Source organism: Pyrus communis, chromosome 12 (assembly GCF_963583255.1).
Source record: "Pyrus communis chromosome 12, drPyrComm1.1, whole genome shotgun sequence".
Lineage (NCBI taxonomy): Eukaryota > Viridiplantae > Streptophyta > Magnoliopsida > Rosales > Rosaceae > Pyrus > Pyrus communis.
The window spans coordinates 9,924,793-10,068,971 of NC_084814.1; positions in this window are offsets into that span (position 1 = coordinate 9,924,793).

Here is a 144,179-nt window from a genome sequence, read left to right on the forward strand (position 1 = left end):
TTTTAGTTTAATTTCATCCAAAACCAATCCCCCATTTATTTTAAAGTGTTAGATTAGTTAGAAATACATTTAGTTTGTGTCTATAAGTGTTTTATTTGTGTGCGTATAAATCTCGCATCAGTGACCGTCAAAGGTTTGCGGCTTATCTCCAAAGGCACCTTTTTCCTGGGTCATCCAGCGCTTGGCCAAGTATTGAGGCCTGGAATGCTCTAGCTCCGATGCCTCCCGCTCCGACGCCTTCCGCTCCGATGCCTTCCGCTCCGATGCCTTCCGCTTCTATGCCTTCCGCTTCGACGCCTCGTAGTGGGCCTTCACGTAAACAACCTTTGTGAAGCTCCATCTTTCTCCATGTTTAGTATTTTATTTAATAAATAATTTTTTTTTTTTTTTTTTTTTTTGAACATGCTTTGTGTTATTCAGTGCATTGGGTTGCCTCCCAAGTAGCGCTTTCTTTTACGTCTTGCAGCCGGACGAAGAACCCAATCACTCCAGGATACGTTCACGAATCGGATGAGAACTCCGAGTCATAAACTAGTACCTAAAACAAGAAACAAAATAAGATTAAGAATCTGGAATAAAAAAAAAACAAACGAAAATACAACAATCCAAGGGATTAGCAAATTTTCTAATCCCCGGCAACGGCGCCAAAATTTGATGCGGGAATTATACGCGCACAAATTAAACCCTCTTTTCGTCAAATTGTAGTATATGTATAAGTGGGATCGTTCTGGACCGGGGATTAGGAGGGATTGTTAATCACTTGGATTTGACTCAAAAACGTAAAAACGTAATATAAAACACTAAACTAGACTCAAAGAATGTAAAACTAAACTTTAAAACACTAAAACAAACCAAAAGACTCAAACAGTACCCAAAGCACTCGAAACTGCCTTAAAAACACTTTCTGGGCAGTTTTGAGCACCTTGAGTACTTTGGACGAATTTGGGAAACAAATTGAATCAAAACACTTATAAACACAAACTAAATGTATTTCTAACTAATCTAACACTTTAAAAGCAATGGGGGATTGGTTTTGACAAATTTAAAATTAAAACAGAAACTTGGAATTAAAACAGATTCTAAAAAATAAATTGATGAAATAGAAAGATGAGAAACTAGTTAGAGGGTTCCTTATCCACACATGAACATATGCATATAATTTGATTCCCAGTTATGACTTCAACAAACGATGAATGACAATGCTCCAAATTAATTAGGTCCGCTTAAATTAACCTTCAGATTTCCCTAGATTCATTGGATTGAATGGGATACGCATTACAACCAAATTATTCCTAATCAAAGTCCCTAACCATGGAATACACATGATAGAGACATTCAACAAAGATCATTAAGTTCAACGGAAATCATAAACATCGACTAGGCATTCATAACTATGGAATACGCATGTTAATCCAGCCTAAGGTTTACTAAACACAATCGTGACTAGCGATCTTTACTACTCATGAATATAAGTTCATAACGATTAGGTGAAATTCCCTTATATCCTAGCATCAAGTTTAGGCATGCAAATTAAGTGTCGACCCTCAACCCACATACATAAACAAGTTCTTAATCAAAACAGAAAAGTAAACCACATCTAAAGTTCATGAATGCATAACTGGAGTAAATCAAATCATAACCAACATACGTACATGGCTTCAAATTCGCCTCTAACTAAAAAGAAATTAGTTCCACATGTTTAATAAAATTGAACAACAAGTTAAATTAAACATGAAAACAGAAACAAAAGAAGAAAGAACTCCAAAAGTTAAAGATGAAATTGATGGAATTGAATGGATGGAAAGTTAGCTACGGGGTTCATCTCCACATATGTTATACTTGCATAATAAAACGATTTCCAATTGCATTTCAACAAATAATTAATTCTCAACGCTCCAAGTTAATTAGGTCCGCTTAAATTAACTTTCAAATCTTCCTAACGTTATTGAATTGGATGATTGCATACGACAACCCAAAACATTCCCTACAAGTCCCCTACATGATTGCATAATAGAGATACAAGCAAGAATCATTACGCTCTATGAAGATTATGAGTGTTGACGCGGCATTCGTTACTATGGAATACGCATGAAACTTATGCAAGAATTCGTTTAACGCGATTGTTTATAAACAACCTCCACTACTTGTGAATATAAGTTCGTAACTATTAGGTGAAACTCACTTATATTCTAGCGTCATATTCATGCATGAAAATTAAGCACGCATTCTCAATAAACATACATAAATAAGTTATCAATCAAACGGTTAAACAAATTGAATCGACAACTTATGAAACGCAATTAGAAGTAATCAAATCAAAATGCAAGCATAAACATATATTTCGAATTTCCTCATAACTTTGAAATCAAAGAAACACCTAAACATTCCAACAACTCAAACTTGAATTGTATGAACGTTTAGGCACTCTTCTCTTCCATTCCTCATACGTACAAAACAAAGAGAATTGAATTTAAACATTGAAATCAAAGAAACACCTAAACATTCCAACAACTCAAACTTGAATTGTATGAACGTTTAGGCCCTCTTATCTTTCTCTTCGTTGTAGCACAAGGTCTAAGGATAGTTTGATGGTGTGAATGGTTTGGGGAGTGGTGAAAATGGAAGGATGGTGTTTGGATTGTAAGGGAGGGCACGGCACAAGGGAGTTTTGATGTCTACATTCTGAAATGTGGAAGGATGAATGAGAATGAATGCAATGGATGCTTATTTATAGGTGAAATGAGGGGAACATGACAGCTAGGAGGGAATGTGGCTGCATGTTTGAATGATTAAAGGATGCATGTGGGTTGGAATTGCATGTGCAATGAATATGTGGCTGCATGTGCAAGGGGACAATCTGAAAATGCATGTGAAAGCATGTGTTGGCTGCAATGATGAAATGGATGGGAGTGCATGTGGCTTAATTAATTAAAGGGAGTGCATGTGCAATGTTTTAAAGGATGGAATGCATGTGAATATGATGGAAATCTGATGGGAACTCACGGCAAGGATGATTTCTGGTGGTGAATGGGTGTATGTTTGAATGATTAAAGGGACATGTGGGTTGGAAATGATGAAGGAAATGCATGTGAGTGACAACTAGATATGTTGATGAATGCATGTGGAATGTTTGTGGTGAGTGAATGTGCACGGCAATGAGTGAATGTGGTGGTGAATGTGGCTGATTTGATTTATGGAAGATGCATGTGGATTAAAGGTGAGTGAATGATTATGGAATGCAATCTGAAATGGGAGATGGAATGGAGGTGTTTTGCATGTGAATTAAAGAGTAAATGCATGTGAATTAAAGAGTGAATGCATGTGCAATGACAGCTAGGTTGAATATGCATGTGGAATGGCTGATTTATTTGAAGATGCATGTGCAATGAAGTGGAATGACAGATAGGTGATGCGAGATTTATACGCACACAAATTAAACCCTCTTTTTGTCAATTGTAGTATAAGTATAAGTAGGGATCGTTCTTAACCGGGGATTAGGAGGGATTGCAAATCACTTGGAAACTGACTCAAAAACGTAAAATAAAGTTAAAAACGTTCACAAAGACTCAAAGGACTCAAAACAAGTTCAAAAGACTCAAAACTGCCTAAAAACACTAACTAGGCAGTTTCTGACCTTAAACCCAATGTTGGACGAATTTAAGATTATGGTTTGATTCAAACGTAAAAACACAATATAAAACACTATACTAGACTCAAAGAATGAAAAACTAAACTTTAAAACACTAAAACAAACCAAAAGACTTAAAACGACACAAACACACTCAAATCTGCCTAAAAACCACTTTCTGGGCAGATTTGAGCACAAACACAAATTTGGACGAATTTGTGTAACAAAATGACTCAAAACTCTTATAAACACAAACTAAGACACTTTCTAACTAAATTAGACAATAAAGTAAATGGGGGATTGGTTTTGAAGAATTTAAACTAAAAGAACAGATTGTAAGTAAAAACAGATAGTAAAGATGAATGTGATAGAAAATGAATGGATGAATGCTAGCTAGAAGGTTCTTCTCCACACATGTTACACTTGCATAATAAAATGATTTCCAATTGCATTTCAATAAACCATTAATTCTCAACACCCCAAGTTAACCGTGATGCACTAATTAACCTTCAAATCTTCCTAACGTTATTGAATTGGATGATGCATGTGACAATTCAAAACATTCCCCACAAGTCCTCAACATGAATGCATAGAAGAGGTACAAGCAAGAATCATTACGCTCTATGAAAATTATAAGTGTTGACGAGGCATTCGTTACTATGATTGCATGAAACTTATGCCAAGAATTCGTTTAACGCGATTGTTTATAAGCAACCTCCACTACTTGTGAATATAAGTTCGTAACTATTAGGTGAAACTCACTTATATTCTAGCGTCATATTCATGCATGAAAATTAAGCGTGCACTCTCAATAAATTGAATCACAACTTATGAAACGCAATTAGAAGTAATCAAATCAAAATGTAAGCATAAACATATATTTCGAATTTCCTCATAACTTTGAAATCAAAGAAACACCTAAACATTCCAACAACTCAAACTTGAATTGTATGAACGTTTAGGCACTCTTCTCTTCCATTCCTCATACGTACAAAACAAAGAGTATTGAAATAAAACATTGAAATCAAAGAAACACCTAAACATTCCAACAACTCAAACTTGAATTGTATGAACGTTTAGGCACTCTTCTCTTCCTCTTCGTTGTAGCACAAGGTCTAAGGATAGTTTGATGGTGTGAATGGTTTGGGTAGTGGTGGAGGAATGGAAGGATGGTGTTTGGATTTGTAGGGGAGACTCACGGCACAAAGGGGGTGGTTTGATGGTCTACATTTCTGCAATGGATGAGTTTATGGAAGAGTGTTTGGAATGGGTGAATTTCTGGCACAAAGGCCTTATTTCTGTGGTGAATGGATCCCCCCCCTTGTGGCTGCAATGAAGGGTTATTTATAGGTGAAATGGGGGGAACATGACAGCTAGAAGGGTGGTGGAAATCTGGAATGGTGATGGGAGATGCATGTGGCTGATTTATGCATGTGATTAAAGGGTGGAAATGCATGTGCTTTGAATAAGTGGCTGCATGTGCAAAGGGGACAATCTGGAAATGAGATGGGAGATGCATGTGCTTTGAATAACTGTTTGATTGATAACTTATTTATGTATGTTCATTGAGAGTGCACACTTAATTTTCATGCATGAATATGACGCTAGAATATAAGTGAGTTTCACCTAATCGTTATGAACTTATATTCACAAGTAGTGGAGGTTGCTTATAAACAATCGCGTTAAATGAATTCTTGGCATAAGTTTCATGCAATCCATAGTAACGAATGCCTCGTCAACACTTATAATTTTCATAGAGCGTAATGATTCTTGCTTGTATCTCTATTATGCAATCATGTAGGGGACTTGTGGGGAATGTTTTGAATTGTCGCATGCATCATCCAATTCAATAACGTTAGGAAGATTTGAAGGTTAATTAGTGCATCACGGTTAACTTGGGGTGTTGAGTATCATAGTTTATTAAAATGCAATTGGAAATCATTTTATTATGCAAGTATAACATGTATGGAGATGAACCCCTTAGCCATTCTATCATCCATTCATTCCATTCCATCAAATTCGTTTTACAATCTGTTTAGTTTATTAACTTGTTTTGTTATTTCAATTTTCGTATAAATCTAAATCCCCCTTTACTTTAATGTCCAATTTAGTTAGAAATCAATTTAGTTTGTGCTTTTAAGTGTTTTGATTCATTTTATTTCCCAATTTCGTCCAGATTCACCAAAGTGCTCAAAACTGCCCAGAAAGTGATTTTAAGGCAGTTTTGAGTGTTTTGGGTGATGTTTGAGTCTTTTGGTTTGTTTTAATGTTTTAAGTGTTCAGTTTTACATTCTTTGAGTTAGTTTAGTGTTTTATATTGTGTTTTTACGTTCTTGAGTCAAGTTATTACTTAATTTCGTCCAAATTTGTGTTTGTGCTCAAATCTGCCCAGAAAGTGGTTTTTAGGCAGATTTGAGTGTGTTTGTGTTGTTTTGAGTCTTTTGGTTTGTCTTAGTGTTTTAAAGTTTAGCTTTGCATTCTTTGAGTCTAGTATAGTGTTTCATATTGTTATTTTACGTTTTTGAGTCAAATCCAAGTGGTTAACAATCCCTCCTAATCCCCGGTCTAGAACGATCCCTACTTATACATATACTACAATTTGACGAAAAGAGGGTTTAATTTGTGTGCGTATAATTCACGCACCAAATTTCGGCGCCGTTGCCGGGGATTAGAAAATTTGCTAATCCCTTGGATTGTTTTATTTTTGTTTGTTTTGATTTTTCCAGATTCTTAATTTTGTTTTGTTTCTTGTTTTAGATACTAGTTCATGACTCGGAGTTCTCATCCGATTTGTGAACATATCCTGGAGTGATTGGGTTCTTCGTCCTGCTGCAAGACGTAAAAGAAAGCGCTACTTGGGAGGCAACCCAATGCGCTGAATAAAACAAAGCATGTTCATAAAAAAAAAAAAATAAAAAAAAAAAAATAAAAAAAAAGATACTAAACATGGAGAAAGGTGGAGCTTCACAAAGGTTGTTTACGTGAAGCCCCACTACGAGGCGTCGAAGCGGAAGGCGTCGAAGCGGAAGGCATCGAAGCGGAAGGCATCGAAGCGGAAGGCATCGGAGCGGAAGGCATTGGAGCGGAAGGCATCGAAGCGGGAGGCATCGGAGCTAGAGCATTCCAGGCCTCAATACTTGGCCAAGCGCTGGATGAGCCAGGAAAAAGGTGCCTCTGGAGGAAAGACGAAAACCTTTGACGGTCACTGTGAATCCGACCTTCAGACTCTTGCAGCTCATCAAGCTTCCTCTTCATGCCCGTCGAATAGTTGTTTGCAAGCACATGCAAACTTCTATTCTCGTACTTAAGCTGCTGGATCTCTTGCTTAAGACTTTCCACTTCTGCCATCAATGATTCCACCTGACGGGAGCGGGCAAGCAGGCGTTGGCCCATGTTGGACACAGAACTCGCACACTGAACACTAAGTGCGAAGGACTCTTGAACAGCCAACTCATCGGACCGTCCTGACAGCAGCCTACTATCTTTTGGAGTGAGGAGGTTCCTAGCTACTATTGTAGCTGTTGTGGCGTCCTGCATCACGGAGTCTTCACCTGTAAGAAGACCGTTAGAAGATAAGAAAGAAGGGCGCCATACGTTACCTTGACGCGGCGCGCCCGTATCACTGCTAAGGCTCAATTCCAAGCTAAGGTTCGATGAGTTTGCCATTTTTCAAAAGTGTTCAAAGAGAAGGGATGGAGTTAAATTTCAAAGGGCCGGAGTCGATTTTCAAGAATGGGAAGTTTTCAGAGTGTGTATGTTGGCGGTGATCGATACCTCTATAAGAATCCAAGGCGACGCGTCCTCCGATTCAAAAAGCCGGAATTTCCGGCGAAATTTAGGCGACGCTTTCTCGGCTTTTCAGAAAACGCGTTCAACTTTGTCAAAAGATTTCTGACAAAGCTGAAAACACGTGGAGGCCATCATCGCAACTACACGTCTTTAGCCGACAAGCGCAAAGTTCGGCGACGTTTTCTCTGCTTTTCAGAAAACGCGTGCAGCTTTCTCAAAAGGAGCCGCAGCCGCACTACCACGTGTCGTTCAGAAAGCAAAGGGGCGTTGTTCAGAAATCGAAGGGGCGCCTGCTCAGAAATCGAAGAGGCGTCGTTCTGATATCGAAGAGACATTTGTCGACAAGGTGATGCGAGATTTATACGCACACAAATTAAACCCTCTTTTCGTCAAATTGTAGTATAGGTGCAAGTAGGGATCGTTCTAGACCGGGGATTAGGATGGATTGTTAACCACTTGGATTTGACTCAAAAACGTAAAATAACAATATGAAATACTAACTTAGACTCAAAGAATGCAAAACTAAGCTTTAAAACACTAAGACAAACCAAAAGACTCAAAACAACACAAACACACTCAAATCTGCCTAAAACCCACTTTCTGGGCAGATTTGAGCACAAACACAAATTTGGACGAATTTATGTAATAACTTGACTCTAGAACGTAAAAACACAATATAAAACACTAAACTAACTCAAAGAATGTAAAACTAAACACTTAAAACATTAAAACAAACCAAAAGACTCAAACATCACCCAAAACACTCAAAACTGCCTTAAAATCACTTTCTGGGCAGTTTTGAGCACTTTGGTGAATTTGGACGAAATTGGGAAATAAATTGAATCAAAACACTTAGAAACATAAACTAAGACACTTTCTAACTAAATTGGACTATAAAGTAAAGGGGGATTGAGGTTTATACGAAATTAAATTAAATTGCACAGATTGTAAATTAAAGCAAAATGTAAATGTGAATGTGTGATAGAATTGAATGGAATTGAAATGAATGAATGCTAGCTAAGGGGTTCATCTTCACATATGTTACACTTGCATAATAAAATGATTTCCAATTGCATTTCAATAAACCATGAAACTCAACACCCCGGGTTAACCGTGATGCACTAATTAACCTTCAAATCTTCCTAACGTTATTGAATTGGATGGGTTAGCACATACAACAATTCAAAACATTCCCCACAAGTACTCAACATGAATGCATAGAAGAGGTACAAGCAAGAATCATTACGCTCTATGAAAATTATAAGTGTTGACGAGGCATTCGTTACTATGGAATACGCATGAAACTTATGCCAAGAATTTGTTTAACGCGATTGTTTATAAGCAACCTCCACTACTTGTGAATATAAGTTCGTAACTATTAGGTGAAACTCACTTATATTCTAGCGTCATATTCATGCATGAAAATTAAGTGTGCACTCTCAATGAACATACATAAATAAGTTATCAATCAAACAGTTAAACGAATTGAATCCACAACTTATGAAACGCAATTAGAAGTATTCAAATCAAAATGCAAGCATAAACATATATTTGAATCACCCCCTAACCAAGGGGGGTTTAGTTCCTCATGGTACAAAACAAAGAGAATCAAAGAAACACCTAAACATTCCAACAACTCAAACTTGAATTGTATGAACGTTTAGGCCCTCTTATCATCCATCCCTCATTCGTACAAAACAAAGAGCATTGAAATTAGACATTGAAATCAAAGAAACACCTAAACATTCCAACAACTCAAACTTGAATTGTATGAACGTTTAGGCACTCTTCTCTTCCTCTTCGTTGTGGCACAAGGTCTAAGGTGAGTTTGATGGTGTGAATGGTTTGGGGAGTGGTGTTTGGATTAATAGGGAAGGCACGGCACAAGGGTGGTTTGATGTCTACATTTCTGCAATGGATGAGTTTATGGAAGAGTGTTTGGAATGGATGAATTTCTGGCACAAAGGCCTTATTTCTGTGGTGAATGGATGTGTGTGAATGAGAATGAATGAATGAGTATTTATAGGTGAAATGGGGGGAACATGACAGCTAGGAACTTGGTGGAAATCTGAAATGGTGATGGGAGATGCATGTGGCTGTTTGTGCATGTGATTAAAGGGTGGAAATGCATGTGTTTTGACAGAAATGAAAGGGAATGCACGGTTTTGGTTGATTTCTGGTGGTTGTGAGGTGGAAATCTAGGTGGAAATGCATGTGGATTAAAGCTATGTGAATGATTAAGGTGAATGTGCATGAGTGCATGTGAAATCTGCCAAGATGCATGTGTTATGAAGTGGATTTTCTGCAAATGCAAGGTGAATGTGCATGTGATTAAATTAAAAGATGGAATGCATGTGAATGACAGCTAGATATGTTGATGAATGCATGTGACTTGTTTGTGGTGAGTGAATGCATGTGCAAAGCTTTTTGGGAGAAAGGTGGATGAATGTACATGTGACTTAGGTTGTGAAATCTGATGGAATGATGAAGTGGCTGAAATGATGAAAGAATGAGGGTATGCACGGCACAAGGGAAGTGTTGGGTGATGGATGTATGTGGGTTAATTAATTAAGTGTATGATATGATAAGTGATTGATAAGATAAGTGAATGATATGATAAGTGGTTGATAAGATAAGTGGTGAATGATATGTGATAAGTGATAAGTGGTGAATGATAAGTGATGAATGATAAGTGGTGAATGATATGATAAGTGATAAGTGGTGAATGATAAGTGATGAATGATAAGTGGTGAATGATATGATAAGTGGTGAATGATAAGTGATATGATATGTGATTATGATAAGTAATGGGAGCATGTGAGAGAATGAATAATGAATGCATGTGTATGGTTTTGGGAGAAAGGTGGAGATGCGCGGCTTAAGGGAATTGGAAAGGTTTAAATGTCCTAAAACTACAGGAAACAAAGTTCCAACACTTTGGTCTTCAATTTCGTCCAACATTTTGGCGCCAAGCATAAGCTATCCATCCTTAGCCCAAAAGTGCTCCAAAAGTCTCCAAAATGCATCTTTTTGCTCCTTTAGCCCTTTGGACCTACAAACACACGAAAATAGCTTAAAGGACTAAAATAACTAAAGAAACATAACGTAAATGCACGAGAACAAGCCATTTAAGTCGCATGAATATGCTCCTATCAAATACCCCCACACTTATCTTTTGCTAGTCCTCGAGCAAAACAAAACAACAAAAGAACACGAAACTAGACAAAACGAACAAAACACAACCTACACCTTCCAACAATCGTCTCACGGATTTCCAATGCTCATGACAAGTTAAAAATCATTATTCCCACAGATTTTAGCCATCTTTACACTTAAGTACATTCTTAATCATAGTCACCACATACTAGTTCACATTTAAGCATTTAAAACCATTTCGAATGTAGTAACATGCCTTAGAGAATTTCCTCAATTCCTTAAAAATGCACTCTATTTTCACATAGATTTTCTGACTACACACCCTACACTAGTTATATGTGAGAGATTGATGTAAACATGAAAGACTAGTATCTCACATATGTTATAACAAATAAAGCATTTTCTGGATTTACGATAATGACATGAATATGATCTCATGAATTGAATGCTACTACTTAGAATGAGAACCAGTGATTCCATAAGCTCATATCAATTCCAAACTCCACATATTGAACACATAACGATCAAGATAGAAGCATAAGGGTTGAAACGGGGCTAAAGGTGTTTGGCTAACAAAGAAAGGATAGGGAAAACAAACGTTCTTTAAGCAATAGTGAGCAAAGTATTGAATTAGGTACTTAGAATTCCCTTTAGAACGCAGAAGTCAACTTTGAACACCCAAGGGGAAGTCACACAAAACTTAGGGCCATATTCAAACTTTTTGGGCCCTTTCTTCAACAATCACACTTGTGAGTCCATTCTCACTTATTTTCACTCTTTTTCTTTCTTTTCTTCTTCTTTTTCTCACATTTTTTTTTTCTTTTTCCCGTGCCTCCTTTAAGACTTAGGCACATACATACACACAAAAATCCCTTCCCCCACACTTATTTTCTGCAACATATTAATCAAAAGGAATTCATTTAAGTCATGCTCACTATACTTCAAGAACAAGGGTATAGGAAAGTCCTACTCTAGGCTAGGTAAGGGGTGATGTGGTTAGCAAAGAAAATAGGCTAAACGAGGCTCAACGAGGTTAAAACTAATATATACGAAATATGGGAAGTAAGGCTATTTGGCTATGGTGGCAACAACACAACTTCATCTTGATATATATTATGCAATTCAATGTCATGCTTTGAATGAAACGGATATAAGTTCTAGCATTTAGTTCTATCATGATACAATTGCATTCTAAGTAGCAACCAAGCAAGAAATAATGAGATCATGCAACAACTTTAGAAAACAAAGAATCACAGAAAATAACTCTCCAAAGAAAGTAATGGCTCGAGTCTCACAGGGATGTAGCGTTTGTTTGAGTTCCTTCCTTCAAGCATGTTACAAAAACGAATTTTTCTTTTATGATTGCATGTGAAGTCATACATTATAACCATATCCAAGCATATACCAAGAGTAAATCAAACTTTTCTCTATGTTTATAACTCTTTTTAACCGTCATGCAATTACAAACCAAATCCTTATCATTGTGTTGGAAGGTACCCTAAGACACAAACACACAAAAACGACTCAAAACACTCTTTTTAGGCTTTTTAAAACATGTTTTTCAAATTTTTATGTGATTTTCGGAGTTATAAAAACAAAACATACTAAAACACTCTAAAACAACTTAAAAACACCTTAAAACAGCAAGGAACAACATTTGAAGTTATGGGTGATAAAATCCCACGAATTTGCATTAAATATACTTAGTTACCCCCCCACACTTAAATCAAACATTGTCCTCAATGTTTTAAGCATAAGTAAGCACGCAAAAAGCAATTTAAACATACTAAACATGGCAGAATGTAACTAACAAAGAGAAGAGTTTAGGGACGCAAATCTGGTTATGGAGTGTAAATTCCCTCTTCTCCTTGGTAATTGCATTGAGGCTTTGATCATAGTGACTCCACAGGCTTACTCTTGAACTGGTTTCCGCCCATCGTTGATTTTCCTTTGTGCTACTCTTGAATTGGGCAGTAGGATTCTTTTGGTCTCCTCCACTTGTTGATTTTCCTTTGTGCTACTGGGCTGGAGGATTCTTTTGGTCTTCCCCGAAGGTCTGAGCTTACCCATTTGGTCTGTTTCTTTGTTCAATCTTTCCAATTCGTATTGAAAAGGGTTGGAGGATAACTCAGCCTATGTTTGTCTCCACATGCTTCAATGTATCATTTTCACTTGCCTTACTCGCTCCCCTTTGCAGAAGTGGTCCCTTCTCCGAAAGTGTATCAACCGTTGAAGATGACTACTCGAGAGCAACGCTAGGTAAGCAATCAGGAATAGATTCCAGGCAGTTGGCTCCAGATCGGAAGATTGACTCCAAGTGCCGGCTGATTGCTTCTTTTACTTTGCCATGCGAGTAAGAACAAGGACAAAGAAAAAGACAGGGAAAGAGCATGATATGAGATACTTTTGCTTTTGACCTTTATGATATGAGATACCTTTGCTTTTGAAGAAGCGGTGAATGAATCAGCACATGTATTTGTTGTGCTGTTTCCTCCTGGGTCATATGTACTCCAGGCATCTGGTATCATCTTTGGGGAAGAAGAAAGAATTGAGTCTTTCGAAAGGCTTTGCTGAGAGTGCGCCCTCAGAGGTGAGGGAGAGTTGGGCATTTTTCTTCAGGTTTGCCTTGCCATAAAAGACGAAGGTCGACATATATAGAGATAATATCAAGTGGTGGTATTGTTCTTTTACCCTTGTCGACAAACCTTTTGATCCCGCAAATCCGGCTTTTTGAAATAGTGGCGCCTCTTCGATTTCTGAATGACGCCTCTTCGATTTCTGAGCAGGCGCCCCTTTGCTTTCTGAACGACACGTAGTAGTGCGGATGCGGCTCCTTTTGACAAAGCTGCACGCGTTTTCTGAAAAGCAGCGAAAGTGTCGCCGAACTTTGCGCTTGTCGGCTAAAGATGTGTAGTTGCGGTGATGGCCTCCACGTGTTGTCTGAAAAGAAGAAATCTTTTGACAAAGTTGAACGCGTCTTCTGAAAAGCCGAGAAAGCGTTGCCTAAATTACGCCGGAAATTCCGGCTTTTTGAATCGGTGGACGCGTCGCTTTGGCTTTTTTATTGAGCTATCGATCACCACAACAAACACACTCTGAAGATTTCCCATTCTTGAAAATCGACTCCGGCCCTTTGAAATTTAACTCCATCCCTTCTCTTTGAACACTTTTGAAAAATGGCAAACTCATCGAACCTTAGCTTGGAATTGAGCCTTAGCAGTGATACGGGCGCGCCGCGTCAAGGTAACGTATGGCGCCCTTCCTTTTTATCTTCTAACGGTCTTCTTACAGGTGAAGACTCCGTGATGCAGGACGCTGATAGGAGCATATTCATGCGACTTAAATGGCTTGTTCTCGTGCATTTACGTTATGTTTCTCTAGTTATTTTAGTCCTTTATGCTTCTTTTGTGTGTTTTCAGGTTCTAAGGGCAAGGTATGCAAAAGGATGCCTTTTGGAGCCTTTTGGAGCAAATTAGAGATTGGAATGGATATCATATGCTTGGAGCCAAGAGGATGGACGAAATTAAAGACTTGAAGTAGGAAAGTTAAATCCTAAAAGACCTCATGTTTAAGCATCATTGAAGACTCCTACGCATTTTAGAACACAAAAACAACATTCCTTGCAACCTTAGGACATTGTCGTGTGTTTCCTTGTGTCTCCCTTCCTTGCCATGCAAGGAAGGGCTTTGTTCCCTATTTTAAACACTTAAAGCATTCATTTATTATAAGCATTCACTTATCATATCATTCACTTATCAAACCATTCACTTATCACTTCCATTCACTTATCACTTATCACTTCCATTCACTTATCACTCACCACATATCATTCATTTATCACTTAACATATCATACACTGATAGGAGCATATTTATGCGACTTAAATGGCTTGTTCTCGTACATTTACGTTATGTTTCTTTAGTTATTTTAGTACTTTAAGCTATTTTCGTGTGTTTGTAGGTTCAAAGGGCTAAAGGAGCAAAAAGATGCATTTTGGAGACTTTTGGAGCACTTTTGGGCTAAGGACGGATAGCTTATGCTTGAAGCCAAAGTGTTGGACGAAATTGAAGACCTAATTGGAGCCAAAGTGTTGGAACCTTGTTCTCTTTAGTTTTAGGACATTTAAACCTTTCCTAATCCCAATCATGCCATGCATAACACACATCCATTCTAACACATTGTCATTGCACATGCATTTCCTTCATTAGTTAACCCACATGCACTTATCACTTATCATCACCACATATCATATCACTTAATCACTTATCACTTATCATCACCACTTAACCACTTATCATATCATAACCACATATCATATCACTTATCACTTATCACTTAACATAACATCCACCCACTTCACCTACAACATCCACCTACTTCACCTACAACATCCACTTCACCTACAACATCCACCTACTTCACCTACAACATCCACTTCACCTACAACATCCACCTACTTCACCTACAACATCCACCTACTTCACCTACAAATGACATAGCCATATGTTCCCTCCACTACTCCTATAAATACCCTTGCATTCATTCATTCATGGACATCTCATTTCATACACAACACACCACAAACACATTCTCCCTTCCCTAGCCGTGAGCTTCCCATCTCTCCCCTTATAATCCAAACACCATTTTTCCATTCCCCTTCCACTTCTACACCACTCCTCATCCATTTCCATAATCCCCCAAACCTCACCTTAGACCTTGTGCTACAACGAAGAGGAAGAGAAGAGGGCCTAAACGTTCATACAATTCAAGTTTGAGTTGTTGGAATGTTTAGGTGATTCTTTGATTTCAATGTTTCATTTTAATTCTCTTTGTTTTGTGCGTATGAGGAATGGAAGAGAAGAGTGCCTAAACGTTCATACAATTCAAGTTTGAGTTGTTGGAATGTTTAGGCGTTTCTTTGATTTCAAAGATATGAGGAAATAAAACCCCCTTTAGCTAGGGGGTGATTCGAAATATATGTTTATGCTGCATTTTGATTTGATTAATTCTAATTGCGTTTCATAAGTTGTGGTTCAATTTGTTTAACCGTTTGATTGATAACTTATTTATGAATGTTTATTAAGAATGCGCGCTTAATTTTCATGCATCAATATGACGCTAGAATATAAGTGAGTTTCACCTAATAGTTACGAACTTATATTCACAAGTAGTGGAGGTTGCTTATAAACAATCGCGTTAAATAAATTCTTGGCATAAGTTTCATGCGTAGTCCATAGTAACGAATGCCTCGTCAAGGACTTTATTGTGCTTAATGATCTTTGATTGTATCTTTATTGTGCTTTTCACGTAAAGGACTTTTGGAGAATGTTGTGAATTGCGTTGCGCTAACCCATCCAATTCATTAACTTAAGGAAAACTTGACGGTTAATTTAAGCGGACCTAATTGACCCGGGGCGTTGAGAATTAATGATTTGTTGAAATGCAATTGGAAATCGTTTTATTATGCAAGTATAACATATGTGGAGATGAACCCCGTAGCTAACTTTCCATCCATTTGTTCTTTCTTTTCTTGTTTCTGTTTTCATGTTTAATTTAACTTGTTATTCAATTATGTTAAACATGTGAAACTAATTTCTTTTTAGTTAGAGGCGAATTTGAAGCCATGGACATATGTTGGTTATGATTTGATTTACTCCAGTTATGAATTCATGAACTTTAGATGTGGGTTACTTTTCTGTTTTGATTAAGAACTTGTTTATGTATGTGGGTTGAGGGTCGACACTTAATTTGCATGCCTAAGATTTGATGCTAGGATATAAGGGAATTTCACCTAATCGTTATGAACTTATATTCATGAGTAGTAAAAATCGCTAGTCACGATTGTGTTTAGTAAACCCTAGGCTGGATTAACATGCGTATTCCATAGTTATGAATGCCTAGTCAATGTTTATGATTTCCGTTGAACTTAATGATCTTTGTTGAATGTCTCTATCATGCGTATTCCATGTGAGAGACTTTGATTAGGAATAATTTGGTTGTAATGCGTATCCCATTCAATCCAATGAATCTAGGGAAATCTGAAGGTTAATTTAAGCGGACCTAATTAACTTGGAGCATTGTCATTCATCGTTTGTTGAAGTCATAACTGGGAGTCAAATTATATGCTTATGTTCATGTGTGGATAAGGAACCCTCTAACTAGTTTTTCTTCATTCTATTCCATCAATTTCGTTTGTACAATCTGTTCTGTTTCCAAGTTTCTATTTTAGTTTAATTTCGTCCAAAACCAATCCCCCATTTATTTTAAAGTGTTAGATTAGTTAGAAATACATTTATTTTGTGTTTTTACGTTTTTTTGAGTCAAATCCAAGTGATTAACAATCCCTCCTAATCCCCGGTCCAGAACGATCCCTACTTATACATATACTACAATTTGACGAAAAAAGGGTTTAATTTGTGTGCGTATAAATCACGCATCAAATTTTGGCGCCGTTGCCGGGGATTAGAAAATTTGCTAATCCCTTGGATTATTTGTTTCTGTATTGTCTTTTAGATTTAGTTTTTTTTTATTTGTGTTTGTTTGTTAAGAACAACATGGCACTTGATAACGCTTCTCTTTTGTCACAGCTCATGGAAAGGTCCCAAATGCAAAGAGTTGATATATTTAATCTTCAATCAAGGAATAACGTGTTTTCCAATACTTACAATTCGGATTGGAGTGATCATTCAAACTCTATGTGGTGGGAACCTCAAAATGCTCAACAAGGAGGATATTGGCAGCCACCACAACCTCATATTCAATATGCCCAACCAAATTTAAGTTCGTCAATAGATTATAATCAAAAGCTTAACGAATTAATTTGTTTGGTGCAGGGCTCACAAAATCAAGACAATGAGGCTCGACAAGAAGACAAAAGGTTGGATCACTTGGAAAATCAAATTGGGCAGATAGCGGAGTTCGTAGGACAATTTTGCGACCAAGGCAAACTCCCTAGTTCAACCATTGTAAATCCGAAGGGAGGATTTGAAGCACCTTTGCCGGAAGCACTTATTGCTCCTACGCCATCTAATTCAAGTAAGGTTGTTCCAATTAGTTCTAACCCCATTCCACCTAATATCCCTATTCCTTGCAGGTTCATGAATTCCAAGGAAGAAGAAAGTGAAAAAGACATCTTGGAAGACCTTCCAAAGGTGCAAAGTAGGGAATTTCATGAATTCATCAAAGGGGATATACTTGAGACAACAATACCCAAAGAAGTTGAATTTGATGACATTGGACAAGTCATAACCATCACATGCAATCTGGCCAAGTCCAATATCCCTGAAACTTTCAAAGGAGTGGTGTTTGTCATTGAGTTCTTGTCAGACAAAACAAGTAAGTCATTTTTTTCAAATTCCATTACATTTTATACTAACTTGTTGTTTTTTATGAATCAGGCACCTACACTAGAATTCAAACCATTGCCGGTTCACTTCAAGTATCACCTTCCATTCAAGGACCAATTCCATGCCGTTTGATTTTATTTATGTTAATAAAAAAAAATAAAAAAAATAAAAAAAAAAAAAGAGAAAGAAAGATACTAAACATGGAGAAAGGTGGAGCTTCACAAAGGTTGTTTGCGTGAAGCCCCACTACGAGGCGCAGAAGCGGAAGGCATAGAAGCGGGAGGCATAGAAACGGGAGGCATCGGAGCGGAAGCCATCGGAGCGGGAGGCATCGGAGCTAGAGCATTCCAGGCCTCAATACTTGGCCAAGCGCTGGATGACCCAGGAAAAAGGTGCCTCTGGAGATAAGACGCAAGCCTTTGACGGTCACTGTGAATTCGACCCTCAGATTCTTGCAGCTCATCAAGCTTCCTCTTCATCCCCGACGAATAGTTATTTGCAAGCACATGCAAACTTCTATTCTCGTACTTAAGCTGCTGGATCTCTTGCTTAAGTCTTTCCACCTCTGCCATCAACGATTCCACTTGGCGGGACCGAGCAAGCAGGCGTTGGCCCATGTTGGACACAGAACTCGCACACTGAACACTAAGTGCGAGGGACTCTTGAACGGCCAACTCATCGGACCGTCCTGACAGCAGCCTACTATCTTTTGGAGTGAGGAGGTTTTTAGCTACTATTGTAGCTGTTGTGGCGTCCTGCATCACAGAATCTTCACCTGAAAGAGGACCGTTAGAAGATAAAAAAGAAGGGCGCCATATATTACCTTGACGGGGCGCAACCGGATCGCTACTGAGACTCAAATCTAAGCTAAGGTTCGATGAGTTTGCCATTTTTTTCAAAAGTGTTCAAAGAGAAGGGGTGGATGGAGTTAAAATTTCACAAAGGGCCGGAGTCGAGTTTCAGGAATGGGAAATCTTCAGAGTGTGTGTGTTGGGATGATTGATAGCTCTATAAAAAGCCAAGACGACGCGTCCACCGATTCAAAGAGCCGGATTTTCCGGCGTAATTTAGGCGACACTCCCTCGGCTTTTCAGAAAACGCGTTCAACTTTGTCAAAAGATTTCTGACAAAGCTGAAAACACGTGGAGGCCATCATCGCATCTACACATCTTTAGCCGACAAGCGCAAAGTTCGGCGACGCTTTCTCTGCTTTTCAGAAGACGCGTGCAGCTTTGTCAAAAGGAGCCGCATCTGCACTACCACGTGTCGTTCAGAAAGCGAAGGGGCGTCGTTCAGAAATCGAAGGGGCGCCTGCTCAGAAATCGAAGAGGCGTATTCAAAGATCGAAGAGGCGCCACTATTTCAAAGAACCGGATTTGCGGGATCAAAACGTTTGTCGACAAGGGTAAAAAGTACCACCACTTGATATTATCTCTATATATGTCGACCTTCGTCTTTTATGGCAGGGCAAACCTGAAGAAAATGCCCAACTCTCCCTCACCTCTGAGGGCGCACTCCCAGCAAAGCCTTTCAAAATACTCAATTCTTTCTTCTTCCCCAAAGATGATACCAGATGCCTGGAGTACATATGACCCAGGAGGAAACGGCGGATTGAAGCATGTGCTGATTCATTCACCGCTTCTTCAAAGCAAAGGTATCTCATATCATCAAGGTCAAAAGCAAAAGTATCTCATATCATGCTCTTTCCCTGTCTTTTTCTTTGTCCTTGTTCTTACTTGCATGGCAAAGTAAAAGAAGCAATCAGCCGGCACTTGGAGTCAGTCTTCCGATCTGGAGCCAACTGCCTGGAATCTATTCCTGATTGCTTACCTAGCGTTGCTCTCGAGTAGTCATCTTCAACGGTTGATACACTTCCAGAGAAGGGACCACTCCTGCAAAGATTGAACAAAGAAACAGATAACAGGAGGAAGCTCAGACCTTCGGGGGAAACCAAAAGAACCATCCTGCTGCCCAGTTCAAGAAGTAGCACAAAGGAAAATCAACGATGGGCAGAAACCAGTTCAAGAGTAAGCCTGTGGAATCACAAAGATCAAAGCCTCAATGCAATCACCAAGGAGAAGAGGGAATTTACACTCCATAACCAGATTTGCGTCCCTAAACTCTTCTTTTTGTTAATTACATTATGCCATGTTTAAAATGTTTAGTTGCTTTTTGTGTGTTTACTTATGTTTTGTGTGAATCTATGCTTAAAACATTGAGGACAATGTTTGATTTAAGTGTGGGGGGGTAACTAAAGTGTTTTGATGCAAATTCGTAGGGTTTTATCCACCATAACTTCTAATGTTGTTCCTTGTTGTTTTAAGGTGTTTTTAAGTTGTTTTAGAGTGTTTTAGTGTGTTTTGTTTTATAATTCGAAAATCCCATAAAAATTTGAAAAATTGTTTTGAAAAACCCAAAAAGAGTTGTTTTAAAAGTCGTTTTTGTGTGTTTGTGTCTTAGGGTACCTTCCAACACAATGATAAGGATTTGGTTTATAATTGCATGACGGTTAGAAAGAGTTATAAACATAGAGAAAAGTTTGATTTACTCTTGGTATATGCTTGGTTATGGTTATAATGTATGACTTCACATGCAATCATAAAAGAAAAATTCGTTTTTGTAACATGCTTGAAGGAAGAAACTCAAACAAACGCTACATCCCTGTGAGACTCGAGCCATTACTTTCTTTGGAGAGTTATGATTCTTTATTTTCTAAAGTTGTTGCATGATCTCATTATTCCTTGCTTGGTTGCTACTTAGAATGCAATTGTATCATGATAGAACTAAATGCTAGAACTCATGCCCATTTCATTCAAAGCATGTTATTGATTTGCATAACACATATTCAAGAAGAAGTTGTGTAGTGACCACCACCATAGCCAAATAGCCTTACTTCCCATACTTCGTATATGTTGTAAGTTTTAACCCCGTTGAGCCTTGTTTAGCCTTTATTCTTTGTTTACCCACATTTTCCTCACCTAGCCTAGTTTAGGACAATCCCCACCCTTGTTCTTAAAAGATAGTGAGCATGACTTAATTGAATTCCTTTTGAGTTACATTATGAAAGAAAATAAGTGTGGGGGAGAAAATGTTTAAGTGTTTATGTTTTGAGATTCAAAAGAAAAGAAAAAGAAAAAAAAAAAAAAAAAAAAAAGAAAAAGAAGAAAAGAAAAAAAGAAAAAAAAAAAAAAAAAAAAAAAAAAAAAAGGAATGAAAATAAGTAAGAATGAACTCATGAGCGTTGATGGTTGAAGAAAGGGTCCAAAAAGTTGAATATGGCCCTAAGTTTTGTGTGATTTTCCCTTGGGTGTTCAAAGTTGACTTCTGCGTTCTTAAGGGAATTCTAAGTGCCTAATTCAATACTTTGCTCACTATTGCTTTAAGAATGTTTGTTTATCCTTCACCTTTCATTGTTAGCCAATACCCTAGCCCCGTTACTACCCTTTGACTTCTATATTGAGTGTTATGTATTTCAATTGTGGAGTTTGAACTTGGTATGAGCTTATGGTGTCACTGGTTCTCGCGTCTAAGTAGTAGCATTCCATTCATGAGATCATATCTAAACATGCTTATTAACTCCAGAAAATGCTTTCCTTATTATAACATATGTGAGTGTTCGTCTACATGTTTACATCAATCTTCTCACATATACCTAGTATAGGGTGTGTAGTCAGAAAATCTGTGTGAAAAACGAGAGTATATCTAGTAAGAAATTGAGGGAATTCTCTAAAGGCATGTTACTACATTTGAAATGTGTTTTAATTGCTTAATTGTGAACTAGTATGTGGTGACTATGATTAAGAATGTACTTAAGTGTAAAGATGGCTCAAATCTGTGAGAATAATGATTTTTAACTTGTCATGTGCATTGGAAGTCCCTGATACGATTGTTGGAAGGTGTAGGTTGTGTTTTGTTCTTTTTGTTTTGTTTTTCTGTTTTGCTCGAGGACTAGCAAAAGCTAAGTGTGGGGGTATTTGATAGGAGCATATTTATGCGACTTAAATGGCTTGTTCTCGTACATTTACGTTATGTTTCTTTAGTTATTTTAGTACTTTAAGCTATTTTCGTGTGTTTGTAGGTTCAAAGGGCTAAAGGAGCAAAAAGATGCATTTTGGAGACTTTTGGAGCACTTTTGGGCTAAGGACGGATAGCTTATGCTTGAAGCCAAAGTGTTGGACGAAATTGAAGACCTAATTGGAGCCAAAGTGTTGGAACCTTGTTCTCTTTAGTTTTAGGACATTTAAACCTTTCCTAATCCCAATCATGCCATGCATAACACACATCCATTCTAACACATTGTCATTGCACATGCATTTCCTTCATTAGTTAACCCACATGCACTTATCACTTATCATCACCACATATCATATCACTTAATCACTTATCACTTATCATCACCACTTAACCACTTATCATATCATAACCACATATCATATCACTTATCACTTATCACTTAACATAACATCCACCCACTTCACCTACAACATCCACCTACTTCACCTACAACATCCACTTCACCTACAACATCCACCTACTTCACCTACAACATCCACTTCACCTACAACATCCACCTACTTCACCTACAACATCCACCTACTTCACCTACAAATGACATAGCCATATGTTCCCTCCACTACTCCTATAAATACCCTTGCATTCATTCATTCATGGACATCTCATTTCATACACAACACACCACAAACACATTCTCCCTTCCCTAGCCGTGAGCTTCCCATCTCTCCCCTTATAATCCAAACACCATTTTTCCATTCCCCTTCCACTTCTACACCACTCCTCATCCATTTCCATAATCCCCCAAACCTCACCTTAGACCTTGTGCTACAACGAAGAGGAAGAGAAGAGGGCCTAAACGTTCATACAATTCAAGTTTGAGTTGTTGGAATGTTTAGGTGATTCTTTGATTTCAATGTTTCATTTTAATTCTCTTTGTTTTGTGCGTATGAGGAATGGAAGAGAAGAGTGCCTAAACGTTCATACAATTCAAGTTTGAGTTGTTGGAATGTTTAGGCGTTTCTTTGATTTCAAAGATATGAGGAAATAAAACCCCCTTTAGCTAGGGGGTGATTCGAAATATATGTTTATGCTGCATTTTGATTTGATTAATTCTAATTGCGTTTCATAAGTTGTGGTTCAATTTGTTTAACCGTTTGATTGATAACTTATTTATGAATGTTTATTAAGAATGCGCGCTTAATTTTCATGCATCAATATGACGCTAGAATATAAGTGAGTTTCACCTAATAGTTACGAACTTATATTCACAAGTAGTGGAGGTTGCTTATAAACAATCGCGTTAAATAAATTCTTGGCATAAGTTTCATGCGTAGTCCATAGTAACGAATGCCTCGTCAAGGACTTTATTGTGCTTAATGATCTTTGATTGTATCTTTATTGTGCTTTTCACGTAAAGGACTTTTGGAGAATGTTGTGAATTGCGTTGCGCTAACCCATCCAATTCATTAACTTAAGGAAAACTTGACGGTTAATTTAAGCGGACCTAATTGACCCGGGGCGTTGAGAATTAATGATTTGTTGAAATGCAATTGGAAATCGTTTTATTATGCAAGTATAACATATGTGGAGATGAACCCCGTAGCTAACTTTCCATCCATTTGTTCTTTCTTTTCTTGTTTCTGTTTTCATGTTTAATTTAACTTGTTATTCAATTATGTTAAACATGTGAAACTAATTTCTTTTTAGTTAGAGGCGAATTTGAAGCCATGGACATATGTTGGTTATGATTTGATTTACTCCAGTTATGAATTCATGAACTTTAGATGTGGGTTACTTTTCTGTTTTGATTAAGAACTTGTTTATGTATGTGGGTTGAGGGTCGACACTTAATTTGCATGCCTAAGATTTGATGCTAGGATATAAGGGAATTTCACCTAATCGTTATGAACTTATATTCATGAGTAGTAAAAATCGCTAGTCACGATTGTGTTTAGTAAACCCTAGGCTGGATTAACATGCGTATTCCATAGTTATGAATGCCTAGTCAATGTTTATGATTTCCGTTGAACTTAATGATCTTTGTTGAATGTCTCTATCATGCGTATTCCATGTGAGAGACTTTGATTAGGAATAATTTGGTTGTAATGCGTATCCCATTCAATCCAATGAATCTAGGGAAATCTGAAGGTTAATTTAAGCGGACCTAATTAACTTGGAGCATTGTCATTCATCGTTTGTTGAAGTCATAACTGGGAGTCAAATTATATGCTTATGTTCATGTGTGGATAAGGAACCCTCTAACTAGTTTTTCTTCATTCTATTCCATCAATTTCGTTTGTACAATCTGTTCTGTTTCCAAGTTTCTATTTTAGTTTAATTTCGTCCAAAACCAATCCCCCATTTATTTTAAAGTGTTAGATTAGTTAGAAATACATTTATTTTGTGTTTTTACGTTTTTTTGAGTCAAATCCAAGTGATTAACAATCCCTCCTAATCCCCGGTCCAGAACGATCCCTACTTATACATATACTACAATTTGACGAAAAAAGGGTTTAATTTGTGTGCGTATAAATCACGCATCATACACTTATCATAATCATTCACTTATACACTTATCATAATCATTCACTTATTCTTTCATCATTCAACCACCAATTCAACACATGCATTTCAAACCTTTCAACACCCTTTAATCATCTCCCTTTAAGTTATGATTTTATTTCCTAACCCTACATGCATTATTTATTAGCATCTTCACATGCATTCACACACACTTCACACAAACAAACAACTCAAAACCGTGAGCTCCCATTCCCTTATGCCATTTTCAGATTTCCACCCACTAACCTAGTCATCAACACATGCATTCCCTTCACATTCACCCACATGCACTCCCACTCTTTAATTATATGCACTCCCATCATAATTCCACCACCAATTCAGCCACAAAACATTATCATTGCACCACATTCAACCACTCCACATCCCTCACCAAGAAACCATTCAACACACACATGCATCCTGAAAATTCTTTGCCATGCAATCACATGCATTTCCCTTGACATTTTCAGCCATCACACTTCATCATTACACCACCATTCACTCTTTAACCCACACACACTTCACACAAACAACATTCACATGCATTCACATGCATTTCCAACACAAAACACACTCAAAACCGTGGCCACCTTTGCATTTCAGGATTCCCATTTGCATTTTCAGATTTCCAGCTTTCCCTTTTATTTTCCAGCTTTCATTCTTCATCATTGCAGCCATTCCACATGCAATTCTCCATCATTCCTCCACACAAACACCTTAAACAAATAGCCATATACATCTCCACTCCTCCTATAAATACCCTTGCATTCCCATCATTCAAAACATCTCATTCACAACACAACACACCACAAACACTTCCATTCCTTCTCTTTGCCGTGAGTCCCCTTAGAATCCAAAACCATCTTTCCATTTCCACCACTTCCCAACCCTCCAAACCACTCCTCTACCATTTCCATAATCCCCCAAACCTCACCTTAGACCTTGTGCTACAACAACGAGGAAGATAAGAGGGCCTAAACGTTCTTACAATTCAAGTTTGAGTTGTTGGAATGTTTAGGTGTTTCTTTGATTTCAAAGTTTAAATTCAATTCTCTTTGTTTTGTACGTATGAGGAATGGAAGAGAAGAGTGCCTAAACGTTCATACAATTCAAGTTTGAGTTGTTGGAATGTTTAGGTGTTTCTTTAATTTCAAAGTTATGAGGAAATAAACCCCCCCTTTAGCTAGGGGGTGATTCGAAATAAATGTTTATACTTGCATTTTGATTTGATTACCTTTCGTTGGAATTTCATAAGTTTTGAATTCAATTTGTTTAACCGTTTGATTGATAACTTATTTATGAATGTTTATTAAGAATGCGCGCTTAATTTTCATGCATAAATATGACGCTAGAATATAAGTGAATTTCACCTAATCGTTATGAACTTATATTCACAAGTAGTGGAGGTTGCTTATAAACAATCGCGTTAAACGAATTCTTGGCATAAGTTTCATGCGTATTCCATAGTAACGAATGCCTCGTCAACACTTATAGTTTTCATAATGCTTAATGATCTTTGATTGTATCTTTATTGTGCTTTTCACGTAAAGGACTTTTGGAGAATGTGGTGAATTGCGTTGCGCTAACCCATCCAATTCATTAACTTAAGGAGAACTTGACGGTTAATTTAAGCGGACCTAATTAACCCGGGGCGTTGAGTTTCATAATTTATCGAAAGACCAACTGAGAATCAATCTTGTATGCAAGTGTAACATGTTTGGAGATGAACCCCTTAGCTAGCATTCATCCATAAATTTCATATTTACATTCTGTCTAGTTTATTAACTTGTTTCGTTATTTCAATTTTCGTAAAAACCTCAATCCCCCTTTTGCTTTAATGTTCATTTTAGTTAGAATTCAATTTAGTTTGTGTTTTTAAAGCATTTTGAGTTTTTGGTTTGTCTTAGTGTTTTAAACTTTAATTTTGCATTCTTTGAGTCTAGTTTAGTGTTTTAAACTTTATTTTACGTTTTTGAGTCAGTTTCCAAGAGATTTGCAAGCCCTCCTAATCCCCGGTCTAGAACGATCCCTCACTTATCCATTCTACTACAATTGTCAAACGAGGGTTTAATTTGAGTGTCAAGTAAATCACGCATCAAATTTTGGCGCCGTTGCCGGGGATTAGCAACTTTGCTAATCCCTTGGTTCTTTTCTTTTTTTTGGTTTAGTTGTTTTCGTTTTAGTTTCTAACTTAGTGTTGTTTTCTTTGTTTGTTGTTACTTTTGATTTTTGATTTAGTTCTCTTTCTTTGATTTTAGGTACTAGAGAAGTAAGATATGGATTTTGCTAGCATTCAAGCTCAATTGGCAAATCTTACTTCTAAATTGTCGCCGTATGCCGAAAGGACCACAATGCAGAGTGTCCCTACATTTGGTGCTTCATATAGGCAAGGATTTCAAGCCAATCAATGTCCACAAAGAGATTGGAGGTCAAGCCAATCAATGTCCACAATCAGTGTCCCTACATTTGAGTGTCAAGTAAATCACGCATCAGACGCCACAACAGCTACAATAGTAGCTAAGAACCTCCTCACTCCAAAAGATAGTAGGCTGCTGTCAGGACGGTCCGATGAGTTGGCCGTTCAAGAGTCCCTCGCACTTAGTGTTCAGTGTGCGAGTTCTGTGTCCAACATGGGCCAACGCCTGCTTGCCCGCTCCCGTCAGGTGGAATCATTGATGGCGGAGGTGGAAAGTCTTAAGCAAGAGATCCAGCAGCTTAAGTACGAGAATAGAAGTTTGCATGTGCTTGCAAATAACTATTCGTCGGGCATGAAGAGGAAGCTTGATGAGCTGCAAGAGTCTGAAGGTCGGATTCAAAGTGACCGTCAACGGTTTTCGTCTTTCCTCCAGAGGCACCTTTTCCCTGGCTCATCCAGTGCTTAGCCAAGTATTGAGGCCTGGAATGCTCTAGCTCCGATGCCTCCCGCTCCGATGTCTTCCGCTCCGATGCCTTCCGCTCCGATGCCTTCCGCTTCAAAGCCTTCCGCTTCGACGCCTCGTAGTGGGGCTTCACGTAAACAACCTTTGTGAAGCACCACCTTTCTCCATGTTTAGTATTTTATTTAATATATGAAATATTTTTTTTTTCATTGGGTTGCCTCCCAAGTAGCGCTTTCTTTTACGTCTTGCAGCCGGACGAAGAACCCAATCACTCCAGGATATGTTCACGAATCGGATGAGAACTCCGAGTCATGAACTAGTACCTAAAACAAGAAACAAAACAAAATTAAGAATCTGGAAAAATAAAAACAAATGAAAATAAAACAATCCAAGGGATTAGCAAATTTTCTAATCCCCGGCAACGGCGCCAAAATTTGATGCGAGATTTATACGCACACAAATTAAACCCTCTTTTCGTCAAATTGTAGTATAGGTGCAAGTAGGGATCGTTCTAGACCGGGGATTATGAGGGATTGTTAACCACTTGGATTTGACTCAATAACGTAAAATAACAATATGAAATACTAACTTAGACTCAAAGAATGCAAAACTAAGCTTTAAAACACTAAGACAAACCAAAAGACTCAAAACAACACAAACACACTCAAATCTGCCTAAAAACCACTTTCTGGGCAGATTTGAGCACAAACACAAATTTGGACGAATTTATGTAATAACTTGACTCAAGAACGTAAAAACACAATATAAAACACTAAACTAACTCAAAGAATGTAAAACTAAACACTTAAAACATTAAAACAAACCAAAAGACTCAAACATCACCCAAAACACTCAAAACTGCCTTAAAATCACTTTCTGGGCAGTTTTGAGCACTTTGGTGAATTTGGACGAAATTGGGAAATAAATTGAATCAAAACACTTAGAAACATAAACTAAGACACTTTCTAACTAAATTGGACTATAAAGTAAAGGGGGATTGAGGTTTATACGAAATTAAATTAAATTGCACAGACTGTAAATTAAAGCAAAATGTAAATGTGAATGTGTGATAGAATTGAATGGAATTGAAATGAATGAATGCTAGCTAAGGGGTTCATCTTCACATATGTTACACTTGCATAATAAAATGATTTCCAATTGCATTTCAATAAACCATGAAACTCAACACCCCGGGTTAACCGTGATGCACTAATTAACCTTCAAATCTTCCTAACGTTATTGAATTGGATGGGTTAGCGCATACAACAATTCAAAACATTCCCCACAAGTCCTCAACATGAATGCATAGAAGAGGTACAAGCAAGAATCATTACGCTCTATGAAAATTATAAGTGTTGACGAGGCATTCGTTACTATGGAATACGCATGAAACTTATGCCAAGAATTTGTTTAACGCGATTGTTTATAAGCAACCTCCACTACTTGTGAATATAAGTTCGTAACTATTAGGTGAAACTCACTTATATTCTAGCGTCATATTCATGCATGAAAATTAAGTGTGCACTCTCAATGAACATACATAAATAAGTTATCAATCAAACAGTTAAACGAATTGAATCCACAACTTATGAAACGCAATTAGAAGTATTCAAATCAAAATGCAAGCATAAACATATATTTGAATCACCCCCTAACCAAGGGGGGTTTAGTTCCTCATGGTACAAAACAAAGAGAATCAAAGAAACACCTAAACATTCCAACAACTCAAACTTGAATTGTATGAACGTTTAGGCCCTCTTATCATCCATTCCTCATTCGTACAAAACAAAGAGCATTGAAATTAAACATTGAAATCAAAGAAACACCTAAACATTCCAACAACTCAAACTTGAATTGTATGAACGTTTAGGCACTCTTCTCTTCCTCTTCGTTGTGGCACAAGGTCTAAGGTGAGTTTGATGGTGTGAATGGTTTGGGGAGTGGTGTTTGGATTAATAGGGAAGGCACGGCACAAGGGTGGTTTGATGTCTACATTTCTGCAATGGATGAGTTTATGGAAGAGTGTTTGGAATGGATGAATTTCTGGCACAAAGGCCTTATTTCTGTGGTGAATGGATGTGTGTGAATGAGAATGAATGAATGAGTATTTATAGGTGAAATGGGGGGAACATGACAGCTAGGAACTTGGTGGAAATCTGAAATGGTGATGGGAGATGCATGTGGCTGTTTGTGCATGTGATTAAAGGGTGGAAATGCATGTGTTTTGACAGAAATGAAAGGGAATGCACGGTTTTGGTTGATTTCTGGTGGTTGTGAGGTGGAAATCTAGGTGGAAATGCATGTGGATTAAAGCTATGTGAATGATTAAGGTGAATGTGCATGAGTGCATGTGAAATCTGCCAAGATGCATGTGTTATGAAGTGGATTTTCTGCAAATGCAAGGTGAATGTGCATGTGATTAAATTAAAAGATGGAATGCATGTGAATGACAGCTAGATATGTTGATGAATGCATGTGACTTGTTTGTGGTGAGTGAATGCATGTGCAAAGCTTTTTGGGAGAAAGGTGGATGAATGTACATGTGACTTAGGTTGTGAAATCTGATGGAATGATGAAGTGGCTGAAATGATGAAAGAATGAGGGTATGCACGGCACAAGGGAAGTGTTGGGTGATGGATGTATGTGGGTTAATTAATTAAGTGTATGATATGATAAGTGGTTGATAAGATAAGTGGTGAATGATAAGTGGTGAATGATATGATAAGTGATAAGTGGTGAATGATAAGTGATGAATGATAAGTGGTGAATGATATGATAAGTGGTGAATGATAAGTGATATGATATGTGATTATGATAAGTAATGGGAGCATGTGAGAGAATGAATAATGAATGCATGTGTATGGTTTTGGGAGAAAGGTGGAGATGCACGGCATAAGGGAATTGGAAAGGTTTAAATGTCCTAAAACTACAGGAAACAAAGTTCCAACACTTTGGTCTTCAATTTCGTCCAACATTTTGGCGCCAAGCATAAGCTATCCATCCTTAGCCCAAAAGTGCTCCAAAAGTCTCCAAAATGCATCTTTTTGCTCCTTTAGCCCTTTGGACCTACAAACACACGAAAATAGCTTAAAGGACTAAAATAACTAAAGAAACATAACGTAAATGCACGAGAACAAGCCATTTAAGTCGCATGAATATGCTCCTATCACAAGGGTAAAAGAATAGTACCACCATTTGATATTATCTCTATATATGTCGACCTTCGTCTTTTATGGCAAGGCAAACCTGAAGAACCATGCCCAACTCCCTCTCACCTCTGAGGGCGCACTCCCAGCAAAGCCTTTCGAAATACTCAATTCTTTCTTCTTCCCCAAAGATGATACCAGATGCCTGGAGTACAGATGACCCGGGAGGAAACGGCGGATTGAAGTATGCTAATTCATTCACCGCTTCTTCAAAAGCAAAGGTATCTCATATCATCAAGGTCAAAAGCAAAAGTATCTCATATCATGCTCTTTCCCTGTCTTTTTCTTTGTCCTTGTTCTTACTCGCATGGCAAAGTAAAAGAAGCAATCAGCTGGCACTTGGAGTCAGTCTTCCGATCTGGAGCCAACTGCCTGTAATCTATTCCTGATTGCTTACCTAGTGTTGCTCTCGAGTAGTCATCTTCAACGGTTGATACACTTCCAGAGAAGGGACCACTTCTGCAAAGGGGAGCGAGTAAGGCAAGTGAAAATGATACATTGAAGCATGTGGAGACAAACTTAGGCTGAGTTATCCTCCAACCCTTTTCAATACGAATTGGAAAGATTGAACAAAGAAACAGACCAAAGGGGTAAGCTCAGACCTTCGGGGAAGACCAAAAGAATCCTCCAGCCCAGTAGCACAAAGGAAAAACAACAAGTGGAGGAGACCAAAATAATCCTGCTGCCCAGTTCAACAGTAGCACAAAGGAAAATCAATGATGGGCGGAAACCAGTTCAAGAGTAAGCCTGTGGAGTCACTATGATCAAAGCCTCAATGCAATTACCAAGGAGAAGAGGGAATTTACACTCCATAACCAGATTTGCGTCCCTAAACTCTTCTCTTTGTTAATTACATTCTGCCATGTTTAGTATGTTTAAATGCTTTTTGTGTGTTTACTTATGCTTTGTTTAAATCTATGCTTAAAACATTGAGGACAATGTTTGATTTAAGTGTGGGGGGGGGGGGGGGTAACTAATGTTGTTAATGCAAATTCGTGGGATTTTATCACCCATTACTTCAAATGTTGTTCCTTGCTGTTTTAAGATGTTTTTAAGTTGTTTTAGAGTGTTTTAGTATGTTTTGTTTTTATAACTCCGAAAATACCATAAAAATTTGAAAAAATTGTTTTGAAAAGCCTAAAAAGAGTGTTTTGAGTCGTTTTTGTGTGTTTGTGTCTTAGGGTACCTTCCAACACAATGATAAGGATTTGGTTTGTAATTGCATGACTGTTTAAAAGAGTTATGAACATAGAGAAAAGTTTGATTTACTCTTGGTATATGCTTGGTTATGGTTATAATGTATGACTTCACATGTAATCATAAAAGAAAAATTCGTTTTTGTAACATGCTTGAAGGAAGGAATTCAAACAAACGCTACATCCCTGTGAGACTCGAGCCATTACTTTCTTTGGAGAGCTATTTTTTGTGATTCTTTGTTTTTTTAAAGTTGTTGCATGATCTCATTATTCCTTGCTTGGTTGCTACTTAGAATGCAATTGTATCATGATAGAACTAAATGCTAGAACTTATATCTGTTTCATTCAAAGCATGACATTGAATTGCATAATATATATCAAGATGAAGTTGTTGCCACCATAACCAAATAGCCTTACTTCCCATATTTCGTATATATTAGTTTTAACCCCGTTGAGCCTCGTTTAGCCTATTTTCTTTGCTAACCACATCACCCCTTACCTAACCTAGAGTAGGACTTTCCTATACCCTTGTTCTTGAAGTATAGTGAGCATGACTTAAATGAATTCCTTTTGATTAATATGTTGCAGAAAATAAATGTGGGGGAAGGGATTTTTGTGTGTATGTATGTGCCTAAGTCTTAAAGGAGGCACGGAAAAAAAAAATGTGAGAAAAAGAAGAAGAAAAGAAAGAAAAAGAGTGAAAATAAGTGAGAATGGACTCACAAGTGTGATTGTTGAAGAAAGGGCCCAAAAAGTTTGAATATGGCCCTAAGTTTTGTTTGACTTCCCCTTGGGTGTTCAAAGTTGACTTCTGGGTTCTAAAGGGAATTCTAAGTGCCTAATTCAATACTTTGCTCACTATTGCTTAAAGAACGTTTGTTTTCCCTATCCTTTCATTGTTAGCCAACTCCCCAAGCCCCGTTACAACCTTTGACTTCTATCTTGATCGTTATGTGTTCAATAATGTGGAGTTTGGAATTGATATGAGCTTATGGAATCACTGGTTCTCGTTCTAAGTAGTAGCATTCCATTCATGAGATCATATATATACATGTTAATAATTCCAGAAAATGCTTTCCTTGTTATAACATATGTGAGTGTTCGTCTACATGTTTACATCAATCTTCTCACATATACCTAGTGTAGGGTGTGTAGTCAGAAAATCTGTGTGAAAAACGAGTGCATATCTTGTAAGGATTTGAGCAAATTCTCTAAGGCATGTTACTACATTCAAAACATAGTTTTAAATGCTTAATTGTGAAATAATATGTGGTGACTATGAGTAAGAATGTACTTAAGTGTGAAGATGACAAAAATCTATGGGACTAATGATTTTTAACTTGTCATGTGCATTGGAAATCCGTGAGACGATTGTTGGAAGGTGTAGGTTGTGTTTTGTTCGTTTTGTCTAGTTTCGTGTTCTTTTGTTGTTTTGTTTTGCTCGAGGACTAGCAAAAGATAAGTGTGGGGGTATTTGATAGGAGCATATTCATGCGACTTAAATGGCTTGTTCTCGTGCATTTACGTTATGTTTCTTTAGTTATTTTAGTCCTTTATGCTTCTTTTGTGTGTTTTCAGGTTCTAAGGGCAAAGTATGCAAAAGGATGCCTTTTGGAGCCTTTTGGAGCAAATTAGAGATTGGAATGGATATCATATGCTTGGAGCCAAGAGGATGGACGAAATTGAAGGATTCCTCCTCCATTGCAGCCACATGCACATTCAATCATTCACACCAAAACCTTGCACATGCTTTCCCATTTCATTATTCATTCACCTTGCAGCCACTCCACATGCATTTCTAGCTTTTCCTTTGCATTCCCCCTTTAATCAACACATGCATCCACTCACCAAGAAATCATTCATTCCACATGCACCCAAAACACATCCATGCCGTGAGTTCCCATTGCATTTGCAGCTTTGCACATGCATTCACTCACCACAAACAAGTCACATGCATTCATCAACATATCTAGCTGTCATTCACATGCATTTCATTCATCATTTCCACCCCCACATGTCCCTTTAATCATTCAAACATGCAGCCACACCTTCACCCACATGCACCATTCAAACATACACCCAAACACCACCAGAAATCATCATTGCCGTGGGTACCTATCCCATTTCAGATTGTCATTCCACTTCATTGCACATGCATCTTCATAATTCAACACATGCATTCATTATTTATTTACTTTGCATCCTTTAATTTAATCACATGCACATTCAAACAAACACATTCATTCCAGCCATACCTTGCATTTTCAGATTGTTCCTCCATCATTGCACCACAATGCAGCCACATGCACTTGTTCCTCTAACATTTCAGCCACTTGCACTCCCATTCTCTCCCAAAACCGTGCACATGCCTTCTCCTTGCATTTCCAGCCATTCCACATGCTATTTCAGCCACATGCACTCATAATCATTCAACCAACATGTGCACATGCAACCTAGCTGTCATGTTCCCCCCATTTCACCTATAAATACTCATTCATACACTCTTCCATAAACACTGATCCATTGCAGAAATATAGACCATCAAACTCCCTTGTGCCGTGCTCTCCCTTACAATCCAAACACCATCCTTCCATTTCCACCACTCCTCTTCCATATCTCCACCACTCCCCAAACCATTCACACCATCAAACTCACCTTAGACCTTGTGCCACAACGAAGAGGAAGAGAAGAGTGCCTAAACGTTCATACAATTCAAGTTTGAGTTGTTGGAATGTTTAGGTGTTTCTTTGATTTCAATGTTTAATTTCAATGCTCTTTGTTTTGTACGAATGAGGAATGGATGATAAGAGGGCTTAAACGTTCATACAATTCAAGTTTGAGTTGTTGGAATGTTTAGGTGTTTCTTTGATTCTCTTTGTTTTGTACCATGAGGAACTAAACCCCCCTTGGTTAGGGGGTGATTCGAATATATGTTTATGCTTGCATTTTGATTTCAATACTTCTAATTGCGTTTCATAAGTTGTGGATTCAATTCGTTTAACTGTTTGATTGATAACTTATTTATGTATGTTCATTGAGAGTGCACACTTAATTTTCATGCATGAATATGACGCTAGAATATAAGTGAGTTTCACCTAATCGTTATGAACTTATATTCACAAGTAGTGGAGGTTGCTTATAAACAATCGCGTTAAATGAATTCTTGGCATAAGTTTCAAGCAATCCATAGTAACGAATGCCTCGTCAACACTTATAATTTTCATAGAGCGTAATGATTCTTGCTTGTATCTCTATTATGCAATCATGTAGGGGACTTGTGGGGAATGTTTTGAATTGTCGCATGCATCATCCAATTCAATAACGTTAGGAAGATTTGAAGGTTAATTAGTGCATCACGGTTAACTTGGGGTGTTGAGTATCATAGTTTATTGAAATGCAATTGGAAATCATTTTATTATGCAAGTATAACATGTATGGAGATGAACCCCTTAGCCATTCTATCATCCATTCATTCCATTCCATCAAATTCGTTTTACAATCTGTTTAGTTTATTAACTTGTTTTGTTATTTCAATTTTCGTATAAATCTAAATCCCCCTTTACTTTAATGTCCAATTTAGTTAGAAATCAATTTAGTTTGTGCTTTTAAGTGTTTTGATTCATTTTATTTCCCAATTTCGTCCAGATTCACCAAAGTGCTCAAAACTGCCCAGAAAGTGATTTTAAGGCAGTTTTGAGTGTTTTGGGTGATGTTTGAGTCTTTTGGTTTGTTTTAATGTTTTAAGTGTTTAGTTTTACATTCTTTGAGTTAGTTTAGTGTTTTATATTGTGTTTTTACGTTCTTGAGTCAAGTTATTACTTAATTTCGTCCAAATTTGTGTTTGTGCTCAAATCTGCCCAGAAAGTGGTTTTTAGGCAGATTTGAGTGTGTTTGTATTGTTTTGAGTCTTTTGGTTTGTCTTAGTGTTTTAAAGTTTAGCTTTGCATTCTTTGAGTCTAGTATAGTGTTTCATATTGTTATTTTACGTTTTTGAGTCAAATCCAAGTGGTTAACAATCCCTCCTAATCCCCGGTCTAGAACGATCCCTACTTATACATATACTACAATTTGACGAAAAGAGGGTTTAATTTGTGTGCGTATAATTCACGCACCAGTGAATGATTAGGGTGAATGTGCATGTGAAATCTGCCAAGATGCATGTGTTGAATGATTTCTTGGTGAGGGATGTGGAAGATTGCATGTGGATTAAAGGGGTGTGAATGATTATGGGATGCTGGAAATCTGGAGGAGGAGCCACGGCAATGATGGAGAAATATGAATGCATGTGGCAGATTTAATTGAAGATGCATGTGCAATGAAGTGGATTTTCTGCAAATGCAAGGTGAATGTGCATGGCTGGAATGATTGTGTTTGTTTGAATGTGCATATGATTAAATTAAAGGATGGAATGCATGTGAAATGTCTGCAATGATTAAATGGAATGCTGGAAATGAAGAGAACTCACGGCAATGATGATTTCTGGTGGTGTTTGGGTGTATGTTTGAATGTTGCATGGTTGAATGATTAAAGGGTGTGGAAGATGGCTGGAAAGTGTATGAATGGTGGAGGAAAGGTGGAAGTGCATGTGTGATGCACGGCTTTTGGGCAGATTGTTGGTGAAAATGTGTTGATGGTTTATGGAGATGCATGTGCAATGTATAAAGAAAAGGTTTAAATGTCCTAGAACTAAAGGGAACAAGGTTCCAACATTTTGGTCTTCAATTAGGTCTTCAATTTCGTCCAACACTTTGGCTCCAAGCATAAGCTATCCATCCTTAGCCCAAAAGTGCTCCAAAAGTCTCCAAAATGCATCTTTTTGCTCCTTTAGCCCTTTGGACCTACAAACACACGAAAATAGCTTAAAGTACTAAAATAACTAAAGAAACATAACGTAAATGCACGAGAACAAGCCATTTAAGTCGCATGAATATGCTCCTATCACTAGGTTATGATGATGAATGCATGTGGCTGATTTAATTGAATAGGTGATAGGAGCATATTCATGCGACTTAAATGGCTTGTTCTCGTGCATTTACGTTATGTTTCTGTAGTTATTTTAGTCCTTTATGCTTCTTTTGTGTGTTTTCAGGTTCTAAGGGCAAGGTATGCAAAGGGATGCCTTTTGGAGCCTTTTGGAGCAAATTAGAGATTGGAATGGATATCATATGCTTGGAGCCAAGAGGATGGACGAAATTAAAGACTTGAAGTAGGAAAGTTAAATCCTAAAAGACCTCATGTTTAAGCATCATTGAAGACTCCTACGCATTTTAGAACACAAAAACAACATTCCTTGAAGCCTTAGGACATTGTCGTGTGTTTCCTTGTGTCTCCCTTCCTTGCCATGCAAGGAAGGGCTTTGTTCCCTATTTTAAACACTTAAATCATTCACTTATCATATCATTCACTTATTATAAGCATTCACTTATCATATCATTCACTTATTATAAGCATTCACTTATCATATCATTCACTTATCAAACCATTCACTTATCACTTCCATTCACTTATCACTTATCACTTCCATTCACTTATCACTTATCACTTCCATTCACTTATCACTCACCACATATCATTCATTTATCACTTAACATATCATTCATTTATCACTTAATACATCATTCACTTATCACTTATCATACTCATAATCATCTACACATTTCAACCATTTAAACATATGCATTTCAACTCACATGCATCATCATCATGCAACCAACCTTGCCACATGCTTTCCAAGCTTTCCCCCTTCATCATTAAGCCACATTCACTCCCATTTCTCTCCCCTTAACAGCCCTAAACCGTGCATAATTAAAGGACACCATTCAACACACACATGCACCAAAAGACAACATTGGCATGCATCACATGCATTTCCAACACTTCCCCCTTTGTGCCGTGCCTTCCCTTCCACTTTCCAACCACATTCTTTCAATTCCCACTTCATCATTACACCACCTAAGCCACATGCACTCCCATTCTTTAATTAAAGCCACTTAAACCACAAAACAATCACACAACACACCAACACACATGCATCCTGAAATTCTTTGCCATGCAATCACATGCATTTCCCTTGACATTTTCAGCCATCACACTTCATCATTACACCACCATTCACTCTTTAACCCACACACACTTCACACAAACAACATTCACATGCATTCACATGCATTTCCAACACAAAACACAATCAAAACCGTGGCCACCTTTGCATTTCAGGATTCCCATTTGCATTTTCAGATTTCCAGCTTTCCCTTTTATTTTCCAGCTTTCATTCTTCATCATTGCAGCCATTCCACATGCAATTCTCCATCATTCCTCCACACAAACACCTTAAACAAATAGCCATATACATCTCCACTCCTCCTATAAATACCCTTGCATTCCCATCATTCAAAACATCTCATTCACAACACAACACCCCTCAAACACTCCCATTCTTTCCTTAGCCGTGAGTCCCCCCTCCCTACTAATCCAAACACCAACCATCTTTCCATTTCCATCACTCCTCACTCCATTCCACACTTCCATTCCCCCAAACCAACTATCCTTAGACCTTATTGATAGGAGCATATTCATGCGACTTAAATGGCTTGTTCTCGTGCATTTACGTTATGTTTCTCTCGTTATTTTAGTCCTTTATGCTTCTTTTGTGTGTTTTCAGGTTCTAAGGGCCTAGGGAGCAAGAAAGTGCATTTTGAGGCCATTTGGAGCATTTTTGGGCATGGATTGGATAGCTTATCCATGGAGCCAAGAGGATGGACGAATTTGAAGGCCTTGTATGCACTTGAAGACACAAAACAATGGCTCTAGCTCAATCAAACACATTATGCCATACAAACCAACCTATTTTAGGCCCATTCTATGTACTTAAACCCTAGCCCTTTAAACTAATTCATTTATCACTTATCAAACCATTCACTTATCACTCACTGATGCGTGAATTATACGCACACAAATTAAACCCTCTTTTTATCAATTGTAGTAAGTATGTAAGTAGGGATCGTTCTGGACCGGGGATTAGGAGGGATTGTTAATCACTTGGATTTGACTCAAAAACATAAAAACAAAGTTAAAAACGTTCACAAAGACTCAAAGGACTCAAAACAAGTTCAAAAGACTCAAAACTGCCTAAAAACACTAACTAGGCAGTTTCTGACCTTAAACCCAATGTTGGACGAATTTAAGATTATGGCTTGATTCAAACGTAAAATAACAATATAAAACACTATACTAGACTCAAAGAATGCAAAACTAAACTTTAAAACACTAAAACAAACCAAAAGACTCAAACATCACCCAAAACACTCAAAACAGCCTTAAAATCACTTTCTGGGCAGTTTTGAGCACTTTGGTGAATTTGGACGAATTTTGGGAAATAAATTGAATCAAAACACTTTAAAACATAAACTAAACAAAGTCTAAACACTAAAGAACAAGAAAGTAAAGGGGGGTTTTAAATTGACGAGAATTGAAATAACGAAACAAGTTAATAAACTAGACAGAATGTAAAGATGAATTTGATGGAATTGAATGGATGGGAACCTAGCTAAGGGGTTCATCTCCATACATGTTATACTTGCATAATAAAATGATTTCCAATTGCATTTCAATAAACTATGATACTCAACACCCCAAGTTAACCGTGATGCACTAATTAACCTTCAAATCTTCCTAACGTTATTGAATTGGATGATGCATGCGACAATTCAAAACATTCCCCACAAGTCCTCAACATGAATGCATAGAAGAGGTACAAGCAAGAATCATTACGCTCTATGAAAATTATAAGTGTTGACGAGGCATTCGTTACTATGATTGCATGAAACTTATGCCAAGAATTTGTTTAACGCGATTGTTTATAAGCAACCTCCACTACTTGCGAATATAAGTTCGTAACTATTAGGTGAAACTCACTTATATTCTAGCGTCATATTCATGCATGAAAATTAAGCGCGCATTCTCAATAAACATACATAAATAAGTTATCAATCAAACGGTTAAACAAATTGAATCCACAACTTATGAAACGCAATTAGAAGTAATCAAATCAAAATGCAAGCATAAACATATATTTCGAATTCCCCCCTAGCCAAGGGGGGTTTAGTTGAATTTAAACATTGGAATCAAAGAAACACCTAAACATTCCAACAACTCAAACTTGAATTGTATGAACGTTTAGGCACTCTTCTCTTCCATTCCTCATACGTACAAAACAAAGAGTATTGAAATTAAACATTGAAATCAAAGAAACACCTAAACATTCCAACAACTCAAACTTGAATTGTATGAACGTTTAGGCACTCTTCTCTTCCTCTTCGTTGTAGCACAAGGTCTAAGGATAGTTTGATGGTGTGAATGGTTTGGGGAGTGATTGGAGTGGCTGCAATGGAGGAGAAAAGTGTTTTGGTGGCTGCAATGAGGGTGTGGAGAGGTTTTGACGAATTTCTGGAATATGGAAGAGTGTATGAGTGTGAATGAATGTTGTGTGAAGTGTGTATGGTTTTTATAGGGAGATGAATGGATGGGAGAGGGAACATGACAGCTAGGTTAAGTGAATGCATGTGCAAAACAGCTAGGATGGCTGAAATTGTAAGGGGAATGCATGTGCAATGTTGGAAATCTGATGGGAGAAAGGTGGATGCATGTGTTGGCTGATTTAAAGAATGTGAGGGAATGATGAAAGGGGAAACATGACAGCTAGGATGAATGCATGTGGAGTGCATGTGCAATGTTTTAAAGGATGGAATGCATGTAAATATGCTAGAAATCTGATGGGAATGAATGATTAAATGTGCAATGAAGTGGAATGACAGCTAGGTTATGATGATGAATGCATGTGGCTGATTTAATTGAATAGGAAAACATGTGGATTTAATGGTTTAAAGGGTGAATGCATGTGGATGCATGTGTTGATGAATGGGATTGTGGAGTGGCTGGAATGATGAAAGAATAAAGGGTGCATGTGGGTTAATTAATTAAAGGGAGTGCATGTGCAATGTTGTTGTTGGTGCAATGATGGAGGAACAAGTGCATGTGGCTGAAATGTGGAAGGTGAGTGGCTACTTCAAGTAGGAATCCTTGTGACATCAACTCTTCAATTTCGTCCATTCCTTTTGCTCCAAGTATATGTTATCCCTTCCAAGTCCAATTTTGCTCCAAAATGCTCCAAAATGCATCTTTTTGCTTCCTTAGCCACATGAACCTAAAAACACACGAAAATGGCTTAAACGCCAAAAACAACTATGAATTAACAATATAAATGCACGAAAACAAGCCATTTAAGTCGCATGAATATGCTCCTATCACTCACCACATATCATTCACTTATCACTTAACATATCATTCATTTATTTCACTTCCATACTCCTCTTAATTCCACATGCATTCTCACACATGCACATCATTCACTCACATTTCCACCATTCATTCTTTATTCCTTTCCAAACATCTCACATGCATTTCCACCTTCCTACTTCATCATTTCACCACATTCTCCCTCTTTAACTCACATGCATTCATCATAATTCACAACACAAAACAACTTCATTGCCGTGGGTTCCCATTTCCTTTCCAAACATCTCACATGCATTTCTTCATTATTTCCTAACCCTACATGCATTATTTATTGCATCTTCACATGCATTCACACACACTTTACACATTCAAACCGTGAGCTCCCATTCCTATATGCCATTTTCAGATTTCCACCCACTAACCTAGTCATCAACACATGCACTTCCACCTTTCATCCACAATGATTCATGATTCATTCACTTTGCATCCTTTAAATCACATACTTTTCCATCATTAATTAGCCACTTGCATCTTAAACAAACAACCATATGTTCCCTCCACTACTCCTATAAATACCCTTGCATTCATTCATTCAAGATCATCTCATTCACAACACAACACCCCTCAAACACTTCCATTCTTTCCTTAGCCGTGAGTCCCCCCTCCCTACTAATCCAAACACCAACCATCTTTCCATTTCCATCACTCCTCACTCCATTCCACACTTCCATTCCCCCAAACCAACTATCCTTAGACCTTATGCTACAACAACGAGGAAGAGAAGAGGACCTAAACGTTCATACAATTCAAGTTTGAGTTGTTGGAATGTTTAGGTGATTCTTTGATTTCAATGTTTTGATTCTTTGATTTCAATGTTTCATTTTAATTCTCTTTGTTTTGTACGTATAAGGAATGGAAGAGAAGAGTGCCTAAACGTTCATACAATTCAAGTTTGAGTTGTTGGAATGTTTAGGTGTTTCTTTGATTTCAATGTTATGAAGAACTAATCCCCCTTTAGCTAGGGGGTAATTCGAAATAAATGTTTATGCTTGCATTTTGATTTGATTACTTCTAATTGCGTTTCATAAGTTGTGAATTCAATTTGTTTAACTATTTGATTGATAACCTATTTATGTATGTTTATTGAGAGTGCACGCTTAATTTTCATTCATGAATATGACGCTAGAATATAAGTGAGTTTCACCTAATCGTTATGAACTTATATTCACAAGTAGTGGAGGTTGCTTATAAACAATCGCGTTAAACGAATTCTTGGCATAAGTTTCATGCGTATTCCATAGTAACGAATGCCTCGTCAACACTTATAGTTTTCAAAGAACTTAATGATTCTTGCTTGTATCTCTATTATGCAATTCATGTAGGGAACTTGTGGGGAATGCTTTGGGTTGTCGTATGCAATCATCCAATTCATTAACTTAAGGAAAACTTGACGGTTAATTTAAGCGGACCTAATTAACCCGGGGTGATGAGTTTCATAATTTATTGAAATGCAATTGGAAATCTTTTTATTATGCAAGTGTAACATGTGTGGAGAAGAACCCCTTAGCTAGCCATACCATCCATTCATTTCCGTCAATTTCATATTTACAATTTGTTTTCTTTACAATCTATCCATTTTAGTTTAAATTCGTCCAAAATCAATCCCCCCATATTTCGTTTAAAGTCTTAGTCTTAATCTTTCTTATTTTTAATTTTGAATTCTTCGAGTTTAGTATAGCATTTTAGTTTGTGTTTTTAAAAGCATTTTGAGTCTTTTGATTTGTTTTAGTGTTTTAAAGTTTAGTTTTACATTCTTTGAGTCTAGTTTAGTGTTTTATATTATGTTTTTACGTTTTTAAGTCAAATCCAAGTGATTAACAATCCCTCCTAATCCCCGGTCCAGAACGATCCCTACTTATACTTATACTACAATTGTCAAACGAGGGTTTAATTTGAGTGTCAAGTAATTCTCACATCAATAGGAAAGCATGTGGATTTAATGGTTTAAAGGGTGAATGCATGTGGATGCATGTGTTGATGAATGGGATTGTGGAGATGCACGGTTTTGGGAGAGAATGGTGTGAATGCATGGCATGATTGGGATTAGGAAAGGTTTAAATGTCCTAAAACTAAAGGGAACAAGGTTCCAACACTTTGGTCTTCAATTAGGTCTTCAATTTCGTCCAACACTTTGGCTCCAAGCATAAGCTATCCATCCTTAGCCCAAAAGTGCTCCAAAAGTCTCCAAAATGCATCTTTTTGCTCCTTTAGCCCTTTGGACCTACAAACACACGAAAATAGCTTAAAGTACTAAAATAACTAAAGAAACATAACGTAAATGCACGAGAACAAGCCATTTAAGTCGCATGAATATGCTCCTATCACATTCCAACAACTCAAACTTGAATTGTATGAACGTTTAGGCACTCTTCTCTTCCTCGTTGTTGTATCACAAGGTCTAAGGTGAGTTTTGGGATAGTGTGAAGTGTTTTGGAGGGATGGGGAGTGGTTGGAGTGGTGTTTGGATTAGTAGGGAAACTCACGGCCAAGGATTGGTGTGATGGTTGAATTTCTGAAAATGGATGAGTGAATGAGAATGAATGCAATGGATGCTTATTTATAGGTGAAAAGGGGGGAACATGACAGCTAGGAGGGAATGTGGCTGCATGTTTGAATGATTAAAGGATGCATGTGGGTTGGAATTGCATGTGCAATGAATATATGGCTGCATGTGCAAGGGGACAATCTGAAAATGCATGTGAAAGCATGTGTTGGCTGAATTGGTGGTGCATGTGCTGATTTGTGGTGCATTTGGATGGGAAAGTCACGGCAATGATGGTGTTTTCTGTGAATGATGGCAGATTGTGTTTGCATGTGAATTAGGTTGTGAAATGATGAAGGAAATGCATGTGCAATGAAGTGGATTTTCTGATGGGAACTCACGGCAAGGTTGGAGAATGAATGTGTGATGGTGTGATTGAATGATTAAAGTGCATGTTGGTGGAAATGCATGTGCAATGGCTTATTGTGGTGCAATGATAATGTCTTGTGGCTGAAATGATGAAATGGATGGGAGTGCATGTGGCTTGGGTGCATGTGGAGTGGCTTGTGCATGTGAAGTGATTGCTGAAAATGAATGTGAAATGAAATGATAATGTTTTGCACGGCTAGGTGTTGTGTTTGTTTGAATGTGCATGTGATTAAATTAAAGGATGCAAAGTGAATGAATAATGAATGCATGTGCACGGTTGATAGGAGCATATTCATGCGACTTAAATGGCTTGTTCTCGTGCATTTACGTTATGTTTCTTTAGTTATTTTAGTACTTTAAGCTATTTTCGTGTGTTTATAGGTCCAAAGGGCTAAAGGAGCAAAAAGATGCATTTTGGAGACTTTTGGAGCACTTTTGGGCTAAGGATGGATAGCTTATGCTTGGCGCCAAAGTGTTGGACGAAATTGAAGACCTAATTGAAGACCAAAGTGTTGGAACCTTGTTCTCTTTAGTTTTAGGACATTTAAAACCTTTCCTAATCCCAATCATGCCATGCATAACACACATCCATTCTAACACATTGTCATTGCACATGCATTTCCTTCATTAGTTAATTCACATGCTCCATACTTATCATCACCACTCATTACTTATCACATATCATCACCACTTATCACTTATCATAACCACATATCATTCACCACTTATCATATCATACATTCATTTATCACTTATCATAATCATTCACTTATCACTTAACATATCATACACTTATCACTTATCACTCATAATCATCTACACATTTCAACCATTTAAACACATGTACTTCACCTACAACATCCACCTACTTCACCTACAACATCCACCTACTTCACCTACAACCTCCACTTACTTCACCAACCTCACACACTTACTTCACCTACAAATGACATAGCCATATGTTCCCTCCACTACTCCTATAAATACCCTTGCATTCATTCACTCCCCATTCAATTCACATCTCATTTCATACACAACACATTACAAACACATTCTCCCTTCCCTAGCCGTGAGCTTCCCATCCATTCCCTTATAATCCAAACACCACTCCTCATCCATTTCCATAATCCCCCAAACCTCACCTTAGACCTTGTGCTACAACAACGAGGAAGATAAGAGGGCCTAAACGTTCATACAATTCAAGTTTGAGTTGTTGGAATGTTTAGGTGTTTCTTTGATTTCAATGTTTAAATTCAATTTTCTTTGTTTTGTAATGGAAGAGAAGAGTGCCTAAACGTTCATACAATTCAAGTTTGAGTTGTTGGAATGTTTAGATGTTTCTTTGATTTCAAAGTTATGAGGAACTAAACCCCCCTTTAGCTAGGGGGTGATTCGAAACTATGTTTATATTTGCAATATGAATTGATTAACTTTCGTTGGAATTTCCTAAGTTGTGGATTCAATTTGTTTAACCGTTTGATTGATAACTTATTTATGAATGTTTATTAAGAATGCGCGCTTAATTTTCATGCATAAATATGACGCTAGAATATAAGTGAATTTCACCTAATCGTTATGAACTTATATTCACAAGTAGTGGAGGTTGCTTATAAACAATCGCGTTAAATGAATTCTTGGCACGAGTTTCATGCTCATCATAGTAACGAATGCCTCGTCAACACTTATAGTTTTCATAATGCTTAATGATCTTTGATTGTATCTTTATTGTGCTGTTCACGTAAAGGACTTTTGGAGAATGTGGTGAATTGCGTTGCGCTAACCCATCCAATTCATTAACTTAAGGAAAACTTGACGGTTAATTTAAGCGGACCTAATTAACCCGGGGCGTTGAGTTTCATAATTTATCGAAAGACCAACTGAGAATCAATCTTGTATGCAAGTGTAACATGTGTGGAGAAGAACCCCTTGGCTATTCCATCATCCATATTTTATTCACATTCATATTTACATTCTGTTTTAATTGCAATTTGTTCATTTAGTTTAATTTTGTCAAAACCTAAATCCCCCTTTACTTTAATGTCAAATTAGTTAGAAATCAATTTAGTTTGTGTTTTTAAGAGTTTTGAGTCTTTTGAACTTGTTAGAATCTGTTTAGTTTATGTTTTAAAGTATTTTTGAATTCCTTGAGTCTAGTTTAGTGTTTTATATTGTTTTTACGTTTTTAAGTCAGTTTCCAAGAGATTAACAATCCCTCCTAATCCCCGGTCCAGAACGATCCCTACTTGCACCTATACTACAATTTGACAAAAAGAGGGTTTAATTTGTGTGCGTATAATCTTCGCATCAACGGTTTTTGGGAGAAAGGTGGATGAATGTACATGTGAATTAGGTTGTGAAATCTGATGGAATGATGAAGTGGCTGAAATGATGAAAGAATGAGGGTATGCACGGCAATGATGATTTCTGGTGGTGAATGGGTGTATGTTTGAATGATTAAAGGGTGTGGAAGATGGCTGGAAAGTGTATGAATGGTGGAGGAAAGGTGGAAGTGCATGTGGAATGTGATGGGAATGCAAGAGGGGGGAGCTGGAAATGCATGTGTGGTGCACGGCTTTTGGGCAGATTGTTGGTGAAAATGTGTTGATGGTTTATGGAGATGCATGTGCAATGGATAAAGAAAATGTTTAAATGTCCTAGAACTAAAGAGAACAAGGTTCCAACACTTTGGTCTTCAATTAGGTCTTCAATTTCGTCCAACACTTTGGCTCCAAGCATAAGCTATCCATCCTTAGCCCAAAAGTGCTCCAAAAGTCTCCAAAATGCATCTTTTTGCTCCTTTAGCCCTTTGACCTACAAACACACGAAAATAGCTTAAAGTACTAAAATAACTAAAGAAACATAACGTAAATGCACGAGAACAAGCCATTTAAGTCGCATGAATATGCTCCTATCAGAAGTCAAGTTTGCTCCACCATATTCCGAAATACCATGGGTTGTCCATGGAGGATCCGAACAAGCATCTGAAAGAATTCGAGGTGGTGTGGCCAGATTCAAACTTTTGGACCCTTTCTTCAACAACCAATACTTGTGAGTTCATTCTCACTTATTTTCAACTCTTTCTTTCCTTTCTTTTCACGTTTTTTTTTGTTTTTTTTCAATACAAACCCTTCCCCCACACATGTTTTTCTGCAAGTTGTAGAACAAAAGGAATTCCCTCAAAGTCATGCTTCACTATCCTTTAGGAACAAGGGTATGGGTATTCCTATTCTAGGCTAGGTAAGGATAATGTGGTTAACAAAGAAAATAGGCTAAATAAGGCTCAAAGGGGCTAATCCTACAATACATGTGCAAAGGGATAAGGCTTTTTGGCTCTGGGCTTAAACTAAACAACTTCAACTTGTTATTTGTTATGCTAATCAATTTCATGCTTTGAATGAAATGAGTATGAGTTCTAGTATTTGTGTGAAAATTAACTTGACACACAAATTAAACCCTATTTGTGACAATTGTAGTAAATATGTAAGTAGGGATTGTTCTAGACTGGGGATTAACTAGGGATGCTAATCAACACAATTAAGACTTAAAAACACTAATTTAGACTCTATAGACTCAGAACTAACTTAAGACACTTAAAACTGCAACCAACAATCAAAAAGACTCAATTCTAGACCTAACAAGTTATTTGGACGAAAATAGAACTTAACTTGACTCATATGACTCAAAGAAAACAGATTTTGAATCAAATAACAAGACTAAATGAAAGGGGGATTGTTTTTGACGAATTTAAGACTTTAAACAAAAACTTTGTATAAAACACTTTGTAAAAACGAATTTGTGTGAAATAAATGGGTGAAAGGCTAGTTAGAGGGGCCTTCTCCACACATGACATATGCATATAAACCAATTTCCAGTTATTATTCCTTTAGACTATGAATGACAACTCCCCAAGTTAGTTGCATCGCATAACTAACCATCAGATTTTCCTTATTTCATTGAATTAGATGGAATACGCATCTAAACCAAATTATCTTTCTCAAGTTCTTTATATGAAATGCATAATAAAGATACATATCAAAAGTCATTAAGTTTTATGAAAATCATTAGCATTGACAAGGCATTCATCACTATGAAACGCATGAGACTCATACCAAGGATTTACTTAACACGATTGAAACTAGCAACCTCCACTACTTCTGAATATAAGTGAATAACTATTACGTGAAACTCCCTTATACTCTAGCCTCAAATTCATGCATGGAAATTAAGTCTCGACCCTCAACCAACACACATCGACAAGTTTTAATAACTTAGATAAGCAAATCACATTCATGCCTTAAGAAACAATAACTGGATATAATCAATTTATATAAAACATATAATCATGGCTTCGAATTCACCTCTAACTAAAAAGAAATTAGTTCCACATGTTCATCATAATTGAAAACCAAATTAATATAAACATTGAACTAAAACTAAGGATAGAATACACCTAGAAACACTCCACACTCTAATGGCAGATTTCGAACCCTCCTTGGATGGCATATTGCACAAGTCTTCTTCTCCTTCTTCCTTGCCTGCGGCACTAGGGTGATGTTGTGTGAATTATGGTGTTTGATGGCTGAATGTATGAATGAAAGAATGAGTGAATTGATGGATTGAATGGAGCGGCACATGGTTGTATTTATAGGCTAATTTATGCACACTTTCTGAAGGAAAAGGATTGCACAATCCTAGGGTAAAAGGGTTAAGTCTTTGCAGAAACCAAAAGGGAAAGGGATAGGGAATTTTCGCCAGAAATTAAGGGCTTCTAGAAACTAGGTATTTTGTGGCAGAAATTAGACTTCTAGAAGGGATAAAGGGTGCGTCACCTATTTAGGAGGAGATAGGGTCTTCTAGAACCATATATTTAGGAGTTCTAATGTTAAATTAAGTCCTTTTCGCAACTGGAATTAAGGTAGCAAAAGATTAGGATAGGATAAGATGAGATAAGGTTGGATAGGATAAGTGATGTGAGAAATAATAGCACACAAATTAAACCCTCTTTTTGACAATTGTAGTATAGATATAAGTAGGGATCGTTCTAGGCCGGGGATTAAGAGGGATTGCTAACCTAATGAAAACAGACTCAAAGATAGGAAAATATGCTTAAGAACGCTTAAACAAACTCAAAGACTCCTGACTAAACTTATATGACTCAAAACAATCAAAAGACTCAATTTGAACTCTAGGACATAATTTGGACAAAAATAGAATTAGTTTTGACTCAAAAGACTCAAAAACAGACTTTTGGACAGATTTGAAACAAGTAAGTAAAAGGGATTGGGTTTTGGACGAATTTAAGAGAAAAACAAGTGATTAAAAGACTTAAAAGAGATTTGGACGAATTTGGGAAAACCAATGGATGATTAGATAGCTAGGGAACACTTTTCCACACATGATATATTCAAACACAAATTGATTTCCAGTTGCTTTTCCGATAAACCATGAACCTCAACACCCCAGATTAATCGTGACATCACTAATTAACCCTAAGATTTTCCTTAAGTTATTGGATTGGATGACATCATACGACAACCCAAAGCATTCTTCAAAAGTTCCCTACATGACATCATAATAGAGATACAATCAAAGATCATGACGCTCAATGAAAATCATAAGTACTAACAAAGCACTTGTAACTATGACATCATGATACTCATGCTAGGAATTTACTTAACATGATTGTGAAAACAGCCTTAACTACTTGTGAATATAAGTTTGTGACGATTATGTGAAACTCCCTTATATTCTAGTACCAAATTCAAGCACGCCAATTAAGTAGGCTGATGCGAGATTTATACGCACACAAATTAAACCCTCTTTTTGACAATTGTAGTATAGGTGCAAGTAGGGATCGTTCTGGACCGGGGATTAGGAGGGATTGTTAATCACTTGGATTTGACTCAAAAACGTAAAAACGTAATATAAAACACTAAACTAGACTCAAAGAATGTGAAACTAAACTTTAAAACACTAAGACAAACCAAAAGACTCAAAACAACACAAACACACTCAAATCTGCCTAAAAACCACTTTCTGGGCAGATTTGAGCACAAACACAAATTTGGACGAAATTAAGTAATAACTTGACTCAAGAACGTAAACACACAATATAAAACACTAAACTAACTCAAAGAATGTAAAACTAAACACTTAAAACATTAAAACAAACCAAAAGACTCAAACATCACCCAAAACACTCAAAACTGCCTTAAAATCACTTTCTGGGCAGTTTTGAGCACTTTGGTGAATTTGGACGAAATTGGGAAATAAAATGAATCAAAACACTTTAAAACATAAACTAAACAACTTCTAAACACTAAAGAACAAGTAAGTAAAGGGGGGTTTTAAATTGACGAGAATTGAAATAACAAAACAAATTAATAAACTAAACAGATTGTAAAACGAATTTGATGGAATGGAATGAATGGATGATAGAATGGCTAAGGGGTTCATCTCCATACATGTTATACTTGCATAATAAAATGATTTCCAATTGCATTTCAATAAACCATGAAACTCAACACCCTGGGTTAACCGTGATGCACTAATTAACCGTCAAATCTTCCTAACGTTATTGAATTGGATGGGTTAGCGCATACAACAATTCAAAACATTCCCCACAAGTCCTCAACATGAATGCATAGAAGAGATACAAGCAAGAATCATTACGCTCTATGAAAATTATAAGTGTTGACGAGGCATTCGTTACTATGGATTGCATGAAACTTATGCCAAGAATTTGTTTAACGCGATTGTTTATAAGCAACCTCCACTACTTGTGAATATAAGTTCATAACGATTAGGTGAAACTTACTTATATTCTAGCGTCATATTCATGCATGAAAATTAAGCGCGCATTCTCAATAAACATACATAAATAAGTTATCAATCAAACGGTTAAACAAATTGAATCCACAACTTATGAAACGCAATTAGAAGTATTCAAATCAAAATGCAAGCATAAACATATATTCCAATCACCCCCTAACCAAGGGGGGTTTAGTTCCTCATGGTACAAAACAAAGAGAATCAAAGAAACACCTAAACATTCCAACAACTCAAACTTGAAATGTATGAACGTTTAGGCCCTCTTATCTTCCATTCCTCATTCGTACAAAACAAAGAGCATTGAAATTAAACATTGAAATCAAAGAAACACCTAAACATTCCAACAACTCAAACTTGAATTGTATGAACGTTTAGGCACTCTTCTCTTCCTCTTCGTTGTAGCACAAGGTCTAGGGATAGTTTGATGGTGTGAATGGTTTGGGGAGTGGTGGAGGAATGGAAGAGGAGTGGTGGAGTATGGAAGGATGGTGTTTGGATTTGTAGGGGAAGACTCACGGCACAAAGGTGGTTTATGGTCTACATTTCTGCAATGGATGAAGTGTATGAATGGAATGGATGGACTTTGTGAAGGGCACGGCCCCAAGGGACCAATTTCTGTTGTGAAATGAATTGTCAATGAATGAGAATGAATGAATGAGTATTTATAGGTGAAATGGGGGGAACATGACAGCTAGGTTGCATGTGCTAATGCTTGTGTGTGCATGTGAAATCTGCCAAGATGCATGTGAAAGTGTATGAAATGCAATCTGAAATGGGATAGCATGTGGGTGAATGTGTGGCTGCAATGATGAAGTGAATGCATGTGTTGAATGATTAAAGTGCATGTGCAATGTTTTAAAGGATGGAATGATGGAGGAACAAGTGCATGTGAATGCATGGTGATAGCATGTGCACGGTTTTGGTTGGAATGATGGCAGATTGTGAAAACATGTGAATGCATGTGTTTGATGAATGATAAGTGGTGAATGATATGATAAGTGATAAGTGGTGAATGATAAGTGATGAATGATAAGTGGTGAATGATATGATAAGTGATAAGTGGTGAATGATATGATAAGTGGTGAATGATAAGTGATATGATATGTGATTATGATAAGTAATGGGAGCATGTGAGGGAATGAATAATGAATGCATGTGTATGGTTTTGGGAGAAAGGTGGAAACATGTGTTTGAAAACATGTGAAAACATGTGTATGGTTTTGGAATGAATAATGAAAACATTGTGAAAACATGTGTTTGATGAATGATAAGTGGTGAATGATATGATAAGTGATAAGTGGTGAATGATAAGTGATGAATGATAAGTGGTGAATGATATGATAAGTGATAAGTGGTGAATGATAAGTGATGAATGATAAGTAATGGGAGCATGTGAGGGAATGAATAATGAATGCATGTGTATGGTTTTGGGAGAAAGGTGGAGATGCACGGCATAAGGGAATTGGAAGGTTTAAATGTCCTAAAACTAAAGGGAACAAAGTTCCAACACTTTGGTCTTCAATTTCGTCCAACATTTTGGCGCCAAGCATAAGCTATCCATCCTTAGCCCAAAAGTGCTCCAAAAGTCTCCAAAATGCATCTTTTTGCTCCTTTAGCCCTTTGGACCTACAAACACACGAAAATAGCTTAAAGGACTAAAATAACTAAAGAAACATAACGTAAATGCACGAGAACAAGCCATTTAAGTCGCATGAATATGCTCCTATCACTAGTATCTCACATATGTTATAACAAAGAAAGCATTTTCTGGATTTACGATAATGACATGAATATGATCTCATGAATGGAATGCTACTACTTAGAATGAGAACCAGTGATTCCATAAGCTCATATCAATTCCAAACTCCACATTATTGAACACATAACGATCAAGATAGAAGCATAAGGGTTGAAACGGGGCTAAAGGTGTTTGGCTAACAAAGAAGGGATATGGAAAACAAAGGTTCTTAAAGAAATAGCGAGCAAAGCATTTGAATTAACTTAGAATTCACTTTTGAATGAAAACTCAACTTTTGAACAACAAGGGGGAACAAGCTCTTTTTTTTTTTTCTTTCTTTCTTTTCTTTTCTGTTTTTTTTTTTTTTTTTTTTTCATATGTTTTTCAGAATTTTTTTCTTTTCTTTTGACTCTCAAAACATACATAAACGCTTAAGAACAAAACATTCTCTCCCCCATACTCATTTTCTTTCATAATGTACTCAAAAGGAATTCATTTAAGTCATGCTCACTATCTTTTAAGAACAAGGGTGTGGACTGTCCTAAACTAGGCTAGGTTAGGATAATGTGGTTTAACAATGAATAAAAGCTAAACAAAGCTCAACGGGGTTAAAACTTACAACAAATACGAAAAATGGGAAGTAAGGCTATTTGGCTATGGTGGCAACTACACAACTTCATCTTGACATATGTTATGCAATTCAATGTCATGCTTTGAATGAAACGGATATAAGTTCTAGCATTTAGTTCTATCATGATACAATTGCATTCTAAGTAGCAACCAAGCAAGGAATAATGAGATCATGCAACAACTTTAGAAAACAAAGAATCACAGAAAATAACTCTCCAAAGAAGGTAATGGCTCGAGTCTCACAGGGTTGTAGCGTTTGTTTGAGTTCCTTCCTTCAAGCATGTTACAAAAACGAATTTTTCTTTTATGATTGCATGTGAAGTCATACATTATAACCATAACCAAGCATTTACCAAGAGTAATTCAAACTTTTCTCTATGTTCATAACTCTTTTTAACAGTCATGCAATTACAAACCAAATCCTTATCATTTTGTTGGAAGGTACCCTAAGACACAAACACACAAAAATGACTCAAAACACTCTTTTTAGGCTTTTTAAAACATGTTTTTCAAATTTTTATGTGATTTTCGGAGTTATAAAACAAAACACTCTAAAAACACTCTAAAACAACTTAAAAACACCTTAAAACAGCAAGGAACAACATTTGAAGTAATGGGTGATAAAATCCCACGAATTTGCATTAAATATACTTAGTTACCCCCCCACACTTAAATCAAACATTGTCCTCAATGTTTTAAGCATAGATTCACACAAAACATAAGTAAACACACAAAAAAAAAAAACAATTTAAACATACTAAACATGGCAGAATGTAATTAACAAAGAGAAGAGTTTAGGAACGCAAATCTGGTTATGGAGTGTAAATTCCCTCTTCTCCTTGGTAATTGCATTGAGGCTTTAATCTTGGTGATTCCTCAGGCATACTCTTGAACTTGGCTGCATGATTCTTTTGATCTCCTCCACTTGTTGATTTTCCTTTGTGCTACTGGGCTGGAGGATTCATTTGGTCTTCCCCGAAGGTCTGAGCTTACTCCTTTGGTCTGTTTCTTTGTTCAATCTTTCCAATTCGTATTGAAAAGGGTTGGAGGATAACTCAGCCTAAGTTTGTCTCCACATGCTTCAATGTATCATTTTCACTTGCCTTACTCGCTCCCCTTTGCAGAAGTGGTCCCTTCTCTGGAAGTGTATCAACCGTTGAAGATGACTACTCGAGAGCAACGCTAGGTAAGCAATCAGGAATAGATTCCAGGCAGTTGGCTCCAGATCGGAAGACTGACTCCAAGTGCCGGCTGATTGCTTCTTTTACTTTGCCATGCGAGTAAGAACAAGGACAAAGAAAAAGACAGGGAAAGAGCATGATATGAGATACTTTTGCTTTTGACCTTGATGATATAAGATACCTTTGCTTTTGAAGAAGCGGTGAATGAATCAGCACACTTCAATCTGCCGTTTCCTCCTGGGTCATCTGTACTCCAGGCATCCGGTATCATCTTTGGGGAAGAAGAAAAAATTGAGTATTTCAAAAGGCTTTGCTGAGAGTGCGCCCTCAAAGGTGAGGGAGAGTTGGGCATTTTCTTCAGGTTTGCCTTGCCATAAAAGACGAAGGTCGACATATATAGAGATAATATCAAGTGGTGGTACTGTTCTTTTACCCTTGTCAACAAACGTCTCTTCGATATCAGAACGACGCCTCTTCGATTTCTGAGCAGGCGCCCCTTCGATTTCTGAACGACGCCCCTTTGCTTTCTGAACGACACGTAGTAGTGCGGATGCGGCTCCTTTTGACAAAGCTGCACGCGTTTTCTGAAAAGCAGAGAAAGTGTCGCCGAACTTTGCGCTTGTCGGCTAAAGATGTGTAGTTGCGGTGATGGCCTCCACGTGTTGTCTGAAAAGAAGAAATCTTTTGACAAAGTTGAACGCGTCTTCTGAAAAGCCGAGAAAGCGTTGCCTAAATTACGCCGGAAATTCTGGCTTTTTGAATCGGTGGACGCGTCGCTTTGGCTTTTTTTATTGAGCTATCGATCACCACAACAAACACACTCTGAAGATTTCCCATTCTTGAAAATCGACTCCGGCCCTTTGAAATTTAACTCCATCCCTTCTCTTTGAACACTTTTGAAAAATGGCAAACTCATCGAACCTTAGCTTGGAATTGAGCCTTAGCAGTGATACGGGCGCGCCGCATCAAGGTAACGTATGGCGCCCTTCTTTTTTATCTTCTAACGGTCTTCTTACAGGTGAAGACTCCGTGATGCAGGACGCCATAACAGCTACAATAGTAGCTAAGAACCTCCTCACTCCAAAAGATAGTAGGTTGCTGTCAGGACGGTCCGATGAGTTGGCCGTTCAAGAGTCCCTAGCACTTAGTGTTCAGTGTGCGAGTTCTGTGTCCAACATGGGCCAACGCCTGCTTGCTCGGTCCCGTCAGGTGGAATCATTGATGGCAGAGGTGGAAAGACTTAAGCAAGAGATCCAGCAGCTTAAGTACGAGAATAGAAGTTTGCATGTGCTTGCAAATAACTATTCGTCGGGGATGAAGAGGAAGCTTGATGAGCTGCACGAATCTGAGGGTCGAATCCAAAGTGACCGTCAAAGGCTTGCGGCTTATCTCCAGAGGCATCTTTTTCCTGGGTCATCCAGCGCTTGGCCAAGTATTGAGGCCTGGAATGCTCTAGCTCCGATGCCTCCCGCTCCGATGGCTTCCGCTCCGATGGCTTCCGCTTCTATGCCTCCTGCTTCTATGCCTTCCGCTCCGACGCCTCGTAGTGGGGCTTCACGTAAACAACCTTTGTGAAGCTCCATCTTTCTCCATGTTTAGTATCTTTATTTAATATATAAATTTTTTTTTTTTTTTTTTTACACATGCTTTGTTTATTCAGTGCATTGGGTTGCCTCCCAAGTAGCGCTTTCTTTTACGTCTTGCAGCCGGACGAAGAACCCAATCATTCCAGGATATGTTCATGACTCGGATGCCTAAAAACCACTTTCTGGGCAGATTTGAGCACAAACACAAATTTGGACGAATTTGTGTAACAAAATGACTCAAAATGCTTTAAAAATGAATGGATGAATGCTAGCTAGAAGGTAAATATGAATGCGATGAAAATGAATGGATGAATGCTAGCTAGAAGGTTCTTCTCCACACATGTTACACTTGCATAATAAAATGATTTCCAATTGCATTTCAATAAACCATGAATTCTCAACACCCCAAGTTAACCAAGGTGCACTAATTAACCTTCAAATCTTCCTAACGTTATTGAATTGGATGGGTTAGCACATACAACAATTCAAAACATTCCCCACAAGTCCTCAACATGAATGCATAGAAGAGATACAAGCAACAATCATTACGCTCTATGAAAATTATAAGTGTTGACGAGGCATTCGTTACTATGGATTGCATGAAACTTATGCCAAGAATTTGTTTAACGCGATTGTTTATAAGCAACCTCCACTACTTGTGAATATAAGTTCATAACGATTAGGTGAAACTTACTTATATTCTAGCGTCATATTCATGCATGAAAATTAAGCGCGCATTCTCAATAAACATACATAATTAAGTTATCAATCAAACGGTTAAACAAATTGAATCCACAACTTATGAAACGCAATTAGAAGTATTCAAATCAAAATGCAAGCATAAACATATATTCGAATCACCCCCTAACCAATGGGGGTTTAGTTCCTCATGGTACAAAACAAAGAGAATCAAAGAAACACCTAAACATTCCAACAACTCAAACTTGAATTGTATGAACGTTTAGGCCCTCTTATCTTCCTCTTCGTTGTTGCACAAGGTCTAGGGATAGTTTGATGGTGTGAATGGTTTGGGGAGTGGTGGAGGAATGGAAGAGGAGTGGTGGAGTATGGAAGGATGGTGTTTGGATTTGTAGGGGAAGACTCACGGCACAAAGGTGGTTTATGGTCTACATTTCTGCAATGGATGAAGTGTATGAATGGAATGGATGGACTTTGTGAAGGGCACGGCCCCAAGGGACCAATTTCTGTTGTGAAATGAATTGTCAAGGAATGAGAATGAATGAATGAGTATTTATAGGTGAAATGGGGGGAACATGACAGCTAGGTTGCATGTGCTAATGCTTGTGTGTGCATGTGAAATCTGCCAAGATGCATGTGAAAGTGTATGAAATGCAATCTGAAATGGGATAGCATGTGGGTGAATGTGTGGCTGCAATGATGAAGTGAATGCATGTGTTGAATGATTAAAGTGCATGTGCAATGTTTTAAAGGATGGAATGATGGAGGAACAAGTGCATGTGAATGCATGGTGATAGCATGTGCACGATTTTGGTTGGAATGATGGCAGATTGTGAAAACATGTGAATGCATGTGTTTGATGAATGATAAGTGGTGAATGATATGATAAGTGATAAGTGGTGACTGATAAGTGATGAATGATAAGTGGTGAATGATATGATAAGTGATAAGTGGTGAATGATATGATAAGTGGTGAATGATAAGTGATATGATATGTGATTATGATAAGTAATGGGAGCATGTGAGGGAATGAATAATGAATGCATGTGTATGGTTTTGGGAGAAAGGTGGAGATGCACGGCATAAGGGAATTGGAAAGGTTTAAATGTCCTAAAACTAAAGGGAACAAAGTTCCAACACTTTGGTCTTCAATTTCGTCCAACATTTTGGCGCCAAGCATAAGCTATTCATCCTTAGCCCAAAAGTGCTCCAAAAGTCTCCAAAATGCATCTTTTTGCTCCTTTAGCCCTTTGGACCTACAAACACACGAAAATAGCTTAAAGGACTAAAATAACTAAAGAAACATAACGTAAATGCACGAGAACAAGCCATTTAAGTCGCATGAATATGCTCCTATCATAGGCCTCCCTAATCAACATACAAGAATAAGTTATCCATCAAATGGTTAAGTAAATTGCATTCACAATTTATGAAATCACAACTGGACTTAATCAATTCATATCATAAATATAATCATGGTTTCAAAGCCTCCCCTAGCTAAAACGAGTTTAGCCTCTCATGTTCACAACAAAACAAAGGAAAATTGAATTAAACATTGAAAACAAAAGATAGATTACACCTAAAAACGCTTCAACACTCCAACTTGAATGCACAAACGTCCAAGGCTTCTTCTTCTTCTCTTCTTCCTTGCAACCTGCGGCACAAGAGTCTAGGGATGATTTTGGGATGGATTTCTGGGTTATGAATGGGTTTAGGTTGGTAGGGTGGTGCAGCAAAGGTTGGGGATGGTGCATGGATGTTTGAGTGAAGGTATGGAAGTGTATGAATGGTGAAAGGATGGGTTGAAGGCTGCGGCAAATAGTCTTGTTTCTGTGAATGATGGCAGATTGTGGAAGAGAGTGATTAGGGTTGAATGAAGGGTGCGGCTTTGGTATTTATTTGAGAGAAATAATCCCTAAAGTTTATTACTGATGCGTTACGAATGTGACACACAAATTAAACCCTATTTGTGACAATTGTAGTAATGATGTAAGTAGGGATCGTTCTAACCGGGGATTAACTAGGGGTGCTAAACACTTTAAACTAACTCAAATAAATAAAACTAACCTTTAAAACACTTAACTCACTTAAAAAAAACTCAAAACAAGTTCACAAGACACAAAATAAGTTAAAAACACTCAAAACTGCCTAAAAACACAAACTGGGCAGTTTTGAGCCTAAACACAAACTTGGACGAAAATTGGTTCTAACTTGACTCAAAACTCTTAGGTGACTTACTTAGCTTGTTTTCATGCATTTATGTTATTAATTCATAGTTGTTTTAGTATTTTAAGCCATTTTCGTATGTTTTTAGGTTCTAATGGCAAAGGGAGCAAGAAAGTGCATTTTGAGGCTATTTGGAGCATTTTTGGGCATGGATTGGATAGCTTAACCATGGAGCAAAGAGGATGGACGAAATTGAAGACAAGAAGAGCTAGGAAAGGCTACAAATCTGGTGGAAGAAGTTCTATTCCAATGAAGATAAGGAAGAAGCAAGAAACAAGGAACCTTATCCAACCTTATCTTATCCTATCCTAGAAACCTTATCCTATCCTAACTCTAACATTATCCTATTCTATCCTATCCAAATCAGATTGGGACTTAAACCTAGTTAATTAGGGGGAATCAATTACACATCTAAACACCTATTTCAGTTTCTAGAAGACTTATCCATACCAATGCCGCAAGACACCATTCCTTGTAGGTTTAGGAATCACAATCCTTTTCCTACTCTTATATCACATGTCCTAGCCCTTTAGGATTAGGAATCTGCCTTAAACACAGTTTCTAGAACACCTTATCCTATCCCTGCATGTGTGCCGCACCTAGCCTTCTAGAACTCCCTAATTCCTAGCCGCACTACCTATTCCAAATCCCACTTGATTTCTGCCTTGAGTTAACCCTTTTTCAATGGGATTATGCAATCTTTTTCCTTTACTAAGTGTGCCAAACTAGCCTATATAAACAGCCCTTGCCGCACCATTTAGACCACCACCCCTTCACACAACATTCATACATTCCCAACCCTTTGCCGCAGCCATCCTTCACCATTCTCCATATTTTCCCACCTTGCCGCACTCCCCATCCCTCCTAAACACTACCCTACCATCACACATCCATTCCTCCATACAAATACCACCCAAAACCTGTCCTTAGACCTTGTGCCGCAACAAAGAGGAGGAGAAGAGGGCTTGGACGTTCATGCAATTCAAGTTCGAGTTGCTGGAGTTTTTAGGTGTTTCCTCTCCTTTGATTTCAATGGTTAAATTTACTTTTCGTTGTCTTGTACGTATGAGGAACTAAACCCCCCCTTGGCTAGGGGGGGATTCGAAACCATGATCATGCTTGCTATATGATTTAATTACCTCTAATTGCGTTTCATAAGTTGTGAATTCAATTCACTTATCTATTTGAATTAAACTGATTTGTGTGTGTTGGTTGAGAGTGCACGCTTAATTATCATGCGTAAATCTAATGCTGGGATATAAGGAAGTTTCACCTAATCGTTACAAACTTGTTACAAACTTATATTCACAAGTAGTAAAAGTTGATGATCTCAATTGCGTTAAGTAAATTCTTGGCATAAGTTTTATGCAATTCATAGTAACGAGTGCTTCGTCAATGCTTATGGTTTTCAAAGAACTTAATGATTCTTGCTTGTATCTTTATTATGCAATTAATGTAGGGAACTTGTGGGGAATGCTTTGGGTTGTCGTATGCAATCATCCAATTCAATAATGTTAGGAAAATCTGAGGGTTAATTAGTGCAATTCACGGTTAATCTGGGGCGTTGAGAATTCATGGTTTATTGAAAAGCAATTAGAAATCGTTTTGTGTGCAAGTATGGCATGTGTGGAGATGAACCCCTTAGCTAGTCTTCATTCCATTCATTAAATCCAAATTCGTTTTAAAATCTGTTCGTTTTACAAAGTTTTAAGTTTTGTTTTCAAATTCGTCAAAATCAAAATCCCCCTTTACTTGGAATGTCAAATTAGTTAGAAATCAATTTAGTTTGTGTTTTTAAAGTATCTTGAGTCAAGTTATACTTATTTTCGTCCAAATTCTTCTCTAGTGCTCAAAACTGCTCAGAAAGTAGTTTTAAGGCAGTTTTGAGTGTTTTCTTGCTGTTTTGAGTCTTTTGGTTTGTCTTAGTGTTTTAAACTTTAGTTTTGCATTCGTTGGGTCTAGTTTGGTGTTTTATATTGTGTTTTTACGTTTTTTTTAGTCAAATCCAAGTGATTAACAATCCCTCCTAATCCCCGGTCCAGAACGATCCCTACTTACATTCTTCACTACAATTGATAAAAAGAGGGTTTAATTTGTGTGCGTATAATTCTCACATCAAATTTTGGCGCCGTTGCCGGGGATTAGCAACTTTGCTAATCCCTTGGATTGTTTTATTTTATTCCAGATTCTTAATCTTGTTTTGTTTCTTGTTTTAGGTACTAGTTTATGACTCGGAGTTCTCATCCGATTCGTGAACATATCTTGGACTTTGACGACGATTTCGAGCGAGAGTTGAGACGAAAGAGAAAGAACCCAGAACCTAGCGAATCAAGTGAAAGTTCCGAGTACGTTTCTGAATTTGAAGAAGAGGAACCCACGGCAGAGTGGGTGAAGTTGACATGGCAGCGGACAACCTAACAATCAAGGAGCTTTCCGCTTCGGGATTGGACAATGCCGCACCCCTATGTATTCAATATCCTAGGGCGGCTCCAGATAAGACTGCCGAGTTCGAATTGAAGTCAAGTTTGTTACATCACATTCCGAAGTACCATGGGCTGTCCATGGAGGATCCAAACAAACACTTAAAGGAGTTCGAAGTTGTTTGTTCGAGCATGACCCCGGTGAATGTCGATGGAAGCATCTTAAAGATGAAAGCTTTTCCATTCTCTCTAATGGATAAAGCTAAAGATTGGTTGTATGAATTGGCTCCCGGAACTGTCACATCTTGGGAGAGCATGAAACGGGCTTTCTTGGAGAAGTTTTTCCCAACTTCTCGAGTCATCCTCCTACGAAAAAGGATAAGTGGAATTCAACAAGATGAAGGTGAATCTTTTCCTACTTATTATGAACGTTTTAAATCTCTTGTTGCTTCATGTCCACAGCATCAGATGAAGGAGGAACTTCTCTTACAATACTTCTACGAGGGACTTCTACCAATCGAACGTCAAATGCTAGATGCCTCAGCGGGAGGAGCCTTGGTGGGCAAGACCCCCACGACTGCAAAGACCTTGATTGCTAATCGAGCATTGAACGCTCAACAATACGAAGGCGTTGGACAGAGGAGTACCCCACGGCAACACCAAGTCAATGAGGTAAGTGCCATAACCGAACTTCAAAATCAAATGGCTAACCTCACTACTTTGCTTTCTCAGGTGATGGACGGTCCAAAAGTCCAAACCGTAGCTTCTTGTGGTGTGTGCTCCATGTGATAGGAGCATATTTATGCGACTTAAATGGCTTGTTCTCGTACATTTACGTTATGTTTCTTTAGTTATTTTAGTACTTTAAGCTATTTTCGTGTGTTTGTAGGTCCAAAGGGCTAAAGGAGCAAAAAGATGCATTTTGGAGACTTTTGGAGCACTTTTGGGCTAAGGACGGATAGCTTATGCTTGAAGCCAAAGTGTTGGACGAAATTGAAGACCTAATTGGAGCCAAAGTGTTGGAACCTTGTTCTCTTTAGTTTTAGGACATTTAAACCTTTCCTAATCCCAATCATGCCATGCATAACACACATCCATTCTAACACATTGTCATTGCACATGCATTTCCTTCATTAGTTAACCCACATGCACTTATCACTTATCATCACCACATATCATATCACTTAATCACTTATCACTTATCATCACCACTTAACCACTTATCATATCATAACCACATATCATATCACTTATCACTTAACATATCATCCACCTACTTCACCTACAACATCCACCTACTTCACCTACAACATCCACCTACTTCACCTACAACATCCACCTACTTCACCTACAACCTCCATTCAGAAATCGAAGGGGCGCCTGCTCAGAAATCGAAGAGGCGTATTCAAAGATCGAAGAGGCGCCACTATTTCAAAGAGCCGGATTTGCGGGATCAAAACGTTTGTCGACAAGGGTAAAAAGTACCACCACTTGATATTATCTCTATATATGTCGACCTTCGTCTTTTATGGCAGGGCAAACCTGAAGAAAATGCCCAACTCTCCCTCACCTCTGAGGGCGCACTCCCAGCAAAGCCTTTCAAAATACTCAATTCTTTCTTCTTCCCCAAAGATGGTACCAGATGCCTGGAGTACATATGACCCAGGAGGAAACGGCGGATTGAAGCATGTGCTGATTCATTCACCGCTTCTTCAAAGCAAAGGTATCTCATATCATCAAGGTCAAAAGCAAAAGTATCTCATATCATGCTCTTTCCCTGTCTTTTTCTTTGTCCTTGTTCTTACTTGCATGGCAAAGTAAAAGAAGCAATCAGCCGGCACTTGGAGTCAGTCTTCCGATCTGGAGCCAACTGCTTGGAATCTATTCCTGATTGCTTACCTAGCGTTGCTCTCGAGTAGTCATCTTCAACGGTTGTTACACTTCCAGAGAAGGGACCACTCCTGCAAAGATTGAACAAAGAAACAGATAACAGGAGGAAGCTCAGACCTTCGGGGGAAACCAAAAGAACCATCCTGCTGCCCAATTCAAGAAGTAGCACAAAGGAAAATCAACGATGGGCAGAAACCAGTTCAAGAGTAAGCCTGTGGAATCACAAAGATCAAAGCCTCAATGCAATCACCAAGGAGAAGAGGGAATTTACACTCCATAACCAGATTTGCGTCCCTAAACTCTTCTCTTTGTTAATTACATTCTGCCATGTTTAGTATGTTTAAATGTTTTTTTTGTGTGTTTACTTATGTTTTGTGTGAATCTATGCTTAAAACATTGAGGACAATGTTTGATTTAAGTATGGGGGGGTAACTAAGTATATTTAATGCAAATTCGTGGGATTTTATCACCCATAACTTCTAATGTTGTTCCTTGCTGTTTTAAGGTGTTTTTAAGTTGTTTTAGAGTGTTTTAGTGTGTTTTGTTTTATAATTCGAAAATCCCATAAAAATTTGAAAAATTGTTTTGAAAAACCCAAAAAGAGTTGTTTTAAAAGTCGTTTTTGTGTGTTTGTGTCTTAGGGTACCTTCCAACACAATGATAAGGATTTGGTTTATAATTGCATGACGGTTAGAAAGAGTTATAAACATAGATAAAAGTTTGATTTACTCTTGGTATATGCTTGGTTATGGTTATAATGTATGACTTCACATGCAATCATAAAAGAAAAATTTGTTTTTGTAACATGCTTGAAGGAAGAAACTCAAACAAACGCTACATCCCTGTGAGACTCGAGCCATTACTTTCTTTGGAGAGTTATTTTCTGTGATTCTTTATTTTCTAAAGTTGTTGCATGATCTCATTATTCCTTGCTTGGTTGCTACTTAGAATGCAATTGTATCATGATAGAACTAAATGCTAGAACTCATGCCCATTTCATTCAAAGCATGTTATTGATTTGCATAACACATATTCAAGAAGAAGTTGTGTAGTGACCACCACCATAGCCAAATAGCCTTACTTCCCATACTTCGTATATGTTGTAAGTTTTAACCCCGTTGAGCCTTGTTTAGCCTTTATTCTTTGTTTACCCACATTTTCCTCACCTAGCCTAGTTTAGGACAATCCCCACCCTTGTTCTTAAAAGATAGTGAGCATGACTTAATTGAATTCCTTTTGAGTTACATTATGAAAGAAAATAAGTGTGGGGGAGAGAATGTTTAAGTGTTTATGTTTTGAGATTCAAAAGAAAAGAAAAAGAAAAGAAAAAAAAAAAAAAAAAAGAAAAAAGAAAGAAAGAAAGACAAAAGAGCTTAAAAAAAAAAATGAAAATAAGTGAAAATGAACTCACGAGGGTTGATGGTTGAAGAAAGGGTCCAAAAAAAAAAAAAAAATTGAATATGGCCCTAAGTTCTGTGTAATTCCCCTTGGGTGATCAAAGTTGACTTCTGCATTCTAAAGGAAATTCTAAGTGCCTAATTCAATACTTTGCTCACTATTGCTTGAAGAACGTTTGTTATCCTTACCTTTCATTTTTAGCCAATTACCCCAAGCCCCGTTACAACCCTTGACTTCTATATTGAGTGTTATGTATTTCAATTGTGGAGTTTGAACTTGGTATGAGCTTATGGTGTCACTGGTTCTCGCGTCTAAGTAGTAGCATTCCATTCATGAGATCATATCTAAACATGCTTATTAACTCTAGAAAATGCTTTCCTTATTATAACATATGTGAGTGTTCATCTACATGTTTACATCAATCTTCTCACATATACCTAGTGCAGGGTGTGTAGTCAGAAAATCTGTGTGAAAAACGAGAGTACATCTAGTAAGAAATTGAGGGAATTCTCTAAGGCATGTTACTACATTCAAAACATGGTTTTAAATGCTTAATTGTGAACTAGTATGTGGTGACTATGATTAAGAATGTACTTAAGTGTAAAGATGGCTCAAATCTGTGAGAATAATGATTTTTAACTTGTCATGTGCATTGGAAGTCCCTGATACGATTGTTGGAAGGTGTAGGTTGTGTTTTGTTCTTTTTGTTTTGTTTTTCTGTTTTGCTCGAGGACTAGCAAAAGCTAAGTGTGGGGGTATTTGATAGGAGCATATTTATGCGACTTAAATGGCTTGTTCTCGTACATTTACGTTATGTTTCTTTAGTTATTTTAGTACTTTAAGCTATTTTCGTGTGTTTGTAGGTCCAAAGGGCTAAAGGAGCAAAAAGATGCATTTTGGAGACTTTTGGAGCACTTTTGGGCTAAGGACGGATAGCTTATGCTTGAAGCCAAAGTGTTGGACGAAATTGAAGACCTAATTGGAGCCAAAGTGTTGGAACCTTGTTCTCTTTAGTTTTAGGACATTTAAACCTTTCCTAATCCCAATCATGCCATGCATAACACACATCCATTCTAACACATTGTCATTGCACATGCATTTCTTTCATTAGTTAACCCACATGCACTTATCACTTATCATCACCACATATCATATCACTTAATCACTTATCACTTATCATCACCACTTAACCACTTATCATATCATAACCACATATCATATCACTTATCACTTATCACTTAACATAACATCCACCTACTTCACCTACAACATCCACCTACTTCACCTACAACATCCACTTCACCTACAACATCCACCTACTTCACCTACAACATCCACCTACTTCACCTACAACATCCACTTCACCTACAACATCCACCTACTTCACCTACAACATCCACCTACTTCACCTACAAATGACATAGCCATATGTTCCCTCCACTACTCCTATAAATACCCTTGCATTCATTCATTCATGGACATCTCATTTTCATACACAACACACCACAAACACATCCATTCTTCCCTTGTGCCGTGAGCTCCCATTCCCTTATAATCCAAACACCACTCCTCATCCATTTCCATAATCCCCCAAACCTCACCTTAGACCTTGTGCTACAACAACGAGGAAGATAAGAGGGCCTAAACGTTCATACAATTCAAGTGTGAGTTGTTGGAATGTTTAGGTGTTTCTTTGATTTCAAAGTTATGAGGAACTAATCCCCCTTTAGCTAGGGGGTGATTCGAAACTATGTTTATATTTGCAATATGAATTGATTACTTCTAATTACGTTTCATAAGTTGTGAATTCAATTTGTTTAACTGTTTTATTGATAACCTATTTATGTATGTTTATTGAGAGTGCACACTTAATTTTCATGCATGAATTTGACGCTAGAATATAAGTGAATTTCACCTAATCGTTATGAACTTATATTCACAAGTAGTGGAGGTTGCTTATAAACAATCGCGTTAAACGAATTCTTGGCATAAGTTTCATGCAATCATAGTAACGAATGCCTCGTCAACACTTATAGTTTTCATAATGCTTAATGATCTTTGATTGTATCTTTATTGTGTTGTTCACGTAAAGGACTTTTGGAGAATGTTGTGAATTGCGTTGCGCTAACCCATCCAATTCATTAACTTAAGGAAAACTTGACGGTTAATTTAAGCGGACCTAATTAACCCGGGGTGATGAGTTTAATAATTTATTGAAATGTAATTGGAAATCTTTTTATTATGCAAGTGTAACATATGTGGAGAAGAACCTTCTAGCTAGCATTCATCCATATTTTCATCACATTCATATTTACATTCTGCCTTTAAATTACAATCTGTGTATTTAGTTTAATTTCGTCAAAACCTCAATCCCCCTTTACCTTCGTGTCTAATTTAGTTAGATAGTGTCTTAGTTTGTGTTTATAAGTGCTTTGTATTCTTTGAGTCTTTTGATTTGTTTTAGTGTTTTATTGTTTATTTTTGCATTCTTTGAGTCTAGTTTAGTGTTTTTAACATTTGTTTTACGTTTTTGAGTCAGTTTCCAAGTGATTTAGTAATCCCTCCTAATCCCCGGTCTAGAACGATCCCTACTTGCATCTTTACTACAATTGTCACAAGAGGGTTTAATTTGTGCGCGTATAAATCCCGCTTCAAATTTTGGCGCCGTTGCCGGGGATTAGAAAATTTGCTAATCCCTTGGATTGTTTTATTTTCGTTTGTTTTTATTCCAGATTCTTAATGTTGTTTTGTTTCTTGTTCTAGGTACTAGTTTATGACTCGGAGTTCTCATCTGATTCGTAAAAATATCCTGGAGTGATTGGGTTCTTCGTCCGGCTGCAAGACGTAAAAGAAAGCGCTACTTGGGAGGCAACCCAATGCATTTTGGAAAAAAAAAAAAAAAAAAAAAAAAAATGATAATAATAAAAGTGGCAAGGCTTCACAAAGGTTGTTTACTTAAAGACCCACTACGTGGCAAAACTCTTGAAGTGGAAGGCATCGAGACGGAAGGCATCGGGGCAGAAGACATAGGAGCGGAAGGCATCGGAGCTAGAGGCATCGAAGATAGAGCATTCGAGGCCTCAATACTTGGCCAAACGCTGGATGATCCAGGAAAAAGGTGCCTCTGGAGGAAAGACGAAAACCTTTGACGGTCACTTTGAATCCGACCTTCAGACTCTTGCAGTTCATCAAGCTTCCTCTTCATGCCCGTCGAATAGTTGTTGGCAAGCACGTGCAAACTTCTATTCTCATGCTTAAGCAGTTTGATCTCCTGCTTAAGACTTTCCACCTCTGCCATCAATGATTCCACCTGACGGGAGCGGGCAAGCAGGCGTTGGCCCATGTTGGACACAGAACTCGCACACTGAACACTAAGTGCGAGGGACTCTTGAACGGCCAACTCATCGGACCGTCCTGACAGCAGCCTACTATCTTTTGGAGTGAGGAGGTTTTTAGCTACTATTGTAGCTGTTGTGGTGTCCTGCATCACAGAGTCTTCACCTGAAAGAGGACCGTTAGAAGATAAAAAAGAAGGGCGCCATACATTACCTTGACGGGGCGCAACTGGATCGCTGCTGAGACTCAAATCTAAGCTAAGGTTCGATGAGTTCGCCATTTTTTTTCAACGATGTTCAAAGAGAAGGGGTGGATGGAGTTAAAATTTCACAAAGGGCTGGAGTCGAGTTTCAGGAATGGGAAATCTTCAGAGTGTGTGTGTAGGGGTGATTGATAGCTCTATAAAAAGCCAAGACGACGCGTCCACCGATTCAAAGAGCCGGATTTTCCGGCGTAATTTAGGCGACGCTCCCTCGGCTTTTCAGAAAACGCGTTCAACTTTGTCAAAAGATTTCTGACAAAGCTGAAAACACGTGGAGGCCATCATCGCATCTACACATCTTTAGCCGACAAGCGCAAAGTTCGGCGACGCTTTCTCTGCTTTTCAGAAGACGCGTGCAGCTTTGTCAAAAGGAGCCGCATCTGCACTACCACGTGTCGTTCAGAAAGCGAAGGGGCGTCGTTCAGAAATCGAAGGGGCGTCGTTCAGAAATCGAAGGGGCGCCTGCTCAGAAATCGAAGAGGCGTATTCAAAGATCGAAGAGGCGCCACTATTTCAAAGAGCCGGATTTGCGGGATCAAAACGTTTGTCGACAAGGGTAAAAAGTACCACCACTTGATATTATCTCTATATATGTCGACCTTCGTCTTTTATGGCAGGGCAAACCTGAAGAAAATGCCCAACTCTCCCTCACCTCTGAGGGCGCACTCCCAGCAAAGCCTTTCAAAATACTTAATTCTTTCTGCTTCCCCAAAGATGATACCAGATGCCTGGAGTACATATGACCCAGGAGGAAACGGCGGATTGAAGCATGTGCTGATTCATTCACCGCTTCTTCAAAGCAAAGGTATCTCATATCATCAAGGTCAAAAGCAAAAATATCTCATATCATGCTCTTTCCCTGTCTTTTTCTTTGTCCTTGTTCTTACTTGCATGGCAAAGTAAAAGAAGCAATCACCCGGCACTTGGAGTCAGTCTACCGATCTGGAGCCAACTGCCTGGAATCTATTCCTGATTGCTTACCTAGCGTTGCTCTCGAGTAGTCATCTTCAACGGTTGTTACACTTCCAGAGAAGGGACCACTCCTGCAAAGATTGAACAAAGAAACAGATAACAGGAGGAAGCTCAGACCTTCGGGGGAAACCAAAAGAACCATCCTGCTGCCCAGTTCAAGAAGTAGCACAAAGGAAAATCAACGATGGGCAGAAACCAGTTCAAGAGTAAGCCTGTGGAATCACAAAGATCAAAGCCTCAATGCAATCACCAAGGAGAAGAGGGAATTTACACTCCATAACCAGATTTGCGTCCCTAAACTCTTCTCTTTGTTAATTACATTATGCCATGTTTAGTATGTTTAGTTGCTTTTTGTGTGTTTACTTATGTTTTGTGTGAACCATATGCTTAAAACATTGAGGACAATGTTTGATTTAAGTATGGGGGGGTAACTAAGTATATTTAATGCAAATTCGTGGGATTTTATCACCCATAACTTCTAATGTTGTTCCTTGCTGTTTTAAGGTGTTTTTAAGTTGTTTTAGAGTGTTTTAGTGTGTTTTGTTTTATAATTCGAAAATCCCATAAAAATTTGAAAAATTGTTTTGAAAAACCCAAAAAGAGTTGTTTTAAAAGTCGTTTTTGTGTGTTTGTGTCTTAGGGTACCTTCCAACACAATGATAAGGATTTGGTTTATAATTGCATGACGGTTAGAAAGAGTTATAAACATAGATAAAAGTTTGATTTACTCTTGGTATATGCTTGGTTATGGTTATAATGTATGACTTCACATGCAATCATAAAAGAAAAATTTGTTTTTGTAACATGCTTGAAGGAAGAAACTCAAACAAACGCTACATCCCTGTGAGACTCGAGCCATTACTTTCTTTGGAGAGTTATTTTCTGTGATTCTTTATTTTCTAAAGTTGTTGCATGATCTCATTATTCCTTGCTTGGTTGCTACTTAGAATGCAATTGTATCATGATAGAACTAAATGCTAGAACTCATGCCCATTTCATTCAAAGCATGTTATTGATTTGCATAACACATATTCAAGAAGAAGTTGTGTAGTGACCACCACCATAGCCAAATAGCCTTACTTCCCATACTTCGTATATGTTGTAAGTTTTAACCCCGTTGAGCCTTGTTTAGCCTTTATTCTTTGTTTACCCACATTTTCCTCACCTAGCCTAGTTTAGGACAATCCCCACCCTTGTTCTTAAAAGATAGTGAGCATGACTTAATTGAATTCCTTTTGAGTTACATTATGAAAGAAAATAAGTGTGGGGGAGAGAATGTTTAAGTGTTTATGTTTTGAGATTCAAAAGAAAAGAAAAAGAAAAGAAAAAAAAAAAAAAAAAAGAAAAAAGAAAGAAAGAAAGACAAAAGAGCTTAAAAAAAAAAATGAAAATAAGTGAAAATGAACTCACGAGCGTTGATGGTTGAAGAAAGGGTCCAAAAAAAAAAAAAAAAATGAATATGGCCCTAAGTTCTGTGTAATTCCCCTTGGGTGATCAAAGTTGACTTCTGCATTCTAAAGGAAATTCTAAGTGCCTAATTCAATACTTTGCTCACTATTGCTTGAAGAACGTTTGTTATCCTTACCTTTCATTTTTAGCCAATTACCCCAAGCCCCGTTACAACCCTTGACTTCTATATTGAGTGTTATGTATTTCAATTGTGGAGTTTGAACTTGGTATGAGCTTATGGTGTCACTGGTTCTCGCGTCTAAGTAGTAGCATTCCATTCATGAGATCATATCTAAACATGCTTATTAACTCTAGAAAATGCTTTCCTTATTATAACATATGTGAGTGTTCATCTACATGTTTACATCAATCTTCTCACATATACCTAGTGCAGGGTGTGTAGTCAGAAAATCTGTGTGAAAAACGAGAGTACATCTAGTAAGAAATTGAGGGAATTCTCTAAGGCATGTTACTACATTCAAAACATGGTTTTAAATGCTTAATTGTGAACTAGTATGTGGTGACTATGATTAAGAATGTACTTAAGTGTAAAGATGGCTCAAATCTGTGAGAATAATGATTTTTAACTTGTCATGTGCATTGGAAGTCCCTGATACGATTGTTGGAAGGTGTAGGTTGTGTTTTGTTCTTTTTGTTTTGTTTTTCTGTTTTGCTCGAGGACTAGCAAAAGCTAAGTGTGGGGGTATTTGATAGGAGCATATTTATGCGACTTAAATGGCTTGTTCTCGTACATTTACGTTATGTTTCTTTAGTTATTTTAGTACTTTAAGCTATTTTCGTGTGTTTGTAGGTCCAAAGGGCTAAAGGAGCAAAAAGATGCATTTTGGAGACTTTTGGAGCACTTTTGGGCTAAGGACGGATAGCTTATGCTTGAAGCCAAAGTGTTGGACGAAATTGAAGACCTAATTGGAGCCAAAGTGTTGGAACCTTGTTCTCTTTAGTTTTAGGACATTTAAACCTTTCCTAATCCCAATCATGCCATGCATAACACACATCCATTCTAACACATTGTCATTGCACATGCATTTCTTTCATTAGTTAACCCACATGCACTTATCACTTATCATCACCACATATCATATCACTTAATCACTTATCACTTATCATCACCACTTAACCACTTATCATATCATAACCACATATCATATCACTTATCACTTATCACTTAACATAACATCCACCTACTTCACCTACAACATCCACCTACTTCACCTACAACATCCACCTACTTCACCTACAACATCCACTTCACCTACAACATCCACCTACTTCACCTACAACATCCACCTACTTCACCTACAAATGACATAGCCATATGTTCCCTCCACTACTCCTATAAATACCCTTGCATTCATTCATTCATGGACATCTCATTTTCATACACAACACACCACAAACACATCCATTCTTCCCTTGTGCCGTGAGCTCCCATTCCCTTATAATCCAAACACCACTCCTCATCCATTTCCATAATCCCCCAAACCTCACCTTAGACCTTGTGCTACAACAACGAGGAAGATAAGAGGGCCTAAACGTTCATACAATTCAAGTGTGAGTTGTTGGAATGTTTAGGTGTTTCTTTGATTTCAAAGTTATGAGGAACTAATCCCCCTTTAGCTAGGGGGTGATTCGAAACTATGTTTATATTTGCAATATGAATTGATTACTTCTAATTACGTTTCATAAGTTGTGAATTCAATTTGTTTAACTGTTTTATTGATAACCTATTTATGTATGTTTATTGAGAGTGCACACTTAATTTTCATGCATGAATTTGACGCTAGAATATAAGTGAATTTCACCTAATCGTTATGAACTTATATTCACAAGTAGTGGAGGTTGCTTATAAACAATCGCGTTAAACGAATTCTTGGCATAAGTTTCATGCAATCATAGTAACGAATGCCTCGTCAACACTTATAGTTTTCATAATGCTTAATGATCTTTGATTGTATCTTTATTGTGTTGTTCACGTAAAGGACTTTTGGAGAATGTTGTGAATTGCGTTGCGCTAACCCATCCAATTCATTAACTTAAGGAAAACTTGACGGTTAATTTAAGCGGACCTAATTAACCCGGGGTGATGAGTTTAATAATTTATTGAAATGTAATTGGAAATCTTTTTATTATGCAAGTGTAACATATGTGGAGAAGAACCTTCTAGCTAGCATTCATCCATATTTTCATCACATTCATATTTACATTCTGCCTTTAAATTACAATCTGTGTATTTAGTTTAATTTCGTCAAAACCTCAATCCCCCTTTACCTTCGTGTCTAATTTAGTTAGATAGTGTCTTAGTTTGTGTTTATAAGTGCTTTGTATTCTTTGAGTCTTTTGATTTGTTTTAGTGTTTTATTGTTTATTTTTGCATTCTTTGAGTCTAGTTTAGTGTTTTTAACATTTGTTTTACGTTTTTGAGTCAGTTTCCAAGTGATTTAGTAATCCCTCCTAATCCCCGGTCTAGAACGATCCCTACTTGCATCTTTACTACAATTGTCACAAGAGGGTTTAATTTGTGCGCGTATAAATCCCGCATCAGTGACCACCACCATAGCCAAATAGCCTTACTTTCCATACTTCGTATATGTTGTAAGTTTTAACCCCATTGAGCCTTGTTTAGCCTTTATTCTTTGTTTACCCACATTTTCCTCACCTAGCCTAGTTTAGGACAATCCCCACCCTTGTTCTTAAAAGATAGTGAGCATGACTTAATTGAATTCCTTTTGAGTTACATTATGAAAGAAAATAAGTGTGGGGGAGAGAATGTTTAAGTGTTTATGTTTTGAGATTCAAAAGAAAAGAAAAAGAAAAGAAAAAAAAAAAAGAGAAAAGAAAGAAAGAAAGAAAAAAAGAGCTTAAAAAAAAAAATGAAAATAAGTGAAAATGAACTCACGAGCGTTGATGGTTGAAGAAAGGGTCCAAAAAGATGAATATGGCCCTAAGTTCTGTGTAATTCCCCCTTGAGTGATCAAAGTTGACTTTTGCATTCTAAAGGAAATTCTAAGTGCCTAATTCAATACTTTGCTCACTATTGCTTGAAGAACGTTTGTTATCCTTACCTTTCATTTTTAGCCAATTACCCCAAGCCCCGTTACAACCCTTGACTTCTATATTGAGTGTTATGTATTTCAATTGTGGAGTTTGAACTTGGTATGAGCTTATGGTGTCACTGGTTCTCGCGTCTAAGTAGTAGCATTCCATTCATGAGATCATATCTAAACATGCTTATTAACTCCAGAAAATGCTTTCCTTATTATAACATATGTGAGTGTTCGTCTACATGTTTACATCAATCTTCTCACATATACCTAGTGTAGGGTGTGTAGTCAGAAAATCTGTGTGAAAAACGAGAGTACATCTAGTAAGAAATTGAGGGAATTCTCTAAGGCATGTTACTACATTCAAAACATGGTTTTAAATGCTTAATTGTGAACTAGTATGTGGTGACTATGATTAAGAATGTACTTAAGTGTAAAGATGGCTCAAATCTGTGAGAATAATGATTTTTAACTTGTCATGTGCATTGGAAGTCCCTGATACGATTGTTGGAAGGTGTAGGTTGTGTTTTGTTCTTTTTGTTTTGTTTTTCTGTTTTGCTCGAGGACTAGCAAAAGCTAAGTGTGGGGGTATTTGATAGGAGCATATTTATGCGACTTAAATGGCTTGTTCTCGTACATTTACGTTATGTTTCTTTAGTTATTTTAGTACTTTAAGCTATTTTCGTGTGTTTGTAGGTCCAAAGGGCTAAAGGAGCAAAAAGATGCATTTTGGAGACTTTTGGAGCACTTTTGGGCTAAGGACGGATAGCTTATGCTTGAAGCCAAAGTGTTGGACGAAATTGAAGACCTAATTGGAGCCAAAGTGTTGGAACCTTGTTCTCTTTAGTTTTAGGACATTTAAACCTTTCCTAATCCCAATCATGCCATGCATAACACACATCCATTCTAACACATTGTCATTGCACATGCATTTCCTTCATTAGTTAACCCACATGCACTTATCACTTATCATCACCACATATCATATCACTTAATCACTTATCACTTATCATCACCACTTAACCACTTATCATATCATAACCACATATCATATCACTTATCACTTAACATATCATCCACCTACTTCACCTACAACATCCACCTACTTCACCTACAACATCCACTTCACCTACAACATCCACCTACTTCACCTACAACATCCACCTACTTCACCTACAACCTCCACTTACTTCACCAACCTCACACACTTACTTCACCTACAAATGACATAGCCATATGTTCCCTCCACTACTCCTATAAATACCCTTGCATTCATTCATTCATGAACATCTCATTTCATACACAACTCACCACAAACACATCCCTTTCTCTCTTAGCCGTGAGTCTCCCTTAGAATCCAAAAAACCATCTTTCCATTTCCATCACTCCTCACTCCATTCCACACTTCCATTCCCCCAAACCAACTATCCTTAGACCTTATGCTACAATAAAGAGGAAGAGAAGAGGGCCTAAACGTTCATACAATTCAAGTTTGAGTTGTTGGAATGTTTAGGTGTTTCTTTGATTTCAATGTTTAATTTTAATTATCTTTGTTTTGTATGAGGAACTAAACCCCCCTTAGCTAGGGGGTGATTCGAAATATATGTTTATGCTTGCATTTTGATTTGATTACTTCTAATTGCATTTCATAAGTTGTTGATTCAATTTGTTTAACCGTTTGATTGATAACTTATTTATGTATGTTTATTAAGAATGCGCGCTTAATTTTCATGCATGAATATGACGCTAGAATATAAGTGAATTTCACCTAATCGTTATGAACTTATATTCACAAGTAGTGGAGGTTGCTTATAAACAATCGCGTTAAACGAATTCTTGGCATAAGTTTCATGCGTATTCCATAGTAACGAATGCCTCGTCAACACTTATAGTTTTCATAATGCTTAATGATCTTTGATTGTATCTTTATTGTGTTGTTCACGTAAAGGACTTTTGGAGAATGTTGTGAATTGCGTTGCGCTAACCCATCCAATTCATTAACTTAAGGAAAACTTGACGGTTAATTTAAGCGGACCTAATTAACCCGGGGTGATGAGTTTAATAATTTATTGAAATGTAATTGGAAATCTTTTTATTATGCAAGTGTAACATATGTGGAGAAGAACCTTCTAGCTAGCATTCATCCATATTTTCATCACATTCATATTTACATTCTGCCTTTAAATTACAATCTGTGTATTTAGTTTAATTTCGTCAAAACCTCAATCCCCCTTTACCTTCGTGTCTAATTTAGTTAGATAGTGTCTTAGTTTGTGTTTATAAGTGCTTTGTATTCTTTGAGTCTTTTGATTTGTTTTAGTGTTTTATTGTTTATTTTTGCATTCTTTGAGTCTAGTTTAGTGTTTTTAACATTTGTTTTACGTTTTTGAGTCAGTTTCCAAGTGATTTAGTAATCCCTCCTAATCCCCGGTCTAGAACGATCCCTACTTGCATCTTTACTACAATTGTCACAAGAGGGTTTAATTTGTGCGCGTATAAATCCCGCATCAGTGACCACCACCATAGCCAAATAGCCTTACTTTCCATACTTCGTATATGTTGTAAGTTTTAACCCCATTGAGCCTTGTTTAGCCTTTATTCTTTGTTTACCCACATTTTCCTCACCTAGCCTAGTTTAGGACAATCCCCACCCTTGTTCTTAAAAGATAGTGAGCATGACTTAATTGAATTCCTTTTGAGTTACATTATGAAAGAAAATAAGTGTGGGGGAGAGAATGTTTAAGTGTTTATGTTTTGAGATTCAAAAGAAAAGAAAAAGAAAAGAAAAAAAAAAAAGAGAAAAGAAAGAAAGAAAGAAAAAAAGAGCTTAAAAAAAAATGAAAATAAGTGAAAATGAACTCACGAGCGTTGATGGTTGAAGAAAGGGTCCAAAAAGATGAATATGGCCCTAAGTTCTGTGTAATTCCCCCTTGAGTGATCAAAGTTGACTTTTGCATTCTAAAGGAAATTCTAAGTGCCTAATTCAATACTTTGCTCACTATTGCTTGAAGAACGTTTGTTATCCTTACCTTTCATTTTTAGCCAATTACCCCAAGCCCCGTTACAACCCTTGACTTCTATATTGAGTGTTATGTATTTCAATTGTGGAGTTTGAACTTGGTATGAGCTTATGGTGTCACTGGTTCTCGCGTCTAAGTAGTAGCATTCCATTCATGAGATCATATCTAAACATGCTTATTAACTCCAGAAAATGCTTTCCTTATTATAACATATGTGAGTGTTCGTCTACATGTTTACATCAATCTTCTCACATATACCTAGTGTAGGGTGTGTAGTCAGAAAATCTGTGTGAAAAACGAGAGTACATCTAGTAAGAAATTGAGGGAATTCTCTAAGGCATGTTACTACATTCAAAACATGGTTTTAAATGCTTAATTGTGAACTAGTATGTGGTGACTATGATTAAGAATGTACTTAAGTGTAAAGATGGCTCAAATCTGTGAGAATAATGATTTTTAACTTGTCATGTGCATTGGAAGTCCCTGATACGATTGTTGGAAGGTGTAGGTTGTGTTTTGTTCTTTTTGTTTTGTTTTTCTGTTTTGCTCGAGGACTAGCAAAAGCTAAGTGTGGGGGTATTTGATAGGAGCATATTTATGCGACTTAAATGGCTTGTTCTCGTACATTTACGTTATGTTTCTTTAGTTATTTTAGTACTTTAAGCTATTTTCGTGTGTTTGTAGGTCCAAAGGGCTAAAGGAGCAAAAAGATGCATTTTGGAGACTTTTGGAGCACTTTTGGGCTAAGGACGGATAGCTTATGCTTGAAGCCAAAGTGTTGGACGAAATTGAAGACCTAATTGGAGCCAAAGTGTTGGAACCTTGTTCTCTTTAGTTTTAGGACATTTAAACCTTTCCTAATCCCAATCATGCCATGCATAACACACATCCATTCTAACACATTGTCATTGCACATGCATTTCCTTCATTAGTTAACCCACATGCACTTATCACTTATCATCACCACATATCATATCACTTAATCACTTATCACTTATCATCACCACTTAACCACTTATCATATCATAACCACATATCATATCACTTATCACTTAACATATCATCCACCTACTTCACCTACAACATCCACCTACTTCACCTACAACATCCACTTCACCTACAACATCCACCTACTTCACCTACAACATCCACCTACTTCACCTACAACCTCCACTTACTTCACCAACCTCACACACTTACTTCACCTACAAATGACATAGCCATATGTTCCCTCCACTACTCCTATAAATACCCTTGCATTCATTCATTCATGAACATCTCATTTCATACACAACTCACCACAAACACATCCCTTTCTCTCTTAGCCGTGAGTCTCCCTTAGAATCCAAAAAACCATCTTTCCATTTCCATCACTCCTCACTCCATTCCACACTTCCATTCCCCCAAACCAACTATCCTTAGACCTTATGCTACAATAAAGAGGAAGAGAAGAGGGCCTAAACGTTCATACAATTCAAGTTTGAGTTGTTGGAATGTTTAGGTGTTTCTTTGATTTCAATGTTTAATTTTAATTATCTTTGTTTTGTATGAGGAACTAAACCCCCCTTAGCTAGGGGGTGATTCGAAATATATGTTTATGCTTGCATTTTGATTTGATTACTTCTAATTGCATTTCATAAGTTGTTGATTCAATTTGTTTAACCGTTTGATTGATAACTTATTTATGTATGTTTATTAAGAATGCGCGCTTAATTTTCATGCATGAATATGACGCTAGAATATAAGTGATTTTCACCTAATCGTTATGAACTTATATTCACAAGTAGTGGAGGTTGCTTATAAACAATCGCGTTAAATGAATTCTTGGCACGAGTTTCATGCTCATCATAGTAACGAATGCCTCGTCAACACTTATAGTTTTCATAATGTTTAATGATCTTTGATTGTATCTTTATTGTGCTGTTCACGTAAAGGACTTTTGGAGAATGTTGTGAATTGCGTTGCGCTAACCCATCCAATTCATTAACTTAAGGAAAACTTGACGGTTAATTTAAGCGGACCTAATTAACCCGGGGTGATGAGTTTCATAATTTATCGAAAGATCGACTGGAAATCTTTTTATTATGCAAGTGTAACATATGTGGAGATGACCCCCTTAGCTATTCTATCATCCATTCATTCCATTTCATCAATTTCATATTTACATTCTGTCTAGTTTATTTAACTTGTTTCGTTATTTCAATTTTCGTATAAACTTAAATCCCCCTTTACTTTAATGTCAATTTAGTTAGAAATCATTTTAGTTTGTGTTTTTAAAAGCATTTTGAGTCTTTGGTTTGTCTTAGTGTTTTAAAGTTTAGTTTTACATTCTTTGAGTCTAGTTTAGTGTTTTATATTGTGTTTTTACGTTTTTGAGTCAAATCCAAGTGATTAACAATCCCTCCTAATCCCCGGTCCAGAACGATCCCTACTTATACATATACTACAATTTGACGAAAAGAGGGTTTAATTTGTGTGCGTATAAATTCCCGCATCACCATGCAAGGACATCCCACGGATAGGTGCCCACAATTGATCGAGAATGGAGGGTGGGAGACACTCAATGCCGTGGGATATGGGAATCAATACCAAAATCGTGGTGAACCCTTCTCCACTACCTACAATCCCAGTTGGCGTGATCATCCAAATTTCAAATGGCGGGATCCTCAACAACCCCAACAACAAGGAGGATATAGGCAGCAACCACCGGGCTTTTATACAAAGCCGTTCGTCCCCAATCAAACTCAATCGCAATCTACCCCAACAAGCTCAGGTATGTCTTTGGATAATGATCAAGTTGTTAAGTTACTTACTACTTTGACGCAGGAAGTACAAACTCAAACTAAGGAGAGACAAATCCAAGACAAAAGGGTAGACAATTTGGAGAAGCAATTGGGGCAGATTGCCGAGTTCATGGGACAATTTCGAGAGCAAGGTAGGTTGCCAAGTTCAACCGTGGTCAATCCGAAAGGTGGATTTGAATCTGCAAAAGCTATGAGTTTGCGAAGTGGAAAGCAAGTTGGATCTGATCCTAGACCACCCACATCACATTCCAACGAGGAGGAAGAATTGAGAATTGAAGAGGAGGAACAAAGCTCACTCACGGCCAAGGTGGAAACACCTTTGCCTCAAGCCTCATGTGATCCTAAACCGTCCAATTCACCCAATAAAGGTAAAAACGTGTCAAGTTCAGTTCCTACTAATGCTTTTCCTTTGAATGTTCCTTTTCCTAGTAGGTTTAAGCAAACAAAAAAAAAGGAAGCGGAAAAGGACATTCTCGAGACATTTCGAAAAGTTCAAGTCAATATCCCTCTTTCGGATGCAATCAAGCAAGTCCCGAGGTACGCCAAGTTCTTGAAGGAACTTTGCACTAATAGGAGGAGGATTTCGACAAAGGAGGTTGTAAAAGTGGGTGAAAACGTCTCAGCCATCTTGCAACGCAAACTGCCCCCTAAATGCAAAGATCCGGGTAGTTTCACAATTCCGTGTGTTATTGGTAATTCTAGGTTTGAATCTGCCATGTTAGACTTAGGTGCATCCATAAATGTCATGCCATATTCAATTTATGCATCTATGAACCTAGGAGCGTTGAAAAATGATGGTGTTATTATACAACTGGCCGACAGATCTAATGCCTATCCAAAGGGAGTTTTGGAAGATGTTTTAGTGCAGGTTAATCATTTGATCTTTCTGGCGGATTTCTACGTACTTGAGAGGATGACTCGGACCATGCCCCGTCATTACCCATTCTCCTTGGAAGGCCATTCATGAAAACTGCTCGTACGAAGATTGATGTCTATAATGGCACTTTGACGATGGAATTTGATGGGGAAGTTATTAATTTCAATCTTTCTGATTCTATGAAGTACCCTAGTGAGAATCATTCATGTTTTGCTATTGATATAATTGACTTTTTGGCGCAGAACCATTTGGACAATTTGAAGGACGATGCACTTGAATTGGTCATTGCACAAGGAAGGGACATGCAAAACATGGAAACAACCACCAAGGAACCCCACGGCATGCATGAGGAATCCTTGGCCGTGCCCCCTAATGAGGATATTATTGAGATGGTGGCTGCCCTCGAGTCATTGCCATCAGAATCGGGTAAGTTTTTGGACCCTATTTTAAGTTCAGTTTCGGCTAATAAAATGCTTCCCTCAGTTGTGCAGCCACCTACACTTGAACTTAAGCCGTTGCCTAGTCATTTGAAGTATGTTTTCTTGGGCGAGGATGAGACATTGCCCGTCATTATCTCATCCTCACTCACGGCACAAGAAGAAAACAAATTGGTGCGAGTGCTTAAAGAGTACAAAACGGCAATTGGATGGACATTGGCCTACATAAAGGGAATTAGCCCTACTACGTGGATAGTAGGTGGGTTTCGCCCGTGCAGTGCGTTCCAAAGAAATCCGGAGTAACTGTGGTTGCTGATGCGAGAATTATACGCACACAAATTAAACCCTATTTTTGTCAATTGTAGTATAAGTATAAGTAGGGATCGTTCTGGACCGGGGATTAGGAGGGATTGTTAATCACTTGGATTTGACTCAAAAACGTAAAAACACAATATAAAACACTATACTAGACTCAAAGAATGCAAAACTAAACTTTAAAACACTAAAACAAGCCAAAAGACTCAAACATCACCCAAAACACTCAAAACTGCCTTAAAAACACTTTCTGGGCAGTTTTGAGCACTTTGGTGAATTTGGACGAAATTATGTAATAAATTGAATCAAAACACTTAGAAACATAAACTAAGACACTTTCTAACTAATTTGACATTAAAGTAAAGGGGGATTTAGGTTTATACGAAATTAAATTAAATGAACAAATTGCAATTAAAACAGAATGTAAATATGAAATTGAGGAAATGGAATGAATGGATGATAGAATAGCTAAGGGGTTCATCTCCATACATGTTACACTTGCATAATAAACTGATTTCCAATTGCATTTCAATAAACCATGACTTCTCAACGCTCCAAGTTAATTAGGTCCGCTTAAATTAACTTTCAGATTTCCCTAGATTCATTGGATTGAATGGAATACGCATTACAACCAAATTATTCCTAATCAAAGTCCCTAACTATGGAATACGCATGATAGAGACATTCAACAAAGATCATTAAGTTCAACGGAAATCATAAACATCGACGAGGCATTCGTTACTGTGGAATACGCATGAAACTTATGCCAAGAATTCATTTAACGCGATTGTTTATAAGCAACCTCCACTACTTGTGAATATAACTTCGTAACTATTAGGTGAAACTCACTTATATTCTAGCGTCATATTCATGCATGAAAATTAAGCGTGCACCCTCAATAAACATACATAAATAAGTTATCAATCAAACAGTTAAACAAATTGAATCCACAACTTATGAAACGCAATTAGAAGTAATCAAATCAAAATGCAAGCATAAACATATATTTCGAATCCCCCCTAGCCAAGGGGGGTTTGATGCGAGATTTATACGCGCACAAATTAAACCCTCTTTTCGTCAAATTGTAGTATATGTATAAGTAGGGATCGTTCTGGACCGGGGATTAGGAGGGATTGTTAATCACTTGGATTTGACTCAAAAACGTAAAAACGTAATATAAAACACTAAACTAGACTCAAAGAATGTAAAACTAAACTTTAAAACACTAAAACAAACCAAAGACTCAAAATGCTTTAAAACATAAACTAAATTGATTTCTAACTAATTTGACATTAAAGTAAAGGGGGATTTAAGTTTATACGAAATTAAATTAAATGAACAAATTAAAACAGAATGTAAATATGAAATTGATGAAATGGAATGAATGGATGATAGAATAGCTAAGGGGTTCATCTCCATACATGTTACACTTGCATACAAGATTGATTCTCAGTTGGTCTTTCGATAAATTATGAAACTCAACGCCCCGGGTTAATTAGGTCCGCTTAAATTAACCGTCAAGTTCTCCTTAAGTTAATGAATTGGATGGGTTAGCGCAACGCAATTCACCACATTCTCCAAAAGTCCTTTACGTGAAAAGCACAATAAAGATACAATCAAAGATCATTAAGCATTATGAAAACTATAAGTGTTGACGAGGCATTCGTTACTATGGAATACGCATGAAACTTATGCCAAGAATTCGTTTAACGCGATTGTTTATAAGCAACCTCCACTACTTGTGAATATAAGTTCATAACGATTAGGTGAAATTCACTTATATTCTAGCGTCATATTTATGCATGAAAATTAAGCGCGCATTCTTAATAAACATTCATAAATAAGTTATCAATCAAACGGTTAAACAAATTGAAATCAAAACTTATGAAATTCCAACGAAAGGTAATCAATTCATATGCAAGCATAAACATTTATTTCGAATCACCCCCTAGCTAAAGGGGGTTTAGTTCCTCATAACTTTGAAATCAAAGAAACACCTAAACATTCCAACAACTCAAACTTGAATTGTATGAACGTTTAGGCACTCTTCTCTTCCATTCCTCATACGTACAAAACAAAGAGAATTAAAATGAAACATTGAAATCAAAGAAACACCTAAACATTCCAACAACTCAAACTTGAATTGTATGAACGTTTAGGCACTCTTCTCTTCCTCGTTGTTGTAGTACAAGGTCTAAGGTGAGGTTGTGTTGAATGGATTTGGGGAATTATGGAAATGGATGAGGAGTGGTGTTTGGATTATAAGGGAGAGATGGGAAGCTCACGGCTAGGGAATAATGGAAGTGTTTGAGGGGTGTTGTGTTGTGAAAAATAGATGTCCATGAATGAATGAATGCAAGGGTATTTATAGGAGTAGTGGAGGGAACATATGGCTATGTCATTTGTAGGTGAAGTAGGTGGATGTTGTAGGTGAAGTAGGTGGATGTTGTAGGTGAAGTGGATGGATGTTGTAGGTGAAGTAGGTGGATGTTGTAGGTGAAGTGGATGTTGTAGGTGAAGTAGGTGGATGTTGTAGGTGAAGTAGGTGGATGATATGTTAAGTGATAAGTGATAAGTGATATGATATGTGGTTATGATATGATAAGTGGTTAAGTGGTGATGATAAGTGATAAGTGATTAAGTGATATGATATGTGGTGATGATAAGTGATAAGTGCATGTGGGTTAACTAATGAAGGAAATGCATGTGCAATGACAATGTGTTAGAATGGATGTGTGTTATGCATGGCATGATTGGGATTAGGAAAGGTTTAAATGTCCTAAAACTAAAGAGAACAAGGTTCCAACACTTTGGCTCCAATTAGGTCTTCAATTTCGTCCAACACTTTGGCTTCAAGCATAAGCTATCCGTCCTTAGCCCAAAAGTGCTCCAAAAGTCTCCAAAATGCATCTTTTTGCTCCTTTAGCCCTTTGGACCTACAAACACACGAAAATAGCTTAAAGTACTAAAATAACTAAAGAAACATAACGTAAATGCACGAGAACAAGCCATTTAAGTCGCATGAATATGCTCCTATCAAATACCCCCACACTTATCTTTTGCTAGTCCTCGAGCAAAACAGAAAGAAAAACAAAACAAAACCAAACGAAACAAAACAAGTAAAACACAACCTAAACCTTCCAACAACCGTCTTAGGGATTTCCAAAGCACATGACAAGTTAAAAATCATCATTCCCACAGATTTTTTTGCCATCATTACACTTAAGTACATTCTTAATCATAGTCACCACATACTAGTTCACAATTAAGCATTTAAAACACATTTCGAATGTAGTAACATGCCTTAGAGAAATTGCTCAAATCCTTACAAGATATGCACTCGTTTTTCACACAGATTTTCTGACTACACACCCTACACTAGTTATATGTGAGAAGATTGATGTAAACATGTAGACGAACACTCACATATGTTATAACAAGGAAAGCATTTTCTGGATTTACGATAATGACATGAATATGATCTCATGAATGGAATGCTACTACTTAGAATGAGAACCAGTGATTCCATAAGCTCATATCAATTTCAAACTCCACATTATTGAACACATAACGATCAAGATAGAAGTCAAAGGGGTGTAACGGGGCTAAAGGTATTTGGCTAACAAAGAAGGTATATGGAAAACAAAGGTTCTTAAAGAAATAGCGAGCAAAGCATTTGAATTAACGTAGAATTCACTTTTGAATGAAAACTCAACTTTTGAACAACAAGGGGGAACAAGCTCTTTTTTTTTTTTTTTCTTTCTTTTTTTTCTCTTCTTTTCTGTTTTTCTTTTTCATATGTTTTTCACAATTTTTTTTTTCTTTTCTTTTGACTCTCAAAACATACAAACTTAAGAACAAACTTTTACTCCCCCGCACTCATTTTCTTGCAAAATGTACTCAAAAGGAATTCATTTAAGTCATGCTCACTATCTTTTAAGAACAAGGGTACGGATGGTCCTAATCTAGGCTAGGTAAGGGGTGATATTGTTAGCAAAGAAAATAGGTTAAACGAGGCTCAACGGTGTTAAGACTTACAATATATACGAAATATGGGAAGTAAGGCTATTTGGCTATGGTGGCAACTACACAACTTCATCTTGATATATGTTATGCAACTCAATATCATGCTTTGAATGAAACGGATATAAGTTCTAGCATTTAGTTCTATCATGATACAATTGCATTCTAAGTAGCAACCAAGCAAGGAATAATGAGATCATTCAACAACTTTAGAAAACAAAGAATCACAGAAAATAACTCTCCAAAGAAGGTAATGGCTCGAGTCTCACAGGGTTGTAGCGTTTATTTGAGTTCCTTCCTTCAAGCATGTTACAAAAACGAATTTTTCTTTTATGATTGCATGTGAAGTCATACATTATAACCATAACTAAGCATAAACCAAGAGTAAATCAAACTTTTCTCTATGTTTATAACTCTTTTTAACAGTCATGCAATTACAAACCAAATCCTTATCATTGTGTTGGAAGGTACCCTAAGACACAAACTCACAAAAACGACTCAAAACACTCTTTTTAGGCTTTTCAAAACAATTTTTCAAATTTTTATGTGCTTTTCGGAGTTATAAAAACAAAACATACTAAAACACTCTAAAACAACTTAAAAACACCTTAAAACAGCAAGGAACAACATTTGAAGTTATGGGTGATAAAATCCCACGAATTTGCATTAACAACATTAGTTACCCCCCCACACTTAAATCAAACATTGTCCTCAATGTTTTAAGCATAGATTCACACAAAACATAAGTAAACACACAAACAACAACTAAACATACTAAACATGGCAGAATGTAATTAACAAAGAGAAGAGTTTAGGGACGCAAATCTGGTTATGGAGTGTAAATTCCCTCTTCTCTTTGTTGATTGCATTGAGGCTTGATCTTGATGATTCCACAGGCTTACTCTCGAACTGGTTTCCGCCCATCATTGATTTCCTGTGTGCTACTTCTTGAACTGGGCAGCAGGATGGTTCTTTTGGTCTCCCCCGAAGGTCTGAGCTTACCCTTTTGGTCTGTTTCTTTGTTCAATCTTTCCAATTCGTATTGAAAAGGGTTGGAGGATAACTCAGCCTATGTTTGTCTCCACATGCTTCAATGTATCATTTTCACTTGCCTTACTCGCTCTCCTTTGCAGAAGTGGTCCCTTCTCCGGAAGTGTATCAACCGTTGAAGATGACTACTCGAGAGCAACGCTAGGTAAGCAATCAGGAATAGATTCCAGGCAGTTGGCTCCAGATCGGAAGATTGACTCCAAGTGCCGGCTGATTGCTTCTTTTACTTTGCCATGCGAGTAAGAACAAGGACAAAGAAAAAGACAGGGAAAGAGCATGATATGAGATACTTTTGCTTTTGACCTTGATGATATGAGATACCTTTGCTTTGAAGAAGCGGTGAATGAATCAGCACATGCTTCAATCCGCCGTTTCCTCCTGGGTCATATGTACTCCAGGCATCTGGTATCATCTTTGGGGAAGAAGAAAGAATTGAGTATTTTGAAAGGCTTTGCTGGGAGTGCGCCCTCAGAGGTGAGGGAGAGTTGGGCATTTTCTTCAGGTTTGCCCTGCCATAAAAGACGAAGGTCGACATATATAGAGATAATATCAAGTGGTGGTACTTTTTACCCTTGTCGACAAACGTTTTGATCCCGCAATTCCGGCTTTTTGAAATAGTGGCGCCTCTTCGATCTTTGAATACGCCTCTTCGATTTCTGAGCAGGCGCCCCTTCGATTTCTGAACGACACGTGGTAGTGCAGATGCGGCTCCTTTTGACAAAGCTGCACGCGTTTTCTGAAAAGCAGAGAAAGCGTCGCCGAACTTTGCGCTTGTCGGCTAAAGACGTGTAGTTGCGATGATGGCCTCCACGTGTTTTCAGCTTTGTCAGAAATCTTTTGACAAAGTTGAACGCGTTTTCTGAAAAGCCGAGGGAGCGTCGCCTAACTTACGCCAGAAAATCCGGCTCTTTGAATCGGTGGACGTGTCGCCTTGGCATTTTATAGAGCTATCGATCACCGCCAACATACACACTCTGAAGATTTCCCATTCCTGAAACTCGACTCCGGCCCTTTGTGAATTTTTTAACTCCATCCACCCCTTCTCTTTGAACACTTTTGAAAAAAATGGCAAACTCATCGAACCTTAGCTTAGATTTGAGTCTCAGCAGCGATCCGGTTGCGCCCCGTCAAGGTAATGTACGGCGCCTGATAGGAGCATATTCATGCGACTTAAATGGCTCGTTCTCGTGCATTTACGTTATGTTTCTCTAGTTATTTTAGTCCTTTATGCTTCTTTTGTGTGTTTTCAGGTTCTAAGGGCAAGGTATGCAAAAGGATGCCTTTTGGAGCCTTTTGGAGCAAATTAGAGATTGGAATGGATATCATATGCTTGGAGCCAAGAGGATGGACGAAATTAAAGACTTGAAGTAGGAAAGTTAAATCCTAAAAGACCTCATGTTTAAGCATCATTGAAGACTCCTACGCATTTTAGAACACAAAAACAACATTCCTTGCAACCTTAGGACATTGTCGTGTGTTTCCTTGTGTCTCCCTTCCTTGCCATGCAAGGAAGGGCTTTGTTCCCTATTTTAAACACTTAAAGCATTCATTTATCATATCATTCACTTATTAAAACCATTCACTTATCACTTCCATTCACTTATCACTTATCACTTCCATTCACTTATCACTCACCACATATCATTCATTTATCACTTAACATATCATTCATTTATCACTTAACATATCATACACTTATCATAATCATTAACTTATCACTTATCATAATCATTCACTTATTCTTTCATCATTCAACCACCAATTCAACACATGCATTTCAAACCTTTCAACACCCTTTAATCATCTCCCTTTAAGTTATGATTTTATTTCCTAACCCTACATGCATTATTTATTAGCATCTTCACATGCATTCACACACACTTCACACAAACAAACAACTCAAAACCGTGAGCTCCCATTCCCTTATGCCATTTTCAGATTTCCACCCACTAACCTAGTCATCAACACATGCATTCCCTTCACATTCACCCACATGCACTCCCACTCTTTAATCATATGCACTCCCATCATAATTCCACCACCAATTCAGCCACAAAACATTATCATTGCACCACATTCAACCACTCCACATCCCTCACCAAGAAACCATTCAACACACACATGCATCCTGAAATTCTTTGCCATGCAATCACATGCATTTCCCTTGACATTTTCAGCCATCACACTTCATCATTACACCACCATTCACTCTTTAACCCACACACACTTCACACAAACAACATTCACATGCATTCACATGCATTTCCAACACAAAACACACTCAAAACCGTGGCCACCTTTGCATTTCAGGATTCCCATTTGCATTTTCAGATTTCCAGCTTTCCCTTTTATTTTCCAGCTTTCATTCTTCATCATTGCAGCCATTCCACATGCAATTCTCCATCATTCCTCCACACAAACACCTTAAACAAATAGCCATATACATCTCCACTCCTCCTATAAGTACCCTTGCATTCCCATCATTCAAAAGATCTCATTCACAACACAACACCCCTCAAACACTCCCATTCTTTCCTTAGCCGTGAGTCCCCCCTCCCTACTAATCCAAACACCAACCATCTTTCCATTTCCATCACTCCTCACTCCATTCCACACTTCCATTCCCCCAAACCAACTATCCTTAGACCTTATGCTACAACAACGAGGAAGAGAAGAGGACCTAAACGTTCATACAATTCAAGTTTGAGTTGTTGGAATGTTTAGGTGATTCTTTGATTTCAATGTTTCATTTTAATTCTCTTTGTTTTGTACGTATAAGGAATGGAAGAGAAGAGTGCCTAAACGTTCATACAATTCAAGTTTGAGTTGTTGGAATGTTTAGGTGTTTCTTTGATTTCAATGTTATGAAGAACTAATCCCCCTTTAGCTAGGGGGTAATTCGAAATAAATGTTTATGCTTGCATTTTGATTTGATTACTTCTAATTGCGTTTCATAAGTTGTGAATTCAATTTGTTTAACTATTTGATTGATAACCTATTTATGTATGTTTATTGAGAGTGCACGCTTAATTTTCATTCATGAATATGACGCTAGAATATAAGTGAGTTTCACCTAATCGTTATGAACTTATATTCACAAGTAGTGGAGGTTGCTTATAAACAATCGCGTTAAACGAATTCTTGGCATAAGTTTCATGCGTATTCCATAGTAACGAATGCCTCGTCAACACTTATAGTTTTCAAAGAACTTAATGATTCTTGCTTGTATCTCTATTATGCAATTCATGTAGGGAACTTGTGGGGAATGCTTTGGGTTGTCGTATGCAATCATCCAATTCATTAACTTAAGGAAAACTTGACGGTTAATTTAAGCGGACCTAATTAACCCGGGGTGATGAGTTTCATAATTTATTGAAATGCAATTGGAAATCTTTTTATTATGCAAGTGTAACATGTGTGGAGAAGAACCCCTTAGCTAGCCATACCATCCATTCATTTCCGTCAATTTTATATTTACAATTTGTTTTCTTTACAATCTATCCATTTTAGTTTAAATTCGTCCAAAATCAATCCCCCCATATTTCGTTTAAAGTCTTAGTCTTAATCTTTCTTATTTTTAATTTTGAATTCTTCGAGTTTAGTATAGCATTTTAGTTTGTGTTTTTAAAAGCATTTTGAGTCTTTTGATTTGTTTTAGTGTTTTAAAGTTTAGTTTTACATTCTTTGAGTCTAGTTTAGTGTTTTATATTATGTTTTTACGTTTTTAAGTCAAATCCAAGTGATTAACAATCCCTCCTAATCCCCGGTCCAGAACGATCCCTACTTATACTTATACTACAATTGTCAAAAAGAGGGTTTAATTTGTGTGCGTAAAAATCACGCACCAAATTTTGGCGCCGTTGCCGGGGATTAGAAAATTTGCTAATCCCTTGGATTGTTTGTTTCTGTATTGTCTTTTAGATTTAGTTTTTATTTGTGTTTTGTTTGTTAAGAACAACATGGCACTTGATAACGCTTCTCTTTTGTCACAGCTCATGGAAAGGTCCCAAATGCAAAGAGTTGATATATCTAATCTTCAATCAAGGAATAACGTGTTTTCCAATACTTACAATTCGGATTGGAGTGATCATTCAAACTCTATGTGGTGGGAACCTCAAAATGCTCAACAAGGAGGATATTGGCAGCCACCACAACCTCATATTCAATATGCCCAACCAAATTTAAGTTCGTCAATAGATTATAATCAAAAGCTTAACGAATTAATTTGTTTGGTGCAGGGCTCACAAAATCAAGACAATGAGGCTCGACAAGAAGACAAAAGGTTGGATCACTTGGAAAAGCAAATTGGGCAGATAGCGGAGTTCGTAGGACAATTTTGCGACCAAGGCAAACTCCCTAGTTCAACCATTGTAAATCCGAAGGGAGGATTTGAAGCACCTTTGCCGGAAGCACTTATTGCTCCTACGCCATCTAATTCAAGTAAGGTTGTTCCAATTAGTTCTAACCCCATTCCACCTAATATCCCTATTCCTTGCAGGTTCATGAATTCCAAGGAAGAAGAAAGTGAAAAAGACATCTTGGAAGACCTTCCAAAGGTGCAAAGTAGGGAATTTCATGAATTCATCAAAGGGGATATACTTGAGACAACAATGCCCAAAGAAGTTGAATTTGATGACATTGGACAAGTCATAACCATCACATGCAATCTGGCCAAGTCCAATATCCCTGAAACTTTCAAAGGAGTGGTGTTTGTCATTGAGTTCTTGTCAGACAAAACAAGTAAGTCATTTTTTTCAAATTCCATTACATTTTATACTAACTTGTTGTTTTTTATGAATCAGGCACCTACATTAGAATTCAAACCAATGCCGGTTCACTTCAAGTATCACCTTCCATTCAAGGACCAATTCCATGCCGTTTGATTTTATTTATGTTAAAAAAAAAAAAAAAAAAAAAAAAAAAAAAAAAAAAAAAAAGAAAGATACTAAACATGGAGAAAGGTGGAGCTTCACAAAGGTTGTTTGCGTGAAGCCCCACTACGAGGCGCAGAAGCGGAAGGCATAGAAGCGGGAGGCATAGAAGCGGGAGGCATCGGAGCGGAAGCCATCGGAGCGGGAGGCATCGGAGCTAGAGCATTCCAAGCCTCAATACTTGGCCAAGCGCTGGATGACCCAGGAAAAAGGTGCCTCTGGAGATAAGACGCAAGCCTTTGACGGTCACTGTGAATTCGACCCTCAGATTCTTGCAGCTCATCAAGCTTCCTCTTCATCCCCGACGAATAGTTATTTGCAAGCACATGCAAACTTCTATTCTCGTACTTAAGCTGCTGGATCTCTTGCTTAAGTCTTTCCACCTCTGCCATCAATGATTCCACTTGGCGGGACCGAGCAAGCAGGCGTTGGCCCATGTTGGACACAGAACTCGCACACTGAACACTAAGTGCGAGGGACTCTTGAACGGCCAACTCATCGGACCGTCCTGACAGCAGCCTACTATCTTTTGGAGTGAGGAGGTTTTTAGCTACTATTGTAGCTGTTGTGGAGTCCTGCATCACAGAGTCTTCACCTGAAAGAGGACCGTTAGAAGATAAAAAAGAAGGGCGCCATACATTACCTTGACGGGGCGCAACCGGATCGCTGCTGAGACTCAAATCTAAGCTAAGGTTCGATGAGTTTGCCATTTTTTTTCAAAAGTGTTCAAAGAGAAGGGGTGGATGGAGTTAAAATTTCACAAAGGGCCGGAGTCGAGTTTCAGGAATGGGAAATCTTCAGAGTGTGTGTGTTGGGGTGATTGATAGCTCTATAAAAAGCCAAGACGACGCGTCCACCAATTCGAAAAGCCGGAATTTCCGGCGTAATTTAGGCGACGCGTTCTCTGCTTTTCAGAAGACGCGTTCAACTTTGTCAAAAGATTTCTGACAAAGCTGAAAACACGTGGAGGCCATCATCGCAACTACACATCTTTAGCCGACAAAGCGCAAAGTTCGACGACGCTTTCTCTGCTTTTCAGAAGACGTGTGCAGCTTTGTCAAAAGGAGCCGCATCTGCACTACCACGTGTCGTTCAGAAAGCGAAGGGGCGTCGTTCAGAAATCGAAGGGGCGCCTACTCAGAAATCGAAGAGGCGTATTCAAAGATCGAAGAGGCGCCACTATTTCAAAAAGCCGGATTTGCGGGATCAAAACGTTTGTCGACAAGGGTAAAAGGTACCACCACTTGATATTATCTCTATATATGTCGACCTTCGTCTTTTATGGCAGGGCAAACCTGAAGAAAATGCCCAACTCTCTCTCACCTCTGAGGGCGCGCTCCCAGCAAAGCCTTTCGAAATACTCAATTCTTTCTTCTTCCCCAAAGATGATACCAGATGCCTGGAGTACATATGACCCAGGAGGAAACGGCGGATTGAAGCATGTGCTGATTCATTCACCGCTTCTTCAAAGCAAAGGTATCTCATATCATCAAGGTCAAAAGCAAAAATATCTCATATCATGCTCTTTCCCTGTCTTTTTCTTTGTCCTTGTTCTTACTTGCATGGCAAAGTAAAAGAAGCAATCAGCCGGCACTTGGAGTCAGTCTACCGATCTGGAGCCAACTGCCTGGAATCTATTCCTGATTGCTTACCTAGCGTTGCTCTCGAGTAGTGATCTTCAACGGTTGTTACACTTCCAGAGAAGGGACCACTCCTGCAAAGATTGAACAAAGAAACAGATAACAGGAGGAAGCTCAGACCTTCGGGGGAAACCAAAAGAACCATCCTGCTGCCCAGTTCAAGAAGTAGCACAAAGGAAAATCAACAATGGGCAGAAACCAGTTCAAGAGTAAGCCTGTGGAATCATCAAGATCAAGCCTCAATGCAATCAACAAAGAGAAGAGGGAATTTACACTCCATAACCAGATTTGCGTCCCTAAACTCTTCTCTTTGTTAATTACATTCTGCCATGTTTAGTTTGTTTAGTTGTTGTTTGTGTGATTACTTATGTTTTGTGTGAATCTATGCTTAAAACATTGAGGACAATGTTTGATTTAAATGTGGGGGGGTAACTAATGTTGTTAATGCAAATTCGTGGGATTTTATCACCCATAACTTCAAATGTTGTTCCTTGCTGTTTTAAGGTGTTTTTAAGTTGTTTTAGAGTGTTTTAGTATGTTTTGTTTTTATAACTCCGAAAAGCACATAAAATTTTGAAAAATTGTTTTGAAAAGCCTAAAATGAGTGTTTTGAGTCGTTTTTGTGAGTTTGTGTCTTAGGGTACCTTCCAACACAATGATAAGGATTTGGTTTGTAATTGCATGACTGTTAAAAAGAGTTATAAACATAGAGAAAAGTTTGATTTACTCTTGGTTTATGCTTAGTTATGGTTATAATGTATGACTTCACATGCAATCATAAAAGAAAAATTCGTTTTTGTAACATGCTTGAAGGAAGGAACTCAAACAAACGCTACAACCCTGTGAGACTCGAGCCATTACCTTCTTTGGAGAGTTATTTTCTGTGATTCTTTGTTTTCTAAAGTTGTTGAATGATCTCATTATTCCTTGCTTGGTTGCTACTTAGAATGCAATTGTATCATGATAGAACTAAATGCTAGAACTTATATCCGTTTCATTCAAAGCATGATATTGAGTTGCATAACATATATCAAGATGAAGTTGTGTAGTTGCCACCATAGCCAAATAGCCTTACTTCCCATATTTCGTATATATTGTAAGTCTTAACACCGTTGAGCCTCGTTTAACCTATTTTCTTTGCTAACCATATCACCCCTTACCTAGCCTAGATTAGGACCATCCGTACCCTTGTTCTTAAAAGATAGTGAGCATGACTTAAATGAATTCCTTTTGAGTACATTTTGCAAGAAAATGAGTGTGGGGGAGTAAAAGTTTGTTCTTAAGTTTGTATGTTTTGAGAGTCAAAAGAAAAGAAGAAAAAAAAATTTGTGAAAAGCATATGAAAAAGAAAAACAGAAAAGAAGAGAAAAGAAAGAAAGAAAAAAAAAAAAAAAAAAAAAAAAAAAAAGAGCTTGTTCCCCCTTGTTGTTCAAAAGTTGAGTTTTCATTCAAAAGTGAATTCTACGTTAATTCAAATGCTTTGCTCGCTATTTCTTTAAGAACCTTTGTTTTCCATATACCTTCTTTGTTAGCCAAACACCTTTAGCCCCGTTACACCCCTTTGACTTCTATCTTGATCGTTATGTGTTCAATAATGTGGAGTTTGAAATTGATATGAGCTTATGGAATCACTGGTTCTCATTCTAAGTAGTAGCATTCCATTCATGAGATCATATTCATGTCATTATCGTAAATCCAGAAAATGCTTTCCTTGTTATAACATATGTGAGTGTTCGTCTACATGTTTACATCAATCTTCTCACATATAACTAGTGTAGGGTGTGTAGTCAGAAAATCTGTGTGAAAAACGAGTGCATATCTTGTAAGGATTTGAGCAATTTCTCTAAGGCATGTTACTACATTCAAAACATGGTTTTAAATGCTTAATTGTGAACTAGTATATGGTGACTATGATTAAGAATGTACTTAAGTGTGAAGATGACTAAAATCTGTGGGAATGATGATTTTTAACGTGTCATGTGCATTGGAAATCCCTAAGACGGTTGTTGGAAGGTTTACGTTGTGTTTTACTTGTTTTGTTTCGTTTGGTTTTGTTTTGTTTTTCTTTCTGTTTTGCTCGAGGACTAGCAAAAGATAAGTGTGGGGGTATTTGATAGGAGCATATTCATGCGACTTAAATGGCTCGTTCTCGTGCATTTACGTTATGTTTCTCTAGTTATTTTAGTCCTTTATGCTTCTTTTGTGTGTTTTCAGGTTCTAAGGGCAAGGTATGCAAAAGGATGCCTTTTGGAGCCTTTTGGAGCAAATTAGAGATTGGAATGGATATCATATGCTTGGAGCCAAGAGGATGGACGAAATTAAAGACTTGAAGTAGGAAAGTTAAATCCTAAAAGACCTCATGTTTAAGCATCATTGAAGACTCCTACGCATTTTAGAACACAAAAACAACATTCCTTGCAACCTTAGGACATTGTCGTGTGTTTCCTTGTGTCTCCCTTCCTTGCCATGCAAGGAAGGGCTTTGTTCCCTATTTTAAACACTTAAAGCATTCATTTATCATATCATTCACTTATTAAAACCATTCACTTATCACTTCCATTCACTTATCACTTATCACTTCCATTCACTTATCACTCACCACATATCATTCATTTATCACTTAACATATCATTCATTTATCACTTAACATATCATACACTTATCATAATCATTAACTTATCACTTATCATAATCATTCACTTATTCTTTCATCATTCAACCACCAATTCAACACATGCATTTCAAACCTTTCAACACCCTTTAATCATCTCCCTTTTGAACAACAAGGGGGAACAAGCTCTTTTTTTTTTTTTTTCTTTCTTTTTTTTCTCTTCTTTTCTGTTTTTCTTTTTCATATGTTTTTCACAATTTTTTTTTTCTTTTCTTTTGACTCTCAAAACATACAAACTTAAGAACAAACTTTTACTCCCCCGCACTCATTTTCTTGCAAAATGTACTCAAAAGGAATTCATTTAAGTCATGCTCACTATCTTTTAAGAACAAGGGTACGGATGGTCCTAATCTAGGCTAGGTAAGGGGTGATATTGTTAGCAAAGAAAATAGGTTAAACGAGGCTCAACGGTGTTAAGACTTACAATATATACGAAATATGGGAAGTAAGGCTATTTGGCTATGGTGGCAACTACACAACTTCATCTTGATATATGTTATGCAACTCAATATCATGCTTTGAATGAAACGGATATAAGTTCTAGCATTTAGTTCTATCATGATACAATTGCATTCTAAGTAGCAACCAAGCAAGGAATAATGAGATCATTCAACAACTTTAGAAAACAAAGAATCACAGAAAATAACTCTCCAAAGAAGGTAATGGCTCGAGTCTCACAGGGTTGTAGCGTTTATTTGAGTTCCTTCCTTCAAGCATGTTACAAAAACGAATTTTTCTTTTATGATTGCATGTGAAGTCATACATTATAACCATAACTAAGCATAAACCAAGAGTAAATCAAACTTTTCTCTATGTTTATAACTCTTTTTAACAGTCATGCAATTACAAACCAAATCCTTATCATTGTGTTGGAAGGTACCCTAAGACACAAACTCACAAAAACGACTCAAAACACTCTTTTTAGGCTTTTCAAAACAATTTTTCAAATTTTTATGTGCTTTTCGGAGTTATAAAAACAAAACATACTAAAACACTCTAAAACAACTTAAAAACACCTTAAAACAGCAAGGAACAACATTTGAAGTTATGGGTGATAAAATCCCACGAATTTGCATTAACAACATTAGTTACCCCCCCACACTTAAATCAAACATTGTCCTCAATGTTTTAAGCATAGATTCACACAAAACATAAGTAAACACACAAACAACAACTAAACATACTAAACATGGCAGAATGTAATTAACAAAGAGAAGAGTTTAGGGACGCAAATCTGGTTATGGAGTGTAAATTCCCTCTTCTCTTTGTTGATTGCATTGAGGCTTGATCTTGATGATTCCACAGGCTTACTCTCGAACTGGTTTCCGCCCATCATTGATTTCCTGTGTGCTACTTCTTGAACTGGGCAGCAGGATGGTTCTTTTGGTCTCCCCCGAAGGTCTGAGCTTACCCTTTTGGTCTGTTTCTTTGTTCAATCTTTCCAATTCGTATTGAAAAGGGTTGGAGGATAACTCAGCCTATGTTTGTCTCCACATGCTTCAATGTATCATTTTCACTTGCCTTACTCGCTCTCCTTTGCAGAAGTGGTCCCTTCTCCGGAAGTGTATCAACCGTTGAAGATGACTACTCGAGAGCAACGCTAGGTAAGCAATCAGGAATAGATTCCAGGCAGTTGGCTCCAGATCGGAAGATTGACTCCAAGTGCCGGCTGATTGCTTCTTTTACTTTGCCATGCGAGTAAGAACAAGGACAAAGAAAAAGACAGGGAAAGAGCATGATATGAGATACTTTTGCTTTTGACCTTGATGATATGAGATACCTTTGCTTTGAAGAAGCGGTGAATGAATCAGCACATGCTTCAATCCGCCGTTTCCTCCTGGGTCATATGTACTCCAGGCATCTGGTATCATCTTTGGGGAAGAAGAAAGAATTGAGTATTTTGAAAGGCTTTGCTGGGAGTGCGCCCTCAGAGGTGAGGGAGAGTTGGGCATTTTCTTCAGGTTTGCCCTGCCATAAAAGACGAAGGTCGACATATATAGAGATAATATCAAGTGGTGGTACTTTTTACCCTTGTCGACAAACGTTTTGATCCCGCAATTCTGGCTTTTTGAAATAGTGGCGCCTCTTCGATCTTTGAATACGCCTCTTCGATTTCTGAGCAGGCGCCCCTTCGATTTCTGAACGACACGTGGTAGTGCAGATGCGGCTCCTTTTGACAAAGCTGCACGCGTTTTCTGAAAAGCAGAGAAAGCGTCGCCGAACTTTGCGCTTGTCGGCTAAAGACGTGTAGTTGCGATGATGGCCTCCACGTGTTTTCAGCTTTGTCAGAAATCTTTTGACAAAGTTGAACGCGTTTTCTGAAAAGCCGAGGGAGCGTCGCCTAACTTACGCCAGAAAATCCGGCTCTTTGAATCGGTGGACGTGTCGCCTTGGCATTTTATAGAGCTATCGATCACCGCCAACATACACACTCTGAAGATTTCCCATTCCTGAAACTCGACTCCGGCCCTTTGTGAATTTTTTAACTCCATCCACCCCTTCTCTTTGAACACTTTTGAAAAAAATGGCAAACTCATCGAACCTTAGCTTAGATTTGAGTCTCAGCAGCGATCCGGTTGCGCCCCGTCAAGGTAATGTACGGCGCCCTTCTTTTTTATCTTCTAACGGTCCTCTTTCAGGTGAAGACTCTGTGATGCAGGACGCCACAACAGCTACAATAGTAGCTAAAAACCTCCTCACTCCAAAAGATAGTAGGCTGCTGTCAGGACGGTCCGATGAGTTGGCCGTTCAAGAGTCCCTCGCACTTAGTGTTCAGTGTGCGAGCTCTGTGTCCAACATGGGCCTACGCCTGCTTGCTCGGTCCCGCCAAGTGGAATCGTTGATGGCAGAGGTGGAAAGTCTTAAGCAGGAAATCAAACAGCTTAAGTACGAGAATAGAAGTTTGCATGTGCTTGCAAATAACTATTCGGCGGGCATGAAGAGGAAGCTTGATGAGCTGCAAGAATCTGAGGGTCGAATTCACAGTGACCGTCAAAGGCTTGCGTCTTATCTCCAGAGGCACCTTTTTCCTGGGTCATCCAGCGCTTGGCCAAGTATTGAGGCCTGGAATGCTCTAGCTCCGATGCCTCCCGCTCCGATGCCTTCCGCTTCGATGCCTCCCGCTTCTATGCCTCCCGCTTCTGCGCCTTCCGCTTCTGCGCCTCGTAGTGGGACTTCACGCAAACAACCTTTGTGAAGCTCCACCTTTCTCCATGTTTAGTATCTTTCTTTCTCTTTTTTTTTTTTTTTTTTTTTTTTTTTTTTTTTTTTTTTTTTTTTTTAACATAAATAAAATCAAACGGCATGGAATTGGTCCTTGAATGGAAGGTGATACTTGAAGTGAACCGGCATTGGTTTGAATTCTAGTGTAGGTGCCTGATTAAAAAAAAATAGCAAGTTAGTATAAAATCTAATGGAATTTAGAAAAAAATACTTACTTGTTTTGTCCGACAAGAACTCAATGACAAATACCACTCCTTTGAAAGTTTCAGGGATATTGGACTTGGCCAGATTGCAAGTGATGGTTATTACTTGTCCAATGTCATCAAATTTAACTTTTTTGGATTTTGTGGTTTCAAGAACGTCCTCTTTGATGGATTCATGACATTCCCTACTTGTCACCTTTGGAAAGGCTTCCAAGATGTCTTTTTCACCTTCTTCTTCCTTGGAAGTCATGAATCTGCAAGGAATAGGGTTAAAAATAATGAAATTTGGAACAACCATACCTGTATTAGATGGCATAGGAGCAATAGGAGCCTCCGGTAAAGGTGTTTCCACCCTTTCCGTGGGTTGGGTGTATTCCTCTTCCTTGTGATTTGATTTTGATGGTTGAGGGTCCGTTCCAACCTCCTTGTCACTGCTCAACATGATTTCCTTGGCAGTTTCAAATTCTCCCTTCTGATTTGCAATGGTTGAACTAGGGAGTTCGCCTTGGTCGCAAAATTGTCCTTCGAACTCCGCTATCTGCCCAATTTGCTTTTCCAGAGTAGTAAGTAATTGAAAAATCGTATCATTATCATTTGAATTACCTACATTACTTTGGGCAGGTTGTGGTGGCTGCATAGGCGTTGAATAGAACTCCTCATACGGCTGCCAATATCCTTCTTGTTGAGCCTCATTGTCTTGATTTTGTAAGCCCTGCACCAAACAAATTAATTCATCAAGCTTTTGGTTATAATTTATTGACGAACTTAAATTTGGTTGGGCATATTGAATATGAGGTTGTGGTGGCTGCCAATATCCTTCTTGTTGAGCCTCATTGTCTTGATTTTGTAAGCCCTGCACCAAACAAATTAATTCATCAAGCTTTTGGTTATAATTTATTGACGAACTTAAATTTGGTTGGGCATATTGAATATGAGGTTGTGGTGGCTGCCAATATCCTTCTTGTTGAACATGTTGAGGTTCCCACCACATAGAGTTTGAATGATCACTCCAATCCGAATTGTAAGTATTGGAAAACACGTTATTTCTTGATTGAAGATCAAATATATCAACACTTTGCATTTGAGACCTTTCCATGAGCTGTGACAAAAGAGAAGCATTATCCAGTGCCATGTTGTTCTTCTCTAGTATTTGAATTCAACAAACAAAACACAAATCATAAAAACTAAAACTAAAATACATAACAGAAACAAACAATCCAAGAGATTAGCAAATTTGCTAATCCCCGGCAACGGCGCCAAAATTTGATGCGAGATTTATACGCGCACAAATTAAACCCTCTTTTCGTCAAATTGTAGTATATGTATAAGTAGGGATCGTTCTGGACCGGGGATTAGGAGGGATTGTTAATCACTTGGATTTGACTCAAAAACGAAAAAACGTAATATAAAACACTAAACTAGACTCAAAGAATGTAAAACTAAACTTTAAAACACTAAAACAAACCAAAGACTCAAAATGCTTTAAAACATAAACTAAATTGATTTCTGATAGGAGCCTATTCATGCGACTTAAATAGCTTGTTCTCGTGCATTTACGTTATGTTTCTTTAGTTATTTTAGTACTTTAAGCTATTTTCGTGTGTTTGTAGGTCCAAAGGGCTAAAGGAGCAAAAAGATGCATTTTGGAGACTTTTGGAGCACTTTTGGGCTAAGGACGGATAGCTTATGCTTGAAGCCAAAGTGTTGGACGAAATTGAAGACCTAATTAAAGACCAAAGTGTTGGAACCTTGTTCCCTTTAGTTTTAGGACATTTAAACCTTTCCTTTATCCTTAGCCGTGCATAACATTCCAACATTCCACACTATCACATATCATACATCACATATCACTTATCACATATCATTCACCACTTATCATATCATACACTCAATCACTTATCACATATCACTTATCACACACCACATATCACTTATCACATATCACTTACCACTTATCATTCACCACATATCATTCACCACTTATCATATCATACATTCATTTATCACTTATCATAATCATTCACTTATCACTTAACATATCATAAACTTATCACTTATCACTCATAATCACCTACAACATCCACCTACTTCACCTACAACATCCACTACTTCACCTACAACATCCACCTACTTCACCCACAACATCCACCTACTTCACCTACAACCTCCACTTACTTCACCAACCTCACACACTTACTTCACCTACAAATGACATAGCCATATGTTCCCTCCACTACTCCTATAAATACCCTTGCATTCATTCATTCATGGAGATCTCAATTCATACACATTTCATTCTCATTCACTCATCCATTGCAGAAATGTAGACATCAAACCACCCTTGTGCCGTGCCTTCCCCTACAAATCCAAACACCATTTTTCCATTTCCCTATTAATCCAAACACCACTCCCCAAACCATTCACACCATCAAACTATCCTTAGACCTTGTGCTACAACAACGAGGAAGAGAAGAGTGCCTAAACGTTCATACAATTCAAGTTTGAGTTGTTGGAATGTTTAGGTGTTTCTTTGATTTCAATGTTTAAATTCAATTCTCTTTGTTTGTACGTATGAGGAATGGAAGAGAAGAGTGCCTAAACGTTCATACAATTCAAGTTTGAGTTGTTGGAATGTTTAGGTATTTCTTTGATTTCAAAGTTATAATAAACTAAACCCCATTTAGCTAGGGGGTGATTCGAAATATATGTTTATGCTTGCATTTTGATTTGATTAATTCTAATTGTGTTTCATAAGTTGTGGTTCAATTTGTTTAACCGTTTGATTGATAACTTATTTATGAATGTTTATTAAGAATGTGCGCTTAATTTTCATGCATCAATATGACGCTAGAATATAAGTGAGTTTCACCTAATAGTTACGAACTTATATTCACAAGTAGTGGAGGTTGCTTATAAACAATCGCGTTAAATAAATTCTTGGCATAAGTTTCATGCGTAGTCCATAGTAACGAATGCCTCGTCAACACTTAAAGTTTTCATGATGCTTAATGATCTTTGATTGTATCTTTATTGTGCTTTTCACGTAAAGGACTTTTGGAGAATGTTGTGAATTGCGTTGCGCTAACCCATCCAATTCATTAACTTAAGGAAAACTTGACGGTTAATTTAAGCGGACCTAATTGACCCGGGGCGTTGAGAATTAATGATTTGTTGAAATGCAATTGGAAATCGTTTTATTATGCAAGTATAACATATGTGGAGATGAACCCCGTAGCTAACTTTCCATCCATTTGTTCTTTCTTTTCTTGTTTCTGTTTTCATGTTTAATTTAACTTGTTATTCAATTATGTTAAACATGTGAAACTAATTTCTTTTTAGTTAGAGGCGAATTTGAAGCCATGGACATATGTTGGTTATGATTTGATTTACTCCAGTTATGAATTCATGAACTTTAGATGTGGGTTACTTTTCTGTTTTGATTAAGAACTTTTTTATGTATGTGGGTTGAGGGTCGACACTTAATTTGCATGCCTAAGATTTGATGCTAGGATATAAGGGAATTTCACCTAATCGTTATGAACTTATATTCATGAGTAGTAAAAATCGCTAGTCACGATTGTGTTTAGTAAACCCTAGGCTGGATTAACATGCGTATTCCATAGTTATGAATGCCTAGTCAATGTTTATGATTTCCGTTGAACTTAATGATCTTTGTTGAATGTCTCTATCATGCGTATTCCATGTGAGAGACTTTGATTAGGAATAATTTGGTTGTAATGCGTATCCCATTCAATCCAATGAATCTAGGGAAATCTGAAGGTTAATTTAAGCGGACCTAATTAACTTGGAGCATTGTCATTCATCGTTTGTTGAAGTCATAACTGGGAGTCAAATTATATGCTTATGTTCATGTGTGGATAAGGAACCCTCTAACTAGTTTTTCTTCATTCTATTCCATCAATTTCGTTTGTACAATCTGTTTTGTTTCCAAGTTTCTATTTTAGTTTAATTTCGTCCAAAACCAATCCCCCATTTATTTTAAAGTGTTAGATTAGTTAGAAATACATTTATTTTGTGTTTTTACGTTTTTTTTTTTTAGTCAAATCCAAGTGATTAACAATCCCTCTTAATCCCCGGTCCAGAACGATCCCTACTTATACATATACTACAATTTGACGAAAAGAGGGTTTAATTTGTGTGCGTATAAAATTCGCATCAAATTTTGGCGCCGTTGCCGGGGATTAGAAAATTTGCTAATCCCTTGGAATGTTTTATTTTCGTTTGTTTTTATTTTATTCCAGATTCTTATGTTATTTTGTTTCTTGTTCTAGGTACTAGTTTATGACTCGGAGTTCTCATCCGATTCGTGAACGTATCCTGGAGTGATTGGGTTCTTCGTCCGGCTGCAAGATGTAAAAGAAAGCGCTACTTGGGAGGCAACCCAATGCATAAAAAAAAAAAAAAAAAATAATAATAATAATAATAAAAGTGGCGAGGCTTCACAAAGGTTGTTTACTTAAAGACCCACTACGTGGCAAAACTCTTGAAGCGGAAGGCATCGAGACAGAAGGCATCGGGGCAGAAGACATAGGAGCGGAAGGCATCGGAGCTAGAGGCATCGAAGATAGAGCATTCGAGGCCTCAATACTTGGCCAAACGCTGGATGATCCAGGAAAAAGGTGCCTCTGGAGGAAAGACGAAAACCTTTGACGGTCACTTTGAATCCGACCTTCAGACTCTTGCAGTTCATCAAGCTTCCTCTTCATGCCCGTCGAATAGTTGTTGGCAAGCACGTGCAAACTTCTATTCTCATGCTTAAGCAGTTTGATCTCCTGCTTAAGACTTTCCACCTCTGCCATCAATGATTCCACCTGACGGGAGCGGGCAAGCAGGCGTTGGCCCATGTTGGACACAGAACTCGCACACTGAACACTAAGTGCGAGGGACTCTTGAACGGCCAACTCATCGGACCGTCCTGACAGCAGCCTACTATCTTTTGGAGTGAGGAGGTTCCTAGCTACTATTGTAGCTGTTGTGGCGTCCTGCATCACGGAGTCTTCACCTGTGAGAGGACCGTTAGAAGATAAGAAAGAAGGGCGCCATACGTTACCTTGACGCGGCGCGCCCGTATCACTGCTAAGGCTCAATTCCAAGCTAAGGTTCGATGGGTTTGCCATTTTTCAAAAGTGTTCAAAGAGAGGGGCGGATGGAGTTAATTCTCAAAGGGCCGGAGTCGATTTTCAAGAATGGGAATTCTTCAGAGTGTGTTTGTTGTGGTGATCGATAGCTCTATAAAAGCCAAGGCGACGCGTCCACCGATTCAAGAAGCCGGAATTTCCGGCGTAATTTAGGCGACGCGTTCTCTGCTTTTCAGAAGACGCGTTCAACTTTGTCAAAAGATTTCTGACAAAGCTGAAAACACGTGGAGGCCATCATCGCAACTACACATCTTTAGCCGACAAAGCGCAAAGTTCGGCGACGCTTTCTCTGCTTTTCAGAAGACGTGTGCAGCTTTGTCAAAAGGAGCCGCATCTGCACTACCACGTGTCGTTCAGAAAGCGAAGGGGCGTCGTTCAGAAATCGAAGGGGCGCCTGCTCAGAAATCGAAGAGGCGTATTCAAAGATCGAAGAGGCGCCACTATTTCAAAAAGCCGGATTTGCAGGATCAAAACGTTTGTCGACAAGGGTAAAAGGTACCACCACTTGATATTATCTCTATATATGTCGACCTTCGTCTTTTATGGCAGGGCAAACCTGAAGAAAATGCCCAACTCTCTCTCACCTCTGAGGGCGTGGTGCGAGATTTATACGCACACAAATTAAACCCTCTTTTCGTCAAATTGTAGTATATTTATAAGTAGGGATCGTTCTTAACCGGGGATTAGGAGGGATTGTTAACCACTTGGATTTGACTCAAAAACGTAAAATAACAATATGAAACACTATACTAGACTCAAAGAATGCAAAACTAAACTTTAAAACACTAAGACAAACCAAAAGACTCAAAACAACACAAACACACTCAAATCTGCCTAAAAACCACTTTCTGGGCAGATTTGAGCACAAACACAAATTTGGACGAAATTAAGTAATAACTTGACTCAAGAACGTAAAAACACAATATAAAACACTAAACTAACTCAAAGAATGTAAAACTAATCACTTAAAACATTAAAACAAACCAAAAGACTCAAACATCACCCAAAACACTCAAAACTGCCTTAAAATCACTTTCTGGGCAGTTTTGAGCACTTTGGTGAATTTGGACGAAATTGGGAAATAAAATGAATCAAAACACTCATAAACACAAACTAAAACACTTTCTAACTAAATTGGACATTAAAGTAAAGGGGGATTTAGATTTATACGAAAATTAACTAAAATGCACAGATTCAAATTAAAGCAAAATGTAAATGTGAATGTGTGATAGAATTTGAATGGAATGAAGGCTAGCTAAGGGGTTCATCTCCATACATGTTATACTTGCATAATAAAATGATTTCCAATTGCATTTCAATAAACCATGAAACTCAACACCCCGGGTTAACCGTGATGCACTAATTAACCTTCAAATATTCCTAACGTTATTGAATTGGATGGGTTAGCGCATACAACAATTCAAAACATTCCCCACAAGTCCCCTACATGATTGCATAATAGAGATACAAGCAAGAATCATTACGCTCTATGAAAATTATAAGTGTTGACGAGGCATTCGTTACTATGGATTGCATGAAACTTATGCCAAGAATTCATTTAACGCGATTGTTTATAAGCAACCTCCACTACTTGTGAATATAAGTTCATAACTATTAGGTGAAACTCACTTATATTCTAGCGTCATATTCATGCATGAAAATTAAGCGTGCACTCTCAATAAACATACATAAATAAGTTATCAATCAAACGGTTAAACAAATTGAATCCACAACTTATAAAACGCAATTAGAAGTATTCAAATCAAAATGCAAGCATAAACATATATTTCGAATTTCCTCATAACTTTGAAATCAAAGAAACACCTAAACATTCCAACAACTCAAACTTGAATTGTATGAACGTTTAGGCACTCTTCTCTTCCATTCCTCATACGTACAAAACAAAGAGAATTGAATTTAAACATTGAAATCAAAGAAACACCTAAACATTCCAACAACTCAAACTTGAATTGTATGAACGTTTAGGCACTCTTCTCTTCCTCGTTGTTGTAGCACAAGGTCTAAGGATAGTTTGATGGTGTGAATGGTTTGGGTAGTGGTGGAGGAATGGAAGGATGGTGTTTGGATTGTAAGGGAGAGCATGGCACAAGGGAGTTTGATGGTCTACATTTCTGCAATGGATGAGTGTATGGAAGAGTGTTTGGAATGGGTGAATTTCTGGCACAAAGGCCTTATTTCTGTGGTGAATGGATTGTGTATGAATGAGAATGAATGAATGAGTATTTATAGGTGAAATGGGGGGAACATGACAGCTAGGAACTTGGTGGAAATCTGAAATGGTGATGGGAGATGCATGTGGCTGTTTGTGCATGTGATTAAAGGGTGGAAATGCATGTGTTTTGACAGAAATGAAAGGGAATGCACGTTTTTGGTTGATTTCTGGTGGTTGTGAGGTGGAAATCTAGGTGGAAATGCATGTGGATTAAAGCTATGTGAATGATTAAGGTGAATGTGCATGAGTGCATGTGAAATCTGCCAAGATGCATATGTTATGAAGTGGATTTTCTGCAAAGCAAGGTGAATGTGCATGTGATTAAATTAAAAGATGGAATGCATGTGAATATGATGGAAATCTGATTTCTTTGAAGATGCATGTGCAATGAAGTGGAATGACAGCTAGGTTATGATGATGAATGCATGTGAATATGATGGAAATCTGATTTCTTTGAAGATGCATGTGCAATGAAGTGGAATGACAGCTAGGTTATGATGATGAATGCATGTGGCTGATTTAATTGAATAGGAAAGCATGTGAAATGTTTGTGGTGAGTGAATGTTCATGTGAATTAAAGCTAAAGTGATGATGATAAGTGATAAGTGATAAGTGATATGATATGTGGTTATGATGTGATAAGTGGTTATGATAAGTGATAAGTGATATGATAAAGTGATGATGATAAGTGATAAGTGATAAGTGATATGATATGTGGTTATGATAAGTAATGGGAGCATGTGGGTTAATTAATGAAGGAAATGCATGTGCAATGACAATGTGTTAGAATGGATGTGTGTTATGCATGGCATGATTGGGATTAGGAAAGGTTTAAATGTCCTAAAACTAAAGAGAACAAGGTTCCAACACTTTGGCTCCAATTAGGTCTTCAATTTCGTCCAACACTTTGGCTCCAAGCATAAGCTATCCATCCTTAGCCCAAAAGTGCTCCAAAAATCTCCAAAATGCATCTTTTTGCTCCTTTAGCCCTTTGGACCTACAAACACACGAAAATAGCTTAAAGTACTAAAATAACTAAAGAAACATAACGTAAATGCACGAGAACAAGCCATTTAAGTCGCATGAATATGCTCCTATCAAATACCCCCACACTTATCTTTTGCTAGTCCTCGAGCAAAACAAAACAAAAGAAATAAAAAACAAAACGACACTGAACAAGAAAAACACAACCTAAACCTTCCAACAATCGTCTCAAGGATTTCCAATGCACATGACAAGTTAAAAATCATTAGTCCCATAGATTTTAGTCATCTTCACACTTAAGTACATTCTTAATCATAGTCACCACATATTATTTCACAATTAAGCATTTAAAACCATGTTTTGAATGTAGTAACATGCCTTAGAGAATTTGCTCAAATCCTTACAAGATATGCACTCGTTTTTCACACAGATTTTCTGACTACACTCCCTACACTAAGTTATATGTGAGAAGATTGATGTAAATATGAATTCTAACACTCACATATGTTATATCAAAGAAAGCATTTTCTGGATTTACGACAATGACATGAATATGATCTCATGAATTGAATGCTACTACTTAGAACGAGAACCAGTGATTCCATAAGCTCATATCAATTCCAAACTCCACATTATTGAACACATAACGATCAAGATAGAAGTCAAAGGTTGTAACGGGGCTTGGGGAGTTGGCTAACAATGAAAGGATAGGGAAAACAAACGTTCTTTAAGCAATAGTGAGCAAAGTATTGAATTAGGCACTTAGAATTCCCTTTAGAACGCAGAAGTCAACTTTGAACACCCAAGGGAAAGTCACACAAAACTTAGGGCCATATTCAAACTTTTTGGGCCCTTTCTTCAACAATCACACTTGTGAGTCCATTCTCACTTATTTTCAGTCTTTTTCTTTCTTTTCTTCTTCTTTTTTTTTTTTTTTCACATTTTTTTTTTCTTTTTCCCGTGCCTCCTTTAAGACTTAGGCACATACATACACACAAAAATCCCTTCCCCCACACTTATTTTCTGCAACATATTAATCAAAAGGAATTCATTATCCGTCATGCTTACTATGCTTCAAGAACAAGGGTACGAATGGTCCTAATCTAGGCTAGGTAAGGGGTGATGTGGTTAGCAAAGAAAATAGGCTAAACGAGGCTCAACGAGGTTAAAACTAATATATACGAAATATGGGAAGTAAGGCTATTTGGCTATGGTGGCAACAACACAACTTCATCTTGATATATATTATGCAATTCAATGTCATGCTTTGAATGAAACGGATATAAGTTCTAGCATTTAGTTCTATCATGATACAATTGCATTCTAAGTAGCAACCAAGCAAGGAATAATGAGATCATGCAACAACTTTAGAAAACAAAGAATCACAGAAAATAACTCTCCAAAGAAAGTAATGGCTCGAGTCTCACAGGGATGTAGCGTTTGTTTGAGTTCCTTCCTTCAAGCATGTTACAAAAACGAATTTTTCTTTTATGATTGCATGTGAAGTCATACATTATAACCATATCCAAGCATATACCAAGAGTAAATCAAACTTTTCTCTATGTTTATAACTCTTTTTAACCGTCATGCAATTACAAACCAAATCCTTATCATTGTGTTGGAAGGTACCCTAAGACACAAACACACAAAAACGACTCAAAACACTCTTTTTAGGCTTTTTAAAACATGTTTTTCAAATTTTTATGTGATTTTCGGAGTTATAAAAACAAAACATACTAAAACACTCTAAAACAACTTAAAAACACCTTAAAACAGCAAGGAACAACATTTGAAGTTATGGGTGATAAAATCCCACGAATTTGCATTAAATATACTTAGTTACCCCCCCACACTTAAATCAAACATTGTCCTCAATGTTTTAAGCATAAGTAAGCACACAAAAAGCAATTTAAACATACTAAACATGGCAGAATGTAATTAACAAAGAGAAGAGTTTAGGGACGCAAATCTGGTTATGGAGTGTAAATTCCCTCTTCTCTTTGGTAATTGCATTGAGGCTTTGATCATAGTGACTCCACAGGCTTACTCTTGAACTGGTTTCCGCCCATCATTGATTTTCCTTTGTGCTACTGTTGAACTGGGCAGCAGGATTCTTTTGGTCTTCCCCGAAGGTCTGAGCTTACCCCTTTGGTCTGTTTCTTTGTTCAATCTTTCCAATTCGTATTGAAAAGGGTTGGAGGATAACTCAGCCTATGTTTGTCTCCACATGCTTCAATGTATCATTTTCACTTGCCTTACTCGCTCCCCTTTGCAGAAGTGGTCCCTTCTCCGGAAGTGTATCAACCGTTGAAGATGACTACTCGAGAGCAACGCTAGGTAAGCAATCAGGAATAGATTCCAGGCAGTTGGCTCCAGATTGGAAGACTGACTCCAAGTGCCGGCTGATTGCTTCTTTTACTTTGCCATGCGAGTAAGAACAAGGACAAAGAAAAAGACAGGGAAAGAGCATGATATGAGATACTTTTGCTTTTGACCTTGATGATATGAGATACCTTTGCTTTTGAAGAAGCGGTGAATGAATCAGCACACTTCAATCCGCCGTTTCCTCCTGGGTCATATGTACTCCAGGCATCTGGTATCATCTTTGGGGAAGAAGAAAGAATTGAGTATTTCGAAAGGCTTTGCTGGGAGTGCGCCCTCAGAGGTGAGGGAGAGTTGGGCGTTTTCTTCAGGTCTGCCTTGCCATAAAAGACGAAGGTCGACATATATAGAGATAATATCAAGTGGTGGTACTGTTCTTTTACCCTTGTCGACAAATGTCTCTTCGATATCAGAACGACGCCTCTTCGATTTCTGAGCAGGCGCCCCTTCGATTTCTGAACGACGCCCCTTTGCTTTCTGAACGACACGTAGTAGTGCGGATGCGGCTCCTTTTGACAAAGCTGCACGCGTTTTCTGAAAAGCAGAGAAAGCGTCGCCGAACTTTGCGCTTGTCGGCTAAAGATGTGTAGTTGTGATGATGGCCTCCACGTGTTTTCTGAAAAGAAGAAATCTTTTGACAAAGTCTGAACACGTCTTCTGAAAAGCTGAGAACGCGTCGCCTAAATTACGCCGGAAATTCCGGCTTTTTGAATCGGTGGACGCGTCGCTTTGGCTTTTTTATTGAGCTATCGATCACCACAACAAACACACTCTGAAGATTTCCCATTCTTGAAAATCGACTCCGGCCCTTTGAAATTTAACTCCATCCCTTCTCTTTGAACACTTTTGAAAAATGGCAAACTCATCGAACCTTAGCTTGGAATTGAGCCTTAGCAGTGATACGGGCGCGCCGCGTCAAGGTAACGTATGGCGCCCTTCTTTTTTATCTTCTAACGGTCTTCTTACAGTGAAGACTCCGTGATGCAGGACGCCACAACAGCTACAATAGTAGCTAAGAACCTCCTCACTCCAAAAGATAGTAGGCTGCTGTCAGGACGGTCCGATGAGTTGGCCGTTCAAGAGTCCCTCGCACTTAGTGTTCAGTGTGCGAGTTCTGTGTCCAACATGGGCCAACGCCTGCTTGCTCGGTCCCGTCAGGTGGAATCATTGATGGCAGAGGTGGAAAGACTTAAGCAAGAGATCCAGCAGCTTAAGTACGAGAATAGAAGTTTGCACGTGCTTGCCAACAACTATTCGACGGGCATGAAGAGGAAGCTTGATGAGCTGCAAGAGTCTGAAGGTCGGATTCACAGTGACCGTCAAAGGTTTTCGTCTTTCCTCCAGAGGCACCTTTTTCCTGGCTCATCCAGCGCTTGGCCAAGTATTGAGGCCTGGAATGCTCTAGCTCCGATGCCTCCCGCTCCGATGCCTTCTGCTCCGATGCCTTCTGCTCCGTTGCCTTCCGCTTCAAAGCCTCGTAGTGGGGCTTCACGTAAACAACCTTTGTGAAGCACCACCTTTCTCCATGTTTAGTAATTTATTTAATATATGAAATTTTTTTTTTTTTTTTTTTTTTTTTAATCATTGGGTTGCCTCCCAAGTAGCGCTTTCTTTTACGTCTTGCAGCCGGACGAAGAACCCAATCACTCCAGGATATGTTCACGAATCGGATGAGAACTCCGAGTCATAAACAAGTACCTAAAACAAGAAACAAAACAAGATTAAGAATCTGGAATAAAATAAAAACAAACGAAAATAAAACAATCCAAGGGATTAGCAAATTTTCTAATCCCCGGCAACGGCGCCAAAATTTGGTGCGAGATTTATACGCACACAAATTAAACCCTCTTTTCGTCAAATTGTAGTATATTTATAAGTAGGGATCGTTCTTAACCGGGGATTAGGAGGGATTGTTAACCACTTGGATTTGACTCAAAAACGTAAAATAACAATATGAAACACTATACTAGACTCAAAGAATGCAAAACTAAACTTTAAAACACTAAGACAAACCAAAAGACTCAAAACAACACAAACACACTCAAATCTGCCTAAAAACCACTTTCTGGGCAGATTTGAGCACAAACACAAATTTGGACGAAATTAAGTAATAACTTGACTCAAGAACGTAAAAACACAATATAAAACACTAAACTAACTCAAAGAATGTAAAACTAATCACTTAAAACATTAAAACAAACCAAAAGACTCAAACATCACCCAAAACACTCAAAACTGCCTTAAAATCACTTTCTGGGCAGTTTTGAGCACTTTGGTGAATTTGGACGAAATTGGGAAATAAAATGAATCAAAACACTCATAAACACAAACTAAAACACTTTCTAACTAAATTGGACATTAAAGTAAAGGGGGATTTAGATTTATACGAAAATTAACTAAAATGCACAGATTCAAATTAAAGCAAAATGTAAATGTGAATGTGTGATAGAATTTGAATGGAATGAAGGCTAGCTAAGGGGTTCATCTCCATACATGTTATACTTGCATAATAAAATGATTTCCAATTGCATTTCAATAAACCATGAAACTCAACACCCCGGGTTAACCGTGATGCACTAATTAACCTTCAAATATTCCTAACGTTATTGAATTGGATGGGTTAGCGCATACAACAATTCAAAACATTCCCCACAAGTCCCCTACATGATTGCATAATAGAGATACAAGCAAGAATCATTACGCTCTATGAAAATTATAAGTGTTGACGAGGCATTCGTTACTATGGATTGCATGAAACTTATGCCAAGAATTCATTTAACGCGATTGTTTATAAGCAACCTCCACTACTTGTGAATATAAGTTCATAACTATTAGGTGAAACTCACTTATATTCTAGCGTCATATTCATGCATGAAAATTAAGCGTGCACTCTCAATAAACATACATAAATAAGTTATCAATCAAACGGTTAAACAAATTGAATCCACAACTTATAAAACGCAATTAGAAGTATTCAAATCAAAATGCAAGCATAAACATATATTTCGAATTTCCTCATAACTTTGAAATCAAAGAAACACCTAAACATTCCAACAACTCAAACTTGAATTGTATGAACGTTTAGGCACTCTTCTCTTCCATTCCTCATACGTACAAAACAAAGAGAATTGAATTTAAACATTGAAATCAAAGAAACACCTAAACATTCCAACAACTCAAACTTGAATTGTATGAACGTTTAGGCACTCTTCTCTTCCTCGTTGTTGTAGCACAAGGTCTAAGGATAGTTTGATGGTGTGAATGGTTTGGGTAGTGGTGGAGGAATGGAAGGATGGTGTTTGGATTGTAAGGGAGAGCATGGCACAAGGGAGTTTGATGGTCTACATTTCTGCAATGGATGAGTGTATGGAAGAGTGTTTGGAATGGGTGAATTTCTGGCACAAAGGCCTTATTTCTGTGGTGAATGGATTGTGTATGAATGAGAATGAATGAATGAGTATTTATAGGTGAAATGGGGGGAACATGACAGCTAGGAACTTGGTGGAAATCTGAAATGGTGATGGGAGATGCATGTGGCTGTTTGTGCATGTGATTAAAGGGTGGAAATGCATGTGTTTTGACAGAAATGAAAGGGAATGCACGTTTTTGGTTGATTTCTGGTGGTTGTGAGGTGGAAATCTAGGTGGAAATGCATGTGGATTAAAGCTATGTGAATGATTAAGGTGAATGTGCATGAGTGCATGTGAAATCTGCCAAGATGCATATGTTATGAAGTGGATTTTCTGCAAAGCAAGGTGAATGTGCATGTGATTAAATTAAAAGATGGAATGCATGTGAATATGATGGAAATCTGATTTCTTTGAAGATGCATGTGCAATGAAGTGGAATGACAGCTAGGTTATGATGATGAATGCATGTGAATATGATGGAAATCTGATTTCTTTGAAGATGCATGTGCAATGAAGTGGAATGACAGCTAGGTTATGATGATGAATGCATGTGGCTGATTTAATTGAATAGGAAAGCATGTGAAATGTTTGTGGTGAGTGAATGTTCATGTGAATTAAAGCTAAAGTGATGATGATAAGTGATAAGTGATAAGTGATATGATATGTGGTTATGATAAGTGATAAGTGATATGATAAAGTGATGATGATAAGTGATAAGTGATAAGTGATATGATATGTGGTTATGATAAGTAATGGGAGCATGTGGGTTAATTAATGAAGGAAATGCATGTGCAATGACAATGTGTTAGAATGGATGTGTGTTATGCATGGCATGATTGGGATTAGGAAAGGTTTAAATGTCCTAAAACTAAAGAGAACAAGGTTCCAACACTTTGGCTCCAATTAGGTCTTCAATTTCGTCCAACACTTTGGCTCCAAGCATAAGCTATCCATCCTTAGCCCAAAAGTGCTCCAAAAATCTCCAAAATGCATCTTTTGCTCCTTTAGCCCTTTGGACCTACAAACACACGAAAATAGCTTAAAGTACTAAAATAACTAAAGAAACATAACGTAAATGCACGAGAACAAGCCATTTAAGTCGCATGAATATGCTCCTATCAGGGCGCACTCCCAGCAAAGCCTTTCGAAATACTCAATTCTTTCTTCTTCCCCAAAGATGATACCAGATGCCTGGAGTACATATGACCCAGGAGGAAACGGCGGATTGAAGCATGTGCTGATTCATTCACCGCTTCTTCAAAGCAAAGGTATCTCATATCATCAAGGTCAAAAGCAAAAATATCTCATATCATGCTTTTTCCCTGTCTTTTTCTTTGTCCTTGTTCTTACTTGCATGGCAAAGTAAAAGAAGCAATCAGCCGGCACTTGGAGTCAGTCTACCGATCTGGAGCCAACTGCCTGGAATCTATTCCTGATTGCTTACCTAGCGTTGCTCTCGAGTAGTCATCTTCAACGGTTGATACACTTCCAGAGAAGGGACCACTCCTGCAAAGATTGAACAAAGAAACAGATAACAGGAGGAAGCTCAGACCTTCGGGGGATACCCTAAAAGGAATCCTGCTGCCCAGTTCAAGAGTAGCACAAAGGAAAATCAACGATGGGCGGAAACCAGTTCAAGAGTAAACCTGTGGAATCACAAAGATCAAAGCCTCAATGCAATCACCAAGGAGAAGAGGGAATTTACACTCCATAACCAGATTTGCGTCCCTAAACTCTTCTCTTTGTTAATTACATTTTGCCATGTTTAGTATGTTTAAATGTTTTTTGTGTGTTTACTTATGTATTGTGTGAACCATATGCTTAAAACATTGAGGACAATGTTTGATTTAAGTGTGGGGGGGGGGGGGGGGTAACTAAGTATATTTAATGCAAATTCGTGGGATTTTATCACCCATAACTTCAAATGTTGTTCCTTGCTGTTTTAAGGTGTTTTTAAGTTGTTTTAGAGTGTTTTAGTGTGTTTTGTTTTATAATTCGAAAATCCCATAAAAATTTGAAAAATTGTTTTGAAAAACCCAAAAAGAGTTGTTTTAAGAGTCGTTTTTGTGTGTTTGTGTCTTAGGGTACCTTCCAACACAATGATAAGGATTTGGTTTATAATTGCATGACGGTTAGAAAGAGTTATAAACATAGAGAAAAGTTTGATTTACTCTTGGTATATGCTTGGTTATGGTTATAATGTATGACTTCACATGCAATCATAAAAGAAAAATTCGTTTTTGTAACATGCTTGAAGGAAGGAACTCAAACAAACGCTACAACCCTGAGAGACTTGAGCCTATAACGTTCGTTGGAGAGTATAATCTGTGATTTCTTGTTTTCTAAAGTCGTTGCATGATCTCATTATTCTTTGCTTGGTTACCACTTAGAAGGCGTTTTATCATATAGTTCCAAATGCTAGAACTCATGCCCATTTCATTCAAAGCATGTTATTGATTTGCATAACACATATTCAAGAAGAAGTTGTGTAGTGACCACCACCATAGCCAAATAGCCTTACTTCCCATACTTCGTATATGTTGTAAGTTTTAACCCCGTTGAGCCTTGTTTAGCCTTTATTCTTTGTTTACCCACATTTTCCTCACCTAGCCTAGTTTAGGACAATCCCCACCCTTGTTCTTAAAAGATAGTGAGCATGACTTAATTGAATTCCTTTTGAGTTACATTATGAAAGAAAATAAGTGTGGGGGAGAGAATGTTTAAGTGTTGATGTTTTGAGATTCAAAAGAAAAAAAAAAAAAAAAAAAAAAAAAAAAAAAAAAGAGAAAAGAAAAAAATGAAAGAATAAGTGATTGAAGAAAGGTTCCAAAACACCAATTCTGGGTGTAAATTGTCTAAATTCTCCCTTTTTGTTCAAAAGTTGAGTTTTCATTCAAAAGTGAATTCTAAGTTGATTCAAATGCTTTGCTCACTATTTCTTTAAAAACCTTTGTTTTCCATATCCCTTCTTTGTTATCCACATACCCCAAGCCCCGTTACAACCCTTGACTTCTATCTTGAGTGTTGTGTATTTCAATTTGTGGAGTTTGAACTTGGTATGAGCTTATGGTATCACTGGTTCTCGCGTCTAAATAGTAGCATTCCATTCATGAGATCATATCTAAACATGCTTATTAACTCCAGAAATTGCTTCCTTTGAAATACATATATGTGAGTGTTTGTTTTTATGATTACATCAATCTTCTCACATATAACTAGTTTAGGTGTGTAGTCAGAAAATCTGTGTGAAAAACGAGAGCATATCTTGTAAGGATTTGAGCAAATTCTCTAAGGCATGTTACTACATTCAAAACATGGTTTTAAATGCTTAATTGTGAAATAGTATGTGGTGACTATGATTAAGAATGTATTCAAGTGTGAAGATGACTAAAATCTATGGGAATAATGATTTTTAACTTGTCTTGTGCATTGGAAATCCGTGAGACGATTGTTGGAAGGTGTAGGTTGTGTTTTGTTCGTTTTGTCTAGTTTCGTGTTCTTTTGTTTTGTTTTGCTCGAGGACTAGCAAAAGATAAGTGTGGGGGTATTTGATAGGAGCCTATTCATGCGACTTAAATAGCTTGTTCTCGTGCATTTACGTTATGTTTCTTTAGTTATTTTAGTACTTTAAGCTATTTTCGTGTGTTTGTAGGTCCAAAGGGCTAAAGGAGCAAAAAGATGCATTTTGGAGACTTTTGGAGCACTTTTGGGCTAAGGACGGATAGCTTATGCTTGAAGCCAAAGTGTTGGACGAAATTGAAGACCTAATTAAAGACCAAAGTGTTGGAACCTTGTTCCCTTTAGTTTTAGGACATTTAAACCTTTCCTTTATCCTTAGCCGTGCATAACATTCCAACATTCCACACTATCACATATCATACATCACATATCACTTATCACATATCATTCACCACTTATCATATCATACACTCAATCACTTATCACATATCACTTATCACACACCACATATCACTTATCACATATCACTTACCACTTATCATTCACCACATATCATTCACCACTTATCATATCATACATTCATTTATCACTTATCATAATCATTCACTTATCACTTAACATATCATAAACTTATCACTTATCACTCATAATCACCTACAACATCCACCTACTTCACCTACAACATCCACCTACTTCACCTACAACATCCACTACTTCACCTACAACATCCACCTACTTCACCCACAACATCCACCTACTTCACCTACAACCTCCACTTACTTCACCAACCTCACACACTTACTTCACCTACAAATGACATAGCCATATGTTCCCTCCACTACTCCTATAAATACCCTTGCATTCATTCATTCATGGAGATCTCAATTCATACACATTTCATTCTCATTCACTCATCCATTGCAGAAATGTAGACATCAAACCACCCTTGTGCCGTGCCTTCCCCTACAAATCCAAACACCATTTTTCCATTTCCCTATTAATCCAAACACCACTCCCCAAACCATTCACACCATCAAACTATCCTTAGACCTTGTGCTACAACAACGAGGAAGAGAAGAGTGCCTAAACGTTCATACAATTCAAGTTTGAGTTGTTGGAATGTTTAGGTGTTTCTTTGATTTCAATGTTTAAATTCAATTCTCTTTGTTTGTACGTATGAGGAATGGAAGAGAAGAGTGCCTAAACGTTCATACAATTCAAGTTTGAGTTGTTGGAATGTTTAGGTATTTCTTTGATTTCAAAGTTATAATAAACTAAACCCCATTTAGCTAGGGGGTGATTCGAAATATATGTTTATGCTTGCATTTTGATTTGATTAATTCTAATTGTGTTTCATAAGTTGTGGTTCAATTTGTTTAACCGTTTGATTGATAACTTATTTATGAATGTTTATTAAGAATGTGCGCTTAATTTTCATGCATCAATATGACGCTAGAATATAAGTGAGTTTCACCTAATAGTTACGAACTTATATTCACAAGTAGTGGAGGTTGCTTATAAACAATCGCGTTAAATAAATTCTTGGCATAAGTTTCATGCGTAGTCCATAGTAACGAATGCCTCGTCAACACTTAAAGTTTTCATGATGCTTAATGATCTTTGATTGTATCTTTATTGTGCTTTTCACGTAAAGGACTTTTGGAGAATGTCGTGAATTGCGTTGCGCTAACCCATCCAATTCATTAACTTAAGGAAAACTTGACGGTTAATTTAAGCGGACCTAATTGACCCGGGGCGTTGAGAATTAATGATTTGTTGAAATGCAATTGGAAATCGTTTTATTATGCAAGTATAACATATGTGGAGATGAACCCCGTAGCTAACTTTCCATCCATTTGTTCTTTCTTTTCTTGTTTCTGTTTTCATGTTTAATTTAACTTGTTATTCAATTATGTTAAACATGTGAAACTAATTTCTTTTTAGTTAGAGGCGAATTTGAAGCCATGGACATATGTTGGTTATGATTTGATTTACTCCAGTTATGAATTCATGAACTTTAGATGTGGGTTACTTTTCTGTTTTGATTAAGAACTTTTTTATGTATGTGGGTTGAGGGTCGACACTTAATTTGCATGCCTAAGATTTGATGCTAGGATATAAGGGAATTTCACCTAATCGTTATGAACTTATATTCATGAGTAGTAAAAATCGCTAGTCACGATTGTGTTTAGTAAACCCTAGGCTGGATTAACATGCGTATTCCATAGTTATGAATGCCTAGTCAATGTTTATGATTTCCGTTGAACTTAATGATCTTTGTTGAATGTCTCTATCATGCGTATTCCATGTGAGAGACTTTGATTAGGAATAATTTGGTTGTAATGCGTATCCCATTCAATCCAATGAATCTAGGGAAATCTGAAGGTTAATTTAAGCGGACCTAATTAACTTGGAGCATTGTCATTCATCGTTTGTTGAAGTCATAACTGGGAGTCAAATTATATGCTTATGTTCATGTGTGGATAAGGAACCCTCTAACTAGTTTTTCTTCATTCTATTCCATCAATTTCGTTTGTACAATCTGTTTTGTTTCCAAGTTTCTATTTTAGTTTAATTTCGTCCAAAACCAATCCCCCATTTATTTTAAAGTGTTAGATTAGTTAGAAATACATTTATTTTGTGTTTTTACGTTTTTTTTTTTTAGTCAAATCCAAGTGATTAACAATCCCTCCTAATCCCCGGTCCAGAACGATCCCTACTTATACATATACTACAATTTGACGAAAAGAGGGTTTAATTTGTGTGCGTATAAATCTCGCATCAATTTCTAACTAATTTGACATTAAAGTAAAGGGGGATTTAAGTTTATACGAAATTAAATTAAATGAACAAATTAAAACAGAATGTAAATATGAAATTGATGAAATGGAATGAATGGATGATAGAATAGCTAAGGGGTTCATCTCCATACATGTTACACTTGCATACAAGATTGATTCTCAGTTGGTCTTTCGATAAATTATGAAACTCAACGCCCCGGGTTAATTAGGTCCGCTTAAATTAACCGTCAAGTTCTCCTTAAGTTAATGAATTGGATGGGTTAGCGCAACGCAATTCACCACATTCTCCAAAAGTCCTTTACGTGAAAAGCACAATAAAGATACAATCAAAGATCATTAAGCATTATGAAAACTATAAGTGTTGACGAGGCATTCGTTACTATGGAATACGCATGAAACTTATGCCAAGAATTCGTTTAACGCGATTGTTTATAAGCAACCTCCACTACTTGTGAATATAAGTTCATAACGATTAGGTGAAATTCACTTATATTCTAGCGTCATATTTATGCATGAAAATTAAGCGCGCATTCTTAATAAACATTCATAAATAAGTTATCAATCAAACGGTTAAACAAATTGAAATCAAAACTTATGAAATTCCAACGAAAGGTAATCAATTCATATGCAAGCATAAACATTTATTTCGAATCACCCCCTAGCTAAAGGGGGTTTAGTTCCTCATAACTTTGAAATCAAAGAAACACCTAAACATTCCAACAACTCAAACTTGAATTGTATGAACGTTTAGGCACTCTTCTCTTCCATTCCTCATACGTACAAAACAAAGAGAATTAAAATGAAACATTGAAATCAAAGAAACACCTAAACATTCCAACAACTCAAACTTGAATTGTATGAACGTTTAGGCACTCTTCTCTTCCTCGTTGTTGTAGTACAAGGTCTAAGGTGAGGTTGTGTTGAATGGATTTGGGGAATTATGGAAATGGATGAGGAGTGGTGTTTGGATTATAAGGGAGAGATGGGAAGCTCACGGCTAGGGAATAATGGAAGTGTTTGAGGGGTGTTGTGTTGTGAAAAATAGATGTCCATGAATGAATGAATGCAAGGGTATTTATAGGAGTAGTGGAGGGAACATATGGCTATGTCATTTGTAGGTGAAGTAGGTGGATGTTGTAGGTGAAGTAGGTGGATGTTGTAGGTGAAGTGGATGGATGTTGTAGGTGAAGTAGGTGGATGTTGTAGGTGAAGTGGATGTTGTAGGTGAAGTAGGTGGATGTTGTAGGTGAAGTAGGTGGATGATATGTTAAGTGATAAGTGATAAGTGATATGATATGTGGTTATGATATGATAAGTGGTTAAGTGGTGATGATAAGTGATAAGTGATTAAGTGATATGATATGTGGTGATGATAAGTGATAAGTGCATGTGGGTTAACTAATGAAGGAAATGCATGTGCAATGACAATGTGTTAGAATGGATGTGTGTTATGCATGGCATGATTGGGATTAGGAAAGGTTTAAATGTCCTAAAACTAAAGAGAACAAGGTTCCAACACTTTGGCTCCAATTAGGTCTTCAATTTCGTCCAACACTTTGGCTTCAAGCATAAGCTATCCGTCCTTAGCCCAAAAGTGCTCCAAAAGTCTCCAAAATGCATCTTTTTGCTCCTTTAGCCCTTTGGACCTACAAACACACGAAAATAGCTTAAAGTACTAAAATAACTAAAGAAACATAACGTAAATGCACGAGAACAAGCCATTTAAGTCGCATGAATATGCTCCTATCAGGGTTTAGTTCCTCATACGTACAAAACAAAGAGAATCAAAGAAACACCTAAACATTCCAACAACTCGAACTTGAATTGTATGAACGTTTAGGCCCTCTTCTCTTCCATTCCTCATTCGTACAAAACAAAGAGTATTGAAATTAAACATTGAAATCAAAGAAACACCTAAACATTCCAACAACTCAAACTTGAATTGTATGAACGTTTAGGCCCTCTTATCTTCCTCTTCGTTGTAGCACAAGGTCTAAGGATAGTTTGAGGGTGTGAATGGTTTGGGGAGTGGTGAAAATGGAAGGATGGTGTTTGGATTGTAAGGGAAACTCACGGCACAAAGGGGGAAGTGTTGGTGGTATGTACAATGGAATGGAAGTGTTTGTGACTGAAATGTGTATGAATGAGTGTTTTGCATGTGCTTAATGATTAAAGGGTGAGAGGATGCAGCTGCAATAATGTAGTGGGAAGGCTGGAAGTTTGAATGGGGAATGCACATGCAAACAGCTAGGAAAAGTTGTGGATTAGGTTAGAAATGTCAAGGTTATGCACGGCAAAGGGTGAATGGGAAGAGAAATGGGAGTGCATGTGTGTGAATGTGTGGCTTAATGATTAAGTGAATGAATATGTGGCTGCATGTTTGAATGATTAAAGTGCATGTGGGTGAATATGTGGCTGAAATGATGAAGTAGGAAGGTGGAAATGCATGTGGAATGCTAGAAAGGGATTGGGAATGCACGGCATTGAGTTGTTGTTGGTGTGTGAATGCATGTGTTGAATTGATGGTGCAATGATGAAAGAGTAAGTGCATGTGTGTGTGAATGGTGGTAGCTAGGGTGAATTATGATGAATGCATGTGGAATAAAGATGGAGAAGGTGGTGTAATGATGAAGTGGAATGGCTGAAAATGCAAGGGGGAGTGCAAGGCACGGCAATGGGTGTTTCTTGATGGTTTTGGGGTTGTTGATTGGGCTAGAGATTTTGCATGGCTCAAAGGATTGTTTGATTGGGCTAGGCCCTTTGTTTTATGTCCAAAGTGCATACAAGGCTTTCAAATTCGTCCAACACTTTGGCTCCAAGCATATGCTATCCATTCCAAGCCCAATTTTGCTCCAAAATGCTCCAAAATGCATCTTTTTGCTTCCTTAGCCATATGAACCTAAAAACACACGAAAATGGCTTAAACTACTAAAACAACTATGAATTAACAACATAGATGCACGAAAACAAGCTAAGTAAGTCGCCTAAATATGCTCCTATCAAATTCCCCCACACTTAGCTTTTGCTAGTCCTCGAGCAAAACAAAATAATAACAAATAAACAAAACGACACTAAACAAGTAAAACACAACCTAAACCTTCCAACAACCGTCTTAGGGATTTCCAATGCACATGACATGTTAAAAATCATCATTCCCACAGATTTTAGTCATCTTCACACTTAAGTACATTCTTAATCATAGTCACCACATACTAGTTCACAATTAAGCATTTAAAACCATGTTTTGAATGTAGTAACATGCCTTAGAGAATTCCCTCAATTCCTCACTAGTTATGCCCTCAATTTTCATTCAGATTTTCTGACTACACACCCTAAACTAGTTATATGTGAGAAGATTGATGTGAACATAAAAAACGAACACTCACATATATGTATTTCAAAGGAAGCAAATTCTGGAGTTAATAAGCATGTTTAGATATGATCTCATGAATGGAATGCTACTACTTAGATGCGAGAACCAGTGACACCATAAGCACATATCAATTCCAAACTCCACATTATTGAACACATAACGATCAAGATAGAAGCATAAGGGTTGAAACGGGGCTAAAGGTGTTTGGCTAACAAAGAAGGGATATGGAAAACAAAGGTTCTTAAAGAAATAGCGAGCAAAGCAATTGGATTAATGTAGAATTCACTTTTGAATGAAAACTCAATCTTTTGAACAACAAGGGGGACTAAGCTCTTTATCCTTTCTTTCTTTTCTTTTCTGTTTTTCTTTTTCATATGTTTTTCACAAATTTTTTTTTCTTTTCTTTTGACTCTCAAAACATACATAAACACTTAAGAACAAAACATTCTCTCCCCCACACTCATTTTCTTTCATAATGTAACTCAAAAGGAATTCATTTAAGTCATGCTCACTATCATTTAAGAATAAGGGTGTGGATTGTCCTAAACTAGGCTAGGTAAGGATAATGTGGGTTAACAAAGAATAAAGGCTAAACGAGGCTCAACGGGGTTAAAACTTACAACAAATACGAAATATGGGAAGTAAGGCTATTTGGCTATGGTGGCAACTACACAACTTCATCTTAATATATGTTATGCAATTCAATATCATGCTTTGAATGAAACGGATATAAGTTCTAGCATTTAGTTCTATCATGATACAATTGCATTCTAAGTAGCAACCAAGCAAGGAATAATGAGATCATGCAACAACTTTAGAAAACAAAGAATCACAGAATATAACTCTCCAAAGAAGGTAATGGCTCGAGTCTCACAGGGTCGTAGCGTTTGTTTGAGTTCCTTCCTTCAAGCATGTTACAAAAATGAATTTTTCTTTTATGATTGCATGTGAAGTCTGATGCGTGATTTATACGCACACAAATTAAACCCTCTTTTCGTCAAATTGTAGTATATGTATAAGTAGGGATCGTTCTGGACCGGGGATTAGGAGGGATTGTTAATCACTTGGATTTGACTCAAAAACGTAAAAACGTAATATAAAACACTAAACTAGACTCAAAGAATGTAAAACTAAACTTTTAAAACACTAAAACAAACCAAAAGACTCAAACAGTACCCAAAGCACTCGAAACTGCCTTAAAAACACTTTCTGGGCAGTTTTGAGCACCTTGAGTACTTTGGACGAATTTGGGAAACAAAATGAAACAAAACACTTACAAACACAAAATAAATGTATTTCTAACTAATCTAACACTTTAAAATAAATGGGGGATTGAGTTTTGACGAAATTAAACTAAAATGTACAGATTGTAAATTAAAGCAAAATGTAAATGTGAATGCGATAGAATGAATGGAATGAAGGCTAGCTAAGGGGTTCATCTCCATACATGTGATGCGAGATTTAAACCACACAAATTAAACCCTCTTTTTGTCAAATTGTAGTATATGTATAAGTAGGGATCGTTCTGGACCGGGGATTAGGAGGGATTGTTAATCACTTGGATTTGACTCAAAAACGTAAAATAACAATATGAAATACTAACTTAGACTCAAAGAATGCAAAACTAAGCTTTAAAACACTAAGACAAACCAAAAGACTCAAAACAACACAAACACACTCAAATCTGCCTAAAAACCACTTTCTGGGCAGATTTGAGCACAAACACAAATTTGGACGAATTTATGTAATAACTTGACTCAAGAACGTAAAAACACAATATAAAACACTAAACTAACTCAAAGAATGTAAAACTAAACACTTAAAACATTAAAACAAACCAAAAGACTCAAACATCACCCAAAACACTCAAAACTGCCTTAAAATCACTTTCTGGGCAGTTTTGAGCACTTTGGTGAATTTGGACGAAATTGGGAAATAAATTGAATCAAAACACTTAGAAACATAAACTAAGACACTTTCTAACTAAATTGGACAATAAAGTAAAGGGGGATTGAGGTTTATACGAAATTAAATTAAATTGCACAGATTGTAAATTAAAGCAAAATGTAAATGTGAATGTGTGATAGAATTGAATGGAATTGAAATGAATGAATGCTAGCTAAGGGGTTCATCTTCACATATGTTACACTTGCATAATAAAATTATTTCCAATTGCATTTCAATAAACCATGAAACTCAACACCCCGGGTTAACCGTGATGCACTAATTAACCTTCAAATCTTCCTAACGTTATTGAATTGGATGGGTTAGCGCATACAACAATTCAAAACATTCCCCACAAGTCCTCAACATGAATGCATAGAAGAGATACAAGCAAGAATCATTACGCTCTATGAAAATTATAAGTGTTGACGAGGCATTCGTTACTATGGATTGCATGAAACTTATGCCAAGAATTTGTTTAACGCGATTGTTTATAAGCAACCTCCACTACTTGTGAATATACGTTCATAACGATTAGGTGAAACTTACTTATATTCTAGCGTCATATTCATGCATGAAAATTAAGCGCGCATTCTCAATAAACATACATAAATAAGTTATCAATCAAACGGTTAAACAAATTGAATCCACAACTTATGAAACGCAATTAGAAGTATTCAAATCAAAATGCAAGCATAAACATATATTCGAATCACCCCCTAACCAAGGGGGGTTTAGTTCCTCATGGTACAAAACAAAGAGAATCAAAGAAACACCTAAACATTCCAACAACTCAAACTTGAATTGTATGAACGTTTAGGCCCTCTTATCATCCATTCCTCATTCGTACAAAACAAAGAGCATTGAAATTAAACATTGAAATCAAAGAAACACCTAAACATTCCAACAACTCAAACTTGAATTGTATGAACGTTTAGGCACTCTTCTCTTCCTCTTCGTTGTGGCACAAGGTCTAAGGTGAGTTTGTGATGCGTGATTTATACGCACACAAATTAAACCCTCTTTTTGTCAAATTGTAGTATATGTGCAAGTAGGGATCGTTCTGGACCGGGGATTAGGAGGGATTGTTAATCACTTGGATTTGACTCAAAAAAAACGTAAAAACACAAAATAAATGTATTTCTAACTAATCTAACACTTTAAAATAAATGGGGGATTGGTTTTGGACGAAATTAAACTAAAATAGAAACTTGGAAACAAAACAGATTGTACAAACGAAATTGATGGAATAGAATGAAGAAAAACTAGTTAGAGGGTTCCTTATCCACACATGAACATAAGCATATAATTTGACTCCCAGTTATGACTTCAACAAACGATGAATGACAATGCTCCAAGTTAATTAGGTCCGCTTAAATTAACCTTCAGATTTCCCTAGATTCATTGGATTGAATGGGATACGCATTACAACCAAATTATTCCTAATCAAAGTCTCTCACATGGAATACGCATGATAGAGACATTCAACAAAGATCATTAAGTTCAACGGAAATCATAAACATTGACTAGGCATTCATAACTATGGAATACGCATGTTAATCCAGCCTAGGGTTTACTAAACACAATCGTGACTAGCGATTTTTACTACTCATGAATATAAGTTCATAACGATTAGGTGAAATTCCCTTATATCCTAGCATCAAGTCTTAGGCATGCAAATTAAGTGTCGACCCTCAACCCACATATATAAACAAGTTCTTAATCAAAACAGAAAAGTAACCCACATCTAAAGTTCATGAATTCATAACTGGAGTAAATCAAATCATAACCAACATATGTCCATGGCTTCAAATTCGCCTCTAACTAAAAAGAAATTAGTTTCACATGTTTAACATAATTGAATAACAAGTTAAATTAAACATGAAAACAGAAACAAGAAAAGAAAGAACAAATAGATGGAAAGTTAGCTACGGGGTTCATCTCCACATATGTTATACTTGCATAATAAAACGATTTCCAATTGCATTTCAACAAATCATTAATTCTCAACGCCCCGGGTCAATTAGGTCCGCTTAAATTAACCGTCAAGTTTTCCTTAAGTTAATGAATTGGATGGGTTAGCGCAACGCAATTCACAACATTCTCCAAAAGTCCTTTACGTGAAAAGCACAATAAAGATACAATCAAAGATCATTAAGCATCATGAAAACTTTAAGTGTTGACGAGGCATTCGTTACTATGGACTACGCATGAAACTTATGCCAAGAATTTATTTAACGCGATTGTTTATAAGCAACCTCCACTACTTGTGAATATAAGTTCGTAACTATTAGGTGAAACTCACTTATATTCTAGCGTCATATTGATGCATGAAAATTAAGCGCGCATTCTTAATAAACATTCATAAATAAGTTATCAATCAAACGGTTAAACAAATTGAACCACAACTTATGAAACGCAATTAGAATTAATCAAATCAAAATGCAAGCATAAACATATATTTCGAATCACCCCCTAGCTAAAGGGGGTTTAGTTTCGAATCACCCAAAACACTCAAAACTGCCTTAAAATCACTTTCTGGGCAGTTTTGAGCACTTTGGTGAATTTGGACGAAATTGGGAAATAAATTGAATCAAAACACTTAGAAACATAAACTAAGACACTTTCTAACTAAATTGGACAATAAAGTAAAGGGGGATTGAGGTTTATACGAAATTAAATTAAATTGCACAGATTGTAAATTAAAGCAAAATGTAAATGTGAATGTGTGATAGAATTGAATGGAATTGAAATGAATGAATGCTAGCTAAGGGGTTCATCTTCACATATGTTACACTTGCATAATAAAATTATTTCCAATTGCATTTCAATAAACCATGAAACTCAACACCCCGGGTTAACCGTGATGCACTAATTAACCTTCAAATCTTCCTAACGTTATTGAATTGGATGGGTTAGCGCATACAACAATTCAAAACATTCCCCACAAGTCCTCAACATGAATGCATAGAAGAGATACAAGCAAGAATCATTACGCTCTATGAAAATTATAAGTGTTGACGAGGCATTCGTTACTATGGATTGCATGAAACTTATGCCAAGAATTTGTTTAACGCGATTGTTTATAAGCAACCTCCACTACTTGTGAATATACGTTCATAACGATTAGGTGAAACTTACTTATATTCTAGCGTCATATTCATGCATGAAAATTAAGCGCGCATTCTCAATAAACATACATAAATAAGTTATCAATCAAACGGTTAAACAAATTGAATCCACAACTTATGAAACGCAATTAGAAGTATTCAAATCAAAATGCAAGCATAAACATATATTCGAATCACCCCCTAACCAAGGGGGGTTTAGTTCCTCATGGTACAAAACAAAGAGAATCAAAGAAACACCTAAACATTCCAACAACTCAAACTTGAATTGTATGAACGTTTAGGCCCTCTTATCATCCATTCCTCATTCGTACAAAACAAAGAGCATTGAAATTAAACATTGAAATCAAAGAAACACCTAAACATTCCAACAACTCAAACTTGAATTGTATGAACGTTTAGGCACTCTTCTCTTCCTCTTCGTTGTGGCACAAGGTCTAAGGTGAGTTTGATGGTGTGAATGGTTTGGGTAGTGGTGGAGGAATGGAAGGATGGTGTTTGGATTTGTAGGGGAGACTCACGGCACAAAGGTGGTTTGATGGTCTACATTTCTGCAATGGATGAGTTTATGGAAGAGTGTTTGGAATGGGTGAATTTCTGGCACAAAGGCCTTATTTCTTTGGTGAATGGATCCCCCCCTTTGTGGCTGCAATGAAGGGTTATTTATAGGTGAAATGGGGGGAACATGACAGCTAGGAGGGTGGTGGAAATCTGGAATGGTGATGGGAGATGCATGTGGCTAAAGGGTGGAAATGCATGTGCTTTGAATAAGTGGCTGCATGTGCAAGGGGACAATCTGAAAATGCATGTGAAAGCATGTGTTGGCTGCAATGATGAAATGGATGGGAGTGCATGTGGCTTAATTAATTAAAGGGAGTGCATGTGCAATGTTTTAAAGGATGGAATGCATGTGAATATGATGGAAATCTGATGGGAACTCATGGCAAGGATGATTTCTGGTGGTGAATGGGTGTATGTTTGAATGATTAAAGGGACATGTGGGTTGGAAATGATGAAGGAAATGCATGTGAGTGACAACTAGATATGTTGATGAATGCATGTGGAATGTTTGTGGTGAGTGAATGTGGTGGTGAATGTGGCTGATTTGATTTATGGAAGATGCATGTGGATTAAAGGTGAGTGAATGATTATGGAATGCAATCTGAAATGGGAGATGGAATGGGATGTTTTGCATGTGAATTAAAGAGTAAATGCATGTGAATTAAAGAGTGAATGCATGTGCAATGACAGCTAGGTTGAATATGCATGTGGAATGGCTGATTTATTTGAAGATGCATGTGCAATGAAGTGGAATGACAGCTAGGTTATGATGATGAATGCATGTGGCTGATTTAATTGAATAGGAAAGCATGTGGATTTAATGGTTTAAAGGGTGAATGCATGTGGATGCATGTGTTGATGAATGGGATTAGGAAAGGTTTAAATGTCCTAAAACTAAAGGGAACAAGGTTCCAACACTTTGGTCTTCAATTAGGTCTTCAATTTCGTCCAACACTTTGGCTCCAAGCATAAGCTATCCATCCTTAGCCCAAAAGTGCTCCAAAAGTCTCCAAAATGCATCTTTTTGCTCCTTTAGCCCTTTGGACCTACAAACACACGAAAATAGCTTAAAGTACTAAAATAGCTAAAGAAACATAACGTAAATGCACGAGAACAAGCCATTTAAGTCGCATGAATATGCTCCTATCAAATACCCCCACACTTATTTTTTGCTAGTCCTCGAGCAAAACAAAACAACAAAAGAACACGAAACTAGACAAAACGAACAAAACACAACCTACAGCTTCCAACAATCGTCTCACGGATTTCCAATGCACATGACAAGTTAAAAATCATTATTCCCACAGATTTTAGCCATCTTTACACTTAAGTACATTCTTAATCATAGTCACCACATACTAGTTCACAATTAAACATTTAAAACACATTTCGAATGTAGTAACATGCCTTAGAGAATTTCCTCAATTCCTTACTAGAATGCACTCTATTTTCACACAGATTTTCTGACTACACACCCTACTGATAGGAGCATATTCATGCGACTTAAATAGCTTGTTCTCGTACATTTACGTTATGTTTCTTTAGTTATTTTAGTACTTTAAGCTATTTTCGTGTGTTTGTAGGTCCAAAGGGCTAAAGGAGCAAAAAGATGCATTTTGGAGACTTTTGGAGCACTTTTGGGCTAAGGACGGATAGCTTATGCTTGAAGCCAAAGTGTTGGACGAAATTGAAGACCTAATTGGAGCCAAAGTGTTGGAACCTTGTTCTCTTTAGTTTTAGGACATTTAAACCTTTCCTAATCCCAATCATGCCATGCATAACACACATCCATTCTAACACATTGTCATTGAACATGCATTTCCTTCATTAGTTAACCCACATGCACTTATCACTTATCATCACCACATATCATATCACTTAATCACTTATCACTTATCATCACCACTTAACCACTTATCATATCATAACCACATATCATATCACTTATCACTTATCACTTAACATAACATCCACCTACTTCACCTAGAACATCCACTTCACCTACAACATCCACCTACTTCACCTACAACATCCACCCACTTCACCTACAACATCCACCTACTTCACCTACAACATCCACCCACTTCACCTACAACATCCACCTACTTCACCTACAACATCCACTTCACCTACAACATCCACCTACTTCACCTACAACATCCACCTACTTCACCTACAAATGACATAGCCATATGTTCCCTCCACTACTCCTATAAATACCCTTGCATTCATTCATTCAGGAACATCTCATTTCATACACAACACATTACAAACACATTTAACCTTCCCTAGCCGTGAGCTTCCCATCTCTCCCCTTATAATCCAAACACCATTTTTCCATTCCCCTTCCACTTCTCCACCACTCCTCTTCCATTCCACACTTCCATCCCCCAAACCAATTATCCCTAGACCTTATGCTACAATAAAGAGGAAGAGAAGAGAGCCTAAACGTTCATACAATTCAAGTTTGAGTTGTTGGAATGTTTAGGCGTTTCTTTGATTTCAATGTTTAATTTCAATTCTCTTTGTTTTGTATGAGGTACTAAACCCCCCTTTAGCTAGGGGGTGATTCGAAATATATGTTTATGCTTGCATTTTGATTTGATTACTTCTAATTACGTTTCATAAGTTGTGAATTCAATTTGTTTAACTGTTTTATTGATAACCTATTTATGTATGTTTATTGAGAGTGCACACTTAATTTTCATGCATAAATATGACGCTAGAATATAAGTGAATTTCACCTAATCGTTATGAACTTATATTCACAAGTAGTGGAGGTTGCTTATAAACAATCGCGTTAAACGAATTCTTGGCATAAGTTTCATGCGTATTCCATAGTAACGAATGCCTCGTCAATGTTTATGATTTTCGTTGAACTTAATGATCTTTGTTGAATGTCTCTATCATGCGTATTCCATAGTTAGGGACTTTGATTAAGAATAATTTGGTTGTAATGCGTATTCCATTCAATCCAACGAATCTAGGGAAATCTGAAAGTTAATTTAAGCGAACCTAATTAACTTGGAGCATTGAGTTTCATAATTTATCGAAAGACCAACTGAGAATCAATCTTGTATGCAAGTGTAACATGTATGGAGATGAACCCCTTAGCTAGCATTCATCCATAAATTTCATATTTACATTCTGTCTAGTTTATTAACTTGTTTCGTTATTTCAATTTTCGTAAAAACCTCAATCCCCCTTTTGCTTTAATGTTCATTTTAGTTAGAATTCAATTTAGTTTGTGTTTTTAAAGCATTTTGAGTTTTTGGTTTGTCTTAGTGTTTTAAACTTTAATTTTGCATTCTTTGAGTCTAGTTTAGTGTTTTAAACTTTATTTTACGTTTTTGAGTCAGTTTCCAAGAGATTTGCAATCCCTCATAATCCCCGGTCCAGAACGATCCCTACTTATACTTATACTACAAATCGACAAAAAGAGGGTTTAATTTGTGTGCGTATAAATCTCGCATCAAATTTTGGCGCCGTTGCCGTGGATTAGAAAATTTGCTAATCCCTTGGATTGTTTGTTTCTGTATTGTCTTTTAGATTTAGTTTTTATTTGTGTTTTGTTTGTTAAGAACAACATGGCACTTGATAACGCTTCTCTTTTGTCACAGCTCATGGAAAGGTCCCAAATGCAAAGAGTTGATATATCTAATCTTCAATCAAGGAATAACGTGTTTTCCAATACTTACAATTCGGATTGGAGTGATCATTCAAACTCTATGTGGTGGGAACCTCAAAATGCTCAACAAGGAGGATATTGGCAGCCACCACAACCTCATATTCAATATGCCCAACCAAATTTAAGTTCGTCAATAGATTATAATCAAAAGCTTAACGAATTAATTTGTTTGGTGCAGGGCTCACAAAATCAAGACAATGAGGCTCGACAAGAAGACAAAAGGTTGGATCACTTGGAAAAGCAAATTGGGCAGATAGCGGAGTTCGTAGGACAATTTTGCGACCAAGGCAAACTCCCTAGTTCAACCATTGTAAATCCGAAGGGAGGATTTGAAGCACCTTTGCCGGAAGCACTTATTGCTCCTACGCCATCTAATTCAAGTAAGGTTGTTCCAATTAGTTCTAACCCCATTCCACCTAATATCCCTATTCCTTGCAGGTTCATGAATTCCAAGGAAGAAGAAAGTGAAAAAGACATCTTGGAAGACCTTCCAAAGGTGCAAAGTAGGGAATTTCATGAATTCATCAAAGGGGATATACTTGAGACAACAATGCCCAAAGAAGTTGAATTTGATGACATTGGACAAGTCATAACCATCACATGCAATCTGGCCAAGTCCAATATCCCTGAAACTTTCAAAGGAGTGGTGTTTGTCATTGAGTTCTTGTCAGACAAAACAAGTAAGTCATTTTTTTCAAATTCCATTACATTTTATACTAACTTGTTGTTTTTTATGAATCAGGCACCTACATTAGAATTCAAACCAATGCCGGTTCACTTCAAGTATCACCTTCCATTCAAGGACCAATTCCATGCCGTTTGATTTTATTTATGTTAAAAAAAAAAAAAAAAAAATAATAATAATAATAATAAGAAAAGTGGCGAGGCTTCACAAAGGTTGTTTACTTAAAGACCCACTACGTGGCAAAACTCTTGAAGCGGAAGGCATCGAGACGGAAGGCATCGGGGCAGAAGACATAGGAGCGGAAGGCATCGGAGATAGAGGCATCGAAGATAGAGCATTCGAGGCCTCAATACTTGGCCAAACGCTGGATGATCCAGGAAAAAGGTGCCTCTGGAGGAAAGACGAAAACCTTTGACGGTCACTTTGAATCCGACCTTCAGACTCTTGCAGTTCATCAAGCTTCCTCTTCATGCCCGTCGAATAGTTGTTGGCAAGCACGTGCAAACTTCTATTCTCATGCTTAAGCAGTTTGATCTCCTGTTTAAGACTTTCCACCTCTGCCATCAATGATTCCACCTGACGGGAGCGGGCAAGCAGGCGTTGGCCCATGTTTGACACAGAACTCGCACACTGAACACTAAGTGCGAGGGACTCTTGAACGGCCAACTCATCGGACCGTCCTGACAGCAGCCTACTATCTTTTGGAGTGAGGAGGTTCCAAGCTACTATTGTAGCTGTTGTGGCGTCCTGCATCACGGAGTCTTCACCTGTGAGATGACCGTTAGAAGATAAGAAAGAAGGGCGCCATACGTTACCTTGACGCGGCGCGGCCGTATCACTGCTGAGACTCAATTCTAAGCTAAGGTTCGATGGGTTTGCCATTTTTCAAAAGTGTTCAAAGAGATGGGGTGGATGGAGTTAATTCTCAAAGGGCCGGAGTCGATTTTCAAGAATGGGAATTCTTCAGAGTGTGTTTGTTGTGGTGATCGATAGCTCTATAAGAAGCCAAGGCGACGCGTTGATGCGAGATTTATACGCGCATAAATTAAACCCTCTTTTCGTCAAATTGTAGTATATGTATAAGTAGGGATCGTTCTGGACCGGGGATTAGGAGGGATTGTTAATCACTTGGATTTGACTCAAAAACGTAAAAACAAAATGAAACACTATACTAGACTCAAAGGACTCAAAACAAGTTCAAAAGACTCAAAACTGCCTAAAAACACTAACTAGGCAGTTTCTGACCTTAAACCCAATGTTGGACGAATTTAAGATTATGGTTTGATTCAAACGTAAAAACACTATATAAAACACTATACTAGACTCAAAGAATGCAAAACTAAACTTTAAAACACTAAAACAAACCAAAAGACTCAAACATCACCCAAAACACTCAAAACTGCCTTAAAATCACTTTCTGGGCAGTTTTGAGCACTTTGGTGAATTTGGACGAAATTGGGAAACAAAATGAATCAAAACACTCATGAACACAAACGAAAACACTTTCTAACTCAAAGAATGTAAAACTAAACACTTAAAACATTAAAACAAACCAAAAGACTCAAACATCACCCAAAACACTCAAAACTGCCTTAAAATCACTTTCTGGGCAGTTTTGAGCACTTTGGTGAATTTGGACGAAATTGGGAAATAAAATGAATCAAAACACTCATAAACACAAACTAAATGTATTTCTAACTAAATTGGACATTAAAGTAAAGGGGGATTGGTTTTGGATGAAATTAAACTAAAATGTACAGATTCGAATTAAAACAGATAGTATATATGAATGTGATGAAATGAATGGATGAATGCTAGCTAGAAGGTTCTTCTCCACACATGTTACACTTGCATAATAAAATGATTTCCAATTGCATTTCAATAAACCATTAATTCTCAACACCCCAAGTTAACCGTGATGCACTAATTAACCTTCAAATCCTCCTAACGTTATTGAATTGGATGGGTTAGCGCATACAACAATTCAAAACATTCCCCACAAGTCCCCTACATGATTGCATAATAGAGATACAAGCAAGAATCATTACGCTCTATGAAAATTATAAGTGTTGACGAGGCATTCGTTACTATGGAATACGCATGAAACTTATGCCAAGAATTCGTTTAACGCGATTGTTTATAAGCAACCTCCACTACTTGTGAATATAAGTTCGTAACTATTAGGTGAAACTCACTTATATTCTAGTGTCATATTCATGCATGAAAATTAAGCGTGCACTCTCAATAAACATACATAAATAAGTTATCAATCAAACGGTTAAACAAATTGAATCACAACTTATGAAACGCAATTAGAATTAATCAAATCAAAATGCAAGCATAAACATATATTTCGAATCACCCCCTAGCTAAAGGGGGTTTATTTTATCCAGATCATCAGACAAGTGTCGACCTCTTTTTCAGCTCCTGAAGAAGAATACCACATTTGAGTGGACGTCTGACTGCGAAGAAGCCTTTCAACCCCTCAAAAAAGATCCCGGTAAGCCTCCTATCATATCCACGCCGGTCCCCCACGAGGTCCTAGGTCTGTACCTAGCAGCAACAGAGTCCTCAATTAGCTCTGTCCTATTCCGCTGGGATGGGGGACAGGAGAAGCCGGTCTACTTCACCAGTAAGACCTTATTGGACACAGAGAGAAATACCTAAACATTCCAACAACTCAAACTTGAATTGTATGAACGTTTAGGCACTCTTCTCTTCCATTCCTCATACGTACAAACAAAGAGAATTGAATTTAAACATTGAAATCAAAGAAACACCTAAACATTCCAACAACTCAAACTTGAATTGTATGAACGTTTAGGCACTCTTCTCTTCCTCGTTGTTGTAGCACAAGGTCTAAGGATAGTTTGATGGTGTGAATGGTTTGGGGAGTGGTGTTTGGATTAATAGGGAAATGGAAAAATGGTGTTTGGATTACAAGGGAACTCACGGCACAAAGGGGGAAGTGTTGGTGGTATGTACAATGGAATGGAAGTGTTTGTGGAATGGGTGAATTTCTGGCACAAAGGCCTTATTTCTGTGGTGAATGGATTGTGTATGAATGAGTGTGAATGAATGAGTATTTATAGGTGAAATGGGGGGAACATGACAGCTAGGTTGCATGTGCACATGTTGGTTGAATGATTATGAGTGCATGTGGCTGAAATAGCATGTGGAATGGCTGGAAATGCAAGGAGAAGGTATGTGCACGGTTTTGGGAGAGAATGGGAGTGCAAGTGGCTGAAATGTTAGAGGAACAAGTGCATGTGGCTGCATTGTGGTGCAATGATGGAGGAACAATCTGAAAATGCAAGGTATGGCTGGAATGATTGTGTTTGTTTGAATGTGCATGTGATTAAATTAAAGGATGCAAAGTAAATAAATAATGAATGCATGTGTTGAATTATGAAGATGCATGTGCAATGAAGTGGAATGACAATCTGAAATGGGATAGGTACCCACGGCAATGATGATTTCTGGTGGTGTTTTGGGTGCATGTGGAATGAATGATTTCTTGGTGAGTGGATGCATGTGTTGATTAAAGGGGGAATGCAAAGGAAAAGCTAGAAATGCATGTGGAGTGGCTGCAAGGTGAATGAATAATGAAATGGGAAAGCATGTGCAAGGTTTTGGTGTGAATGATTGAATGTGCATGTGGCTGCAATGGATTAGGAATCCTTCAATTTCGTCCATCCTCTTGGCTCCAAGCATATGATATCCATTCCAATCTCTAATTTGCTCCAAAAGGCTCCAAAAGGCATCCTTTTGCATACTTTGCCCTTAGAACCTACAAACACACGAAAATAGCTTAAAGTACTAAAATAACTAAAGAAACATAACGTAAATGCACGAGAACAAGCCATTTAAGTCGCATGAATATGCTCCTATCACGCGTCCACCAATTCGAAAAGCCGGAATTTTCGGCGTAATTTAGGCGACGCGTTCTCTGCTTTTCAGAAGACGCGTTCAACTTTGTCAAAAGATTTCTGACAAAGCTGAAAACACGTGGAGGCCATCATCGCAACTACACATCTTTAGCCGACAAAGCGCAAAGTTCGGCGACGCTTTCTCTGCTTTTCAGAAGACGTGTGCAGCTTTGTCAAAAGGAGCCGCATCTGCACTACCACGTGTCGTTCAGAAAGCGAAGGGGCGTCGTTCAGAAATCGAAGGGGCGCCTGCTCAGAAATCGAAGAGGCGTATTCAAAGATCGAAGAGGCGCCACTATTTCAAAAAGCCGGATTTGCGGGATCAAAACGTTTGTCGACAAGGGTAAAAGGTACCACCACTTGATATTATCTCTATATATGTCGACCTTCGTCTTTTATGGCAGGGCAAACCTGAAGAAAATGCCCAACTCTCTCTCACCTCTGAGGGCGCACTCCCAGCAAAGCCTTTCGAAATACTCAATTCTTTCTTCTTCCCCAAAGATGATACCAGATGCCTGGAGTACATATGACCCAGGAGGAAACGGCGGATTGAAGCATGTGCTGATTCATTCATCGCTTCTTCAAAGCAAAGGTATCTCATATCATCAAGGTCAAAAGCAAAAATATCTCATATCATGCTCTTTCCCTGTCTTTTTCTTTGTCCTTGTTCTTACTTGCATGGCAAAGTAAAAGAAGCAATCACCCGGCACTTGGAGTCAGTCTACCGATCTGGAGCCAACTGCCTGGAATCTATTCCTGATTGCTTACCTAGCGTTGCTCTCGAGTAGTCATCTTCAACGGTTGTTACACTTCCAGAGAAGGGACCACTCCTGCAAAGATTGAACAAAGAAACAGATAACAGGAGGAAACTCAGACCTTCGGGGGAAACCAAAAGAACCATCCTGCTGCCCAGTTCAAGAAGTAGCACAAAGGAAAATCAACGATGGGCAGAAACCAGTTCAAGAGTAAGCCTGTGGAATCACAAAGATCAAAGCCTCAATGCAATCACCAAGGAGAAGAGGGAATTTACACTCCATAACCAGATTTGCGTCCCTAAACTCTTCTCTTTGTTAATTACATTATGCCATGTTTAATATGTTTAGTTGCTTTTTGTGTGTTTACTTATGTTTTGTGTGAATCTATGCTTAAAACATTGAGGACAATGTTTGATTTAAGTGTGGGGGGGTAACTAAAGTGTTTTGATGCAAATTCGTAGGGTTTTATCCACCATAACTTCTAATGTTGTTCCTTGCTATTTTAAGGTGTTTTTAAGTTGTTTTAGAGTGTTTTAGTGTGTTTTGTTTTATAATTCGAAAATCCCATAAAAATTTGAAAAATTGTTTTGAAAAACCCAAAAAGAGTTGTTTTAAAGTTGTTTTTGTGTGTGTGTTTGTGTCTTAGGGTACCTTCCAACACAACGATAAGGATTTGGTTTATAATTGCATGACGGTTAGAAAGAGTTATAAACATAGAGAAAAGTTTGATTTACTCTTGGTATATGCTTGGTTATGGTTATAATGTATGACTTCACATGCAATCATAAAAGAAAAAAAAATTCGTTTTTGTAACATGCTTGAAGGAAGAAACTCAAACAAACGCTACATCCCTGTGAGACTCGAGCCATTACTTTCTTTGGAGAGTTATTTTCTGTGATTCTTTATTTTCTAAAGTTGTTGCATGATTGATGCGAGATTTATACGCACACAAATTAAACCCTCTTTTTATCAATTGTAGTATATGTATAAGTAGGGATCGTTCTGGACCGGGGATTAGGAGGGATTGTTAATCACTTGGATTTGACTAAAAAACGTAAAATAAAGTTTAAAACACTATACTAGACTCAAAGAATGCAAAACTAAACTTTAAATCACTAAGACAAACCAAAGACTCAAAATGCTTTAAAACATAAACTAAATTGAACAATAAGGAAAAAGGGGGGAAGAGTTTTGATTTGACGAAAATTGAAATAACAAAACAAGTTAATAAACTAAGCAGAATGTAAATGTGAATATGGATGATGGAATAAATGGAATGAAGGCTAGCTAAGGGGTTCTTCTCCACACATGTTATACTTGCATACAAGATTGATTCTCAGTTGGTCTTTCGATAAATTATGAAACTCAATGCTCCAAGTTAATTAGGTCCGCTTAAATTAACTTTCAGATTTCCCTAAATTCATTGGATTGAATGGAATACGCATTACAACCAAATTATTCTTAATCAAAGTCCCTAACTATGGAATACGCATGATAGAGACATTCAACAAAGATCATTAAGTTCAATGAAAATTAGAAGTGTTGACGAGGCATTCGTTACTATGGAATACGCATGAAACTTATGCCTTGAATTCGTTTAACGCGATTGTTTATAAGCAACCTCCACTACTTGTGAATATAAGTTCATAACGATTAGATGAAACTCACTTATATTCTAGCGTCATATTCATGCATGAAAATTAAGTTTGCAATCTCAATGAACATACATAAATAAGTTATCAATCAAACAGTTAAATGAATTGAAGCCACAACTTATGAAATTCCAACCAAAAGTAATCAATTCATATTGCAAATATAAACATAGTTTCGAATCACCCCCTAGCTAAAGGGGGATTAGTTCCTCATTACTTTGAAATCAAAGAAACACCTAAACATTCCAACAACTCAAACTTGAATTGTATGAACGTTTAGGCACTCTTCTCTTCCATTCCTCATACGTACAAAACAAAGAGAATTGAATTTAAACTTTGAAATCAAAGAAACACCTAAACATTCCAACAACTCAAACTTGAATTGTATGAACGTTTAGGCCCTCTTATCTTCCTCGTTGTTGTAGCACAAGGTCTAAGGTGAGGTTTGGGGAATTATGGAAATGGATGAGGAATGGTGGAAATGGAAAGATGGTTTGGATTCTAAGGAAGTGTTTGAGGGGTGTTGTGTTGTGAAATGGAATGAGATGTGAATTGAATGAATGAATGCAAGGGTATTTATAGGAGTAGTGGAGGGAACATATGGCTATGTCATTTGTAGGTGAAGTAGGTGGATGTTGTAGGTGAAGTAGGTGGATGTTGTAGGTGAAGTGGATGTTGTAGGTGAAGTAGGTGGATGTTGTAGGTGAAGTAGGTGGATGTTGTAGGTGAAGTGGGTGGATGTTGTAGGTGAAGTAGGTGGATGTTGTAGGTGAAGTGGATGTTGTAGGTGAAGTAGGTGGATGTTATGTTAAGTGATAAGTGATAAGTGATATGATATGTGGTTATGATATGATAAGTGGTTAAGTGGTGATGATAAGTGATAAGTGATTAAGTGATATGATATGTGGTGATGATAATGTGTTAGAATGGATGTGTGTTATGCATGGCATGATTGGGATTAGGAAAGGTTTAAATGTCCTAAAACTAAAGAGAACAAGGTTCCAACACTTTGGCTCCAATTAGGTCTTCAATTTCGTCCAACACTTTGGCTTCAAGCATAAGCTATCCGTCCTTAGCCCAAAAGTGCTCCAAAAGTCTCCAAAATGCATCTTTTTGCTCCTTTAGCCCTTTGGACCTACAAACACACGAAAATAGCTTAAAGTACTAAAATAACTAAAGAAACATAACGTAAATGTACGAGAACAAGCCATTTAAGTCGCATAAATATGCTCCTATCAAATACCCCCACACTTAGCTTTTGCTAGTCCTCGAGCAAAACAGAAAAACAAAACAAAAAGAACAAAACACAACCTACACCTTCCAACAATCGTATCAGGGACTTCCAATGCATATGACAAGTTAAAAATCATTATTCTCACAGATTTGAGCCATCTTTACACTTAAGTACATTCTTAATCATAGTCACCACATACTAGTTCACAATTAAGCAATTAAAACACATTTCAAATGTAGTAACATGCCTTTAGAGAATTCCCTCAATTTCTTACTAGATGTACTCTCGTTTTTCACACAGATTTTCTGACTACACACCCTACACTAGGTATATGTGAGAAGATTGATGTAAACATGTAGATGAACACTCACATATGTTATAATAAGGAAAGCATTTTCTGGAGTTAATAAGCATGTTTAGATATGATCTCATGAATGGAATGCTACTACTTAGACGCGAGAACCAGTGACACCATAAGCTCATACCAAGTTCAAACTCCACAATTGAAATACATAACACTCAATATAGAAGTCAAAGGGTAGTAACGGGGCTAGGGTATTGGCTAACAATGAAAGGTGAAGGATAAACAAACATTCTTAAAGCAATAGTGAGCAAAGTATTGAATTAGGCACTTAGAATTCCCTTAAGAACGCAGAAGTCAACTTTGAACACCCAAGGGAAAATCACACAAAACTTAGGGCCATATTCAACTTTTTGGACCCTTTCTTCAACCATCAACGCTCGTGAGTTCATTCTTACTTATTTTCACTCCTTTTTTTTTTTTTTTTTTTCTTTTCTTCTTTTTCTTTTGAATCTCAAAACATACATATAAACGTAAGAACAAACTTTTACTCCCCCACACTCATTTTCTTGCATAATGTAACTCAAAAGGAATTCATTTAAGTCATGCTCACTAAACTTTAAGAACAAGGGTATAGGAAAGTCCTACTCTAAGCTAGGTAAGGGGTGATGTGGGTAAACAAGGAATAAAGGCAAAACAAGGCTCAACGGGGTTAAAACTTACAACATATACGAAGTATGGGAAGTAAGGCTATTTGGCTATGGTGGTGGTCACTACACAACTTCTTCTTGAATATGTGTTATGCAAATCAATAACATGCTTTGAATGAAATGGGCATGAGTTCTAGCATTTGGAACTATATGATGAAACGCCTTCTAAGTAGTAACCAAGCAAAGAATAATGAGATCATGCAACGACTTTAGAAAACAAGAAATCACAGATTATACTCTCCAAAGAACGTTATAGGCTCAAGTCTCTCAGGGTTGTAGCGTTTGTTTGAGTTCCTTCCTTCAAGCATGTTACAAAAACGAATTTTTTTCTTTTATGATTGCATGTGAAGTCATACATTATAACCATAACCAAGCATATACCAAGAGTAAATCAAACTTTTCTCTATGTTTATAACTCTTCCTAACCGTCATGCAATTATAAACCAAATCCTTATCATTGTGTTGGAAGGTACCCTAAGACACAAACACACAAAAACGACTCTTAAAACAACTCTTTTTGGGTTTTTCAAAACAATTTTTCAAATTTTTATGGGATTTTCGAATTATAAAACAAAACACACTAAAACACTCTAAAACAACTTAAAAACACCTTAAAACAGCAAGGAACAACATTTGAAGTTATGGGTGATAAAATCCCACGAATTTGCATTAAATATACTTAGTTACCCCCCCCCCCCCATACTTAAATCAAACATTGTCCTCAATGTTTTAAGCATATGGTTCACACAAAACATAAGTAAACACACAAAAAGCAACTAAACATACTAAACATGGCATAATGTAATTAACAAAGAGAAGAGTTTAGGGACGCAAATCTGGTTATGGAGTGTAAATTCCCTCTTCTCCTTGGTGATTGCATTGAGGCTTTGATCTTTGTGATTCCACAGGCTTACTCTTGAACTGGTTTCTGCCCATCGTTGATTTTCCTTTGTGCTACTTCTTGAACTGGGCAGCAGGATGGTTCTTTTGGTTTCCCCCGAAGGTCTGAGCTTCCTCCTGTTATCTGTTTCTTTGTTCAATCTTTGCAGGAGTGGTCCCTTCTCTGGAAGTGTAACAACCGTTGAAGATGACTACTCGAGAGCAACGCTAGGTAAGCAATCAGGAATAGATTCCAGGCAGTTGGCTCCAGATCGGAAGACTGACTCCAAGTGCCGGCTGATTGCTTCTTTTACTTTGCCATGCAAGTAAGAACAAGGACAAAGAAAAAGACAGGGAAAGAGCATGATATGAGATACTTTTGCTTTTGACCTTGATGATATGAGATACCTTTGCTTTGAAGAAGCGGTGAAAGAATCAGCACATGCTTCAATCCGCCGTTTCCTCCTGGGTCATATGTACTCCAGGCATCTGGTATCATCTTTGGGGAAGAAGAAAGAATTGAGTATTTTGAAAGGCTTTGCTGGGAGTGCGCCCTCAGAGGTGAGGGAGAGTTGGGCATTTTCTTCAGGTTTGCCCTGCCATAAAAGACGAAGGTCGACATATATAGAGATAATATCAAGTGGTGGTACTTTTTACCCTTGTCGACAAACGTTTTGATCCCGCAAATCCGGCTCTTTGAAATAGTGGCGCCTCTTCAATCTTTGAATACGCCTCTTCGATTTCTGAGCAGGCGCCCCTTCGATTTCTGAACGACGCCCCTTCGCTTTCTGAACGACACGTGGTAGTGCAGATGTGGCTCCTTTTGACAAAGCTGCACGCGTCTTCTGAAAAGCAGAGAAAGCGTCGCCGAACTTTGCGCTTGTCGGCTAAAGATGTGTAGATGTGATGATGGCCTCCACGTGTTTTCAGCTTTGTCAGAAATCTTTTGACAAAGTGATGCGTGATTTATACGCACATAAATTAAACCCTCTTTTTTTCAATTGTAGTATATGTATAAGTAGGGATCGTTCTGGACCGGGGATTAGGAGGGATTGTTAATCACTTGGATTTGACTCAAAAACGTAAAATAAAGTTTAAAACACTATACTAGACTCAAAGAATGCAAAACTAAACTTTAAATCACTAAGACAAACCAAAGACTCAAAATGCTTTAAAACATAAACTAAATTGAACAATAAGGAAAAAGGGGGGAAGAGTTTTGATTTGACGAAAATTGAAATAACAAAACAAGTTAATAAACTAAGCAGAATGTAAATGTGAATATGGATGATGGAATAAATGGAATGAAGGCTAGCTAAGGGGTTCTTCTCCACACATGTTATTCTTGCATACAAGATTGATTCTCAGTTGGTCTTTCGATAAATTATGAAACTCAATGCTCCAAGTTAATTAGGTCCGCTTAAATTAACTTTCAGATTTCCCTAAATTCATTGGATTGAATGGAATACGCATTACAACCAAATTATTCTTAATCAAAGTCCCTAACTATGGAATACGCATGATAGAGACATTCAACAAAGATCATTAAGTTCAATGAAAATTAGAAGTGTTGACGAGGCATTCGTTACTATGGAATACGCATGAAACTTATGCCAAGAATTCGTTTAACGCGATTGTTTATAAGCAACCTCCACTACTTGTGAATATAAGTTCATAACGATTAGGTGAAACTCACTTATATTCTAGCGTCATATTCATGCATGAAAATTAAGCTTGCAATCTCAATGAACATACATAAATAAGTTATCAATCAAACAGTTAACCGAATTGAATCCACAACTTATGAAATTCCAACCAAAAGTAATCAATTCATATTGCAAATATAAACATAGTTTCGAATCACCCCCTAGCTAAAGGGGGATTAGTTCCTCATTACTTTGAAATCAAAGAAACACCTAAACATTCCAACAACTCAAACTTGAATTGTATGAACGTTTAGGCATTCTTCTCTTCCATTCCTCATACGTACAAAACAAA